Below are 128,135 nucleotides of genomic sequence, written 5' to 3' on the forward strand. Positions count from 1 at the left end.
CCCCGGTGCAAGACAGGCAGACATTTCGCTGAGGCACATGTGCTGGCAAAGTCAGGGTCTGGCGGGGGAGGTGGGTGAGGACTGCACGGTGGCAGGGGGACTGAAACGGGGGGAAGGCCCCAGAGCCACCTCAGAGCAACTTCCGGAGCTCCAGGTGGACGCCAGCCTGCAAGTCGGTACAGAGCTGCAGGTAGCAGGTGCTGTTCCGTGAGGTTCGACCGGGACAGGCCAGAAAGGAGCGGCGTGAGACAGGGTCTGTGAGTGGCAGGATCCCACACACTGGGTGGCCTATGGACAGAGGGACAGGCATTTGTCTGACGGTCCTGCAGGCTGGAAGTCCAGGATCAAGGGGCCGGGAGAGCTGGTGTCTGGTGAGCCCCGCTTCCCGGTTTGCACTGGCCGGGTCTTCCTGCTGTGGCCTCCCGTGATAGAGGGCGGCAGGGGGCTCTCCGGGGTCTCTTCTGTGAGGACACTAACCCCCACCTACCAGGGCCCTACCCTCATTACCTGAGCATCACTCAAGGCCCCACCCCCTAATACCATCATCGGGAGCGGGAGCGGGGTGGGAGGTGGGGGTGATGCTATTTAACGTAGCGATTTGGGGGGACATGAACGTGCTGACTACAGCAGGGTCACAGTAGACACCACCTGCCACCTGCAAGAACCACATTCCCAAGTAGGTGACCTACTAGGTCAGCATTTGTGTAGAGACAAGCCCAACTCTTGAGGAGCTTTGGGGGAGCTGGAGGGGTGCCGTGAGGGCAACCTTTCGTCATTCTCTTGTTCCATTGAGCGGTTGCTATTTTCTTAAGGGTTGTTTTCTCGCTTGTAAGACAAAACCCTCCCAACTTTGGATGTGGGTTAAGATGCAAAATGCTGTGTCACATGTAAGTGCGGCAGGTGGTTCACATCACTGGCTCCCCGTGACTGTTGGTCCCGCTGGGGGTTTGGCTGCCTGAGCGCCTCGACCACGGGCCCTGGGAACCCAAGGAGCAAAGGCGCATGCATCCTGGCCACCACAGTGGGGGCCCTCAATCCAAGTCACTGGTCCTCCCTTGTCTGCATTGTTGGGTGGGTAGTGAGGGGACGACGGGATGAAGTGACACTGTCCTGGATGACGCCCCTTCCTTTCCTCCAGAACTGTGATTTTAGCCGGAGTCGACCTGTGGAGGCCTATAATCTTGGAGGTTGTGTGTGTGAGAGACAGAGACAGAGACAGAGACAGAGAGGGCTGTAAGCCCATTGCCCTCCTGAGAGATAAGAGTTGGGTTCGCAGACCTGCCAATTCCATTGAGGACCCACTCACGACCCTGGGGGGACAGTGATTCTGCCCCAGGTAGAGCCGTTCAAAATCAGCAAGGGGTGTGGGCCATGGGGCGTTCGAGGGCTCTCCCCACTTCCACCTCAGTAGGGTCACAGTCCCCGGCTGTAGACAAAGGTCTCAGAGGGTCGACACACCACAGACATCTCAGTGTGGGACCGGAGGGGAGGGGAGCCAATCCCCTTCCCGAGCATCAGTTTCCCTACGTGTAAGATGAGGGAATGGCACCAGTCCAGCGTTCTCAGAGACGCACCAATAATCCAGCTCTCACAGAGGCACGCCCTTTGAGGGGCCCCTGAACAAGGCCGACGGCAGCCATTCACAGTGACAGTGTCACCGTGGCAACCGAGGCACGCCACCGTGGCGTCGCCGCACGGATACCTGTAAAGTGTTGCAGGAAAGAAAGAATCCATACACTGTAGTTCCATATTCTCGCAGCAGTAAGGCAGCCGAGCGGTGGATTTCAGGGTGTTGCAAGAGTGACCCCCATTCTGGGGACTTCAGCTCCAGGAGAGGCACAGCGGACACCCCCGGCCATCGGAGGACAGAGCCAGCGAGAAGGCAGGCCCAAACCTGCAGAGAGCGGAGCCGTGTTTCCCCAGGTGTGACCCCCCCCAGCTTAAAATGAAGATTCCTGGGCCCTACCCGGAGCCCACCGACTCGGATCCCCTGAAGGCAGCCCCAGGGAATCTATATTTTGCACCAGGCGCTCAAGCAGTTTTCATGCAAAGTGCCAAAGACAGCGACGAGCCAGCCAGCAGAAGTTGAGTTTTAAAAGGGAGTCCTTGAACCCCGCTAAAGTTGGCCAGCTTTTATTTTATTTTAGCGAACAGGTCTCACCTAAATCAGCCCAGAAATGCCCGGATGGAGGCAGCCGTGTTGATCAACACCTTGATTTGGGTGCACACGCAAACAACAGCCCCCCATGAGCTCATCTTCTCGACCCGCACAGGACCATCGTCTGCTCCTTATGCATTTAAGTTTGCAACCTTTGTTCCAGGAATGCTTATACTTGGGACGGATTTTCAAATTTCAAGGCAGGGATGGCACCTTACTTATCCCAGACTGGGATGTGTCAGGGCCAGAGGCGGTACACAGTGGGGGTGCTCCATGTAAATGCCTGTTGAAGTGAGTTAAAGAGAGATGTTTGCACAAAGGCTATGAGGCTTCCTCGGAAGCCCCAGATAAGCACCTTATCTTCCATCACCACCCAAGGCTTGCCCCGAGAGCACGCTATCAGGTGACTGCAGCCATATGTACACTCAGGACTGGTCGGGCCTCCCCACTTCACTGTTAAGGAAGTAACCCCAACATACAATAAATTGATGTGTCCAAAGTCCCCCAAGTAACAGCATAGTTGAGATAAAAGTTTTGAATCCATCACGTTCCCAAGAGCCAACAGAGGTTCCAGATATGAAATGCAGAAGTAGGCCTAGGAGACTTAGAAGTCAGCAATTCTTTAAATTAGCCACAGATCCTCTTGATAGTCCCAGTGCGTCCAAAAGACATCAATTTGGCCCATGTATGAATCCTTTGTTTAAAATAAAGATGAGCAGTAATTATTTGTACCTTTTAAAGGGCTTGGCGATCCGTTAAGCCCAGGTTTCCAGAGCAGTTCCACAGCTGAGACAGCCTCCTCTGCTTGTTCCCATGTCCTTGGCTGGAGAACCTGTTACTCAGTGGGTGTCCACCGTGGCTACCCCTGGGGAGACCTGAGAGTCCCGTCACTGTGGCCTCACCCCATATGCACTAAAGTAGAACCACAGGGTATAAACCCCAAGCATTAAAAGGTGTGAAACACTCCCCAGTTGTCCCCAATATGCAGCAAGATGGCATCCACTGCCTTCCTTCATGGCCTCATGCCATTAAACGGAAATTTCTCCTCCAAACAAATGCCAATCATGTCACAAATGAGTGAGAAAAATCCAGTTGGGATAGAATGAAGCCAGAGAGCTTAGATTATCCAATAACCAGCTCACCCAAACCAATGAAGCTATTATAGGGGAGTATTTTTTTTTCTGCAAAACAAGAGTCCGTAATATTAACTAACATACTCTACTGATTGCCGTGCTCTTGGGGAAACTCTCCTGGATCCATTTTCCCTCTTCTTCAATTTTTTTTTTTAGGTAGCACGGCGATTTCAATGCTGGCTGACTGTCAGACCCACCTCGGGAGACGTGAATGAGCAGACTCGTGGCCCTGGGTGTGGCACGGGCCCTGGAATTTTTAAATTTTCCCCAAAGTGGTTTAAGGGGCACCCAAGAGGTTGAGAGCCACTGATTCTGTCTTTCATCAAAAGTCTGTGCTAACATCTTCATTCCTTTTAAGACTGAAGTCTTTCTTCCACATTTGATCTTAATCGTAATTTGGTCACTCGCAGAATTCTGGGTTGGAAGTCATTTTCCCCTGCATTTTGCAAGTGTTCACTCACCACCTTCAACTGTCAGTGTGAATGTCACATCTTTTCCTTTGTGTGGGTCGTCTGTCTTTTTTTCCTCCCCAGCACCCCTCACATCGTCTCTCTGTCCTTGACATTCTGCATTCTTACTGCAGTGCATCTGGCTGGAGGTTTGTTGGTGGGTATCCTGCTTGCTTTTCAGTGTTGTCTATTTGGAAAATGCTGCCTTTCTTAAATTTTGAAAACCCAAAAGCTACTACATGTAGGGGTGGAGGATGTAGCCACAACATCTATCCTATCCTATCCTATCCTATCCTATCCTATCCTATCCTATCATCTGTCATCCTGGAACTTCTATCAGATGCATGTTTCAGCATCTCAGTTCATCCTAAGTTTGTTTCATTCTCTTTCACATCTTTCCTTTTTTGTCTCATTATCATTAATTCCCTGTTGTAATCTTCTCTTTCACTAACTCTCTCTTTAACTGTATCTACTTTAGAGTTAGTTGTGTTTCACTAAATTGTTTATCTCAATATTTCCAGTTTTTTTTAAAATTTCCAGGCTCTGCAGTCAGTCATTTTTCTCACCTGCTTCTTGATTGCCAGCTTTGAGAGCTGTTTGTTTCTACTATTACCCCTGCCTCCGTGTCTTTGAAGAATGCTGCAGTGAGTTAAAGCCCTTTAATAATGGCTCTGGTGTCATTGGCATTGTCAGAGGCATTGTCTTATTTGTTGTAGTTATTGGAAATGTTTTCAAGGCATTTATTTCTCTACTGTGTTCTGGGATGTTATTTTGCAGTCTCCTATTGTTTTGTCTGTTCAGTGCCTCTACTCTCTCCTTTTATGATTGGCAGGTTCCTGGTCAACTCCACCTGTGTATCCACCCCTCATCAAAGCCAGGAAAACAATCTTTATCAAAAGAAATTAGCTGTTTGTTCACAAGAGGAAAGCAACAGTCCTGCTCTTTGTTTCTCAGAATGAGCCAATCGCAGGCTCTTGTCACACATGGGGCACCATTGGTGTCCTTTGCTGCTTGGAAGTTGACATACTGATGGCACCGCCTGTCTGTAGGCCTAGACCCCATAGGAAGGTTGCTTTGGCCCTTTCCAAGAGTTTGCTCATTCAATTTATAGCATAGCTATAGAATAGAACAGCTGTGTATGTATAGTATTTTGTGTGCATGTGTATTCGGATGCTTTGGGGTGCTAGAAGGAGAAAAGCCAATTTAATGTGACTTTAAAGAACTTTTCTATGTCATGCAGCTGCAATCTGGCTCTACTTGGTCCAGTTGCTCTTCAATGTGTTAGGAAGCTTCCATTCACCCTTCTAGACTGTCTCTCAGCCTCTCTGGTTCCTCTCTGAGCTCTCTACCCCAGAAGCCCACCCTGGAAGTCCCGGATGGACTCCCAGTTGAATTTTCCTAATGATGGCCATCAACAGAAGATCCTCGTGGGAAGTGGCTGTGAGGTTGAGCATTTTGTCTCCCAGCTGTCTCCTTGCAGGGACCCCTCAAGCTGGCTGCAGCCCCCACAGATGGACCCAACTTCTCAGAAGGCCATCTCCACACAGCCTGTCTGCCTCCAAGTTCTGGGAGGGATCCTCTCCCCTTTCAGGACTTGAGGTGCAGAAGGCAGGATGGAACAGCTGCCCTCACTGCTACTAACTACAAGTGGGCACTGTACTCACCTCCCATATAATTTTTTAAATAATTATTTTATTAGACTCTCCACATTATCCTGATTCCAATGTGCCATCTACTGGGAACTTGACTGGTTAAAAAACAAAGTCATCAAGGATCAAGGTATTTTTTGAGTCTCCAATCTGCCATCTACACTATGACCTTCCTCCTAATAGTGGTTGGTTGTCAGCTGGTGCCAGCAATAACCGTGCATACATGTTAACGTTCAGTGAGAGAGAAGAAATCATCTCTTCAAAGATCAAGGAGTCTTTCCCAGGGCTGCCTACCAACCTCCCTTGATGTTTCGTTGTCCATAACTGCTCACGTGTCCATGCCTGAGCCAATTCCTGGCCGCCAGAGGAAGGCCATGTATTGGTTGACTTTCATGCAGTGTTCAGACCCATTGCTATCAAAGAAGCTGCTATGATTGGCTTAGGAGGATGCTCTGAGATCCATCCTCCAATCCCAAGGCTGTTGCTACATGATGGGGCAGGAGTGGAATGGGTGACAAGGAGACATTCACCATTTCCGCTAAGTTTGGAGAGAACAGAGGATAACAACTCTGAATCTGAAGATGTATTTCCATGACAACTCCCTTTTCTTGGCAGTCTATAGAATTTTGCGGCTCTTCTTCTTCTTTTTTTTTTTTTTTTTAAGACTTTATTTGAGAGAGAGAGAGCGTGAGAGAGCACTACTGGGGGGAGGGACAGATTGAGGGGGAGAGGGACAAGCTGACCCGTTGCTGAACATTGGTTCCCAATGTGGGGCTCGATCCCAGGACTCTGAGATCATGACCTGAGCCAAAGTCAGACGCTTAACCAACTGAGCCACCCAGGTGCCCAGAATTTTGTAGTTCTTCTGAAGACACTTGTTATTTGAAAGTAAAGTCTCCTGTAGCCTCAATAAGTCCCCAGATCCAAGACTACTTCCAAGATGCAAAAATGCTCTTGGTTTCCTTACCTGGAAGAGAATGACTATCACAGAGCATTGCCTTGAATGAGGTCTTGTGTCCCATAAGGACATCCACACCAGGTGGGGAGGCAGCCAGCCAGGTTCGGGTATAGCTCTGGGGCTGGCTTTTATCCTGATGCAGTCTGACCATGGCAGCGATCCAGAGGGCCATTGTCAAAGGCTTGGTGGGGTGGGGGGAGTGTTGTTCATGATGGGTCCAATGCCAACTGAGTGTCAAGTGTCAGACACCACACCCTCTCTCCCTTTCTGTGAAACCAGACCTGGAGACAGTTTTTATTTCAAGATCCATCATTTAAGTAAGTTTCTTCACAAGAAGAGAAATGAGAATTTCCATAAATTACATCTGATTGCTACATATACCTATAAAAGGTGATTCTATATCCAGTGTACGAAACTTGTCCTGATTCTTCACCCTCTTTCCTCCTTCCTTCCCCCCTTCTCTTGTCAGCAGTAAAATTTGAAGCCAGCCTGCTCCCTCTGGGTGAATCTTGACCTGGAGAATAAAAGTGTTTTTGTGTAAAAAGAAAACAAAGAATGACAGGAGTGTGTGTGTGTGTGTGTATCTGTGTTGTCATGTTTGAGCATACATGTGTGTGTGTGAGGCCATGTGCATGCATATGCATGTGTGAGTGAGCATGCCTGAGATCATAATGGGGCACGTGCATACAGGTGTGAAGGTGCATATGCATGTGTGTGTGTGTGCACACCATGTGCTCTCCACTATGCATAGACCTCCTCAGCTACTAGAAATTTGAAAAAAAAAAAAAAACCAGGATTTAAAGATTAGCTAACTTTACAATCTTTTTTGATCTCACTGCATTTAATTAGAGCAAAAGGCCCAGAAATCTGCCATCATCTTCCCGTTTTTGTCCTGCAGCAGAAAAGGACTTGGTGACCACAACAAAGATGAACAGAAGTTGATCTCCACTTGCCCTGCAGATGTACATGAATCATTTAATTATGCCTCCATTAGACAAAAGTATCAGCCTAAATATACTACCCAATATTATAAACTACACTCTATAAAACTTCAAACGATCTGATGGTTTTAGTTATACTTTCCTCGAGAGAATTTTGCCAATACTTGAATCTATGTGGATTTACAAGCAGCCCCAATAAGCTCCCCGAGCGTGAGCTTCCATCCACGCCTGTCTGGAAGTGGGTGGGTTAACACACGTGAATGCCAATGGCACAGGGCTTAGTTATTAGAAAATTCTAGACCAAAAATCCTAGTAAGGCTTTACTGTAACCAAATAACCCCAAACCCATTACATTAATTTAAAAAAACTAACCCAAAGGCAATTGATAAGCAAAAAGTGTAATAGTGATACCTAAGAGCCACCAACAATAAATCAATCAATCAATAAATAAGTAAGTAAATAAGTAAATAAATAATATATAAAAGCCACCGAATGATGCCATGACATCAAAGTCTTCATCAATCACAATCACTGCTTCTATCCATCAGGAGAGTGGTTCCCCCCCAAAAAAAATCATCCCCCAGAAAAGATGAGGCTGCCTCTGTTAAAGTTCGTACAGGGTTCCTCATCGTGTAGGGCACTCCTACTTGCTTTTCAAACAGTGTTTGTATTGTGAAGTACGACATCAGCCTCTTTTTTACAGAAGACAAACTTCTCTTTCCTAGAAGCACGGTGGCCTGAAGTGACCCCAGTCCGTGCTCAGTCCGGATGCTTTGAGTGGCCCCCTGGTTGAATCACTAACAGGAGAGAGAGAAGAAAAGCTATTCAGTGAGGATTGAATTAGTCCAGGAGGTCTGACCTCACCCTCCGAGGACGAGGGTGTTAAAAGTAAGTTGTTTTTGTTTTTGTTTTTTAAAGGCCGCACTAAAAGCCATAGGGTGTCCGTGTTACACCCATTCACCTGGGGAAGGAATGGCAAGAAACCAGGGTTGTTCCCTCAGTAGCACAGTTTGGGATAAGGTTTCTAGTGGCAACACCCTGCTCAGCCAACTGGCTGTAGCTCAAAGGAATTAGACAGAACCGAAGACCCCAGGATGGACCCTGGAGGGGCCCGTGGCACACATGCGCACGCACAGAACTCAGGGGCACCTCTTCATCCAACGGGGCATATGCAAAATCAGCCCCACGGTAACTTGGAATTTATTTGTATGCTCTCTGGTTTTTTTAATGTGTGTAAGGAAATTAACAAATGCTATATATATATAATTTTAAAGATTTTATTTATTTATTCATGAGAGACAGAGAGAGGCAGAGACACAGGCAGAGGGAAAAGCAGGCTCCATGCATGGAGCCCAACATGGGGCTCGATCCCAGGATTCCAGGATCACACCCTGGGCTGAAGGCAGCGCTAAACCACTGAGCCACCCGTGCGTCCCCAAATATTATATTTTAAGTGAAGATTTGACCATTAATCTGTCCTTAAAGCTTATATGGGATTTTTCATATGAGAATGTCTTTGGTGGCCTGTGTCCCTTGTCTTCAGATCTGAAGCAGAGTGGGAGGCACCCCGGGCATCGGCCCTGGACACCGCTTACGCATTTCCAGCAAATGAGCAACATGCTGATTGTATCTAGGGCCTATAAAACATCAGTAACCTTACTCATCCATTTCATAGGTCACAAGAAAATAGCCCACTGTTTTGCACAAAGACAAAAGCCAACATAACTATGCTTCTTTGTGGGGCCCCTGGGTGGCTCAGGGGTTGAGTGTCTGCCTTAGGCTCAGGGCGTGGTCCCGGGGTCCTGGCATCCAGTCCTGCATTGGGCTCCCCTCAAGGAGCCTGCTTCTCCCTTTGTCTGTGTCTCTGTGTCTCTTGTGAATAAAGAAAATCTTTAAGAAATATGCTTCTTTTTCAGATAAGAAGCACCAAAAAAACTCTATTTCTTTCCATCCACCGCGGCTCCCCAGGAGGACCCCTCCTATCCTCTGGCTCCTCTCCTAGTCTTCAAATTTTCCCTTGTATAACTTCTAAAGTACTTTTGCAAGATCATATGCAAGATCACTTTCTAAGCTGATAGGTAAACACCCGTATGCCTGTAATCAGTCAAGGATGGAATCCAGCCCCTTGTGAATATTGACATTTTTCAAAAAAAAAGAAAAAAAAAAACCCTTCTATCATCTCTAAAGTGTAACCAGTTGAATCTAAATAACCCAGCGACTTGACACCAAGCCACTGGCCATTGGAGAAGCACAAGAGCCGGCTCTTGTTGGATAGTCAGGAATTTTGTGTGGATTCTTTCCTCTCTGAACGTGGATCTCCGCCCTCCCACGTCTACCGATGTCAACCGAACATAGTATATTAAATACTGACACTGTTGAATGTTGCCTGAGGGTTGAGAAATCCCCTGACCCTGTTGTGCCCCAGTAAATGGTTTACTCCAAGGAGTGCCCTTCCTCCTGTGACTTGGTAGGATGCACGGATGCCCCCCTCGTTTACCTATGACCGGTTCAGGCACAGATCCCCCCAAGTTCCCATTCTTTGCCTCATCAATAATTAGCTCAACTGCTCATTCCCACTGATCCACTGAAACAAATGCTTCTTATCAGAATTCATTAAGGACCATCTCTTCTGGGTCACCGAGCTTTGGCCTGAGCCAACAGCCACCCCTCCTGAGCGTAGCAGGTGTCTCCAGCTTACTATGGGATCCTGCGGTCTCTCCTCCACCTCACTTCCTCATACCTTGTCCCTTTGAGTTTTGTCTACCCCTCTGTTGGAACAAACCCCCTGCCCCGGTTGCCTGGCTCTTGAGAAGCTGCCAAATCTTCAGCCAGTGTGATCTTACTGTGCCCACGGTCCCCTCCTCTTGGCCAAGGTGCCTTTCCCTCCCTCAAGACTTCGTTCAAAGTCTCTCCTTACTAAAGCCCAGATTGGTTTTTGATTTGACAATATCCATTTACGGCTTTTTGAGTCACCTTGACATGCTTTCCTAGTAAAATGTAATTTTTAAATTATCTGGGACGTAGGGCACTGAGTATGGAAGAATGACTCTTGAATTGCGGTCGTCACTCTGATCGATGCACAGCTGGGGGCAGTGATGTAGGTCCGAAGTACAAACTTTGACGTGGTTGTAACATCTGGCTTTACGAAGTGTTTATCGGAAATGCGTCTATTAATGAGACGAACTGATTTGAGAGCAGAAGCAACACACACACTCCTCGGTTCAAGGAAAGGACCCCATCCCACTATGCTCACTAGCATGACTTGACTTGACTCCTGGCATCTGCTCCCAGGCAAATGGCTTGAGCTTTCAGTGTAGGAAATTCCTGAATGATCCATCAACTTTCAGTGGACAGTATCCACAGACAGTCCAAATACTCTCTCTGTACCCACCCCCCCTCAAAATCCCTTCCCGGCTATTTCCAACAATCCTATGACTCTAGCCATTTCCAATCAAGCCTACACCTACACAAAGTTACAATGAATCCCAACCTTGCCTTTCCCTCAGTGACTGGACTTTCCCAGTGTCTCTGTCCACCATCCACCTAGTCCTGGAGCACCTGGGACAGAGGGACCTGAGCAAGTGACCTCATCCGCTCGCAGCTGAGTCCACAGAGACAGTGCCCTCTCTGCCAGAGGGGGTGACCTATGTCACAGGTAAGCCCCCTGGGTGACATGCAGGTGAAGAGAAGGAATGCCCCAGGAGCCTAAGGCGATGGTTCCCAAACTGTGCACCAGGGCACCCCGAGGAACCTCAGCAAGCTCACTGGGGCACTGTGGGGTATTTAAAATTTCTCAGGGGTACACAGAGACACCTGCTGGACACCAGACAGCCCGCTGTTATTGAGTCGTTTGGACCTAATAAATTATCAACAATTAATCGATCGAACTATTCGATATTTCTTTTGGTTGAGGGTGAAGGAGTTAGACAACACCTCCCCCAAGAACATGCCGCTTTGACACAATTTTGAGCTAAAGGCAACTGAGACCCTGTTGGTCCTCCCTTAACTCCATAGAAGGATCTAAATTGGGGGTCTTTCCAGAATAAGGGTTCTTAGCAGAGATAAATTCTATCTATATAGCGGAGCAACCATCTCATCACCAAACATCTGCTCTCCTTGTCGGCCTGTGAAGTGCCTTCCTTCCCTCTGAAGCCCCAGACCCCTGGCTGGCTGTCCTTCCTTCAGGATGACATCTGTGCCTCATGCTGCCTGACTGCCTGAACGTCCACATCCGTGTGGACTCCCTGATGCACGCTATTAAATTTAATTTTCTCTTGTCAATCTGTCTCATGGCAACTTGATTCTTAGTCCAGCTAGAAGGACCCTTAAGGGGGCAGGAATCCTTCTCCCCGACACCCTCTGCCCCCTCCCCCATGGCACCTGCAGCCCGGGTCGGCCCCCCAGCAAGGGCGGGGCTGCTCCATCTTCTGCTCTCTGCAAAGGTCCCCAAATGGTTCCACGCTCCTGTAATTTTAATTCTTGGAGTGCCCGTCCTTTTTAACATGCATATCATACTATACCTTTTCTTTTTTTAATACAGATTTTATTAATTTATGAGAAAGACAGCATGAGCAGGGGTAGACAGTTGGAGAGGGAGAAGCAGACTCCTTGCTGGGCAGGGAGCCTGATGTGAGACTCAATCCCAGGACCCTGAGGTCATGACCTGAGTTGAAGGCAGACACTTAACTTACTGAGCCACCCAGGCACCCACTACTATACATTTTCTTAAAAATATAAAGAAAATCAGCATTTCTATTCTTCTGCAGGAGACACGGATGGCCTCTAATGATCGCTATTGTCACCTACAGTTCTGGTTTTTCCTATTTTAAACTCCAAAAGAAGGTGTGCACATGTGTGTGTGTGTGGGGGGGTGTGAGCGCGTACATGTGAGCTTCTTTCTATATGAGTTTTTTTTTGTCTATTTTTATTGTAACAAATCACCATAAACCTGGTGCGTTAAATAATACAGATTTGTTGTCCTACAGTTCTGGAGATGGGGAGTCAGACACAGGATCCCACCAAACTAAAACCAAGGCTCCAGAAGGGCTGTGTTCCTTCCAAGGGCTGTAGGGGAGGATCCAACTCTTTGTCTTGTCCATCTTTGGACAAGTCTAGGTTGTTAAAGTTAAAAAGTGCTTCAAAGGGTTTTGTTTGTTAGACAACTAAAGTACTTGAAGGGAAAATAAAAATATTTTATTTTTTAAGGTTTTATTTATTTATTCATGAGAGACACAGAGAGTCAGAGACACAGGCAGAGGGAGAAGCAGGGTGCCCATGGGGAGCCCGATGTGGCACCCCCAAAATAAAAATATTTTAATATAAGAAATACATTCAAAATATTTACAGACATTTAATAAACAGGTTCAGAGGCTTCCTTTCCCTCCCAAATGATTACTCAAATTCTCCAAATTTATATGCAATAAGGTAAAGTAAACATAAAAGCACAAGAAAAGGGGCACCTGGGTGGCTCAGTCGGTTGAACGTCTGCCTTTGGCTCAGGTCATGATCCCAGGGTCCAGAGATCGAGTCCTGCATCAGGCTCCCTGCTCAGTGGGGAGCCTGCTTATCCCTCTCCTCCCTGCTTGTGCTCTTGCGGTCGCTATGTCTGTCTGTCTGTCTCTCTCAAATAAATAAAACCTTAAAAAAATAAAAATATAATGGACAGCTGTGGATAAAGTAAACATGAGATCGTTGCAAATAATCTTTTCTATATGCAAAAATGTCCTCCAGGACATCACAATATCTAAATCGAAAAATAGAAGCTCCTCTGCCAGGTATGGCTGTGAGTAGACTTATGTACCCTATATAAAGCCTTTGTCAGGGATGCCCGGGTGGTTGAGCATCAGCCTTTGGCTCAGGGCGTGATCCCGGGGTCCGGGGATCAAGTCCCGCATCGGGTTCTCTGCAGGGAGCCTGCTTCTCCCTCTGCCTGTATCTCTGCCTCTCTCTGTGTTTCTCATGAATAAATAAATAAAATCTTTTTTTTAAAAAAAGCCATTATCAGTTCTTCTGTAAAATGAATTTGCCCAGAGAGAATTTTGCAATCTAAAGATGAGTTTTCCTGTGTGTCTCCCAGCATTCGAGTTTATAACGAGGTTCCTGTGTGCAGCCCCTTCTAGGAGAGCTCGCCCACCCGGTGCCCTGGAGCCCTGCAGCTCCCTGTCCAGAGTCAGCTCTAACCTGGGCATCCGGGGCCCCTTCCCGCCCTCATGGGGAGGCTGGGTGCGACAGCGGGGCTTCTCCCATTTCCTGCTGCAGCTCTCTTGTCCACATACCTCCCGGTTTGTAGGAGCCCCCCAGGAGAGGTCGGTACAGATCTGTCCCAGCCTGTGCTTCGCCCCAGAGTCTGATCCCGGCTCCTCATCTCTCCCAACGCCCCGGGTGTCCGTCTTCCCCTCACCCCGGGAACCCACCCAGAGCACTGTTGCTCCGTGTCAGCCCCCGAAAAAGGTGTGGATCTAGTTTTTACCCTGCATCTGTCTTCTCTTTACATACTTCCTTTTTAAATTGTATTGATTGATTGATTGATTGAGAGACAGAGAGAGAGAGAGAGCGAGCGAGAGCAGGGGGAGGGGGAGAGTGAGAGGATCTTGAGCAGACCCCGAGCTGTGCACGGAGCCTGACACGAGGCTCGATCTCACGACCCGAAGACCATGACATGAGCTGAAACCAAGAATCAGAAGCTGAACCGACTGAGCCTCCTTTTACACACTTCTTGTTACTACTGTGTGTTCGAGACAATGAAAATGTTTCAAGGCACCAGACAGCGTAGCAGCTTCGAGTTTCTTCTCATGTATATACATATATATTTCTGCAACATTCAAACTATTTCAAAGATTTAGCTGCCCATTTATTATCGGACAAAAATTCAGAATGCAACCTGGGAGGTCATGGTCAGTCCTCACCTGACGTGACCCCCAACAGCCTCATGACTGATTGTCCCCCACCTCCCGGGGCACAGTTTCTCTTGGATGTCTGTAGGAGTCCCCTGGGGCTGCTGAAGCAATCCTATAGCCTGAGGATCCATCCTCTTACAGTCCAGAGGCTGGAGGCCCCAGAGCCAGGTGTGGACAGAGCTGGCGTCTCCCGTGGCCTCTCTCCGAGGCCTGCAAACGGCCGCCTTCTCCCGTGCCCTCACGTGGTCGTCCTCTGGACACGCACTCCCTGGCGTCTCTGCATTTCCTCTCCCTCTGGCACCAGTGGGCTCGGGCCAGAGCCACTCTAACCCTCTCACTTGAACTGAGCACTTCCTTCAAGGAGCTGGGTCTCCAAACACAGTCACCCGCCGAGGTTCCAGGGCCCAGGCCTTCCACGGATGAGCTTGGGGGGTGGTGCACAAGTCAGCGCAGGGCCCCACCCTGCCCCATTCCACACCCTCTGCTGTCCCCAGGGCTCCATCAGAGCTGTCGCCACCAGCTTGAGGCTCAGCGACCGGGCCCAACCTCAGGCTTTATTGGCTCTCTCTGCTTCTGAACTCAAATGATGCCCACGTTTCCACCTTCCCCCGGGTGTCTCTGAGCTCCAGACTCAAGCCTTCGTTTCCCTCCCTCAGTGCTGTCTCCATCGGGCCTCCCTGGAATCTGCGCTGCAGATGGAACTATCCAAGCCTGAACGAGTCACCTCCCGGCAGACACTCAGTCTCCTTCCCACCTACGTTGATCCCCCCGACGCCAGGCCCAACGGCCTCAGTGTACTGCTCCTTCTCGCTAGTAATTAGGGAAAGAGAATGAGCCACGAGTGCTTTTCTTCTAAACTAACCAAGTGAGGCTGCAGAGAAATCAGGGCGCAGAGGCTGGTCATCGCAGAGGGTGCCCGCAGGATGGGGTCTGGGCTCAGTCCTGTCTCCTGTCACCTCTAGAAAGAGACACCAGAAGGTCGGTGGTGGCTAGGCACCCGACAAGCAAAACCCTTTGAAGCATTTATTCCATTTTAACAACCTAGACTTATAAACTTGCAAATCATCTTAAACATTTCTATATTATGTTTAAAACTTAGTAAAATTCTAAATAAAAAAAAAAAATTAAGGGATCCCTGGGTGGCGCAGGGGTTTGGCGCCTGCCTTTGGCCCAGGGCGTGATCCTGGAGACCCGGGATCGAATCCCACATCGGGCTCCCGGTGCATGGAGCCTGCTTCTCTCTCTGCCTGTGTCTCTGCCTCTGTGTGTGTGTGTGTGTGTGTGTGTGTGTGTGTGTGTGACTATCATAAATAAATAAATAAATAAAAATTTAGAAATAAATAAATAAAACTTAGTAAAATTCTCCCCTGCAGGGAGGCCAGGCTTTGTCCTGGAGCCTCGCGGTGGAGCGCAGAGCGGGGCTCACCTGGCAGCCCTGGGACGGCGACCGTGCGGTCACAGCATTTTGCCAACATTGCAAAGGTGAAATATTTTCGCTGCAATCCTGAGGACCACAGCTTCTTTCTGCCCACACGTTGGCTTTATCCCAGGGCTCTTGTGGATGCTACAGCCGCCGCGGGCACATTTGGACGCGTGCTGAGGGGAAGCTGAGTTGGGGGTACATTTCGGTTGGGATGAGTCATTTTGATGTTGTCTGCCGTCATGTGTAGGTCATTTGTGGTTAACTGTGAAGGGTGGGAACGGCTTCCAGGGACGCTCCGACCACCCGCAGCGCTGGTTCGGGTTCTCCGAGGCTGCCCAGAGTCCCACGTTTGTGGGTTCCAGAGGGCTGGAGACAGAAGCTTCCAGGATGGGGAACGGCAGAGGGTCCATCCATCCCCTCCTTAGAAATGCTGTTTATAAATTGTCATAAGAAGTGAGCAAAGCATACGCACCCCGAAAATGTAGTTCAAATATTATAGAATTAAGACTCTTCGGTCGTTTGATGCTGCAGTACTGCTGGTTTTTGAGCATTTATAATTCATTGCGGGTTCTTTTCTCATTTTAAATAGATACCTGCTCCTGGGCTGCTGTCGTATTTATAATTTTGTGTCATATTTTATAATTTTGTGGCTTGCTTCTTTAAAGAGGGTCCTCCCACAGTGGATAAACTGCAGCCCCCGTACGATACAGGCCCAGCTCTAGTAGAGCTTCTTGCAAATACGCACGGCCCTCTTCCAGAAGCATAAGATGCTCAGGCTTTGTGTAAATAGGCCGTTGCTTCAGGGAAGAACTAGAATGTGTCAATACCTAAAAAAATCCAGTCCCACCTGCGCCCAGTTACTGGGTCCTTCCGGTCATGGTTGGGATTTTATGTTTGGTTCTGTGCATTGGTTTAGCACTTTCTTCTCTTTTTAAAATTGCCTTCTGATCCATCATGTCCTGGGACAGCTGGGGCAGTGAGGCAGGACTGGCAGGTCACAAGTCCCTGCTCGACAGAAATAAACACCGACCAAAACAGGGGCTCAGCCATTGGCAATGCGCGCTCAAACCTAGGGGCCTGGAATCCAGACTTAGACACTCCAGTCCTTGCCTGGATGCACGGCCAGTGAATATGGACATACCCAGTGAGGGTCAGAGGCTGACATTTGCAGGGGCAGCCAAGATGCGTGCAAGGAAATATTCTCTCCTCCAGGCCCAAAGGAGGATGCTCATGAGCCCCAGGGGTTAATGTACCTCAGCAGGCGTTTCTGGTCCAACTGGAAAAACCAGGCCAGGCCCTGGGTGGTTGCAGGCTGCCCAGTGGGAAGAGGAGAAGTTTCCTCAAGCTAGTAGTGAGAAAAGAAGGTAAGAAAAGAAGCTGAATCACTCAGCAAGTAAACACACACCACCCAGATTCCCACTGGTGGAACCGGTCCTGGGGGGCTCTGGGCCCCTCACCCCGGGCACCCTGGCTGCACAGTCCTGGCCAAGGAAGGGTCAGGGCTCATGCAGCCTCTTCTCCTCACTGATTCCCATTTCTACCATTCCCCTTGCTCTCCATCCCATCTCCCGGCCTCCCACCCAACTCCCAGGTAGGACCCACGACCCTGCGCCTCTTCTAAGACCCCGGCCAGTTCTGCTCTTGTTGCCGAGAAGTAAACTTGGAAATGTGAGAAACCCAACTTCCCAGGCGAGGCTATCTGGGAGTTGGGGAGGGTGGGAACACAGTCTGTGGGGCTCAGGCCTGGGCGTGACTCTGCTGTCGCCCACTCTGGGTGCAGGGGTGCTGGTCCAACCTGGAGCCCCAACTCCGCATCTCGCTCACCTTGATGGTGGTACCATATGATGCCCAGCCCAGCTACTCAGCTGGAGGACATGCAGTAGATGCAGACGGACTCCGGTCTGTCCCATCTCCTGAATGGTGGCCTGGCCCCTGACCACCGTGCAACTCTGAGGGACACGCTCAAACTCTGTGTCGCTTCTGCAGGGTAGGCTAATAGCCCCCGACTTCCAGTATCATGCCCAGAATCTAAGGAGGTCATTTTTAGGAAGCGCCATCAAAGGACCCAGCACATGGTAAACCCTCTTAAACCTTAAAAAAAAAAAAAAAAAAAAAAAAAAAAAAAAGATTAAACCTAGTGCCTTAGTCCCTTCGGGTAGCTACAACAAAAATACCACAGCCTGGGTGGCTCAAACAACAAACATTGCTCACAGTTCTAGATGCCGGGAAGACTGAGATCAAGGTGCCTGCACATTCTGTGAGGTCACCTCTTCCCGGGTCATTGCCAACTGTGTTCTCCTTGTGTCCTCACATGGAGCCAGAGGCCAGGGAGCTCTGCAGGGGCCCCCTCCATGAGGGCACTGACCCTATTCATGGGGCTTCATCCTCATGACCTACGGGCCTACCAGAAGCCCCACCTCCTAATATATTGGGGGTTGGGATTTCATCCATAGCATTATTGTACTGATTACATTCCCATTAAAAATAATAAAATTTTAATTTGTGAATAAATACACAAAATTATTATTATTATTATTTTAAAAGATTTTATTTATTTATTCATGAGAGACACAGAGAGAGAGAAACAGAGACATAGGCAGAGGGAGAAGCAGGCTCCACACGGGGAGCCTGATGTGGGACTCGATCCCCAGGACTCCAGCATCACACCTAGGCCAGAAAGCAGATGCCCAACCACTGAGCCACCCAGGCGTCCCAACATTTTATCATTTTTAATGGGAATGTAATCAGTGCAATAAGTAGTACTGATTTAATAACTGGCATCACAGATTATATTATAAAAATATTGACCACATACTCTCCTTTCTCAAGTCTTTCTCCTGTTTGGGTTCTCCTGAATAAGAACCAACATGGCACCGGGAAATTATTTTATCCTCCCAAACTCCTCCTTGATAAACCGGAAATTACATTCGTCTAGTTTGTAAAAATAAGAATGTACCTGGCTCCCCTTTTACCACCTCTTTATTGGATTTCGGGAGGAGGGAAGACGTTTTATACCTAGAAGTCAAGCTACCTTTGAGTACGTGTCAAGCTTCATGTCGACAGCACCAAGGCCACGGTGAGATTATGAGTTTAAAGTTCATCAACAACCAGACAAAAATGCCCAGGTTCTGAGAATTGGGCCACAGGCTCCTTTCTCAAGGCCAGGACCTGGATGTTTTGCTTCGTTGGACGGGCCATCCGCTGGCTCCCGCCCGTGGCTCCGTGTCGGGCCGTCATCACCGTTATTCTGTAGAGGTAGAAAGACTCTTCCCTTCCTGCTCTATCTTCTCGGTGGCTGGTCCCTGGAGAACACCTGTGAGGGCCTTCTAACAGGTGTCAGATGCTGTCCGGGTGTGGTAACGACAGGCTGGGCACATCAGAGGCCTGCAAGTGCCTTTCTACACCTCGTGTCCCTTGATCGTCTCAGCAACGGGGAGCACTGGGCCCGCCTTGGAGAATGTCATCTACTTCTCATGATTACATTTCAAGGATGACGGTGCCAGGGTTTAAAACCAGTTGTCTGGCTTTAACCAGCTTGATCAGAACACACTGGTCAGGTAGCTCCTCTCCAGGGAGCACCTGCTCATCCCAAGCAAGTTAATTATTGGGATCAATACTTGGCCGAGGGGCCATGGTGTGCGGCCTCATGGAGATTTTAGCTCCAGCAAAGGTGTCTCTCAGGTAAGGAACTGCTTTTCTGAAGACTAGAAATCACCCTGGGAGGTCATTCACTTTGCTCAGGTTGTTTCTCATCTGTCTCACACTGTTCCAGCCAGCTCCATCCATTCACAAATTAAAATTTTATTATTTTATAATCTATATTATAGATTATATATATCCATATATCTATGTATTATAACCTATATTATTTATTTATGACCCTCTGCCTCCCCAACGAGACTCCATAATGGAGTCTGCTCCCAACCCCTCCTAAAGCCTCCTCCAAATGCTCTCCTCTGCCTGGCACCCAGCAGCCCCCTAAGTCCGCCACCACTCCCCCCGACACGCCGTCTGGGCACCTGGCGCAGGTGAGGCTTCTCAGGTGGGTTCTCCACTCAATGCTTCCCAATGCTCACATGTGTCATTTAAAAGGAGAGTCCAGTTGGCTTTTAGTATGACTTGTGAAATACGACACTGAGGATCAGTGGTGGATGCGGTCCCTCTGGCTACTTACCAATGGGACAGAATGTAAATCCGGTCCTCTCTTCATCTCCACGCAGGGAGGGCATCTCAGGGACAGCAGGCCGGCGACGAGGTCGGGAGCTTTGCCAAAACATCGCTTCGTGATTTAATTTAACTTTTAGGTTTAAACCCACCATCACCCCTGTGCCGGTGTAAAAGCCAAGCTGCAAGTGTGCCCCCTTAAATATGCCATTTCTTTTCCAATGATTTTAAAATTTAAATCAGCATAAGGAAGCCAGCAAGAGAGAGACCTCTGAGGGCATGGCGGTCCAGGTGGTCACCAGTGAGGACCGGAGGAGAGCCCCCCGGGGAAGTCACAGTGCAAGGCTGGCCCCCTCACCCTTCCAGGTGAAACCCCATCCATCTGACGAGGACTAAAACCCTGCTCGGGGCAGTCTCCTGTCCCCGAAGCCCGGAGGCGGCTGGGAGGGGGTGGACAGAGTGTGTCCCGGACCACCAGCGTCAGCCTCACCCCTGAAACCACCATAGAAGGCTCTTGGAGGCAAGGCTCATAAATTTGCATTTTCTATCAAGCTTTTTAGGTGATTCTTACATAGAATGACCCCCAAGAATTACTGGAGGCATCACACACTCATATATCCATACAGATGACCTCCGTGGTGGCACTTGCCCCATCTTCCATGTCTGATCAACCCTCTTCTGTTTTGTTTGTTTGCTTGTTTTAGCTGGATTCACACTGGATGGAATGAAAGTGAAGTCCCGCTGGTGCGGAGCTGGCCGCCTGCCACCTGACCCCCTGTGACCTGACTTGCACAGTTGTTTTACCATCAGGAAGCAACCGACCCATTATTTTTGAGCCTTTGGGCCACTTCTCCATGCAGGACAAAAAGTGCTTATAAAAAATCCTGTTGTGGGTCACCTGGGTGGCTCAGTGGTTGAGACTCTGTTTCTGGCTCAGGGTGTGATCCCAGGATCCTGGATCGAGTCCCACATCGGGCTCCCCGCAGGGAGCCTGCTTCTCCCTCTGCCTATGTCTCTCATGAATAAATAAATAAAATCTTAAAAAAAAAAAAAAGAAATCCTGTTGCTTTTGCTAATCTCACTGTTACACCTGAAGCCACCTCGCCCTACGCAGTCGTGATATCATTGATGGTTTCATGTGTGGCTGGACAGTTTCAGGTATTAATTCATCTGCTTTCCTTACCCTCTCTCTTTCCTCCTGGTCCGGACCAAGCCAGCACTGGAGCCCAAGGAGGAAAGTGGCCAGAAGTGGGTCTTTCTGGTTCTTTTAGTCCAAAAGCCTAAAGCCTTAGCAGAATGTTCTAGACAGCAGCCTTTCAAAAGGCTCAAAAGGCTGTAAAATGAAAGGAGGAAGACAATTTGCTTCGAGGGAGAGGAAGTTCCCTTTGGCAGGGCAGGCCCTCCTCCTGGCCCTGCAGGGCCCATGGGGACAACATTCTGCAGGCGATGCTGGTGACGGCTTCACATCTTTTTCAGCAAAACATTGAGGGTAGATGTGCTTCCTCATGGCAGCCACCCCTTACCTCTAGCTGTGCTCTGGGTTTGTGGCTTCCTTTTTAAGCAACTGCGAGGCATCTCACTGTAAATTTTTATATTGAAAAGGGGAGATTCATTCGGTTGGAAAATTCAAGAATTAAGCGTCGCTGTTGTCATGATGACGAGACAAGTCTTAAAAATAAATTTAAAACAATTAAAAAAATAAATCCATGTTTTATGTTTTATGTCTATGTTTTATGTCTATTTTAATCCAAATTAAAAAAAAATAAATCCAAAGTTTAAATAAATCTTTAAGAGGCTACACAATAAGGGTACCCAGCCTGAAAGAGCTGAAATGTGGAATGTGTTTGCAGAGACTGATTTATACACGGCTGGTCTCAAGAGTTGGATACAAGTATAGAATAGAAAGAAAGAAAAACTAAACAATAAGGTGAGCAACATAAAGAAACAGGACAGGAGGACAAAGAAGAAGAAAAAGCAACTGACCATAGAGGTGGACACAAGAAATGTGCTTCTGAGCTTCCCGGAAACCAAGGGCGGAGAAGTGGGGGGAAGCTCTGAGTCCTGTGGAGGGGAAAGCGGAGCAGTTCACCTCGGCAGATGATGGTCCTTTCCAGAAGGACCAAATTCTGCACTGCAGTCCCCCTGCCGGCACAGAGACAGGGCTGCGTGCGGCCTGGGAGGCCAGTGGGAACGCCCGTTCTCTACACTGGGTGCTCCTTCTATAAACAATACAGAGGGAAATCCTCTATTATTAGACTGGCTGGAAGATTGTGCCTCAGAAGGAGGACGCCTGGGTCCCTCAATGGTTGAGCATCTGCCTCCGGCTCAGGGCGTGATCCCAAGGTCCTGGGATCGAGTCCTGGGATGGAGTCCCCGGAGGGAGCCTGCTTCTCCCTCTGCCTGTGTCTCTGCCTCTCTCTCCTTGTCTCTCATGAATAAATAAATAAAAATCTTAAAAAAAAAAAAATAAAAAAAAAGGAGAAGGGCATGAGGTGTCACCTCTTTCTCTCATGCTCTCCTAATTCTACAACAACCAGGTTTTTGTCACCCTAGAATCCCCCTCACCATGCTCCCCGGATCGAGACAGGTGCAGCCTGGTCCTCCCGCACACCACAGGCACCTGCTTCCTTCTCCTTGGACTCTTTTGTCACGCAGCCTCCCAGACGCTCCCCTGGCTGGGTGGCCCCCTTCCTGCCTGATGACGGGCTGCACCTTCTCATCCTCCTTCTGTGGGCTCCCTCTGACCCCCTGGCAGGTGCCCCCGGGGCTCTGTCTCCCCAAGCCCCTGGCTTTCGGCAGCATCCCCCTGCTGACCCCCAACCCCGCCGTGTCCACTCCCCCGGCTCCGACGGCGGCGTCCCGACCATCTCCGCCTAGAGGGCTGATGGCCATCTCTGTTCACTGCCCAGGGCTGCTGTCACTACACACCACAGGCCCGGCAGCTGAAGCAATTTTCTTCCTCAGAGTTCTGAAGGGCAAAAGTCCAAGATCAAGCTGTCGTCAGGGTTGGTTTCTCCTGAGGCCCCCCTGCTTGGCCTTTGGGTGGTGGTCTTCTCGCCGTGCCCTCGCCTGGTCATCCCTCCATATGTCCAAATTCCTCTTCTTATAAGGACGTGAGTCCAACGGATCAGAGCCGCCCTAAGGGCCTCATTTTAACTGAACCACCCTTTTGAAGGCCCCATCTCCAAGTACGGTCACCCTGGGGCTCTGGGGTTAGGGCTTCACCCTATGGGAGGGGAGGGGTGGTGTGGGACCATTCAGCCCACAGCAGCGTCTCAGACTCAGCACGCCCACGGCCGCGTTCTTGGTTTCATCCCCCAAATCTGCCTTCCCCATCCCAGTCAAGGGCACCCCCGTTGCTCTAGCAGTTCAGACCAAAGCCCCTGGGGGCCTCCCTGACTTCTCACTGCAAGGTCCACATTCTTTCGGCTAATGTGAATCTTATCTGCTCCCCTCCCATCCCCAGGCACCGTGACACCCTGAGCACCACTGGACGCCCCCTCTCCAAGGACCCTCCTCACCTGCGCGGGGCCCCAGCAATTCAGTCTTATCGTGGCCGAGAGCACAGTCTTATTGTGCCTCCCGGACACGAGCCAGGTCGTGTGATTTCTCTGCCACCGCCCACCTCGGAATACAACCCAAAATTCTTTTTGTTGCTCGGAGGCCTTGCATCATCGGCCCTACTCCCCATCTCTTATACTTTATGGTTCTTGTCTCTTGGGCTGTTCCTCCGGGCCCCATGTGAACTCCTGCAGGGAGGGACCTCTGCCTGGAAAGCTTTTCCTCTGGCAGATGCACCTGTTACCTCTCCTACCCTACAGGTTGGACGGGAACCCTCTCCTATCATCGCTCTGTCCCCTTGCAGTGAGTTTTATTTTTCTTTTTAGCACTTAGCACCCTCTGATTCCATGTGTTTATTATTTATAAGTTTCTACCTTCTCTGATGGGATGAAAACTGCACGATGACTCACAGTGGGCTCCCTCTGTGCCCCCAGCACAGGGCCTGGCACAACACAGGCGCCCAGTAAATGTGTGCGGCCACCCCACAGAGCAGAAGGAGGCATGTGGGAGCGGGGGGGCCTCCTCTGTCGTTTCTCTAAGCTGAGGAATTTAAGAGGCTAGGAGAGAGAGAGCAGAGAAGGCAAGGATGATTCCTACTCAGTAGTAGCTTCTGACCTCAGCCCTCTAGGGAGACGAGGACTCTGGGACAGGCCACGAGGCATCGGGCGTCCACCAGACCCAGCAACTTCTGGAACAGCTCATGACAGTGCTAAGCATGTTCCACGCAGGGCCAGCCCCTGGGAGGCCATCCCTGCTCCTTACGGGCTGTGCAAGCTGGCAGCCAGGTCTTCCAAGTTTTAAAGAGGAGCTGGAAAGCTGCATTTTTATGTGAAGTTTCTTGATTTTAAACTGTTAGTTCAAACGTTCTTAGCACTCTCATTCTACTAAGACATCATAGCAGGTTTGGCCCGTGACAACCAATTAAGAGGTTTGTTATAAATCAGCCTAAAGTGGCTGGACACATTTTTAAAGTGATTGATGCCTCTACTTCTGGCCTCTAATTATATATTTAAGTCAGAGAACAATTAAGATACAAAACCATGATTCAACTTTACAAACCACGTGCAGGAGAGTAATGCTGGAGGGTTAGTTTCTCTTATCTTTGAGACAGCGCATGGACAGGCAACCTCATGAGGGGCTCACGGGGAATTTTCATATGAATCGGAATAAATCGTCTTTTCCATGAGACATTTCCTGGCTTGTTGGAAACCTGCCATGTTAAAACTGCCATACAGTGTGATCCCGGGGTCCTGGGATCGAGTCCCACATCGGGCTTCCTGCATGGAGCCTGCTTCTCCCTCTGCCTGTGTCTCTGCCTCTCTCTCTCTCTCTGTGTCTCTCATGAATAATTAAATAAATTAAAAAAAAATAAAACTGCCATACATATGAGTACAAATGTGGAAGGCATTCCTTGGATTTGGTCAGTACACAACATGCACAGCCACACAGGCCAACCCCAGGTATGAATGTCTCTGTCCAGCCCATCCTAGGCCTAAACTGCTTGAAAGTTGTCTGAATCCTCCCTTCCTTGGAAGAGGTGACAACTTTTACTTGCCCAGCTCTTCACGGTTTGCAAAGTCTCTCTTCATTCATTGGCTAATTGAATCCCCTGCAATAGAGGTATATGTTATTATGCCTATTTTATGGATAGAGGAATTCATTCTCAGAGGATTTCAGCAATTTGCCTGTGAGATTCTGAAAGTAGTTAGAGGCAAAGTGGAGTACAAACCCCAATTCTCTGACGTAAGGAGTCCCTGAGGTCTGGGCTGTTCCACCTGGCATGGTCCGGACCGCTTTGCCCTTGTCCTCATCCTGGCGGGCACACTCACTCACGCTCGGCCCTTTAGCTCACTGAACAGTGATCTCCAGCCCTTCCCGGGCACACAGCCAGGGAGATACTGGGGGTGGGGGGCAGGGACCGTCAACAGTCCCTTTTTTAAATTAGTAAAGAAGGAAGTAGATTTTTGTTTTCTTCCTTCTTTATAGTGGAATCATTTGCTGTTTTACAGCAGACATTTTGTACCCAAGACTGAAAGACTTTTACAACTGGGAACATGACCAGTTATATTTTCCTTATTACTTTGCTGAGTAACTTATCACTCTTCATTTACATAAAATTGTCCTTTATTGTCAGGTGCGGGCTCCCCAGATAACCGCCAACACACCCAGACAAAGACCAGCTTATCAGTCATGATGATAAGGCCCTGTGATGTCTGGGAGAGGGGAGGGGGGGCAGGACCCACCCAGGCCTGGAAGTGGAGCTTGAGGTGGGGCCTTCAGGGTAGGGTGGGGGGGTGGTTTGAGCGGAACTGGGTGTGGATCCTGTTGCAACATTCAGGACTGGTGGAAACAGCTGGGCAAGGAGTGTGAGGCAGGGATTTGAAGAATCACAGGGCATAAATTAATGATATTTGTCACTGAAGAATTGGTGGGGCCTCCTAGAGGTTTCAGTAGTGACAATCGAGTCATTTCCCTGGGCCGGAGATCTCCTGGAATAGTGCAGTCATGCTACTGAAGACAGTCAGATCTTGTTAACGGAGACAGTGAGCTGTTTTGAGTGTAGGCCTAAGTGGTCTCTGTGCTCATTCTTTAAAGGGCAGATTCACTAAAGCAGTTATGGTTTCTGAAAAACAGTGAGAAAAAAAAGTACACACGTGTATATACACATATGTGCGTATGAGCACATGTACGTGCACATTTAAATTGTGTCCAGCATGTCAGAGATCCCCAAATGAATAGAACGAGGAGCATTCAAGGCAAGATGAGCTATGCTGCTTGTCGATCAGTTATGGCTCGTCTTCTAGGTGGACGTCGGTGTGATAGCCAAGTTGCAATGTGGGGCGTCCTCGCGCCTGAAGAAAGGGAAGGAGGAGCAGAGCTCACTGCAAGCTGTTGGCTGTCCCCAGATGTTCCTGTTCTGCTTCAGAGCACATGGACCCACCCCAACATAGCTGTCACCCGCTTCACCTGTTGTAGTGGCTCTCATGGCTGGACATTGTGTGTCTCGGGGGAGAGAGATTTAAGAGTTTTATGAAACTTTGGGCCAACCATTACCAGGAAGGAGACAGAGAACTGGCATAGCTCCCCAAGCTGACTTCCTAACTCAGAGTGGTAGGGCTTGGAGGGGGAGGCAGGAAGGGACTGGGACAATGGTGACAAATTCAGCAGGTGTACCAAGGTCTGGTTACGGAGGCTCTGGGAGTCCCAAATGTCCACTCAAAATCTGAAGGATATTTAAGTGTGAATACGGAAGAGAACATATATAGAATCACCAGGCCGGTTTAATCTTCTTTTTAAAGTTGTGCATTTTAGCCAGAAAAAAGAAAATATATAGAAGCGGGGGGGAGGGGGGGATATGTTTAATGATGAGAAATACCCTTAAAAGAAAACCTTGAATTTAAAATCTTTAAGAACTTACTATGGTGACACCTGGGTAGCTCAGCCAGTTAACCTGTGGGCTCTTGGTTTTGGCTCAGGTTGTGACCTCAGGGTCTTGAGATTGAGCCCCATGTTAGGCTCTGCACTCAGCAGGGAGTCTGCTGGAGATTCTCCTTCTCCCTCTGCCTCTATCCACCCCCTCACTCATGCCCTTTATCTCTCCCTCAAAAAAAAAAAAAAACTTACTATGAATGAACTATTTCTAATTCTTCTCTCTTTCAAAAAAAAAATATTTATTCAGATCAATACCCCTAAAAAGACTTATTTTTGTAAGGTGGGGCTGGCAGGAGGGCAAAACTTCAGGGATCACATGAGGGGTTCGGTAAGACCCATTTCATCAGAGCAACCTTTCTGGAAATAGAATTGCATTGGTAGTTAATACATTTAATTTCTCTTGATAGACCCTAGGTAACGTGCTGTTGGGGAAGAAAATTTTTCCTTTACCCTCCCAAAGTTCCTGCATCTGGTCTAAGAACCAAATTGGCATGATGCAGATTAACAGGAGAACAATAAAATTTAATTTCATGACTATGGAAGCCAAGTCATGAAAGGTAAAGTGATTCCAAAAGCAAAAGTTTCCAAGACAGAAAGGTAAAATGAGGTTGTCTATGCCCCCCTGAGCTAAGGAATGGGTTAGGGGTCTGGGTTTCAAAGGGAAAGAGAACACTTCACAGGGCGATGAGACGAAGAGCAGATGTTTGGTAATCAGATGTCCACCCTGCCCACAGATGGGTCACCCAGATAAATTCATCTCTGCTAATAACTCCAATTCTGGGAAAGATCCCCAATTTGGATTCTTCTATGGAGTTAAGGGATGGGTAAAAATTTCTCTTGAGCCAACAGGATCTTGGTTGCCTTCAGCTCAAAATAGTCCATATGCCAAAAGGGTGTATTTGGGGGAAGACATACTCTGAACCCCTTCAGTGCATTCTGAGATGAATAATAAAACCTGCATTACTGATTTAGAGACAAATTTAATAAAATGCTAAAAGAGAGAGAGAGAGAGAGAGAGAGAGAGAGAGAGAGAGAGAGAGATGGAAAAATATTTGCTATACCAATGAAGCCGAAAGCTATTCCTGGTTTCTAACCACCCCCATCCCCTGCAAGCACCTCCCCTCCCTGCCCTGCACCTGGGTGGGGGAACCAGAGGTGCAAATTCATCTCACCTTCCCGCTTAAACCCTTAAGGATCCCCCCACCCCACCCCGCACTGAGGTCAAACCAAATTCTTTGAACGAGTCTTTGAGCTCTGATCCAGCCCCTTTTTAAATGTTGTCAAGGAGCAGTGTTTGTCCTTCCAGCAACATCTGGCACACCCTCTGTAAAACACACCCAAGCAGAGTACAAAGGAGGGGATTTGGACCTGCTGGTGCCTGCCCTGCCTGGGTGCCCACCACAGGCATCTCCTCCATGCCTGTACAGGTGTGGCCCTGCCCTCTGTAGCTTGTCCACACACATGTAAAGTGAGGGAACAGGTCTCCCTGTCTGGGAGGAAAGGGAAGCAGCAGCCCCTTTACATTCCCCGTCCCACACTAGAGCCACTCGCTGCCTCCCTCTAGCCTCACCTTGATGAGACTGCCAGCCTGGCTTTGTACAGGTGCAGAGAATTCCCAGCCCCTCCCTGAAGAATCCTCATGGATAAGATGGGCAGCAGGTCTGGAGAGCAGGACGTGTGGAAGAGAAGGCTTTGTGACAGCCACCGCACCTTGCAGAGTAGCCCCTGCACGCCTCACCAGTCCCGACTTCTATAACCTTGCATTCAAAGCCCAGGAGCTGGGCTTGAAATTGAATTCTGGAGGCTGAACTTTAAAGAAGTTTGTTTAACCATGAATTGTTACTGTTAGGGCTAGTGCTGCATTTACTAAAATGCTTTAAAGGGCACTGCAGGTTCCCATACCCGGTTCGCATCTGCACTCTCCTGGGAGCCTGCAATTATGCTGTCATTTATGTCCAGAATGTTGGCACTCGACAATGTCATGTAAATATTAGTCTTGACACAGTGAAAACAAGTTTTTCTTTCACTACGACGAGTGGAACATATTCCACTGGGCCCCTGGGAGAGGGTAGATGGAGGATGGACAACACTGGGGAGGGCAGACTTGGGTCCTCCAAAGTAGACCCAAAGTGTTTTGATGAGAGGCAGAGCTTAGGACTCCCCAGGCTGAGGTTGGTAGTTCATCCATCCAGAGGTTGATTCTAGAATGGATTAATTCAAAATGGATTAATTCACATAGGTAGGAAGTGAGTACCCTTACTTTATGGTTTTTAGAGCCACAGGTACCATCTTGAGAGTCTAGAATATGTCCCCATAGGGATGCGGGTCTGAGTCAGGGTAGGTGTTTTGCTAGGCATGTTTTAGGAGGAGGGGAGGCATCCTGAGCACTTTTCTAGTAGTAGTAGTAGCAGTAGTAGCAGCAGCAGCAGTAGTAGTAGTAGTAGTAGAAGTAGGATTAGAAGTAGGAATAGCAGTAACTGGGCATTTAGTAGGTGCTGGGTGCTCTTCGAAATCTTTAACACGTCATAACTCATTTGAACAGAGTTGCATCTCTATGAGACTTTACAGAGAAGACTAGGGCATCAGGAGGTTAGGAAATTCTGTCCTGTTGCAGGTTCTCCGGCAGGAAGGAAGTTTCCTGGGGAGTGTTACTGGGGTCGGCCTTCGGGGAGTGAAGGTGGCAGAGTCAGGCAGAGGGAAGCATCAAGCTGTGGGGCAGTCACCCAAGGTGTCCTCCACCACCCTGGGCAGCTCCGGCTCCACCTGAGTTGTCCCGAATTGGAGACAGGGGCTCCAGTCAACCAGCCATTGGATGCAGGCTGCCTCAGAAAGTGCTGAGCTCACAGGCCAGATGTCTGTCGGCAGGACAGCCGTGGGTTTTGTAGGCTGGGGTGGGGTGAGGTGGGGGGATTAGGAATCAGAGGAATGGGCTTCAGCGGGGGCCCGGGGGGTAGGGGGGGGTAGGCAGGTAGTGGTGGGCACATGTAGGGAGCTGACTAGCCTGCATATGAAGAGCCTGCACACTTGGAGGCGATGGGCTGTGTCCCTGTCCCTTCATCCCCATGCGAGGGTAAAGAGAGTCACCCACAAGTAAGCCCAGTAGCTCAGGAGAGGAGAGAAAACAGACATCAAGCAAGAGAAAGGCCACAAAGTCATGTCAAAGGCAAAATGTGGCCTCCCCTCCCTGGCCTCCTGGGACTGGAGGGGTGTCTCAGGGAGGCGATGGGACCTCGTCCGAGCACCTCTGCTCTTGGGGACAAGACACCAGCTGTAAAGACCAGAAGACCAGGCTCCAGTCTGGCTTCAAGGACTGTGTCTGACTCGGACTCCGGTTGATGGAAACCACACCCAGGAAAGCCCAGCACAGACCCGTGGCCAGAGAAGCCCAGGTCTGGCTCAGAAAAGTCTATGATCCCTCCACCCGGAGGCACAGATGCTTCCAGGTGTTTTCATCAGGCAATAGACGGTTGCTCAAGCAGCTGGGCAGTGGGGGGAGCCCTCCCCTGCCCCACTGGACCAAGGACGTCCCCTGAGGGCAGAGCTGGGGGCTACCAGGACCTCGGGATAGCAGAGCAGGAATCCTGGTCCTTCCTGCTGGACAGGGTCCAAAAGAAGCCATGTGACCACCAACTGCTGCTTCTCCTTCCTCTTCTCAAGTGAAGTTTTTTTTTTTTTAATCACAATTACCCCTATTTTTCCTCCATCCTTATGAATCAGGTGTGTTGGGGACAGTGATAATGATAACTTAGCCTCTCAATGAATGCACATCAGCCAGCCCCCGCTGTCCATATGGGGTGTCCCCCTGGGGCTGAGAACCGCTGGGAAGGAGGACCAAGGTTGGCTGGTGGGACTCAGGGCATCGGAGGAGGCTGACAAGGGAAGCCGGAGATAAGAGGTGTTCTTTCTCCGCTAACAGCTTCTGCTGGTCCTCCCCCCGGTCCCTGGCACCCTTTCCCCTGGAACTGCCCGCCTCTGGGGTCTGGAGTCAAGGGGACTTTAGGATTTGGGGGCTCCGATAGCAGGACAGCCTCCCTGGCAGGGGCCTCTACCCAAGCCCTGGGCTGGGAGCCCCAGGCCCTCATTCCCACTTAGCTGCCTAAGAGACACCCAAGACCAGAGACCCAGTTCTGGTCTCCGCACGCCTGTGTGACCCCGGGAGCTCTGTGTCCTCCGGGACACCGTGTGTCCTCAGCTGTGACACGGGGATACCTGTGCGCCTACCTCCTAACGAGGTCACCGGCTTGGTGACTGTTTAATAAAAGGCCATTGTTATTTTCACAGGGCCCGGGACGCAGTGCATGCTGAGCCTCGGAGCCAAGCCTTGCAACTGGCTTCCACCTCGAAAAAAGAACAAATACGGAAAACTTTTTCCTTTGTTTGAACAACTGGGATGCGGATTTGTGTGAAGAACTTGCTGAGAGTGTGGTGTCTGCCTGAAGGGGCCCACGGGGTGGGGTTCCGGAGGGGCCTCACCCAACTCTCCAGGACCCGCCAAAGGTCCTGCACACTCCCAGGGATGGTTTCAAGTGGCCAAGGCCCTGACACTCCTCCTGCAGCACTTCACTGGGAATAAATCCTGTGCCCCGCCTTTCCCAGGGATGTGTTCGGTCTCTTTCCGACTGTGGGTACCGATGGGACTCTCGGGGCTCATTAACACAACGGAAGTACAAAATTACCTTCTCCGTCATAAATAGCGCAGAGCTGAAGGTCTAATTAACAGCTGACCATGAATTATTCCCATCAACAGACTTGCTTCTAAGGGCACACATTTTATTTTATTTTATTTTATTTTATTTTATTTTATTTTATTTTATTTTATTTTATTTTATTATTTTTTTAAAGATTTTATTTATTTGACCCATAAAAAAGATTTTGTTTATTCACGAGAGGCACAGAGAGAGGCAGAGACACAGGCAGAGGGAGAAGCAGGCTCCATGCGGGGAGCCCCACACGGGACTCGATCCCAGGACCCCGGGATCATGACACGAGCCAAAGGCCGATGCTCAACCACTGAGCCACCCAGGCATCCCTAGGGATACACATTTTAAAACCAATCAGCCTAATGATTATGCCCACATCATTTTTTTTTAATTTTATTTTTAATTTTTTCCCACTTCATTTTTAAAACTATGAAATATTCCATACATATGACAGCATATATATAATGCAAAAAAAAAATGAGGTATTAAGAGAAAAGGAAGGGAACACCTATGTCCTCATGGTCCCGGTTAACAATGGTCACCAACACCAGCCCGTTGGTCCCCTCACTTAATATCCTTTCCCATTACATGCCCCCTATTCCCACTGGGGGAAACCACAATATCGAATCTTATATTTGCCCATTTCGTTCTACGCTTCGTGGTTTTATATGTATGTATATCTGCATATACCGAAAAGCTATAAATATATCATCTAATGTTGAATGTTTAGATATTTATGTAGGTGGAATCACCTGCATGTGTCCTAGGACAACTTGCTTTTTTGCTCAAAAATTTGTAGGAGTTTTTTTCATCGTAATGGGTACAGTAATTTCGGTCTTTTGAATAGAGCACTACACATGTATCCCCTTTCCTATTAGCAAGAGCTGACAGGAGTTTCCTGTCCATCTTTGGGTGGTTTCCAGCTTTCTGCAATAGAAATGGTGCTTCTGTGAATATTCCTGGGGGGATTTCTGGGCACAGTTCAAGAGTTCTTTAGGGTGCACACTTCAGTAAAATTTCTGGGTAAAAGTCTTATGTTTCTTCGACATGGTGGGGTGATACAGAAAAGGTTTTCAATGTGGTTGTAGCAATTCAAACCCTCTTCTTTTCTCGCCCCCTCCCTTCCAGCTGACTCAGTTTTGGTCATACATGGTATTGAGCGACTTTAATTTTTGCTTACCTGGTGTGTGTCTGTGTTAAAATATGCTTGACATAAAATTTACCATTTTAACCATTTTTAGGGGTACAGTTCAGTGGTTTTAAAATACATTCACTTTATCGTGCAGCCATCACCACAACCCATCTCTAGAATTTTCCACTTTGTCCAGTTGAAACTCTGTCCCCCTTAAACAATAACCCCCTCCCCCCCGCCCCTGGCACTCATATCAGTGGAATCATACAGCATCTGTGCTATCGTGTCTGGCTTAGTGCACTTAACGTGGTATCCTCAGGGTTCCTCTACGCTGGAGCACTTGCTCAGTTTGTGTTCGATGTACTATAACGGGGGGCGTGTGTGTGTATTTTCCAGGGTTTTGGGTAGAGGACTTGAGATGGTGCAATTGAGGGAGCTGCCAACCAGCCCCTGTGTGCCCCTTGTCTCCGCATGTGATGCTGGAGCTTGATGACCACAGAGCAGGGAAGGATGTTGTCTTGGCTCGGGCTGCTCTAGCAAAATACCACAGGCAGGGCAGCTTAAACGGTGACCGTTTATTTCTCACAGTTCCAGAGGCTGGAAAGTCCAAGATCAGGATGCTGGCCTGTTTGGCTCCTGGTGAGGACTCTCTGGCTTGCAGATGGCAGCCTTCTGATGTGTCTTCACATGGCCTTTCATTGGGGTGCACACATGAAGAGAGGGAGACGGAGACCGAGACCGAGACAGACACACCTGCAGAGATCTCTCTAGCTCTTCTTATAAGGGCCATCAACCCTGTCAATCACCAGTCCACCCTGTGACCTCATTTCTGCTGGATTAGTCCAAAATCCAGCTAAAAGCCCTATCTCCACATACAGTCACATTGGGGGTCAGGACTTCTACATGGGCATTTGGGGGATCATCATTCAGTCCACAACAGATGTAAAGTGGGGGACAGAAGAGGCAAGCTAGAACCCAGATGCATGGGCTGGAGCCCATGAGGCCAGACGGTTGCCCATGACCTTGATGAAAGTGTCCCACGGAAGCTGGGGCAAGGGCTGGTCATCACAGAGCTAAACACACACCAACAACCAAGGAGTTGGAGAAGCTGAAGGACCTGCAGGGAAATGCCTGGCTGTGCCTCGTGCAAGGAGGAGTGTCAACCCACCAGCAACACGATACGGGAGCAAAATCCAGTCCTGCTTCACTTCTGCCCTCCAGATCCCCCAAGATCCCTTCTGGCCCAACCTAAACCCGTACACACAAAGTAGGGAATTCTGGTGAAGTCGTGTCATTGCAAAGCTACTACATCTCCTAGAAGTTCTAGCACGTTTATTTTCACGCATGGTCTTTAATCCATCCAAATGGACTTACGCCTATAATGGGAAGGAGGATTCTAATTCCATCTTTTTCCATACGATCCTCGGTTTCCGTGAGACTTCTCCACAGACCTGGATGCCACCTGTTAACACGTCACATCTCCATACGCACGTGGTTCTGTTTCTTGGCTCTGTTCTTCCCCGTCACCGTTCTTCTTTTCCCCACGCCAGGACCATTGGGCTGCTTCTTATAACAAAGTCATTAGACTCATCTCCTGCAATTGGTGTTCTGAGACAGTTTATTCGGGAAGAATCCTGCCATGTCTTTGCTTTTGTCGGGCGTGTTTTGGTGATTCTTAGCTCTTTGTTCTTCCATGCTCTTGCATATATATTTTAACTCATCAGTGAGCTCCTGGACACATGCATCAGAATTTTGGTTGCAACTGTGCTCAATATATGACATCAATTTGAGGGGACAGTTGACATCCTTATAATACTACATCTTCTGTAAATGCAATGTATTTCTTTCTTTCTTTCTTTCTTTTAAAGGATGTTATTTATTTATTCATGAGAGACACAGAGAGACATGTAGAGACACAGGCAGAGGGAGAAGCAGACTCCATGCGGGGAGCTTGTTGTGGGACTTGATCCCGGGGACTCCAGGGTCATGCCCTGAGCCGAAGGCAGACACTTAACCGCTGAGCCACCCAGGCATCCCTCTTTCTTTCTATTTATTTAATCTTTAATACCTTTCAGCGAAGGCTTATAATTTTCTCTCTAATGGTTTTCACATATTTGTGTAAGATTTATTCAAGGCAACTAATTTTTGTTGCCATTTAAGTGGTAAACCTTTGTAGGCTTTTTTTTCCCCCAACTTTTTTTTTTCCCCCAACTTTTTTGATGACACATTTCAAAGATGCAGAAAATCTGAAAGATTAGTACAATAGACACATGTCCACACTCCTCCTAGAGCCAACAACCCTTAACATTTCCCCATAGGTGGCTTTTTCTAATGAGCCATTTGAAATTAAATTGCAAACATCATGACACTTCATTCCGCAATATTTCTACATGCCTCTTCTAAAAATGACATTCACTCACAAAATCATGCTACCATGATTAAACGATACATTTTTAAAAAGCACTTCCAGTGGCTAGTTGGTGACATAGAAGAAAGCAAGTTATTTTGCGCATTGTCTCTGCGTCTTGCATCAAATATAGACCACTAAACTTTCTTTATAATTCTGTTTTTCTCTTGAATCTTTGAGGTTTTGTAGGTACACAACGACATCAACTTCAAATAATGACAGACTAATTTCTTCCATTGTAATTTTAATCAGGTTAATTTCTCCTTCTTGCTAAAAAACATCCCATACAAAGTTGAGTAGAAGAGGTGCTAGCAACAATGCCTTCCTTTTCACCACTAAGAGTGATATTTTTGGAAATTTTTATAGATCTCCTTTATCAAGTAAGAAAGCTTCCTTTCATTTCATCTTTGTAAAGGACCTTTTTTTTTTTATTATCATGGAGACATGTTGAATTTTATTGAATGCTCTTTTTAAATGTATTAAGGTAGTTTATGATTTATGTTGTCATGTTGAACTGTAGTGAGAGGTTTTCTAACATTAAAGCAGCAGTATATTCCTGGGATAAATCCACCTTGATTGTAATCTTTCTTGTAGAATGTTGGATTCATTTTGTTAATATTTGTTTAGGATTTCACATTTATATTCATGAGTTAGATTGGCTTGTGATTTTCCCTTAACTATCTTTGCTGGTGTAGGCATTGATAAATAAATGAATATTTTCTGTTTTTTTGATTCCTTGGAAGAATTTTTGGAAAACTAGAATACTAAATTTCTTAACTGCTCCTAAGAATTAACCTGGGAAATCATCTGGCCAGTTATTTGGTGTAAGTGTCTATATATGTCCATCAATAAAGTCTGCTCGTTGTGTTGTTCACATCTTTTATGTTTTCACTGATGTTTGTTTGTTTGCTTGACCTTTGATGGTCAAGAGAGAAGGTGGTAGATTTGGAAAGATTTTGTAATTCTATAAATGTTTCCTTTATACATTTTTGGAAACTATGTTGTTAGGTATATGCAAGTTCACAACTACTATACTTTCCAAGCAATTTGTTTATTTTATTATTATAAGTGGCTCTCCTTATTCTCAATAAAGCCTTTTGTTTTCAGGTCTATTTTGTCCATTATTAATATAGCCAAACGAGCTTTCTTTTATATATGTCCATTCTACATATGTTTCATAAGTAGCACAGCATATGGCTGTCTTAAAAAACTAGATGATCCGATAATCTATGTATTTTTAAAATATCTATTCATGGTAACTGGGCAGTTCAGAGTATATTTTTAAAGATTTTATTTATTTATTCATGAGAGACACAGACAGAGAGGCAGAGACATAGGCAGAGGGAAAAGCAGGATCCATGCAGGGAATCGGATGTGGAACTTGATCCCAGGACCCTGGAATCACACCCTGGGCCAAAGGCAGATGCTCAACCACTGAACCACCAGGCGTCCCCTAGTTCAGAGTATTTACATGTACTATCATTGCTCATGTATTTTGCATACACTTCTCCACGTATATTTTGTGATTTCTTTTTGTCCTGTTTTTTTCTGGGTTCAGTCTTACTCCTTTCACCATCATCCTTCTTTGCTTCATTTTCTTTGGCTTCATTGAGTTCTTTCCCACTTATTCCATTTTTTTCTTCTTCGGGTTGGACGTATCAACATACACGGTTATTCTTATACCTTATACCTTATTGTTTGTTTCCTTGTTGGTTTGTTTGTTTTAAAGATTGTATTTATTAAAAAAAATAAAGATTGTATTTATTAATTTGAGAGAGAAAAAGAGAGAAAAGGCATTTATTTATTTGGAAAAAAAAAAAGAGAAAAAGCATTTATTTATTTGAGAGAGAAAAAGAGAGAGAAAGCATGAGCTGGGTGGGGGGAACGACAGAGGAAGAGGGAGAAGCAGATTCCTCAATGAGCAGGGAGCTCGATCCCAGGACCCCGGGATCATGACCTGAGCTGAAGGCAGATGCTTAACCGACTGGGCCACCCAGGCTCCCCTATTTCTTATTCTTTTGTAATTATCCTTTTAACAAGCATTTCAGCAATGTCGAACATTAATCAGTGTGTTTCTTCTATTCCAGAGGAATACAATCATCGAAATGCCTTAATCTTATTCATTATGCTAGGGATAACACTAAGTTTTCACGCTTTTATTTTCTGGTATCTCCTTTCTACTTGTTGCTGCTGCGGCTGCTTCTTCTACCTTTGCAAATTAAACATTATCAGAGGTGCCGTATTTTGCTGGCAATATTGGTTTAGATTGACCCACATTTTTACCACGTCCTTCACTCACCACCGCCTCTGGTGTGTCAGGCTTCCCTCTGGGATCGTTTTCCTTCTTCCTGAACTGTGTCCTTTTCAGGTTTCCTTGTGGTTAATACTGTCTTGATTTGTCCGAAAATGTCTTTTCCCTCTTTCTTGAAGGATATGCTTTGAATATTTCATGCCTTCTTATTCTGACTGCCCTTTAGGGAGCCAAGTCCTTTGCCCCAGGAGGTTTTTTTAGAGTTTCTCTTTAAGGATTCTGCCTTCTGACTATATTATGTTTAACTATGGATTCCTCTTTTTCCTGCTTTGAATTTGTTGTGCTTCAATAATCTAAAGACGCATGACTTTCATTAATTTGGGGAAACTTTTTAAAAAAGATTTGGTTTATTCTTTTAGAGAGTGGGGAGGGGCAGAGGGAGAGAGAACCTCAAGCAGATGCCCCGCTGAGCGCTGAGCCTGATGAAGGGCTCAATCTCCCAACCCTGAGAACATGACCTGAGCCAAAATCAAGAGTTGGACACTTAACTGACTGAGCCACCCAGGTGCCCCAATTTTGGAAAACTTTTAGTCATTATTGCTTCTGCCTTGTTCTACCTCTTATCACATTTTGGAAGTCTAATCAGACCTATTTTATTTTATTTTTAAGTAGACTCCATGTCCAGCGTGGACCTCAATGTGGGGCTTGAATTCCTGACTTTGAGCCTAGGACCTGAGCTGAGACCAAGAGTCAGATACTTAATGGACTGATCCACCCAGACTCCCTTAATCAGGTCTATTTTAGATCTTCCTCTATCTCCACACCATACAACATATTTTTCAGGTATTTAAAAAAAGACTTTGTCCTCTTGTGTGAATTTTGGATAATTTCTTCAGGTCTGTATTCCATATCATGAAGTCTCTCTTTGGCTACTGAAATTCTTTTTCTTCTGGAAGTTTTCTTTATTATTTCCCCCTCTAGTTCTACTAAGTTTTTTTTTTTTTTTTTTTTTTTTTTTTTTTTTTTTAAATATTTGCTTCCAGGGCACCTGGGTGACTCAGTTGGTTAAGTGTCCAGCACTTGGTTTCAGCTCAGGTTGTGATCTCAGAGTCATGAGATCCAGCCCCACTCTGGGCTCCTGGCTCAGCACGGAATCCCTTGGGATTCTCCCTCTGCTCTTCGCTCCACTCTCTCTTTCTCTCTTTCTCTCTCAAATACATAAATAAGTCCTTTCAAAAAAAAAAATCCTTGCTTCTTATTCATTTTTAGATTCTCTGTTTTCAAACATAATGAACATACTTATTGTCTCATCTGTGTCTAATAATTCCAATATGTATGGTCTGATTCCATAGCTTATTTTTCATGATGTCTTATTTTAGTTCTTTTTAACTAAATTAAAGCTCATTTTAATTGTGACTGTATGGGACTTTTTCTCCTGGGCTGAGCGGCAAATACTCAAGGTTATCCAGAGAAAACAGAACCAATACGCTATATCCATCTCTCCCTCCCCCTCCTACCTATTGAAATTGGAATCAGCTCATGTGATAATGGAGGCCACAATCTGTTCTCTGCAAGCTGGAGGACAGAAAAACCGGTGGCATGATTTGATCTGAGTTAAAGGTCTGACAACCAGGAGCACCAATGTTAGAGGGCTGGAGAACATGGATGTCCGAGGTCAGGCAGAGAAAGCAAATTAACTCTTCCTCTGCCTTTAGTTCTACTCAGTCCCTCAAGCGATTAGATAACGTCCATCTACATTGGAGAGGGCAATGCTCAGTGTATTGATTCAAAAGCTAATCTCTTCCAGAAGCACCCTCACAGCCACACCCAGAAATGGTGTCTTACCAGCTATCCCGGCAATCCTTAGCCCAGGGGAGTTGACACATAAAGTTAACTAGCACATGGGGCGCCTGAGTGGCTCAGTCAGTAGAGCGTCTGCCTTCTTCTCAGGTCATGGACTCAGGGTGCTGAGATCCAGCCCAGCATCGGGCTCCCTGCTCAGCAGGGAATCTGTTTCACCCTCTCCCTCTGTGCTCTGTTCCTCTCTCTCTCTCTTTCTCAAATAAATAAATAAAATGTTTTAAAAAAATAACCAACACAAACAGCATTCCACTAGAGAGGCTCTGAGTATGCTTTGGCCATGTGCCTAGGGCATCACCAAAGTACACTATTTTATTTATTTTTATTTTGCAAAGGTATTTATTTATTTATTTATTTATTTATTTATTTATTTATTTATTCATGAGAGGCAGAAAGCAAGAGGCAGAGACATAGGCAGAGGGAGAAGCAGGCTCCATGCAGGGAGCCCAACGTGGGACTCGATCTCGGGACTCCAGGATCACGCCCTGGGCCGAAGGCAGTGCTAAACTACTGAGCCACCCATGGACCCCCAACCTACACCATTTTAGATTAAACTCTTGGCCTGAGATTTTCTGACCACAAAGGTGGGAGTTTGGGTTCAAAACCTAAATCATGATATAAATTGTGATATGAGGACTCCCTTGTAATTATAAATTCTCACGAGACCATTATTCCTTCTGTAAACTATAGACAAATTTATACCTCCACGTTCCAGTGGGGGTGTATATCAATTTTTAAAAATCATTCTTTTTCTGAGGGAAGAGATTTTTGGGTGTCCACTTGCTAGAGTGATATCACAGCCACCTTGCTGAGGCCTGTGACTTTACTCACCACTCACCCTCACCCCCTGTGCACAAAACTCTGCAGTATTTGAGAATGGTTTCAGGATGCCTGCCACTAAGATTCCTTCTTCACTTCCCTAGATACATATGCCCATTTCACTTTTGTGCCTCAAGATTTCCTAAGTTTTCTTGCAAATTCAGCTGTAATTTTAAAGGACATCACAGCATATATCCTAGCCAGCCTCTTCGGTTGTTTTGTAGTATAAGCATTATTTCAAGATATCGACCCTGCCATATGAACAGAACTCTGTTGCTTATTTTTATTTTATTTTTAATTTTAAAGGTTTTATTTATTTATTCATGAGAGACACAGAGAGAGAGAGAGACGCAGAGACATAGGCAGAGAGAGAAGCAGGCACCACACAGGGAGCCAGACGTGGGACTCGATCCCGAGACTCCAGGACCACGCCCTGGGCCAAAGGCAGGCACTAAACCGCTGAGCCATCCAGGGATCCCCTGTTGCTTATTTTTAACATTTAATAATAGTATTTTGCTTTCACTGCATCACAGCTACTCCCCTTGGTGAGCAATCCTGATTTTCCACTTGTATCCACTTGAGTCAGTGGTTCAATGACACCATGAAGAACCCGGTTTCTAGTCTTCTCTGTGCTGTTGTTTTTGATGGAGGAACTTTGTTTATTGGGCTCTACCTTCCTGGTGATGGAAAGATGATGATTTGCAATTCCTGAGACCACTAGCTTCTTTTTCCGAGGACAAGGAAGTGGTTCTCTGGAAGTTTCCTTAGAAAAGTTAAAAGAAAAAAAATCCAACCTCCTTCCCCTAAACCCCACATCTCACTGGCCATAAGCATGTTGTGTGTTCATCCCTGAAGCGGGAATGTGATTAAGCTGCTGAGCCAGAGACTAGCTGGCTACATGCCCACCTCTAGCGCCGAGGTGACGTTGATTATGCAGGCTGACAGTCTGCCCCAGGGAGGTGTGCATACTGCAACAAAAATTCCATGAAGCGAGACGAGAAATGCATGTTGAGAGAATAACCTTCAGGAGAGCTGAATATAGGGACCCACATACCACCTGGTGTGAAGGTGGACATTAGGGGTTTACACATTGGGGTCACTCCTAGACAGCTCCAAACACACCCCTCTGGACAGAAGTAAGCGGGTTGCCGGAGGACGGCATCTGACCTGAGCGTATCTGCCATACATGGTCCTGAATTGTCTCCTCCTTGGGGCAACCTGGACACCTGTGAGGTATGTGAGATGGGTGGGTTCCCCGCACATGGGACGGTCCCCTTTAAGGATCTAAGGCAGAGCTGCCTCCAGGACCACCTGCCTTCTGCGCCCGGGGAGGGGGGGTCGTGAATTAGGTTTTCTTCTGCTTCCACTTCATTGTAAAGCCATGCATGCTACTTAGTGTGCTGCAAACTGCATTGGAGAGAGTCTGCAGGACAGGGAAGAGCCACGCCTCTCCTGGACTGAGGCTTATCTCACCGCGTCCCTTGCCTGCCGTGCTGGGAAGACCTGTCCCCGCTCCCTGGGGTGTCAGGAGGGTGGGAGGAGCTGGGGACCTGAAGGCCAGGAAAGGTGGGCACCGGCGGGCTGGAGGGGCCTTGGCGCGCGGCGCTGTGTCCTGGGCGCCAGGGCCAGGGGTCCTGGGGGCCTGGGTTCTGCTTGTCGGGTCCAGGAGCTCTCGGAGCAGCTGCTTCTGGGGCTCCCGCGGGCTCAGTCAGTGCTCCCCAGAACTCTGCTCCTCCATCCAAACTCGAAGCGCTCACAACCGGAGCGGTGCAGAGGACAAGGGCAGGGACACACTGCTCCCAGCCCTGCACTGCCGGCCGGGGGGGCCCGGAGCTCCATGGGGTTCCCCCAACGGGCGGGGGCCGGAGCGCGTCCCCGGGCAGTCCCTGGGGCAAACTCCTCCCCCCCCGCCCCCGCCCCCGCCCCAGCCGGGACCCGCCCCGCCCGGGGCCGCCGCACCTGCCCGTCCCCTCCCTCTGCCAGAGGTGACCTGGGACCGCGTTTAGGGGTGTCGCCCTGGGCACTTGGACACCGCCTCCCGGGATTAAAGCGAGAGCCGGGGAGTGCAGGGCCGAGGAAGACGAGCGCAGCGGGAGGCGGAGGAGGCGGAGGCGGAGGAGGAAGGGCGAGGGGCGGGGAGCGCCGGCCGAGCCCCGCAGGTGAGCCGCGCGCGCGGCTGGACGTGAGTGAGGCCAGGTGTGAGCAGCGCCAGCGCAGCAGGTGCGTCCTCCGGCCGGCGGGACCCTCCGGGCCGGGCCGAGCGCCCTGGGGGGGCTGGAGGGCGCGGCGCCCCCGGGACCCCTCGGTGCGCAGCTCCCAGGTCCCCGGGGCCCCACGATCGCTCCGCGCGGCCGGGACACGCTGCCCCGAGTCTCTCGCTCACTGGTGGGAGCAGGGGGTGCTCGGGGCCCCTCGGGGTCGGGCCTCTCGGCCAGAGCCGCCTCCCGGCCCAGCTGCTTCTGCGCCCCGGAGCTGGGGAGCTCGCGTGCGCCTTTATCTTGGGGGCGCAGGGGGGGACCAGGAGGACAGAGAGTGGCCTGTCCGTTTCTTTGTTTCGGGAAAATCTCTGCAGCCCCGGAGTGTTACCTGAACTCCTTCTGCTCCTTGGTTCCCTCCGGAGGTTCCGGGAAACTGGAAACTCGCTGAGATTCTGGGAGCGATAGGGCGGCGCGGCGGGGATGGGATCCCGGAGGCCCCCCACCCCGTCCCGGCCCCAACCCTGGGCGAGGAGGGCGACATCGGCTCGGCGGCGCGGGACCGGCGGTGGCCATCAGAGCCAGGCGTCCTGGGCACCGGGTCCGCAGGAGGCCGCCCCGGAGGAGCCGTCCTGACCCCCGGGGTGTGCTCCCTGCGGGGACAAGGGGACCCGGGGCGCCTTTCGGCCGTGCACACCAGCCCGGCGGTGGGCGACCTGCCCGTGGCCCCACGGGCCCTGCACAAGAAGAGTCCAAGCGCCCCAAAGCCCGTGCGTCCTCTCTGCAGAGGGCCCTTGCGTGCCCAGAGCCCTGAGCCCGCCCTGAAGCCGGCTGCGCCTCCCCAGGGCACAGCGCATTGGTCCAGAATTGCAAAGCCCAAATGCCTTTTCCAAGACACAGGCAGCGGCCTGCAGGAGAGGAATCCTAGTGGCTCCTAGTGGTTCCCCGCCCCAGGTCCACCCGGTAGGCAGGTGGCACCCACCACTGGGCCCTGAGACTGCGGCCTCTGGGTTCCAACTCGGCAGTGGTTGAGGGACTTAGGATGAGGACACCCCCCGGGGGCGAGCTGAGCCTTACGGTCACCGTCCTGGCAGCTGTAGAGGGTCACCGAATCATGGAAAATTGTAAGGGCTGCCAAGCGGAGTTCCAAGGTGTTTAGGAAACTCGAAGTGAGAGCAGGCTTGTTGACTTAGCCGGGGAGGTTGGGAAGGTTCTCCAGGAAGCGAGGCTGTCGCCAGCCTACCCTGAAGGCGAGTGGCCGCTGGGAGTGTGGGCAGAGATTACCCAGGCTCAGGAACCTGGGGGCGCAGGCCCCCATGGAGCCAGGCTGGGCCAGGTGATGGAGGAGACTCCCCCTAAGTCACTGGGGAGCTGCTTCCCTTCCTCCAGCTTTTCCAGGGGTGAGGGCTGCCTCCCCGCCCCCAGCACAGCAGGAGGTTGGGGTTATCTAGGAAGGCAAGCATGCAGAACTGGGGGAGTCCTCACTGGTGCCTGGAGATCCATTCAACACCTTCCTCTCCGTATTTGTTTTTAGTTTTTAAATATCAATGGGTGGGCTGCATGGGCCTTCACCAGTCCAGTCCAGCAGCTTTGCTCTTCCGCATTTCCAAGGTCAGGCTTCTCCTAGCAGGGCTGTGCTGTCGCCAGAGCCCTGGAGGTGGCCTGGAACCCTGGGCTTGCCCAGGGGCTCAGTCACTGGAATGGTAGGAGAAAATGTGGCCGCGTTAGTATTATAATAACAGCAAAGGTGGATGAGGCACCTTCTTCCAGCCAGGTGTCATTCCAAACTCTTGATAACATCCTTTGCTTAGTTGTGAGTTAACTGAGGCAGAGAAGCAAGATCCTCGCCCAGGGTCCTGTAACCCATGGGAAGCCCTAAGGGTGAAGCCTGGCGGCCAGGCTCCGTAGGGCTGTGGCTGGTCTTGTGACCTCCTTTTCCTCCGGGAGATTGGAATGTCTCAGGTACAGGTACCTGGATGGAGCGCCAAGGGAGCTGAGAAAGGGACCCAAGGGACCCAAGGGACCCAAGGAATCCTCAGGCCGAAGGGGTGTGCTGGTGCACTGGGCTGGTTCCCCCTGCCCAGACAACAGAGCACCTGCCTACAGCCACCCCCCCCCCGCCCCCGCCGGGTTCTGTGCTGAATCTTCCAGAGTGACCAGGGCAGAAGGGTCTGGGACTCCTCGGTAGGGCGGTGTAGACAATTGAGCTCCTTGGAGCAATGAGGGACAAGAGTCAGATGAAAATATCCAGTAGACGGTGTAGCCTAGACACACACGACGGGCCTCCCAGGAAGTGAACACCAGGAGTCCAGGCTGGTGGCTCTCACTCTTTCCACCCAAACCTGTGTCAGGAGTCCCAAGAGAGCTTCATAATAATATGGGGTCCTTGCCCCCGTTCCAGTCACTGCATCAGATTGGCAGTGGAGCTCACTTCTCTATTTTTTTAAGCCCTCCAGAAAATCACAGATTTGGGGGGACCAGAGTCAAGTCCAAGCCTTGGCAATGGAAGCAGAGAGGAAATGGACTGGGTCAATTTAGTGGCCGATCAGTTTTGGTTAAGGACGGGAAGCTGGCCTGCTGGTGAGGAGGGTGAATTGGGGGGTGGGTGCATCTAGAGAGGCACTCGGGGTCTCCGCGCTTTCTGAGCTTTCTGACCTCTGTTTGCTCCCACTGCTCAGGGTCTCCGGGGGTCATCCTGCCCCCCCACACTGCTAAGCCTTTGCTGCTTATCTTTCCCCCTCCTTTCCAGGGCACCCGTGGGGACTCCCTGATGTTGGATCTGCCCCAGGACAGGCTGGTGGCTTCCGGGGATGGAGGAGGGAGGCTCACACCCCTCTGTGCTGTTGACCGTCCTGGCCCCAACTACATATGGAATCCCGGCGAGTAGCAAAGGGCTTGGCTGGTCAAACAGGCAGTTATAGGGGACAACGTAGAGGCAAAGCTTGCGGTCAGGAAGGAGAAGAGCCAGCCTGAGATTTGGTCTGTCCCAGCCTCCAGACAGTGGTCGGGAGCCAAGGGACTCGGACCGGTGGAAATGTCACAGTCAACCTTAGAAACACGGAGGGAGAAAGAGGTGGAGGGTGTGGGCAGTTACTTGGATTGTGAACAGTGTGGACTTCGAAGAGGGAAGGTGGCTCAAAGTCACACTTGTCGAGGTGAGTCCGGGAGGAGGAGGACAGGGCTTGCTCTGGGTGAGAACTCCAGGCATTCTGCTGGTGTGGACGGAGCCCAGCCATGAGGCGCCTCCCGGGCTGTGTGTGCAGGAAGGTGAGGGTACAGAGATGTGATAAGAAAGCACAGAATGTTTGAAGGGCACCAAGTGTTGGCAGGTGCCGGCCGCTGAAGTCTGGAAGCTCCTGGAAGTTCATGCAAATGCAGAATTGACAGAAGGATCGAGAGCTCAAGTGGAATTGAGAAGAGGTGATGGCATCCAGCTCAACAGAGAAATATTTTCCAGTGAGAGCTGAACTGGAAGATAAAACAGCCCAGGTTGCATGTGGGCACGAGACCTGGTACCAGAGGCCCTCCTGGCCACCACTCCCAGGGCACCACACCTGACCTCATGTCAACTCTCGATCAGACTCCGGGCACACAGAGCCCCTGTTTTCTAGGGACGTCGGGTTTGGAGTTCGTTTTGCGAGTGTCTCATCACAGGCGATAAAAGACCGTCCTGCCTGGCCCCCGACCAAACTCAGTTCTGTTCTAGAATATACTCGGATAAAATACGCGCGGATAGCCCACCTTCCGGAAACATTGGATCAAATGTTTCTCAGTTTGGAGAACTCTGTTCTTTCCAAGGCAACTGGTGGATACTTACACCTGCCTTGTTGGAAATGTGGTTTTCCTGGGTTGAGTTGAACCTGCTTTTCTACCACTGAGATCCTGCTTTCTTTCGCCCTTTGGATGTACACAGAATAAACTGAATCTCCTTTGCACGTATTCGTCCCTTTGATACACCAGCAGGTAAAAGCTTAGTTGCCGTCGTGATGTTATTAGCGTGTGCCATCGCGTGTCGGCCCCGGCGCTGGAAGCAGACACACTCGTTCCTTGGAAACAACCTTGTTTATTGATCATCCCATTCCACGGATGGGCCCCGGGCAAGGTCTTTAGCCCTTAGCACAGCCTGGGACTCCTCCCTCCCGGAGGGACCTGGGCACCTCTCCAGCCGGCATGCCACATTAGGTATGCAGTCAGTTTTGTGCACCTGCGCCTCTGAGGTCACCCACATCCCCACCTTGGAGGCTGGTTCTGTCCAGGTGCGGGCTTCCCAGCCTGCTCTCCTCTCTCTCTCTCTCTGTCTCTCTCTCATATTCCATCTTACTCATTTGGCTTCTGGAACTCGAAAAATATCAGAACACTTTTTTTGTATGCTACAAAGCTTAGCTTGAAAGAAAGAAACAAAGAAAGAAGAGAAAGGAAAGAAAGAAAGAAAGAAAGAAAGAAAGAAAGAAAGAAAGAAAGAAAGAAAGAAAGAAAGAAAGAAAGGAAGGAAGGAAGGAAGGAAGAAAAAAGGACCCGACCCAATTCCTGGCCTAAAAAGTTTGTAATCTCACTAGGACAATGGGGCATTCATAGAAAGAGAAACCTGGAAGATGCGGGCAGTACCTCTCCGAGGTGATGTCTCTGTCTCTGTCTGTCTCTCTCATCCCTGTGTGAATCACTGCGCAGGCCTGTCGATCGCTTGTCTTATATTTGTTTACGTGGAACTGTCGCTTGCACCCTCCAGTGTCCGATAACCGGCACCTAACCTCGCTTGGTATCCGCAACAGGATAGGAGAGCATCTTTGCATATCCTGTGATTTTATGCCCTGGTTGGGGTGTAAGCAGCTCATAGCGATCGTTTGTTTATTGGACAGGGAGCGTCTATTGGTGTTTGCTTCGGGGATTGAAGGAGGCGGACAGGGGTCAAGGAAGGTAGGGCCTCGCCGTCTTGTCACACCTCCTCATGCCTCCTCACACCCCCGGCGTCTTGAAGGCGCTCAGTGGGGCTCGGGGCAACAGCAAATGCATGATAGAGGTGCGTGGTGGGGTCCACGGGGACCCCGTTATGAGGAATAATACCCCGGGGCCCCCTGGATGGGAGTCCGGGTCGATGAGATGGATCATTTGCATTGGTTGGGTGGTTTTCAAAGTACCTCTCCAGCAAATGCTTTCAGAGATCCCCAGAGAAAAGACTGTTCTTGGTTTGGAAAGAGCTTCGTCATGTCATGGGGGGTGGGTGGGTGGCAGGCAGGGGCCCGGCAGGTGCTCGGGATGACTCAGCTCTCTGAAAAGAGAGCCCGGAGTGACCGAAACCAGCCAGCGTGCTGTGTGGTGTGGTGTGACTCAAGTGGGCCCTTCTGTTAGTGTTGGCACGGGAGCTGGCCGAGGACCAGGAGGCACCAGGAGCTTTGTCACACGTTTGCTCTATTGTCACTTGAAGGAAACGTGCTTTGTTAGGTCTGGCTTTCCGGAATCGAGGACAATCATCCGTGTCCTTTAAATGACAGGAAAGAACGTTCGAGAAACTGTCCTCTCTCGCTACCTCGGGCTGTCTTGCTCTGTTCAAAAAAAAAAAAAAAAAAAAAAACCAAACCAGTTAAAGAGATGTGCTTTGCTACGGAAAGACTCGGGGTTTTGTGTCTGTTTTGTTCTGTGCGGGTGTTGTGGTTTGTGTGTGTGCGTGGTTTTGTGGTTTGTTTTTTGTTTTTTGTTTTTTTCACAACAACATTATTCATGTAAACGCCTGTTTGGAAGATGAACGGGACCCAGTGGCCTCCTGGTCATTTCGGACGGCGGTGCTTCTTGTAGGTCCAGTCCCGGAGTGAGACACTTCCCCTTCCTTGCTTTCGGGCCAGAGGAATTACAGGCAGCTCGACTCCCGTCTTCTGTTCCAAAGTCCGCGGAGGCCGGTCTGGGCGCGCTGGGTGTTTCTGGTTCTACGGTTTTGCGGGTCAAGGGATCTCTGGATGAGACAGGCTTATCCTGTGATTACTTCTGGGTCCTGCGGCGTCTACTGGACAATTCGCAGCTGCGGTCGCCTGCGCTCCTTCCTTCCTTGGCTACCTGGCCCCTCGCTGTTGGGGATCGCGAGGGAATAGGAAGCGTGGATTTTGAGCGTTGACCCATCATCCCCTTCAGAGGGCTCTTAACCGGGTAAAGCCGCCAGGAGGATCGAATTTTCATTTCCTGAAACTTCACCCCAAATCTATAACTGGTGAGCTAGCTCAGAGGCACGGGGAGCTGGAGACCGGAGGGCTGAGAACGTGTGTTCAGGCGGGACGCTTCGGGAAGCAACGTCAGGGACGTGCTGTGAGGGTCTCCCCTGCTTGGACCGGAGGGGAGTGGGGGGGGGGTCCTGTCTTGATGGCGAGTCTTAGATAGAGCCCCCGTCCTTCAAGGAGTGGACATCGGACAGGTGTCTTCATATGCGATGTATGTGATGATCACACCGTTTAAAGGCTTACACGAGGATCCTCTCACCTGTATAAGGGTCACTTTTCTTCATTCCCAGAAAAGTGTTGACCTTTTTTAAAAACTTAAAAAAGCCTCAAAGCTATCAATACGAACTCATTCTTTTTTTTTTTTTTTAAATCTGAGTGGGCTCCATGCCCAACGTCGAGCCCAACACGGGCTTGAACTCATGACCCTGAGACCAAGACCTGAGCTGAGATTGAGAGTCGGACGCTCAACCGACCGGGCCACCCCGGTGTGCCTCATTCTTGTATCTTAGCTTCACGTGAAAAGTAAATAAATGACCTGGTGCATTTTTATTGCGACTTGTTCCTTGAGGTTTCCCAAGATTAAAAAGCCATACTCACATTTTTATTTATAGCAAGCCAATGTGGGGTTTTTGTGTGTGTGTGTGGGGGGGGGGCGTTGTTTGTTTTTAGTTTAACGAGTCCAACAACCATTGTGCTCACGAGGTGCAAGGCAGTGAGTGGGCCGGAGCTGGTCCTGTTGCATGTAGCTCTCAGTGGACTTGGGACTTGGGGAGAAGTGCCAGATGCAAATCTGCAAACCTGCAAATGCGTCCTCTCGGTCACCTCCTTCCCTACCCCCTTGGAGGCCACAGTTATCAGCTTTACAATCACCTTTATTTAACAAAAATGTCAGCAGCCCTCACCGTATGCCAGGCACCAAGAGTACATTGGTATCAACTCATTTCACACCCCAACGACCCTGCTCTTATCTCCTTTTGCAGACGAGAGCACAGAGGCCTGGGAACATTTAACCGGCCTGCCCTAGGCCCCAGGTCCCAGAGGTCATGGGCTCAACTCCCGCACTGTGCTGCCCTTTGAGCACCTACTGTGCGCCAGGCACTTGGCAGGTGCTAGGAAGCCCAGAGCCTTCTCATCGGGAATGTGGTCTTGTGGGTGGAAGGTTTGGAAGGCCGTATCCTCGAGTCTTCTTTGGTCACTCAGAGACAGCAGGGAGGGGCGGAGAGAAACCCTCCGTGAGCACCCGGAGGGCGAGGGTGATGCCTCGATGGGGGTTTTACTATAAAGCATTCCATGTTGATGGTTTTTCTAGAAATTACCGTCAACTGTTCACAAACATCTGCAAACAACAGAGCCTTCTTTTCATTCCCACGAACCTTAGAAACTGTCAAAGAAACTGGTTCGTTCTGGAATGTTTTCTTCTCTGGGTTTGGGGTAGCACGTGACTTAGTGGGTGCATGTGGGTGAGCTTTATGGAATTTTGTTACACGTGTTTATTAAGAAGTGGGAGATTCCATACGGCTTATTTAGAAGGAAACGTGTGGCCTCCATCTGGTACTAAGTTCTGGACCACTTGCTGCATGGTGGGAGCGTCCCCCTCGTCCCCGTAGGTGGGAAGCTTCCCCTCGTCCCGGTGGATAGGAACCTTCCCCTCATCCCTGTGGGCAGGAGCCTCCCTCTCATCCCATGGGTGGGAGGTTCCCCCTCGTCCCGTGGGTGGGAACCTTCCCCTTGTCCTGTGGGTGGGAGCGTCCCCCTTGCCCCGTAAGTGGGAGCATCCCCCTTGTCCCCGTGGTTGGGTGCCTCCCCTCCGTTCCCCATGGGCAGGAGTCTTCCCCTCGTCCCATGGGTGGGCACCTTCCCCTCGTCCCTGTGGGTGGGAGCCTTCCCCTCACCCCTTGGACCCTCTGCAGGAGGGAGCAAGGAGGGGTGTCTCGTGGGATGCTGTTGCTCACCTAGAGCATGAGCCGGACCCACCTGGACCCCCTGGTTAAATCCTCACCCGAGCGAGACCGTGCCCAACTCCACATCCATGTCCATCCCAGAATCAGAGAGGCTCGGGCACTGGCGTGATGACACTGCCAGGAAGTGTCAGTGCCATGAGGTGACCCCAGGTCTTTGTCCACCCTTCCCCTCCCTTGACCTTGATGGCCTGTGAGTCACTTTGTGCTTCGCATCCCCGGGTCCCCCGTCGCCAGAGGCAGCCCGCGGGACGTCTCGGCCCCGGCGAGAGCTGAGCTAAGTACAGCGGCCCCGGCCTCGAATGCAGGCAAGCACCCAGCTCCTTCCGCGAGCGTTGGGTGGGGCAAAGGCAGGTGGAGGTGAGGGCCAAGGTGAGTGGGTAAAACTGCTGTTTGCTCCGGAGAGAGCTAACTCTCGTCTGGAATATCTTCTGGTTCTTTCTCCACGTGTCTCCTAAATATTAACCGGTCTCGAAATAATACAGTCTTATCATTCTTTCTTCTAGGTCATCTCGAACGTCCCAAATCTTTGCCATTACCTGATGCTGCTGATAAAATCAAGATGGCCTTAAACTCAGTAAGTGGTTAATTATTACTCTCCCAGTCTTCTCTGTTTCCTTATTCCTGCTGTTATTTTCCAAAGCGTCCGTTGGGCAGCATTTTAAGAGCTGGCTGCGGGGCTGCGTGTGCCCCGTGGACGCTGGTCCGGGCTCTCTCTCTGGGGCGGCTGGGCGGGGGGGAGTGGGTCAGGGTGCAGACAGACCCAGAGCTGTCGGGTGGGTGTGGGGTGTGTGCACTGCTCACCTGGGCCCCTCCTCTTCCTGCCCTGCAGGTGAGTTTCGGGGTGAGCTGTGGCGACAACCAGGGGCAGAAGGGTGCAGGGGGGGTGTGTGGGGAGTAAGTCCCAAGGCGGAACAGGTGTGGGGGTCACCGCCGGCCGGCAGACCCCTGTGCAGCCCCTGTGCAGCCCGACGTCCAGATAAAACCGGGGAGGCTACCCCTCTCCCCGACGCCCCCCGACGTCCCCCCGCAACAACGCTGGGGGCAAATGCAGTCCCTCTGCTCCCCATTCTATCTCACCGACTCATCTCCCCGGGGATGCGTGCACGCGGTACAGAGTCGCGGTTCCTAACCAACAAGATTTTCCATATCTCGTATCTGGAAAACGGACCTTTTGCTTTTCCCTCTTTAGCAGTTGCTGGTTTTTATTTTCACTGGATCCATTTTAAAATTCCTATCCATTGCCCCGGGGCTTCGCTGGGACAGACGCTGTGCTGCCACGACCTTTCCCGGGTGGGACGGCGTGTTCTTAGATGCTTCCGATAGAGACCAAACACCTGCTCTAGGTTTTTTTTGTTTTTTTTGTTTTGTTTTGTTTTTTTGTTTTTTGGCCTTCGGTGGCCTGTTTAGATGAGAGATTACACTGTTTCCCTCTCTGTGCACTGCTCTGGTTCAGAGTTACGGTCTTTGGACTCGTGAAGGAGAGCATCGGTGAGTTATTAAGCAGAGGTGAACTGCGGCAGCCCGCACGCGGCTCCGGCTCCGGCTCGTTCCCGTATAATCTTGCTTCCCGGGAGGCCCCATTTAAAATGCTAAGCGGTGCCTGGGCTCAGAACCCGGGTCCTACCCGAGACCCCGCTCAACAAGAAGCAGGAGGAGAAGTGAACGAGGGGAAAGAAGTTTGAGGGTCCCCCAGAGAGGACGGCCCAGCTGGTGGGCGATGGGGGCGGGCGGGGGGGGGGGGGGCTCGCAGGTGCAGCCAGAGGAGGCAGCATTTACCTGGGCAGAGGGCGAGGGGGAGGGTGTTCCAACAAGCTGCACCTCTGCAGCTGGGGCCAGCCGCTTCCAGCCTCGTGCGCACAGACCCAGCGCTCCCCTCAGAACTGGCTCGTCGCAGCAGGACTCCTGTGCACACGGTTCAAGGGTCCCCCGGTAAAGGTGACACATCGCCTAAGGGAGGACGAGGTGGAAAAGGAACTTCTAGAATAACATGGATAGCATGAGCCTTTAGGTAACTTCTTAACCTCTATCACGCACGCTCCTCCCTGCAAAATGGGTCTGTCCCTCCAACCTGCATCATCCGAGGGGGTGTGGCCGGTTTCCAGGAGGCAGTGAACACAGGCTCACATCCAGACCTCTACACATTTTTTTTCTTTTTTTTCTTTCCTTTCCTTTCCTTTTTTTTCTTTTACTTTCTTTTATATCATTTCTTTTTCTTTTTTTTTTTTTTTTTTACTAAATCTCGGTATTGATCATTCACTTTATTTCAAAGTAGTTTATCTCTATTTCAAAAAAAAATTAGTTAACAAACACACACAAAAACTGTTGACACTTTTTTTTTTTAAGATTTTATTTATTTATTCATGAGAGACAGAGAGAAAGAGAGAGAGGCAGAGACACAGGCAGAGGGAGAAGCAGGCTCCACGCAGGGAGCCCAACGCGGGACTCGATCCCCGGTCTCCAGGGTCACACCCTGGGCCGAAGGCAGGCACCCAACGGCCGAGCCACCCAGGAATCCCCAAAAACTGTTGACACTTATTGAAAGTTCTGGTTAGTTCTTTCTAGGTGATTTCAGTGTTTGAACCCGAGGGGAACCTGCAGCAGCTTTTCAGCACCTTGTCCAAGTGTGATGGATGCACACCTAACCTCTGGGGTAATTGGGGTTTCCTAGCACTCACCTTCTCTTTCATCGTTTAGGGGTCACCGCCAGGAGTTGGACCTTACTATGAAAACCATGGATACCAACCCGAGAGCCTGTACCCCCCGCAGCCTGCCACGGCCCCCAGAGCCTACCCGGTGTATCCGGCCCCGTACTACCCGCCTGCAGTGCCCCAGTACACCCCGAGGGTGCTGACGCACACTTCGACACCTGCCATCCACACGCAGCCCAAGTCCCCGTTGGGGATGGGGTGCACCGCAAGTAGGACCCTTTTGTGTTTTTTTCCTACAACAGCACCAGCGCTGGGGTCCGCCTTCCCCAGGGGGCTCTGTCGCTGACTGTCCTTCCTCTGCGGGGGCTGGTCCTGCGCCCTTCCCCTCTCCCTCGCTGTCACAGCTGTCACTGCCCCTGTCACCTCCAGCCTGGGGCCCTGTGAGGGCTGCCAACCCGCAAAGCCCTTCCTTCACTTTCCTTGACCACCCGGGGTGGTCTTCCGAGCTGGGCCTCTGCCCGTTCTTGCCAATGAAGGGTAAGCTCCAGGGCAGGGATCCTGTACCCCCCTCCCTTTCTTTGTGGCATGGTTCCCTGGATACAGCAAGTCATGTTTAAGATGCTGGACGAGGGCGTGGTGCTCAGCCAGTGAAGCGGCTGGTGTGGCTGGCGCACACGGAAATAGGCCTCGAATTCAAGGATCTCACGGGCAGAGTGCAGTGCGTAGTGCAGGGCGAGGGCTCCTGGGACTGATCCCCTCAATGCCACGTGCTTCCTTCTGACTCTCTCGTTCATCTCCTTTCTTCTGCGGCCCTCCCAGCTCGTTGTTTTTGTTTTATTATTTTTTTAAGATGATTTATTTTAGAGAGAGCACTTGGAGGGAGAGAATGGCGAGCAGAACCCTCCCCAACCGAGCGTGGAGCCCAACGTGGGGCTCGATCGTATGACCCTGAGACCGTGACCTGAACCCAAACCAAGAGTCAGATGCTCAACCCACTGAGTCATCCAGGGTTCCCACCCTCCCAGCTTTGACTGCGGGCTAGGGGAAGGGTGAAGAACTGCCCGGGGAAACCAGTATAGCTGGTACCAGTACCAGCCACTGAACGGTTACCATTTTTGTTGACGATGTTTTTATTTTATTTTGCAAGCTCGCGTGTACACGCAGCTTGTACAGTCAAAGAGCAATAGCGAAGTGAATCTCCACACGCCCCCAGCACATCGTAAAGCACGGAAATGAGTCCTTAACACCTGTGCTGCCTAAAGTCCCGGCATGCCCCTCCCCAGGCCCCGGCAGCCCTTAACCAGCGCTGTCACCCTTAGTCCTGCCCGACACTCACCTTTGCAAACGGCTCCTGGTCCTTCCTTCTCTTCCATAATCTCTACTCTCATTTATTCCCTCATTTCCTACCCTTCAGTCTTCCTCCTTCTTTTCTATGTGGTTCCCTCTTTCCCTCCATCGCTTGCCATCTCCAGGTTTTACCCCTGGAAGACTGGGGATGTAGGTGTCAGGCAAGTGGGCTCCTCTTATCTGCCTGGGTAGGACGGTCACTAGTATGGATTCCACCCTCTGAATGTGCTAACCTCAAGAGGGGACTCTTGGTTTCTGACCATTGCCCCCCCCCCTTTTTTAGGACTTTATATATTCATGAGAGACACAGAGAGAGAGGCCAAGACACAGGCAGAGGGAGACGAAGGCTCCTTACAGGGAGCCCAATGTAGGACTCGATCCCAGGACCCTGCAGGTTGAAGGCCGACACTCAACCACTGAGCCACCCAGGTGTCCCAATCAATAGACTAGTTTTTAGAGTAATTTTAGGCTTGGAAAATTGAGGAAAAATTGAGTCCTGAGTTCCCACATAGCCTTTCATTCACCCCCCAAGGTTTTCCCATCATCTTGCCTTAGGGTGCTACACTTGTTGCAATCGATGGACTGATGATGTGGATACATTATTATTAACTAAAGTCCATAGTTTTACTTTAGGATCACATTCCTAGTACATTTTGCAGCTTTTGACAAATGTGTAAAGACACGTGCAGTGCCCTCAAAATCCCCTGAGGCCCGCCCATTCATCCCTCCCTTATTCCCCCAACACGTGGCGACCACCGATCTCCATCGTTCTGCTTCTTCCAGAACGTGGTGTGGTGGGAATCGTGCCGCACACAGCCACACATAGTGTCAGGGCCTTGGCAGTGTCTAGCGAGTTACTCACGAAGCACAAATCCAGAAGAACCCATCGGGAGTGCCAGGGCCACCCCGGGCCTCACTGTATCTGTTTGCTATGGCAACGGTCCCAAATGTTTCACACCGAGTCCCCTCGCCTATACATCCTGAGGTCTGGGTTTTGGAAAACTGAAGGTCAGCGGTCTGTGAGGCAGGTCGTTGGCCCTGGACGTGGTGGGGCTGCATCAACAGACTAAATTGAGGATGATGAGGGTCCACGAACAGTATGTCGTAGTGAAATGCAACAGGAGCACGATTGCAAATCATGACCCAGCGTGGACTGAGCAGACCCTGATGGCAGGTGCCCGTCCACCAAAAGCAGGGTCGGGGCTTCCCACTGCCTACGTGCTCCTAGGGAGAGCTGGGCAGACGGCCGTACGCTCAGTGAGAGGTTAAGAATGCTTAATTTAATAGCTTTTAGCTCACCAAGTGTGTTATTTTATCCCAGATAAAATACGCAGGAAACCCCCTACTCCCCCTCCAACGGAAGAGATCGTCCTTGGCGAGTGAGTTCCAAGGAATTTAGAATTTAGGATTTCCCCCGTGAGCTTCCCCTGCCACTCCACCCAGCTCAGCCCTGACACGTAATCACCGGAGGTCTGGTTCTGATAACGAGGCTTTCAGTGTCACCTGGCCCTCCTCAGACCAGTGGCCTCCGCCTCAGCAGTGCACCTGTTACGACTGTAAATTCATGCCTCCCCTCTCCCAGCGGAACTGAGCTCCTGGTAAGGAGGGCCAGGAAAGTGGTTAGCAGACTCCCAGGCGATCCCTGAGCCTGCTGCGGTTCCAGAACATGCTCACCCAGAGGTGAGCCCAGTGGGCGGCTTGGAGCCCAGGCGGGTGGGTCAGCCCCGTCCACCTGTGTGCAGAAGCACAGATGCGTACAGGGGGTGGCCGGCCTCCCCGCACACTCTGGGACACCTACCTACAGGGTGTCCTGCTGTAAACCGAGGGGCTGTTGAGGGTCTGTTGAATGCCCCCACCCCCCCACCCCACCCCGGCCTCTCCGCCTTTCTCCTCTGAGGAGGGCTCGCAGGAGCCGCCCTGTAGGAACTGCCGGGTGTGGTGTGTCTGGCGCTGCTCTCTGAACCTTGATACGGCGTTTGGTTCACACGCTGACCAACAGTGACCTGGCGGTGTGTTTTGACTGGAGAGCATGGGTGACTTTCTCCAAATGACGTTACTCTTGGCTGAGGTGTGAGCCCAGTGCTCCTGCCTCAAACCAAAGGGCCGATGTCAGCACTGCCGGTGGAACATTCCACGGGGGGCGAGAATGTTCCACAGCTGCCCACTCCGGTAGGGCAGCCCCTGGCCGCACGTGACTGCTGAGCTTTGGAATTGACATAATGACCTTTAATGAATAGCTACTCAGTACGTTTCATGATAAGTAATCGAAGTGCAAACAGCCGTACGTGGCTGGTGGCTGTCGCTGGGACTCTGTGGGTCGGCGGCATCCACTCCCTGAACTGTCTTGGGTAAGACGATTTATTCTACCTTGAGGCCATAGTTTGGGGGCATTAAGGCTGTTTTCCTATGCCTGGAATTACCAAAAACAAGGTACTTTCCCAAGTTTTAGGCAATGTTCTACATTAATCATGTATTTGACTATTCTAAGACCAGACATTAAAAAAAATTATTTATTATTTATATATTTATTTATTTATTTATTTATTTATTTGAGAGAGAGAGAGACAGAGAGCACACACGCATGTAGTAGGGAGCCCAGTGCAGGGCTCGATCTCACGACTCTGAGACCATAACCTGAGAGGAAACCAAGAGTCGGAGGCTTCACTGACTGACGGCACCACCCAGGCGCCCTTAAGACCATGGCTTTTTAAAACTTAACGTAAGGGTAGGTTACTTCATATCATGGCTTCAAAAAGCATGAAACTGGGACCCCCGGGTGGCTCAGCGGTTGAGCATCTGCCTTCGGCTCAGGGCGTGACCCCGAGATCCTGGGATCGAGTCCCAGATTAGGCTCCCTGCAGGGAGCCTGCTTCTCCCGCTGCCTGTGTCTCTGCCTCTCTCTTTCTCTGTGTCTCTCATGAATGAACAAATGAAATCTTTAAATGAAAAATTCAAAGTCTCATTTCTCACTGTATGAGAAATTACTGCTTGACATGCTGTACTATCCAAGTGGCGGGCACCGTTGGAGAGTGTGACTTTGAGCAAACGCTGCCGCTCCACGGTGTGCTCCCCCCTCCCTTTCCTAGAGACTAAGAAAGTGCTGTGCATCACCGTCGCCCTGGGGACCATCCTGGCGGGGGCAGCTGTGGCCGCGGTCCTGCTCTGGAAGTTCAGTAAGTGTGGAAAGGGGCCGAGGCTTCGCGGGGGGCCCTGCCCTCTCTCTGCTTCCTGCAGTCTCTCCCATCAAACCAGCTGTCTTCTCTTCCCCTCTGTTCGGTGACAGGGAGGACCCCTCTCACCCGATCTCCTTTTGTCTGGGTTGTTAGGAGTCACTTGCGTGCATCATCCTCATCTGTGGGTGGTCAGCACCCCGTGATGTTGGTGGCGGGGTGACACACGCCGTGGTGACACACTTTGGGTAGATCCGGGGCGCTAGGTGCTTCCTGGCACTGGTGAGCACAGACTCCCCGCTGTGCAGCCACACCCATCCCCCGGATCTCAGCGTGCCGTGTCACCTGCTACGTGCAGGGGCGAGCCTTGCCTGTGCCACCTCGTTAACCACAGCCCGGCTTCTTCCACCAGAGCAGGGCACTACAGGCTCATGGAGTTTAAGGACCACAGGAGTCACCTGTGTGGCAGACAGGAGGTGGGGTACTGTCCAAGTCCAAGGCCCCGGGCCCTCCTGGAGGTGATGCTGCGGGGGCTCCTGTGGCTGCCAGCCCTGCCTCCCTTGCTATCGACCGTGGCGAGGACGCATCTGCTCCTTATTAAACCAAAGGGGGGGAAAGGTTCTTCTCTCCTGTTGCTTCGGGGCCCAGAGAGTGGTCTCTGGAACTCGCGGCAGGTGCGTGAAGTTTGCTCGGTGTCTCTCGGGCTGACCGGTCTCCCTCCCGTCTCTCTGCAAGTGGAGGACAAGTGCTCGGTGTCCGGGATAGAGTGCGGCAGCTCGGGGACCTGCATCAGCCCCTCTCAGTGGTGCGACGGGGTCCTGCACTGCCCCAGCGGGGAGGACGAGAACCGGTGCGGTAAGTGCAGGGAGCCCCAGGCGTCCACCACCGACACTGCGGCCCGTATTGGGCACCGTGGCCGGGCCTGGGTCCGGCCCAGCCACCCGTTCGGGACCCTGAACCTTTGCTCTAACCCCAGATGAGGAGCGGGTCTCAGAGAGGCTGCGCTCCTGGCCCGGGGTCACACGGCGGTAGGAGGGAGACCGCGGGGCCGGGGCCACGCTGGCGGTGTGCGTCCGACCGGCCCAGGATGTCACCTGACAGCAACTCCTTGAGCAGAGGCTTTAAGGTGGAGGGTCGGGAGTGGCCTCTGTTATTTTCCAAGCCAGCTCGCCTTTACGGCGACATGTATCTCTCGCCGCGGAGGTGGCCCGCCTTATTTTCCCATCACTGTTACAAGTGATTTCCAGGGTGGAGGAGTGGCTGTCCTGAGCAGGTGTCGTGCTCCTACCCACCGACGGCCACCCCCAGCGTGACTCCCACCCAGTCGGGCACCTGCCGAGGGGCCTGAACGCGGGGGGCTGCTTGCTCCCCGGCCGCCTCCGTGTCCTCTGGGTGGGCCGAGGTGGGCGAGCCAAGCGTCACCCGCCGCGTGTTTAACTGCTCTCTGCCCCGGGCGTGCAGCCCGCTTATGTGTTCTGACGAGCTTTTAGCTTGTGGTCCTCCAGCAGAACGAGGGAGCCAGCCAGGCCGACGGCTGCGCCCCCGAGTCCCGCTTCCTGCTGCGCCCTCTGACACCTTCACATGAGAACCTCAGTTTTCTAAACAGACAGAAATTTCAAAATTGTGGTGTCAGAGGGGTCACCAGAAATCGGACAAGCAGCTTTTCCTTTTCTGCCCTCAAGTGTCCCCTCACTCCTCAGGGCTTTGTTTAAACACGAGGAGGGCTGCAGCGGGCGGGGGATGGGGGTCCCCTCTCTTGTTCCGGGCCACCCCGGGTGAGGACTGCCCCCCTGCCCCTCCTCCCCACCCGGTCACGACGCTGGCGTGGGGCACGCCGCTGGGCCTGGCCGGTGGGACTCCCCGGAGAGGAAGGCTGGGCCCTGGCTCCGTGCGGCCCCTGGGGTCACCCGTGACCCTCGAGCTGTGCCTGCGTCTGGAGCGTATCCACACTTAGCAGCGACCCATGTGCTCCTTACACTTTCGACACAGCGCCCTGCCTGCGTGTCGGTGACGATGTGACCCTCCCCATTCTCTTAAGTAGGGGGCGTTGAGGTTCATAGAGCACCCTTAAGCTATCATGGGTGATGGCTTTTGGTGTTTTCATCTGTGTGCACACACGCGTGCAAGGAGAGACTCCGGCAAGACACATTTGTTCTATTTCCTGCAGACTCTCCCCCTCTTTCCTCTCTTCTTGATGTTTAAGTTGTGTTTATTTAAATACTTGGAGTTGACATCCTCAAGTAGATCGAAATCGGGAAGGACCATAGGGTGCAGGGAAAACTCACTCTCCCCCACAGTGTTCACACACACAAGCACACGCACATGCACGCGTGTGTGCCCAGGCACCAACCAATCACGCTACTTTCTCAGGAGCAACACAGACGTTTTTTTTGTTTTTTGTTTTTAATTTTTATTTATTTATGATAGTCATACACAGAGAGAGAGAGAGAGAGAGAGAGGCAGAGACACAGGCAGAGGGAGAAGCAGGCTCCATGCACCGGGAACCCGACGTGGGATTCGATCCTGGGTCTCCAGGATCGCGCCCTGGGCCAAAGGCAGGCGCCGAACCGCTGCGCCACCCAGGGATCCCCATAGACGGTTTTTTCCCCTTTTTTTCTTTAAGGTTTTAAGTGAAAAAGCAAATACGCGTGTGCGTATTTCCCACGGTCCTCATTTTCCAGTGGTCACTGCTTAGCCGACCACGCAGGCCTTGATGCCACGTCCTGAGGACCACTTCTGGTTGGGACGCGGGTCCCCGTGTTCCCCGCGGTGGCCCACCCCGTGCTCCCGTGTGTGGCTCCGGAGCCACGGGAGCTCTCTCTTCTCGGTGGACATAACACGCGTGTTCCAACCACAGGAGCACATTGGCAGGAGACACGCCCCAGAAGCAAAATTGCCGGGTCGGAGCGTTTGCACATCTGTGATTGGATAGACTCACCTTAGTTGCGGTTTATGTCCTTTCCACGCTGATTATTTACATAAGACCAAGTAGATGAACATGACGTCGTGTGCGTGTTCTGCATCCCATCAGAACACGCGTCTGGTGTGCTTCTAAGTCGCCCACCTCGTAGAGCAGAAAGGATTCTCAATGAAATGCACGTGTTCTGGTGCTCAGGAACATCCCCCGTCCCGTGGAAAGCGTTCAGATATACGTGCAGAGCGTTCTCTGCCTCGGAGCATATATATTCTCGAATATATTTATGTGTGTATTGAACGTGCGAGCGTCGTTAACATTAGTTCACTTTCTACATCTGTTGCCATGGTTTCTGTGACCTTTACCTGTCACGAGAGAAACAAGAATGGCTCGGGGTGGCCCAGCGAGCGCGCTGTTTTGCACGCTTGAGATTGGCCGAGAGGGAAGACGTCAGATGTGCTCGCCACAGAGGAAAGCGAAGCCGTGTGCGGAGATGGGTGTGTCACCCCGCTTGATTGTGGCGCACGCGTCACGGCGTGTGCATGAATCCAAGCGAACGCCAGGCCGTACCCCTTAAGTATATACAGTGGTTCTTCATCAATTGTGCCTCAATAAAGCCAAACAATCCCTAATACTTAAAAAAAAAAAAAAAAAAAAACTTGAGCTTGAGACCATTTCCAGCTCACTGGCACATCCACTGTCGTGTTTTCCCAAGTTGCATTTTTTTTTTTAAGTTCTTACTTAAATTCCAGTTAGTTAACCTATAGCGGAATATTGGTTTCAGGTGTACAGCATAGCGATGCAACACCTGGTACAACTCTGCGCTCATCACAGCAAGCGCCCTCCTTACTCCCCATCACCTACCCTAGTGAGCATTTGATGGAAGGGGAAAAAATAAATCTCTAAGAGGGCCACAAATCAAGATACAAATCAAATAGTCTCCTTTACTATCTGCTATGCCACAGTGTCAGTTTTATTTTTAGTTTTGCAATTATGTTTAATTCCAGTTATTTTTATTTTATTTTTTTAAGATTTTTTAAAATTTATTTATTCACGAGAGACAGAGAGAGAGAGGCAGAGACACAGGCAAAGGGAGAAGCAGGCTCCACGGAGGGAGCCTGATGCGGGACTCAATCCTGGGACCCTGGGATCATACCCTGAGCTCACCCGCTGAGCCCCCCAGGCGCCCCTAATTCCAGTTATTTTCTTTTAATTTAATGGATTTTATTTTTTAGCAGTGTCAAACGTACAGAAGATTGAGCAGAGAGTACAGACTTCCCGAATCCCCGTCCCCCACACACAGCTGCCCATTTTTGACCCCTTGCACTGGGGTATGGGGCTTCCATTTTCATGGATGAGCCAATGATTAATTAAGGACATTCTTATTAACTAAATAAGGACATTCTTATTAACTAAATAAGGACATTCTTATTAACTAAAGGTCTTAGTTCACACTGGAGTTCGGTCTTGCCGTTGTGGACACGTGTATCGTGCATTTGCGTTTGAACAAACGTGCACTTTCCAGAAGCTCATGTGGGGGAATCAGTCTGGAGCCTCTTCAGGTTGGCTCCTGTCACTTAGTGACGTGCACTTAGGCTTTCCTCCCTGGCTTTTCCCGTCTTGATGGCTCATTTCTCTTTAGCACCAAATAATACTCCATCATCTGGACGGGCCACAGTGTGTTTATCCACTCACGTAGCACGTGGCTAGCCTGCACGCACCTGGTATGTGGGATCGCTCATCCCGGAAGCATCAGGAAATAATCCAACCTACAGATGCTCACCTCACAGGGGATGAGCCCCCAGGTGTCGGTCCGAACGTCCAGCGAGTGGGCTGTGGCCCCAGACGGGGGGTGAGGGTGGAGAGTGTGAGGTCTGCGGTCACCAGGTCCTCATTTTATATTTTACATCACACGTAGTCCCCCCACTCAGACCTCAGAGCACGGTTTCACCCGCTTTTAGACTTTGCTTAAGTGACGTCGTGCGGGACACAGCACTCGGCAGCGTGCCCTCCCTCCTGGCGTGCTGTCATCAAGGTCGTTTATATTCATGCACGACACCTGCCGATCCTCGAAGCCATACGGGACCCTGCTCTGTGGCTGCGCCCAGCTGCCCACACGAGGAGAATGCCCAGAATTCTGGACTGTGGTGACCTCCGGGGAGGGGAGAAGGCGCTGGAGTAGCGAGAGGCTTAACCTATGTTATGTCTATAATGTTTCGTTTCTTTGAACAAAAGAGCTGAGGTCGCTCGGGCAGAGCTGAGTTGCTGGATTTAGAGGTAGAGCCGTGGCCCAGGGGACTTGGCTCATCTCTGGGTGCACTGCCCGGATCCAGGGTGTTGGGCAGGAGGGGTCAATTTATTGTTCAAAATGATTATTTAGAAGATCATTTTAAAAAAATCCTTGATCTTATTCATTTATTTAAAAGCTTTGGGACGGCCTGGGTGGCTCCATGGTGGAGCATCAGCCTTCAGCTCAGGGCGTGATCCCGGGGTCCCTGCAGGAAGCCTGCTTCTCCGTCTGCCTGTGTCTGTGCCTCTCTCTGTGCCTCTCATGAATAAATAAATGGAATCTTTTTAAAAAAGCACCACATTAGCTTTATCAAGGTATAATTCACATGCCATAAAATTCATCCTACAATTCAGTGGCTTTTCCGTATCCACAGAGAAGTGCATCCATCACCATTTCAATTTTAGAATACTTGCACCACCTGCTCAGGGAAGCCGGAGCGGGGATCCCCCCACCCCCCTGCCCCCCGGCTTGTCCCTCCTTCCGTCCCCACCCAGGGCCCTAAGCAGCCGCTAATCTACTCTCTGTCGCTATGGATTTCCTACTCCGGGCGGGTCACAGAGCCTGGGGCATAGGGTGTCCGGATGCTCCACGCAGCAGAGTGTCGTCATGGCTCCCACGGCTTGGAGCGTGGGCCGGGGCCTCGCTCCTTTCCCGGCTGATGACGCTCCTCGGTATGGATGGACCACATTTTGTTCGTTCATCCGTTCGTGGCCGCTTAGGTTTTCCCACCTGGTGGCTGTTGTGAAAAACGCTGCTGCTGCACATCCGCGTGCAAGTCCTTGTCTGAACACCTGCTGTCAGTCCTTTGGGGTGGAGAGCACTTTCAAGCCGGGAAGGGATAGACCGGGGACCCCCCTCGTGTGTGGTCAGCGCCCGGGCAGCAGGGGGTCTGAGGCCTGGCACCTCTGAGCCTCTGTGTCCGGGGCGGGGGTGGGGGGGCGGGCGGGAGGGCCCGGGTGGCGTTCGGACAACCTGCAGACTCACAGACTGTCTCCCTTGGTGCAGTTCGCCTCTACGGACCGAACTTTATCCTCCAGGTGTACTCGTCCCAGAGGAAGTCCTGGCACCCCGTGTGTCTGGACAACTGGAGTGACAGCTACGGGAGGGCTGCGTGCCAGGACATGGGTTACCGGTGAGTTGTGGCCCCAGATGCAGAAACAGAGCAAAGAGTCTCTGAGCCCCTCCCCGGAGGTGCCACAGCACACACCCCAATGCTGGGGACAGCTGTCTCCTTCCCAGCATTGGTTGGGGAAACCAGCAGGTGCCCACCCTCCCCTTCATCTAGAGGACCCGACTCACTGCACCCAGCCCCACCACCTCCCCACCGCCATCCGCTCCCAGATACCCGGGGGCATCTAGTGCCGCGGCCACCAAGGTCCATGGCGCTGGCCGAGGGCCGAGGGCTTGGTGACGCCTGGCTGGGGACAGGCAGGGGGCTCTGGGGGAGACACAGGGGAACAGATCGTGCTCGATCTTCACGGCGGGCAGGCCTGGGGAATGGCCCTAGAGCTTTTGAACAAGAGAGCAGTGACATCAGATTTACACAGAAGGGGATTCAGTCCTGCAGGGGGCCCCAGGGAGGGTGGGAGAGGCAGAGGGTCCCTCCTAGGGGTTCCCAGTCAGGGGCACGTGGCAGCCGTCTGGCCCCATGGGGAAGAAGTCTGTGTGGTTTCATCACCACGGCCTCTTCCTCGGGGTGTCCCCGTGTGGCTTCCCTGCAATACTAGGGGGATCTCCATATGCCATTTTTCAGAATTAATTACCACTTGATAAGAAACTTGGCATCTTAGCTAATGAAATATTTCAAAATGCCAATCCCCAAATCGCCAGGGAATGACACAGTGAAGCCCTCATCACCGTTCAGGACCTGATGGGATCGTGTAGCTGATGGTGTCTTAATACCTGCAAATTTTCTTAAGTTACACGTACTCGTACATCCCTAACCCAAACCAGGGACGCCTGGGTGGCTCAGGGGTTGAGCATCTGCCTTCGGCTCAGGGCGTGACCCCAGGGTCCTGGGATCGAGTCCCAGGTCGGGCTCCCTGCATGGAGCCTGCTTCTCCCTCTGCCTGTGTCTCTGCCTCTCTCTCTGGGTCTCTCATGAATAAATACATAAAATCTTTAAAAAAATTTTTTGAAAACATCCCTAACCCAAACCAGATTAGAAAACAACCGGCAGAGAGAGCTTCTCCCCGACAGTTGCAGGTTATCGGGTGCAGAGAGGCTTCTCACACCCGACGTGGCTTGATTAGACCTTGTGATCTTCGTCTTCCAAACGCTCAGCTGTTCCTCGTAGTCTGAGCACCTGCCGGAGAGACGTGCGACGATAGGGCACCGGATTTGCAATGGCTTGCGACGAAGCCCTCGTTTCAATGAACACTTTCTGCCTCTTTTAGGAATAGTTTCTATTCGAGCCAAGGAATAGCGGATGACAGCGGGGCCACCAGCTTCATGAAGCTGAACATAAGCGCCGGCCATATGGATCTCTACAAGAAACTGTACCACAGGTAGGTGGCGATTTCGTGTTTCCTTTAGGAAAATTTGTCCCCAGAGCGAGTAGGAGACACCACGGAGAACCACGAGGTCCCGAGGCTGGTTGCTCTGCCCCGTAATTCCTTGCATCGCTGAGTTTCTCATGAGGAGACTGGATTCCACGTAGGGCTGGTTGCTGTGGGTTCGTCCTTGGGAAGCAGCTGTGGGTTATTTGTCATTTTTTTAAAAGATTTTATTTATTCATGAGAGACACAGGCAGAGGGAGAAGCAGGCTCCATGCACCGGGAGCCCGAAGGGGGACTCGATCCCGGGTCTCCAGGATCACACCCTGGGCCAAAGGCAGCGCTAAACCGCTGAGCCACCAGCTGCGCTTATTTGTCATTTGGTTTGTGCCCTTGCTGCCACTGGATAACATCATAAAATGGAGAGTCCTCCTTACTGAGTTTTTTTTTTTTTTTAAGATTTTATTTATTTATCTGAGAGCGAGCGAGCATGGCAGGGGCAGGGGGGTGGAGGCACAGAGGGAGAGAGAGAGAAAAACAGGCGGCCCCGCTGAGCAGGGAGCCCGATGCGGGACTCGATCCCAGGACCCCGGGATCATGACCCGAGTGAAGGCAGACGCTTCACCGACGGAGCCCCCCAGGCACCCCCCTTACTGCTATTCTTTACTCCCCAGACATTAGCGTGTCAGGGTGTATCTCCAGGAATCCCAGAGAAAGCCTCGGGGTCCCAACCAGGGGTGACCAACTGAGCCTGCTTTGCCCTGGACTTTGCCAGTTTCAGCCCGGACGTCCTGCCGCCCAGGGACCCCTCCATCCCAGGCGGCAGGGGCGGCTGGTCCCCCGCCCTGGGCCACCTGCCAGAGGCCGCCGTGCCGGGGGGAGGGCAGCATTCCGGGGGCCTGGGCGGGGCGGGGAGCGATGTGTCTTGCACCTCGGAGCCAGCGTGTGGCCCTGGGGAGGTCACGGTGTGTCCAGCGGATGGAAAATCACCCGAGCAACAGATCCCGTGACGGACGGCTTGACCGGCCAGCAGGGCCGAGGGAAGGAGCGGAGGCTCCGCGTGCTGTTTGGCGTATGTTCACCGGGTGTGCGGGCTTCCTAGGATCGTCGTTACTCCGTGGCTGTCCTTTAATGGCAAAGTCACCCAGCGTCCTTTGTGCACGAGCCTTGGTCAGCTCCCAGGTCCCCATCAGTCACCCCCAGGTGGCTGGCCGGGCCGCCTCCTCCCCGCCGCCCAGGTGCCAGCGGCTGCATTTCGGGGCAGGCTGCGGTAGCCACGGCGCCCCTCCTTTCCTTCCAGGGGGAGCCTAGCGGCCGGTTTGCATTCCTGGCGGCTGCGTGGCTGGGGGGCTGGCTTCCGCCCGGCTGTCCCCAGGAATGTGACGGGGTGAGCCCGGGAGGAGGGCCGGCCTGGCCAGGTGCGCCCGCCTGCCCGCCCAGGAAGCCAAACGCAGCTGCCCGGGCTCTCCGTCAAGGCCAGGTGTTCCCGTCCTCCCCCGAGACGCTCACGCGCGGAATCAGGGCTGAGCAGGGGGCCGCTGGCACCTCCCCGCAGGAGCCTCGGGGCCTCACAAGGTGGCAGCCGGGTTTGGGGGGAGGACGAGGCGCTCTTTGCCTGGCACGGGGTGTCCCGGACATGGAGAAGGGGGCCAAGGCTCCTTTCTCTTGGCTTTGATACCCGAGCCACAGGCTCCCAGCGGGGCTCACCTGCGTGACCACGGGCGTGTCCACACGCTGGTGGCTGCAGGGCTCACCTCTGTGTCCACCTCCACACGGAGGACAATCAGCCTCATGACTCTTAGAAAACTGTTCTTTTATTTACTTTTGTAAAGATTTTATTTATCCATTCATGAGAGAGACAGGCAGAGGGAGAAGCAGGCTCCCTGCGGGGAGCCCGATGTGGGACTCGATCCCGGGACCCCAGGGTCATGCCCTGAGCTGAAGGCAGATGCTCAACCACTGAGCCACCCAGGTGCCCCCAAAACATCTTCCTTTAATGAAAGCTTGTGTTCTCTTGGCGTTGTTATGTCTTGCAACCGGAGGCCACAGAGTGTCCTTGGAACTGTGGGGCCTCTCGGTGTGAGGGTGTCAGAGGTGACTTGATATATAGGACTCAGGCTGGTGTTGGGTCCTTTTGGGGAGGTTCGAGGAAGCAGGGGCTTTGCTCTGGATTGGATGCTGTTAGGAAGCGAGATGATTTTGTGATTTTTTTTTTTTTTTAAGATTTTATTTAGTTACTCATGAGAGACCCAGAGAGAGAGGCAGAGACCCAGGCAGAGGGAGAAGCAGGCTCCCTGCGGGGACCCCGATACAGGACTTGATCCTGGGACCCCGGGGTCACGCCCTGAGCCACCCAGGTGCCCCTTGTGATTGGCATCTTCACGCTTTTTCCTCTAGAAGGGGGCTGGCATGGAGCCAGGCTGCAGCGGGATTGGCCAACTGGTGCCATCAGCCCCGCTGGCCAGCGGAGGAGGCTGTCGCTCACCGCGTGGCTTGGGCACGGCTCGGCCTGGCCCCTATGGGTCTGACCAGCTGCAGACGCCCGCACGCTAGGGCTACTTCTCCCCCTCGAGATGTATTAGGGGCAGCTCCCCCTGGGGCAGGACGCGCGGGTTGTACGTAGCCTCGAACACTCTCCTCCCAAACAAGTAACTGCTCTTCGGCTCCTGAGCAAACGGTCGATCGGTGGTTCTTGCTGCGTGTGCGGTGAGCGCACAGCAGTGGCAGGGGCCTGCACGTGCACGGGGGGCTCCCGTGCAAGACCAGAGGCTGACTTTTAAGTTCTGGGAATAAAAACAGTAGCTCGTGTAACTGGGTGCTTCCCCCTTACAACCAGTCCGACCTGCTACCCTCATTCTCCCGCTTTACGGATGGGGGACACTGAGGCACAGGGAGATTAAGTAACCAGCCCGAGGTCACACAGTGGAGACTTGAAACCCCCCACTTGGATCCACTCCCCTTATTTGAGTCTTCAGTCGTGGGGAGCGGGGGGGGGGGACTGAGAACACGGGGAGAAAATGTTTCTTTCTAAGAGTTGAGCATCCCCTGCTTATCACAGTGACCAGAACGTGCCCTGTTCTTTTGTAGCGACGTCTGTTCTTCAAAAACGGTGGTTTCTTTACGCTGTATAGGTAAGTGATGCTTGGTTACTCCTTTTTTTTTTTTATCTTTCCCTAAATAGGAACAGTCACTCTGTACCTTCAGAAATGCCTCCCCTGGGTCTGGGGAGGCGGGGTGATGGGCTGGGATGCGCCCAGAGGCCTTGCGCCCCTTCTGCAACCCCCCCTCCCCCGAGGGAACACCTGTCTTGGCCCGCGGTGTCCTGGAGACGCCGTCAGCCTCCAGTCCAGGAGCACCGTCCCGTGAGGACGTCGAGCTCGGGAGCTCCTTCTTCCTCCCTCCCCCTCATTCCTCATCCTTCTCCCTCCTTCCTCCTCCTTCTTCCCCCTCCTCCCTCCCCTGCCTCCCTCCTCCTTCTTCCCTCCTCCTTCCCCGTCCTTTCCTGTACTTCCCCCTCCTTCTTCTTCCTCTCCTTCCTCCTCCCTCCTCCTCCTTCCCTATCCTTCTGCCTCCCTCCTCCTCTCTCCCCTTCCCCTTCCTCCCTCCCCCTCCTCCCTCCTCCTTCCCCCTCCTTCCCTGTACTTCCCTCTCCTTCCTCCTCCTCCTCCTCCTCCCTCCCTCCTGCCCACCCTCCTGTGCTTTGTTCTGAGCATCGGGTCTCCCCATGACTCAAGCAGGTGCAGGCCCTTTACTATCCAAGGCCCCCGGGCCGGGCCTGCCAGAGACACTGATGGGGTGAGTGCTGAACAGAAGGTGGCATCAAGTGCCCGCAGAAGCGGGGCTGCCCCGGGGCCTGGGGGGCTGGAGGGCCATCCTCTCCTCCCCTCCACCGGAAAGAGATCGGGACACATTCTCTCAAATTCGGACCCCAGACCAGTGGGAATGAGAGGCAGCGAGAGCGGCCACCCGCTGGCTGGGCCCAGGCTGCGGGGTCCCGGGGCGGCCCTGCTGTGCTCACCAGCGGCGCTTGTGGCTTTCAGAGTGCGGGGTCTCTGCGAAGGTGACGCGTCAGAGCCGGATCGTGGGCGGGACCAGCGCCTCCCTGGGGGACTGGCCCTGGCAGGTCAGCCTGCACGTCCAGGGCACCCACGTCTGTGGAGGCTCTATTATCAGCCCCGAGTGGATCGTGACAGCCGCCCACTGTGTGGAGGAGTAAGTCCCTGACAGGGCCGGGGGGAGGAGGGGCGGGCGGCTCTCAGGGCCGTGAGGTCATGGGTTTGGAGGTGGCTCTGGGGCCGTGTGACCCGGAGGGAAGTCTCTGACCTCTTCAAGCTCTGGTTTCTTTGCCTGGACGTGGGCATGGCACCCACCGCGGAGGCCCTTGCCGGAGGGTCGGGTGAGCTCGTGCGTGGGGAGCGGACGCCAAGCCCGTCCCTTCAGCAGGTGCGCTCCGGGTGGGCTCCGTGTGCGACAGGTGCTGCTGTGAGCGGGGCCCCTTCCAGCCCGCACCCTCCCTGGGTTCTCAGCACCCCTGGCCCCGTGGGAGGCTTGGTCTCTCCTGGATGCCCGTCTTCAGGAGCACACCAGGGGACCTCCCATCGCTCTGCCCCAAGGTTCCCTCGGACGCCGGCCGCGCAGATGGGCAGGGAGCGGGGAGGTGGCCATAAGGTATAGCACTAGCTTTTGTGGAAGGACTCGTCCTCCTCCTTGTTCCTTAAACATAGAGATTTTTGGTCACGTGCCTGTTCTGGAGGAAACTTGGCACAGCAGAGCTGCCTTTCTGATTTGGAGTGAGCTCGAGCCTGGCTGGGGTCCGGTCTCTGCCATTCCCCAGCCACGTGGCCGCGGGCTGCTCACTCAAGGTGGCCGGCGTCACCTCTGCACACCTGCCGGACAGGCGAGCCGGCTCCTCCCGAGGGCTGTTGGGAGGGTGGACGGACCCACGTCCATTACCCAGCGGTGTTCCCTCTCTGACCTCCTTCCCCCTCCCCGGGACTGGGATTCTCTCGAAAGGGAAGCACCTAGATAAAGCTAATGCCCTGATGGCTGTTAGGCCTGGAGCCCAGGCATCCGTGCACATTTATTATTAAGCACCTACTCTGTGCGAGAAGATGCCCCATAGGTAAGACCCAGTCCTGCCAGAAATGAGGTTTGAAACCTCAAGGAGGCATCAGGCCCAAGTGAAACTGTCCTTGGAACCCGGAGGGTTTGTAGGCCAGGGCAGGAGCACAGGAGGGACAGGCCTCACGGCAGGGAGTGGGGGGGTGGGTGGGAGCCGTGTGGAGCTGAGGGAGGAGCCTGAGACCTCCTTGCCAGCCCTGCCCTGTCCTGAAGCTCCTAGTGGGTCGTGTCACCTACGGGACACGTGGCTCCCGCTTTTGAGTGTCACCAAGTGAGTGACGTTCGTGCATCTGAGATGCTGAGCGGTGTCCGGCTCTGCCTTCCAGACCTCTAAACAACCCGCGGTACTGGACGGCCTTCGCGGGAATTTTGAGACAATCCTTCATGTTCTATGGACACGGACACCGAGTGGGAAAAGTGATTTCCCATCCAAATTATGATTCCAAGACCAAGAACAACGACATCGCCCTCATGAAGTTGCAGACGCCTCTAACTTTTAACGGTACGGACCTGTGTCCCTGGGGCTCAGGGTGCGCGGAGAGCTTTGGCCACATCTTGAGGACAGAGGTCGATCTCACCGGGCGGAGGGGTTTGCGTTGAGCGATGATTTCATCAACACGGGCAAGTCCAGAAGGGGTTTCCAGCCACAGCACTGTTGACACTTGGGGTCGGATGCCTCTTGGCCGTGGGGCCCTCCTGCACATAGTAGGACATATAGCGGGATCCCAGGTATCCACCCACTCGGTGCCCTTTATTGTGACAAAAAAAGTGTCCCATCGCTGTGAAACGTCCCCCGGGGGCCAAGTCACCTCCGGTTGAGAACTATCTGTCTAAAATTCATCACTACTTTACTTTCTTTACATAAATCCCGAAAACCAGATACTTCACAGTTTACAACAATAAAAAACAACACCGATTTCCTTCAGCTTCTCATTCGGCCCCCGTTCTAGTCCATCCAAGGGCCCCGCTGGAATGTTCCGGCCCACGTGGGCACAGATGAAGCCCAGCCTCGTCCCTCCCTCGTAGGGGTTTGGATTCAAGCCGGGATACAGTGTAGACCCCAGAAGGAATCGGTCCAGGGGGCATCGGAGGTGCGGGCTGGGAGTGCCCGTCAGCTTCTCGGCCGCTGCCGCCCGCGTGTCCTTCTTTGCCCCCAAAATACACCGACACTGTGTGTTTTGAAGTGTGTGCTCCTTGAAGATTTAAGCTTTGAAAAAAGTTTCATTGTTTGAAACCTATTTGCTTTTTTTCTCGAAGGTTTAAGTCTGAAAAAAAAACAAAAAAAAAGTTAGTTGTGAGTTTTTAGAAGCAGAGCTTGCAAAGAATCCCATTGCCGAGGAGAAGGGAGCACTTGCTCCTGAGAAGGAGGGGCCTGGCAGGGACAGGAGGCAGGATTTGTCCCTGAGCCATGGAGGCGGGTACCAGGTCCCGGTCCCACCGGGCCGAGCTCACCGCGCTTTCTCTCCCGGGAACAGACAGAGTGAAGCCAGTGTGCCTGCCTAACCCGGGCATGATGCTAGAGCCGGAGCAGTCCTGCTGGATTTCCGGGTGGGGGGCCACCCTCGAGAAAGGTGAGGCTCCCCGGGGTCCCTGCGGGGACACAGCACCGGGTCTGGAAGTGGGAGGTCCGAGGTTTAATCCTCCTAACCCCATGATTAGAGGACTTCGGGCTCCAGGCTCAAGAGAGGAATCTGCTTGAGGATTTTCCCTCTCTCTCTGCCTCTCCTCCAGCTCGGGGAATCAATAAATCTTATTAAGAAAAGAGGAAGGAGGGGACGCCTGGGTGACTCAGCAGTTGAGCATCTGCCTTTGGCTCAGGGCATGACCGTCGGTCCCGGATCGAGTCCCACATCGGGCTCCTCGCAGGGAGCCTGCTTCTCCCTCTGCCTGGGTCTCTGCCTCTCTCATGAATAAATGAATAAAATGTTTAAAAATAAAAGAAAAAGAAAGTCCACATCGGGAGCGTGAGGGGCCCGGGGAGGGCAGCTGCTTGCTTCTCGCTCTGAGCCCCAGGGTGGGCCGTGGTGCTGCTTCCCGAGCCGGGGAGTCCCGGGGCGGTGAGGATTTGGGGCGGAGGAGGGCAGGGAGGGGCCCCGTGTTGGCACGTGAAGCCCGCGGTGCCCGGAGGACACCCATGTGGAGGCGGCCAGGTGGGAGCCAGGCGGCGGCGGTGACAAGAGCCCACGCTGGCTTGACATGCAGGGGAGCGGAGAAGTGGGGCCGTGGGGTTGTTGAGGATGGGAACACAGGAGTGGGGTGGTGTGGGACGGAGCCTCAGGGCCCAGTGGCTGGGGGTGGGGGGGAGGAGGTTCTAGAACACAGAGGAGGCCCTCCCGGGACAGGAAGGGTCCGGATGACCCAGCTTCCCCGGGGTGGGGGGTAGGAGGGACGGGACATGCCCAGGGCGCTGCTGTCGCCGCGGTGTGTCCCGGGAGGGAGTGCACTGTCCCCTGCGAGCCACTGGCCACGCGACAGCTGAGTGTCATCCTCTGTCCCAGGGAAGACCTCAGACGAGCTGAACGCGGTCATGGTGCACCTCATCGAGCCCTGGCGCTGCAACAGCAAGTACGTCTACAACAACCTGGTCACTCCCGCCATGATCTGCGCGGGCTTCCTGCGGGGAGGCGTCGACTCCTGCCAGGTGAGTGCCCGCCGTCACCTGTGCTGCCGCCCACCTGGCGCCGCCGCGTTCCCCCCCCCCCCCGGGGGTTTTCATTTTGTCAGCTTGTCGGTGGGACAGATAGAAGCTTCTGGACTATTTTAAACTACGGTCGACAATTTAGGTAGCAGCTCCTACCTGGTACACGCTAGTCTCGGGGTTATAGGTCACTGTCCCTGGGGGGGGGGGTACACGAAAGCCGCACACCCACTCGTAACTCCCATGCGGACCCCGACCCCCACCCTCTGTGCATGGCCGGCTGCGTGCACGGGTTGCGGCTTGAACCCCTGCTCTTGCTGTGTCCCCCAGGGTGACAGCGGAGGTCCCCTGGTCACTCTGAAGAGCCGCATCTGGTGGTTGGTCGGCGACACGAGCTGGGGATCCGGCTGTGCCAAGGCTAACAGGCCGGGGGTGTACGGAAACGTGACTGTTTTCACCGACTGGATTTATCGGCAAATGAGGGTAACTTTCCCGCGCTCCCAGGCTGCTGTCAAAGCCCAGAAGTCTGTGGGGTGTGGGCTCCCCGCGGGGGGCACCCAGACTCCACCTCCCAGGCTCTGGTTTGCAGTGAGCACCGTCCTCCGTCCCTCTACTGTGCACCCTCGCTGCTGCGTGCGGCCCAGGGCTCACTCGGGTGGAAAAACTCCAGGGAAGAGCTTTTCAGAGTCCAGAGCCAGCTCTAGATGGGCTTCCCCGCGCTCTGCTGGCCCGTTAACCCACCCAGACCTCACGGGATCACCTTCTGGGGATGGGCGGAGAGCAGAGCAAGGCCAACCAGCCACAGGGGGCGTGGCCATGCCCGGCCCGTGGGCCCCGGGCTGGAGCTCTCTGGCACGAGGAGAGGAGGTAAAGACAGGGAAGGGTCCGGGGGGTTCCCTGCAATCCTTCCCACCTGCCCCTCACCACTTCGCAGAGTCCTTTTCTCAGGCTCCGCCCAGATCTTGGGCTAGAAACGGATCTCACCCCCCACCCCCACCCCGAGGACTCCCGGTGGGTGCTTTGCCCCGATTTCACCCCTTCCAGGGCCGGGCTTATTGGTTAAAGAGAAGCTTCTGTTGTCTCCTCTCTGCTTCCCAAGGGGCCCACGCAGTTGAGGGAGGGGCACATCCTGTCCACGCAAGATGAACAAAACTTTTAGAATTCCTTAAAAAAAAAAAAGAGTTTTATTCGAGCCCAAGTAGTGAGGATGGCTGCCCGGGGTGGTTCAGAGTGAGTGCTCCGGGTTAGGGACACAGACTAAGGGGTTGTACGTGGCCTCAAGAGGGACACGTCATCATGACGAAGAACATCCCGTAAATTTGCAAACTGTATCCTATGTTTTCAGTGTGTGCGAGGCTGCAGGCCTCAGAGGAGTGGGATGGAATTAATGGACATTCTTACTCTTATTTTTATTTTTTATTATTATTTTTTTAAGTATGATTTTTATTCTTTTTTTTTTTTTAAGATTTTATTTATTTATTCATGAGAGACACAGAGTGAGAGAGAGAGAGGCAGAGACACAGGCAGAGAGAGAAGCAGGCTCCATACGGGGAGCCCGATGTGGGACTCGATCCCGGGTCTCCAGGATCACGCCCTGGGCTGAAGGCGGCGCTAAATCGCTGAGCCACCCGGGCTGCCCACATTATTACTCTTGTTTTTAGTTTGAACCGTGTCTGTGAGGTTAGTCGCTAACAAAACGGACGTACAATGCATGCTCAGGGCAGTAATAGGGCCCAGGCTTCGAAGTCTGGTTAAATCATTCTGACCGGGGGGATCCCTGGGTGGCGCAGCGGTTTGGCACCTGCCTTTGGCCCAGGGCGCGATCCTGGAGACCCGGGATCGAATCCCACGTCAGGCTCCCGGTGCATGGAGCCTGCTTCTCCCTCTGCCTGTATCTCTGCCTCTATCTCTCTCTCTGTGACTATCATAAATAAATAAAAATTAAAAAAAAAATTAAAAAAAAAAATCATTCTGACCGGGGTGAAAATTAGGGTGTAGCTTCCCTGGGAGGCCAGGAGCAGGGCTCACAAACACAGAAAGGTGCAAACTTCATCAAACCAGAGGGGTGGCCTGATGTGGCGCGGCCTGCATGTCCCGCAGATCACACACCCTGGGACCTGATACCTTCACGTGACCCCGGGGCGGAGGGGGCGGGGCCAGGCTGTGGCTGGTAAAGGGCCGAGCGCTGGAAACAGGCCACCACCTCTGTCCTGCTGGGGGGCTGCGGGCTGGAGGGGGAGCCGGCTGGGCCAGGCCAAGGGGCCGACTGTCCAGCGCATGGAGTGACAGGCCCGAGTGGCACTAATTAAGCACTTGGGCTGCAAGGACTCAGGTCACGTTTGAGGTCCCCGGAGGAGGCCCACGCGCCGGCTGTGCTAGCCACACGCGTGCACACGCCACGTCCTCACACCTGCCCTGTCCACCTCCTCCAGCCCAACGCCTTGGCCTCTGTGCTGTGGGAAAAACACCTCGTGGCCCCTCTTAGCTCGCTCATTAGGTTCTGAGTCAATCTAGGGAGAAGAAAAACCATTGGCTCCCCTTTTATGTCTGAAGAAAATAACGTTATTTCTTTTTTTCCCCGCCAAACAGGCAAACAGCTGATCCCCGTGGCCTTTGTCCTTGTTCCTCGAGGAGATGAAGGGGCTGATTCTCCATTCCTTGCGCATGATGTATTTTTAGAGATGCTTCGAAGGTCCTTTCATGGTTATTAAATAGTGAATTTGTCTGTCTTTGGCACTCTCCACGGTTCTGCGGAACTTGCTCCCTGACCCCTCATCCATAAAGGGTGGCCAGGCCCAGCTGGGTGCGGGCACCCAGCGCCAACGCGAAGCAATGGGGTGGGGGCTCCCCTGTTGGGATCTTCCTTCCGAGCCCTCTCCGGGGTCCACCTTCGGATGCACGTGGGGCCAGTGACTTCTCAGCTGCTGGATGACTTGAGATTGAAAGGGAGAAAGCCAGGTGGGACCATCAGAGGCAGGCTCTGAGGCCACTGCTCTGGAGGGCTACCCCAGGGCCAGTCTCCCCACAGGGGTCATCGTTGATCATTTTTTAGTGCCTTTTCAGTAACCCCGGATGGTGGCTGGATATAAAGGGACCAGCCCTTCATGGCTGAGGACGTGAGGGCGAGGGTGTAGACAGAGCCCTCGGAACAAGGAAAGCCATTGCAGACACGTCCCGCATGCGCGCTGCTGGGCAGTTGGCCTCCGCGTGTTGGGCGGGGGCACCCCCAAGGGAGACCCAGCCTCACTCCCCATCCTCGTCCTTGGGGGTGCCGTGCTTGACCCTCTTGGGGCCTGCCAATCACATGGAAATTGAGGCCACCCCCGGGGGAAATCAGGGATGTGTGATTCAAGAGACACTGTTTCGGTGTGAAGCTTCTACACCTTACTTACCTACCTCAGTGCTCACCGAGTCTTGATGCCTCCGCGTAGTCGCTGCCTTTGGCTCTTTGAGACTATGGTCCCGGCCAAGTGCCATCGGTGGCGGCTAGAACGGGCTTTGCAAAGGGTTCTGCACAGAGGTGTTGCTGAGGAGCAGCACCTGGGCTTGCAACAGAGCAGAGGAGGGGGTGGGGACGCCCTGAGGCCCCTTCCTGCCCTGTGGCCTTTCCCTGGAGGGAAGGGCCAGGCCTGAATGCCGGGCGGGGAGCAGAAGCGCTCTTGCCCCGTGCGTACTGCTTTCCCCAGGCTCTGCCTCTGCTCACGCACGATTCTGCTGCTGGGGCTTAACCCCGAAAGGGGAAGGTCGTGGGGTCCCATCCCCGGGCGGGGGTGCGGGATGCTTCAGATCCGTGTGCCTCCTTGGCCGCAGCATCCCTTGGGGCCTTCCCAACCCTCGGCACCGCCGGGTCCCGGCTCTCCAAGCCAGATTTTGAAAAGCATCGTTGGGGTGAGAACGTGTTCCTTCCTTAGCTTCTTTGTATGTGACCACTGTTTGTCTTCTTTGGTTTGTATCTTTTTTTAAAACTGTAAAATTGAATTGTGAGCATTGTACAAATAAATTATACTTTTTTTTTTTTTCCAAATGTTTATTGAGTCTTTGGAGATCTGCATGGGGAGCCGACCAGGTCTGCACCTCCTTGTCGGGCAAGGATGCTGAGTAGCTGCTGCCCCTGGAGGCAGGGGCAGGGGGGCGGGGGGGGGGGGGGGAGCTGGTCTGAGGACCAAGAGGCGCGGGGGTGGCGAGCGCAGATGGGGTCTTACGGTTGGTCCTGTCGGCCCTCAGGCCTGGCAGGTCGGAGGTGACCCGCAGCATCTCCTGCATGGGCATCACCCGTGGCTCCCTCTTCCCCTAGACTCACACCCTGAGACCCAACTCCCTTCCAGACCTCTCTGCCCATTACCCCACACATCATCCCCAGGCCCAGCCTGCTAAAAAATGCCTTCAGCATCTTGTCCCCTAAAGTTGTCCCCCAAAGCCCCTCTTGGTTCTTGGTGACAGCACCGCCTCCTCAGCCGGTCCCATGGAGTCGGGACCGTGAGCAGGAGAGAAAGACTGACTGGATGAGTTTTTCATCTGCCCGAGAACAGAAATCCATTTGGAGCCTTCATTCCACAAACCCCGTGGGCCCTACATACATGACAGGTGATCGTCTTCATTATACCAAGATGGGTTAAAATTATGGAAAAAAAAACTGTATTTAAAAAAAAAAAGATAAAACACACATTTTTGTCAGGCCATGCCCTGAAATACAGTCCAGTCTGATGGTAATTATGTCCCACAAAACCGTCAGGAACGCTGAATTAGTGAATAGTGAATCATCGCTTCTAGGGGACACACAGAGACAGGTCGGGGGCCTTCACAGCCGACAATCTTTTCAGTTACTTTTTTCATGCTGGAGCCGCCTTGCCAGTGGTTTTATTTGTGCGTGATGCCGACTCGACTTAGGGGATCTCGCCGGAACGCTGAAACTAGGGAGATCCTGATAGTTTTGCATTAAAACCTTTATCAACGATGTAAGTTCATTGGCCTAATATAAACAAACCCCAAATACTAATGAAAGTGAAGACACGCGTGTTGATAGAAAGGGAGTCATGTGTGCTGGTCCTCATGGTGCCTCTTGCGGCTGGCTCAGCGGGTGGGTTCCCAGCATGGAAACCTGCGCTCCCCTCGGTTTGCCTCCGGTTGAGTTGTCCATGCGGGACAGTCCTGCCTCGAACCCAGGTTCCAGGCCTGTTCTCAACTCTCTCTCTCTGTCCTTCTAGGGCTTACCTGATTCCGCTCTGATTTCATGGCCGCTTCCCGTTCCAACCAAGGCCTCACCCCGAGCCTGGCTTTGTAAGGAGCTGCACGCACCCCGTGGGTGGGGTCAAACCCCAGGCCCCAGCCTTTCACTGCATTGCACTCAGGGAGGGTGATGTATGACGCAACACTCGTCAGACCTTCTTCTCCTGGTAAACCCAGTGTTTTGAGAAAAGCCAGAGTCAAGTGACATTTGAAAATTCACTAATGGGGGCATCTGGGTGGCTCAGATGGTTAAGTATCTACCTTCAGCTCAGGTCATGACCCCAGGGTCCTGGGATCGAGTCCTGCATCGGGCTCCCTGCTCAGTGGGACGTCTGCTTCTCCCTCTCACACTGCCCTTCCCCATGCTTGTGCTCTCTCTATCTCTCAAATGAGTAAATTAAAAAAAAAATTTTGCTTATGTCCCAGCTGCCTCATTTTTAACGAACCCATCCCACAGATGGTGTTTTCTAGAAGCTCGCTGTGACTACAGAGACTGAGCTCATAAGCAACCCAGAGCCCACGGAACCACTTCGATCTTTCTTCCCGGGGAGGAAAAGAATAGTTCTGACCAAGGGAACGCCAAGGGCGGTGTAGTGTGCCTTTCGCTGCCTTCACCGTTACCTGGTGGAGGACTTGCCGCCTGGGTTCCTTTCCTCTGAAATGAAAACTGACATTTGAGGAACTTTTCTGGCTGGCCGGTTGCATTTACTTTCCCTCGAGAGCGACAGTAATCAAAGCAGGTGCTCTGAAGCTCCTCGGGAGATAGTCACGAATCCAGAAAGTCCTCTGAACAAATGCCAATGTGTCCCACGCCCCGTCCCCTCTCCCAGCATTTATTAAGCACCTACAGCATGTCAGACCCTGTGTTGGAAAACCAAGACTTTCTATTTTCATCAGTTCAATTCTATCTGGCCCGTCTCCTGGTCTGCTCTGAACTCAGCGCCATCCTGTGGGGTCAACGGAGCCCCAGACTTACCTGAAGAGAGGGTTCAGGAGTGGGCATCTTGGATATTCTACTAGATTCTGGACAGATAGATGGACTTTCCTTCTAGAGGAAGGGGCAGCAGCAACTGGAGATGCAGGTTCTGATCCTGGCAGTGTCCCTCAAGGGCCAGGGGGTGGCTAGGGACAGCGGATGGGAGAACCGGAGGACATGTCAACCCCTCGTCTGAGCCCGGCTGCCGTCTGAGCAAAGAAGTCACCCCAAGTGGACTCCAGAGCTGTCTCTCCCTGAGTCTGAACACACAGGAGAAAGGACATTATGCTTCCCTGGGGCAGACCTGGGGGATCCCTAGACACCTGCTGTTTGGGATCCAAATGAAAGCGATTGCTGGTATGCCTGGGGGGCTCGGTGGTTGAGCGTCTGCCTTCAGCTCAGGGCGTGATCCCAGGATCCAGGATCTAGTCCCGCATCGGGCTCCCCGCAGGGAGCCTGCTTCTCCCTCTGCCTGTGTCTCTGCCTCTCTCTCTCTGTGTCTCTCATGAATAAATAAATAAAATCTTTAAAAATTGCATAAAACAAAAGCAATTACAAGCACCTCGTGAGTCTGCAGCAGGCATGTTCCCTGGGAAGTTCCATCCTCGGGAGCACACACTCTCAGCTTCCTTCATCCACCTTCTCTTTCAAGCTCCAGCAACATCAGAAGCACAGCAAAGAAGACTCCCGGACGACTCTGACATCCCCGGCTGCTCTGGTCCCAGCAGAACCCTCCTGGGGTGGGGGGATGCCTGGTGCTGGAGATGTCACCCAGCCCAGCCCCGTCCCCCACACCCCTCCCAGAAGCGGGCCGCATCCCTGTGCTAACAGGAGGGACCCGGGCCTCACATGCTGTAGGAGGGCCTGCTCCTCCCCGACTCTTGCAGAAGTCTGTGCAATAGGGATCCCTGGGTGGTGCAGCAGTTTGGTGCCTGCCTTTGGCCCAGGGCGCGATCCTGGAGACCCAGGATCGAATCCCACGTCGGGCTCCCGGTACATGGAGCCTGCTTCTCCCTGTGCCTGTGTCTCTGCCTCTCTTTCTCTCTCTCTCTCTCTCTCTGTGACTATCATAAATAAATAAAATTTTTTTTTAAAAAGTCTGTGCAATAATGTTTCCTTTCAGCAGGAAGGAAACCTGCCCCTGCCCCTCAGTGGTTGTGAGTCAACCCTCAGGTGTGTCATTGGCGTAAAAGGCATGAGTTGCAGACTGGAACCTGTGGAAAGCCCATCAGCTCTCCCGGCATCCTCCCTTGTCAGCAAATTCTCAGATTACGCCAAAGCACTGGGGGTCCTTAGCATCCAGAGCGTCAGAAGAGACCTGGGGGATGGGACTGGCTGCGGAGGGGACAGAATCACTAGTCTGCTTCCCCCAACAAGCGGTTGGCTGGCTTGGCCTGAAGCCCCCGTTGCCTGGAAACGCACAGCTCCTGGGAAGCTTCTCCCTTTCCGGACACCTGGCAGACGGTGCTCCCACCGCCCACACTGCTTGTGCAGACAGAAATGTGTCTCCCCGGAGAGCACCCGCTCCCAGCCCTCCCTCACGGGGGTCTCCCGTGGGCTCGGACAATTTGACCCCCTCTAGGGACATGGAGGCAGATCCCTTTGCGCCCCGCGTGGCCACAGCCCGCTGTTGGGGTTCCCACGCCTGAGCCGCCCACAGCGGGGTGTCTGCACGTGTCCCCAGCCCTGGCCAGACCAAGGAGGGCAGTCGGGACTCTGCAGGGCTCCCCCAGGGCAATTCAAGGTCAATACCCCGCCTTGTCCACCTCCCGGACCCCCGCCACAGCCAGAGCATCTGCCTGCAAAACCCCGCTGGGCGCCCCCCTTCACGGGCTTGTGTGCTTTTTGTCTTTTTGTGAAATAATCATCGCATCGAGTCTGGTTCATTAGCATCCACCACCTCACAATTCTCACAATTCTTCTTGTGATAAGAACTTTGAAGAACTACGCTCTTAGCGACTTGCAAATGCGCAATACAGTATTGTCAGCTTATGTCTTCGAACTGGAAGTTAGGCCTTTGACCCCCTTCACCCACATTTCTTGTTTCATTTATATTCCATTTCTTTAGCTTGAGTCCTTGGCTCCCTTTGGCCTCATTCTTTGCTCGGCTCCTGCGCTCTCCCTGGCCGGGCCACAGAGGCCAGCGCCCCATCATTTACCGCACTGGGGTCCCACCCGCTGTCATGTTCAGGTTTCTCCACCCCCCACCCGAACATAAGGCATCAGAGCAATGTCTGGTATAAACAAATTTATTACAAATCAGTGAAATACAGCTTCTAAGAGCACCCACACGTGGCGTTAATGCTCCCAAAACAGGTGCATGAAAGAAGTTGCACAAAAGCAGGAACTAATCCTTCTACGATGCTTTGCATGCACTGGTCCCCTGGTGGAAGATGGAGAGGGTTCAAGGGGAACAACCCCGAGGGCAGAAAATCATTTCTCCTAACCAGGAGGGCGGCGGCGTCCACCCCCAATCTGAATCTCGTTCTTCTTCTTTTTCTTTTTAAAGATTTTTTTCATTTATTTATTCATGAGAGACACAGAGAGAAAGGCAGGGACACTGGCAGAGAGAGAAGCAGGCTCCATGCAGGGAGCCCGACGTGGGACTCGATCCCTAAGTCTCGCTCTTAATCATGACCTGCGTCTTCTTAGGAGGTCCTTGCCCACTCAGGGACAAGCATGGATGGTGACCGGGAAGACTGGCTACTAACTCCTCGAGTATCTGCGATGTGGGTTTGGGGAGAGAGGGCGGGTGCTGCTCCCTGCAGACGTGCCCTGGAGATGCAGGCGGGACAGGGAGCCGGCCTTAACCAGGGAATTTGGCTAAGCGGCGCCGAGCCTGGGCCAGCCGCGCCAGCCGCTCCTTCAGGAACTTCCTCTTGTCGCTGGTGTCACTGCGCTCCTTCAGGAGCCAGCTGTAGGTGTCCTTGTCCTGGAGCAGCTGCAGCATGCCGTTCTGCAGCTTCTGGCCATACACTTGCAGGATGAAGTACTGGATGATCAAGGGGATGTGGCTGGAGATGCGGTTGGTGGCCTCCTGCCAGGGAAGAAGAGTTCACAGAGGGTTGGGGGGTGCTGGAGGGGCTGGGCCTGGCAGGTGCAGGTCCCCCCTGCCCGGATCTCTCGAACCCAGCACTGTCCTCTGGGCTGGAGGCAGCGGGGACCCCCCCAAACCCAGCCCTGACTCCACCTCCCCGCCAGGGATTCCTGACCCCTCGGCTTCCTTCTCTGATCAGAGATGATAAAATGCGGGTGAAAAAGGTAAATGGCCAGATGGGGTAAGAAAACTCCATTTTCGATTTATTTACAATTCCGCTGAAAATATTTTTTTTAAACAACACAAAAGTTATTTAGCAGAACAGAGGCTGGGCTGTGAAAATCCACAGAGGGGAACCCCCTGCGGGGTCTGCGTGTCCAAAGTCAGCCTCGCCACGACCACCTCCCTCCCCAGGCCCCACCTTCCCCTGAAACAAGCCTCTCTTTCCTGAGACAGGCTCATCTCTCGGGAAGCCGATTCATCCCGGCACCCCAGCAAGTTCAGCCTCACTATTCTCCAGGAAATACTGAGGCTACGCCTGGCCTCGTGAGATGGTTAAAAAAGGATTAAACAAGCTGAAACACCAAAGTTTAAAAAGATGCCAGGTGCAGAAAAGTGCATAGTAAATGCAGCCCGAGGGGCGGTGTGGATGACAGCTAGCGAGGGACGTGGCCGGCCACCCCATGGAGGTGGAGGGAAGGAGACGAGGAGCCAGCAGCAGAGGCTGGGGCCCCACGGAAGATGATGCTGGAGGATGGCCACACAGAGGACCATGCAGACCGGCCACATTTGCAGGAAACTAGCTCCTTGGGGATGGAGGAGAAGTTTCTGAGTGGTGACAACAGGCGCCCTGGACCCCTACCCTGGCCCTCCCCAGGTCCCACTGAGCCAGGCCGTCATGCCAACCGCTGACCCCAGGGACACCCCCTGCCCCCCGCCCCCGATTTCACGATGAGCACACCCGGGACAGGGTCGGCTGCGGGGACACCGCATCCTGACCTCAGGACGGCACATGCTCTCACGCCGCAAAGGGGAGTAGAGGATGCAGGTGCAATGAAGATCATTAGCTGACGTTAACCTCAGGGAGAGAGAGCATCCCGGATGATCTGCAGGGCCCAGAGCAAAGGAGGGAGGCAGGCAGCGGCTTGGGAGGGGGTGTGGTCGGGAAGGAGGGCCGCGAGGGGCAGCACCGCTGGCATCGTGTTCATTGGGAAAATACACGAGAATTGGCTGCAAAAGTCCTACAGGCGAGGGGAGCGTCCGCACGGGCTTGGCGTGTAAAAGAAGACGCGGAAACCGTATCCAACAGCCAGCAAGACACAGTGGAAGAAAAGGCTCACAGCGGGGACAGATGCGAGGAACCACGTGGGAACAAACTTCACAAGTGTGCACCGTCGACACCAAGACAAAACACCCCAACACCTCTGGGCCCCCCACCCCACCGCACCCAAAAAGGAGATCGCAAAGCGGAGAGACCCATGAGGCTCTTGGACAGAAATCTTTCCTGTCACAAAGATGTCAGCTCTCCCCGGCACAGCGACAAAATGCACAGGATCGCCAGGAGGATGCCAACAGCTCTCTTTTCTCATCAGGAATGGGGGGGTGGGGAAGCTCATTCGAAAATTCATACCGAGGCTGGGAGGAGCAAGAACCGGGGGACATTTCTGCCTAAAAAAGACGGCCACAGCGGGAGTCCCGGGGTGGAGTCCCACATCGGGCTCCCTGCATGGAGCCTGCTTCTCTCTCTCTCTCTCTCTCTCTCTGCCTGTGTCTCTCATGAATAAATAAATAAAATCTAAAAAAAAAAGACGGCCACAGCAGCCTTATCCAGAGCAGCCCAACAGCGAAAGCAACTCCAATGTCCATGGACAGGGGAGTGGAGAAACAAAACGTGGTCGCCCCATACGACGGAATATCACTGTACGGGGAAAGGGGGGGCAGGCTGGCACACGTTACGGCACAGATGAGCCTTAGGAACGTTATGCTGCGTAAAATAAGCCAGACACACAAAGACAGAGATTGCAAAAAAAAAAAAAAAAAAAAAAGCGATCGAGATTGCACGAGTCTACTTCCAGGAGCTACCTCCAATAAGCAGATCCATAGAATAGGAAAGCAAAATGGGGGCATTGGGAGGGGGGCAGGAGGGGATGCAGACTTAGCGTCCCGTGGGGACGGGGTGGGGACAGTCCCGGAGGCAGGCGGTGCGCAAGGTCGCGCAACAGCGTGAGCGTGCTTAATGCCACTCACCTGGACACTTAAAGATGATTAAGATGGTAAATTCTACATGATGCACATTTTACCACACCATAGAAAAGAAAAAGAAAGAAGTGGGCAGCATTTGGTGGAGGGGGGGGGTGGCTGGCGGGAGGGTTACCAGCTGCATTAGACATTGAGGCCTTGTGTAAAAAGCTGCTAATGTAATCCTGTCGCTACTGACATATATAAAAAGCAAACCATGAGGGATCCCTGGGGGGCTCAGCGGTTTAGCACCGCCTGCAGCCCAGGGCGTGACCCTGCAGACCCGGGATCGAGTCCCACATCGGGCTCCCTGCATGGAGCCTGCTTGTCCCTCTGCCTGGGTCTCTGCCTCTCTCTCTCTCTCTCTCTCTCTCTTTCATGAATAAATAAATCTTTATTTAAAAAAAGCAAACCAGCAGAATTCAGGTTCTGGAAAAAGACTCCAGGACAAAGAGGGGGAGGGTGATTGACAGGGGCCCATTGCACATCAGTAGGGCCGAGATGGGATCTTCAGGACACGTCTGGGCCCACAGGGCTGGAGGGCGAGCCGCCGGCTGGCGGTGGCCACACAGACCGGTGGGGGGGCCAAGGGGAGGCATTTCAAGGAAAGGACACGGGGTGGAAACCGTCTCTGGGAGACGCTTGCAGACTCACCTGGCGGTAGGCCAGCAGATGCTCCAAGATTTCAGACAAGGAGATGTTGACGGAAGAAACCTCGTCATGGCTCATGCTGCTGGTCTTCTTGTTCTTCTTCTCCTCGTCCGAATCCTTCTCCCTGACCCTCTGCAGGGCCCGCTGATAGACCTGGTCCTGGCAGTAGACGATCTGCTCCATTTGGAAGTGAAGTCGGATGGACTTTTCAGCTTCTTTCTCCAGCTCGAATTTAATGTCTTCGATTTTGGACTACGGCAAAAGAGAGGCAGGGCGGCGTTCCCTCAAACAAATCCCCGGGTCGAGGAAGGAGGTCCCCGCGAAGCCCACGGCTAACCGGCTCCCGCGTGAATGAGGACGGCACCTCTCTTTGAGGTCTGCACCCCACGCTGGCCCATCCGGGCTGGGGCCCCCACCCCGGCCGGGGGTCACAACCTCCCGGGAGCCTGGGGCCGCACGTATGCCCAGACCGCGACCCCCCACCCCTCCGACCTGAGCCTGGGAACCCGCACGGGCCCTGCGTGCCGACCTGATTTCTCAGATTTTCTCTTTTGGGATCTTTTCCATCTAATCAGGAGTTTTAATCTAATCGGGATTAGATGGAGTCCCAAATAATCAAGGGGCACCTGGGGGGCTCAGTCAGTGAAGCTTCTGCCTTCAGCTCAGATCGAGCCCCGCATCTGGCTCCCAGCTCAGCGGGGTGTCTGCTTCTCCCTCTCCCTCTGCCACACCCCCTGCTTGTGCTCTCTCTCTCTCTCTCAAATAAATAAATAAAATCTTAAAAAACAAACAAAAAAGGAGTATATGCCCATCAGAGAGCTCACGGGGGTGAAAGTGGGGTCAAATTTAAATCCATTTAATTCTGTACGCTTCACGTTCCTACAGCTCCCCAAGGCCGGGGAATAGGTCTCTCATGCAGAAAATATCTGGTGTCCCCGGAGCTCACTGGCAGCCACCAAGTGTGATGCAAACTGCTAGGTGCACCCCAAACATTTTCTTCCATGTTCCTTCCAGAGACCCAGGTAGCTTAAGTGACAGGCCCCAAGCCCCCCGGCCCAGCCCGCTTCTCCAAATACCCAAGAAAGTGAACATGGTCTTAATCCAAGGCATCTGTTTTCCAGCATCAGGCTGACTTTTTTTTTTTTTTTTGGAATAACATGTGGTCAGTTTTACCTTGGTAGTTCTGTAGAGGTTGAAAAATTCATCAAAATTTGCTTTTGAAATATCTCCGAAGGCAACCTGGACCATATCTGAGGAAAAAAACAAGATTCATTCCTTATCGTAGGTTGTAAAAAAAAAAAAGAGAGAGAGAGAGAGAGAGAGAATGAGAGGATGAAATCTTGAGAAATGAGGTTTCCTCCCCCTGCCGCCCTTTTTTGCCACTCGGGGACAGAGGCCATGCTGTACCTTCTTGCTAGAGAACAATCTGGAAGAATTTTAAAGCCTAATCTTTCCCTGGTATATTTCTTTGACATTTATAACCTGGGTGGCCCAGTCAGTTGAGTGTCCAGACTCTTGGTTTCAGCTCAGGTCATGATCTCAGGGTTGTGAGATCTAGTCCCAGCTCGGGCTCTGTGCTCAGTGGTGGGTCTGCTTGGGATTCTCTCTCTCTCCCTCTCCCTCTGGCCCCCTCCATTCATGCTCTCTCTCTCTCTCAAATAAATAAATAAAATCTTAGAAATTGTTTTCATCCTAAGCAAAAATAGTTGCAAAGAATTTAATTTCTGTAGTTATAAATATATTCATATTCTATAGTAAAACACAGCACCCTTAAATGTATCAATAGGACCTAACCGTCCATGTTACCCATTTGAAAAAAAAATTATATGAACATGCTCTTACTCAATCAGAAAATTTACATTATTTCTTTTTATTTTTGAAACTCCTCATATTTCCATTTCCCTTCCTCACAGAATTCTATCCTAATAAGATGTGCATAGCATCTTTATGCTCAAAATTTGTTTTTTCAAGTAGGCTCCGCACCCAGTGGAGCACCCTGAGGACAAGACCTGAGCCGGGATCAAGAGTCAGACGGCTCGACCGACTGAGCCACCCAGGTGCCCTGAAATCTTTCATTGACTCCACATCATATCTCTCTGAAACCGAAGGAGGTAAACATATATATGTGGGTTTTAAAGGTTTTTTTTCTATGACTATAAGGCTCTAAGCACTACGAATTTTTTTCCAGAACAAATTAAGAGTGAAAAATTGATCAACACAACGCAGTTACCAATCTTGATATACACTTATTAAGATTCAAGGTCACATTTTATCAAAAATACATGTTGTAAGCTGCTGCCATGGGACTGGCCCCAACCTCTACGGGTTCACCGATCCATGAATGATTATTACTTCTTGCTGAAATGAGCCAGCTGAAGCCTGGGCGATGATGGCATCAGCTACGGTGGGGACAAAGAAAAGAGATTCAGTGCACGTCTTGAAAACCCAAGAGCATGGCAGTTCGAGGAGAAGGGATCGGCCAGTCCTGCGGAATGCCACATCGCTCCTCACCATCTGACGTCTCCCACCGACTATGACAACGGCTGTGACACCCTACATTCATACGGCACTCTAGAACACCCAACACTCTCCCCCATTGGACAGTCAACTGTCAACCTTAACCCTCAGAGACTTCATTACATGGAGTATTTTGAGACTATGAAGTAATCCCAGCTGTGGAGCTGCCTGGGGGTGTGGACCATGAGAAATATGCATCTGGTCAGTGTTCCTGGTTCCTGACCCAGAGCTCCTAGATCCCTCAGAATCTCCTGGGTGATAGGAGCGTCTCTCGTTCTAATTCTTGGTGGGCCCCGGACAGCTTCAGGATGGGGGTTGGTCACCAGAGAGACCAAGCCTGGCTGAGAAGCCGGGAGCTTCCAGCCCCATCTCTCCACCCCACTGTCCCACCTCGCCACCTCTGGGAAGGAGAAAGGGGCTGCAGATGGAGTTAATAATCGATTATGTCCTTGAGATAATGGATTGCACCTCCTTTGAACACCTTAAATGACAGGGTTCAGAGAGCTTCCAGGTTGTTGAACACAGCCACGTGCTAAGAGGGTAGTGCCTCCCGCCACCGTGTCACAGAGCAGAAGCACCTGCCCTGGGGACCCTCCCAGACCTCCTCTACGCATCTCTTTCACTCCCATCCTTTATAATAAACTGGCAAAGGTAAGTACATCCCTTAAAATAAGCCAGTAGAGAGAAGTAAAGTGTGTTTCTAAGTTCTGTGAGCTGTTCTAGCAAATTATAGAATCTGAGACACGGGCTGTGGAAACTCCAATTTATAGTCTGTCCATTGGAAGTTCAGCCTAGAGATGCCTGGGTGGCATCTGCCTTTGGCCCAGGGCGTGATCCTGGGGTCCCGGGATCAAGTTCCACATCAGGCTCCCCGCAGGGACCTTGCTTCTCCCTCTGCCTGTGTCTCTGCCTCTCTCTGTGTGTGTCTTTCATGAAAAAAAAATTTTTTTTTTAAAAAAGGAAGCCCAGCCTAAAGTGGGGACCCTCCTGTGGGCCTGAGCCTTTATGCTGTAAGATCAGTGCTAACTCAGCATCAGAACTGAACCGAGATGTTGAACACCCAGTTGGTGTCCAGAGGACCAGAGAATTAGTTCAGTTCTCGGATGCTGGAAAACACCCCCAGGCAGAGGACTCTGGAGTTCAGCACTGGTTTGGGTTCAAGCCTTTCCCTGCCCTAGACATAAAATGCGTAAAAGCAAAATCAAGAACTCACCAGTTATCGTGTGCAGCATATCAACAGCTGGCTCTTCCAGTTCTTTGATTTGTTGTTTTATAATAATTTCGAATGTCTTGTAATTTACAAATCCTGGCAGCTCTCTGCCACGATACCGATTTTCAAATTTCTCCATTTGTTTATATATAGCTTTGTAACCTGGAAGACAATGGTTCTGAATTATTTTACAGAAATAACCTTGTGGTTCTTTTTTTTTTTTTTTTTTTTTAACACACTACCATTTGAGACTTTCTGCAAACACAGAGAGGTAAGGGGCAAAAAAAAAAAAAATTTTTTTTTTTCAAATCTGATTTGCAAAACTGAAAAAAATTCGGGGTTTGCAATAAAAAGCCATATCTCAAGACCATTTTCCTTAGTCATCTCCAGACGGCAAGTATAGGAGCTGGGGTGTGACACCAGAGGGCAGTGAATGCACAACCCAGGAGCAAGGAAGAGGAACTTTCCCAGGAGGAAATCCTGTAATGTTTACCAAAGAAATTGTATCACAGGAAAAATAAAAACGGCCATGAACACCACCCAGAATCAGTGACATATCATGAACGAAGTCACGTGCAATAGTGTGAGTGGAGCGTGTTTATAAATCAAATATAAATATAGCAGAGTCACCAGGCACATAAGGTCACTGTCTGCCATATGACACTTTTCCTTTATACTTTTGGAATTCTTTTATTCTCAACAAACTGGACCGCGGAGGCTACCTCCGCTGGTAGAAGTTCAGGAGGGCTCTGGTGCCTCTTTTCGAAGAACCAACCAGGAATCAAGGTCTGGGTATCATCCTCTTTTGGTCGGGAGACATTTTCTCATAGGATCTTTGTTTTTGGTTTTGTTTTACACGGAGACATAATTCAGATGCTACAAAATCCACCCTATAAAGTGTACAGGTCAGTGATTTTTAGAACATTAACAGAATTGTGCAGCCATCCCCACTAGCTAATCCTCACACACCTCTGTCACCCCCAGGAACCTGTGCCCATCGGCATGTGCCCCCCCATTCCTTGCCCCTACAGCACCTGGAAACCACTCGCCTGCTTCCTATTTCTATGGATTTGCCTGCTCTGGGCATTCCATATCAACGGAATTTTTTTTAAAAGTGTATTTTTGTGTGTCTCACTTCCTTCACTTAGCAAGATGTTATCAAGATTCATCCACGTGGGAACATGTTGAATGTTTGATGCCCTTCTGTGGCTGAATAAAGATTCCGCTGTCTGGGGCTAAAGGCTGAATTGTATCTCCCCGAAATTGGTATGTCCTAACCCCTTGCACCTCAGAAATGTGACTGTGTTTGGAAACAGGACCTTTAAAGAGGCGATCAAATCCAATCTGACTGGTGTCCCTATAGGAAGACGAAAGCAGGGCACAGACCCACACAGGAAAGTCCACATGAAGATACAGGGAGGAGGTGGCGTCTACAGGCCGTGGAGAGAGGCGTCTGGAGAATCTGAACGTGCTGGTTCCTTGATCTTAAACTTTCAGCCTCCAAGATTATAAGAAGATCGGTTTGTTCAGACCCCCGGTCTTTGTGATGAAAGTCCCAGGAGACCAGTAATGGGGACATGAACACGCGCTAGCCATCCTAACCTGCGAGTGAGACGGCGTCTCCCCGTGGCTTTGGTTTGCATTCCTCCGATGGCTAATGACGCCGAGCATCCATGAGCCCCTTGTATGTCTTCATTTAGAGAAATATCTCCTTTAATCCTTTGTCCATCTTTAATTTGGATTATTTGTCTTCTTGTTGTTGAATCCTATGAGTTCGTTGTATAGTCTGGATTCTGGACCCTTATCAGATGTGTGGTTTCCTGTTCTATGCCTTTTCTCTCTCTCTCTCTCTCTCTCTCTCACACACACACACACGAGGATTAAAAACACACGTTTTTAATCTTGATGAAGTCCACTTCGTCTAGTATTCCGTAGTCGCCCATCCCGTAAGTGCTGTATCTAAAAACCGCCACCTAATCCAGTCACGAAGATTCAAATCTACATTTTTGTCCGAAGAGTTTTAGAGTTCTAGGGCTCATATTTTGGTTTCTTATCCATTTTGAGTTTATCTCTGAATGAGGGGCGAGTTAGGAGTCTAAATTCTTCTTCTTGCAGGTGGGGGCCCAGCGATCTGCAACTGATCATTCGTTGGGAGGAACTTAGCCCCTTAAAAAAAAAAATGAGCTACATTAGCTCACGGGCTGTGTGCCGTCGCCAGCTTATTGAGCAATGCATGAGGGGGTTGCTGGAGGTCAGGACCCTTGTCTTCCTTGAAAGGGACAGTGGAAAAAAAAAGGGGGGGACAGTGGTCCCTCCCTGATGTAAGAACACACCGCACGGCAGGGGTTCGACCCTCTGCGCCGCGGATCAGTAAGCAGTATGGGAGCTGTGCACACGTGGCGAGTGGCCACCTCCTTAGTTTTTTTTCCACCAAGAAACAGTTATTTATCTCGTCCCACCTTCCATGCCCTCTGCCAAGGAGCAGACAGGACCGAGAGGTGTGGCTTTTGAATTGTGCAAAAAATGGCACGATCTATCTTCCCACGTTCATTACCCAAAGCCAAGGACAGCGGTCAAACCGAGCCTCGGGTCAGCTGGAATAAGTCACGGAACCCACCAAGCTGCCTGAATGAAAGCAAGTTTCCTTAAAATTCCCTCAGCGGCTGCAGCTTCATCACTGGTCTGTATACGATTAACTTTGAGCTTCTTGAAATATGGAAACAGGGATCCCTGGGTGACGCAGCGGTTTGGCGCCTGCCTTTGGCCCAGTGCGCGATCCTGGAGACCCGGGATCAAATCCCACGTCGGGCTCCCGGTGCATGGAGCCTGCTTCTCCCTCTGCCTGTGTCTCTGTCCCTCTCTCTCTCACACTGTGTGACTATCATAAATAAATAAAAATTTAAAAAAATATGGAAACATAAACTTCAGGTCACACTTCCACCTTTTTCGGACTCTTGAGGATTTGGTGCTGCAAGGCGATGCCTCAGGTGTGTTTTGCGTCCTCTGTGTCGCTGCCGCCACCGCCGCAACTATGAAATGCACTGAGATACGCCCGGCCTTCAAGGCCATGGCCAGCAGACCGAGCCCAAGGCGCCGTTGTTCTGGGGCCAGCAGCACTGGGGCCCCCGGGTGTGTGTGGCAGGTGCCGTGTTGACCCACCGCTGTCGAGGGAGGGCTGGTCCTCGTGGAAGCCTGGGCTGACCTGGGCCGATGCCCCTGCGTGTTCTGGCCCGGTGTCCTCTGAAATCTGCAGCAGACACCTGCTGGCCTGAGCTCAGGGATGTGGGCCGGGGCGCACGCGGCTTCCACTCACCTCTTTGGAACTTCTTTTCAATCACAGCGCTCCATTTGTGGAACTCATTTCGGATTTTGGTGAACAGCCGGCTCTCGTCCTCCCCCACGGACTCCTCCCCTTGGATTAAGGAGTTGATGTCTTGGTTAAAGGCATTCAGTTTCTATCAAGAAGAATGGGAGTATAAGTGGAGACGTTCCGAACACAAGTGAGGGGGGCCTGGAGGGCGCGTGACTCCTCGCCACCTTGCCGGGGTGACGGATCCCCGCACCCTGCCCTGACCGCCTCGGGGTCTGGGGGAGCATGCTAGACACCTGTCACTCCCCGCTCACTGTCGCTCAGCGCCCCGGGCCCTCTTTGGTGCTGAGTGGGCAGACTGAGCCCGAGTCGGCTTTCGGGGAGCAGGATGAGAGTGCGTGCGGCACAGGATCCCTTTCTGGACAACGAGGTGCGATTCCTCGACTTGAGGCAATGGCAATACTCACATCTATCAGGAAAAACATTTTCTCGTGCTCGTCTTCGGGCACATCTGAGCCGTACTTTTGTAACTCCTCTGTTATTTTCTCATGATTCTCCTTTATCTGATTTTCTAACAGGGGCAGGGTTTTCTGAGGAAAACAGAAAATAATGCAAAGACATGAATATGGACAAGGAAGGAGCAGGAGCTCCCAGGCCTCCTCCTGCAAAGTGTGCCTGACTGCCTGGCTTCCTCTAGGGAGAAGATGGGGGGGGTGTCCGCAGGTGCCAACGTCACCGAGGCCTCCTCATGCCCCTGCTCCCCAAAGGACAGCCTTCGGGATGTACTGAAGCGACCACCCCACGTGAGGCCAGGAAGGATTCCTTCTGTGGCCACGTTACATACACTCTGCAGGGAGATGAGAAAGAGCCACTTAGCAGCAGTTAGAACAATCTGAGATCCAACCAACTTTTTTTTTTTTTTTTTTTTTTAGATCCAACCAACTTTTACGCTGTTCACAAACTAACTGTATCAGGGACTTCTGTCTCTGATAACGTGGTTGATGGCATGCATGAGCTCCCTCTTCTACTGCAGTCATTGAGAACTGTGGGCTGACACATCAAAGCATCCCTGGAAATGCCTCTGTGAGCGGGCAGGCACAGAACAGACACCCAGAGGCACAGCCAGGTGACATGAGCACCCAGGGATGGACAAGGAGGGAGGAGTAGAGCCTCACGGGGCATTTGTAGGAGAGAAGAGTTGAGCTTACGTTTCAGAGCCTCCCTTGGTTGGGGCAAAGAATAAATCCAGGTAAGCTTGCTCAAGGCGGGGAATCCAGTGAGCCAGCATCTTCTTTCTAAGTAAAGCCGGGCCCTCAAGGAGCCAGGCTGTCACGATGTTGGGATGCTGAGCACCACCCCACCCTCCATCCCCATTCCTGGGGACTGTACGGGATGCCTGAACTCCACGCTGAGTGGGACAACATAAAATCTCTATTGAACATCTGTAACTACAAGCCAGCCCTCAAACGGGGTTGCTGCCCAAATTCCCACTCCCCGAGGGGTTCCCCCAAAACCTCACGCTGAGAATTTGTAAAGCGGTTCCACCGGGAGGCCCTCCTTGGGGATTGGCTGAAGCAAATGCTGCCTCTCTCCCTGCACAAAGCCATTCTGAACCCGGGCTTCCACGAACAGCTGCAGATCATGTTCCAAAACAGGCCCAAAGTCAAAACCCTGACCCAGGTCCTCGTAGGGGCTGGCCCGCAGAACCAAGGCTCCTGACATTGGAGTTATCGAGCGCAAAACACAAGTGACAACTCTTTCTGAGGGACGGCAAATGTGAAAGTGCAGGAGAGTTCTGGCCAGACAAATTTGAAAAAGAACCCACAGAGAGATTTAAAATATGAAATATATGCACATCACAATTACCGGGACATTATGGACAGTGGCTGGCTAGGAGAAAGGCAAAGTTGGTGCAGTGCCCTTAAGGTTTTAATTTTTAATTAGGCCACGTGGATATAGTCTATCAGATCCCACCCAACCTGTGGTCCTGACGTGTTGCGTCCACACCATCTGGGAGCTTGCTAGAAATGGAGAATCCCAAGCTGCACTCCAGACCCACTGAACCTGAGCCTGCACCCTGGAGAGATCACCGGGGAGATCCGTTAGTGGGTTAGTCAGGCCCCCGTGGTGGAGCTTGGGGCCTGTGGGATTCTAGTCAGAAAACGGACGGCTCCGCATGTGCTTACACAGATGTGCGTGATGAGCTCAGAGGTCAGTTTCTCCGCCAGGTTGGGGACTGTGGCCCTTCCTTCCTCCAGGAGAACCCTGCAGACAGAGAAGAGAAGACATGCACACATCCACCATGGTGTGGCCAAGAAACGCAAGTCGGCTCTCCGCTGCAGGGACAGTCAAGTTCCTTCCACCTGGAAGGGATGTCCTGCAAGTGGCACCCAATGGAGGGTCAGAACTGGCTTCCACGGACTGGTGACCGAATTGTAGTTATTTTGGATACTTCAACAGCAGCATAGAGTTGTACCGAATGGTTGAATCACTTTATAATTGTTGAATCAATTATACACCTCAGACTAATATAACACTGTATGTTAACAACTGGAATTAAAATAAAAAGCGTAACTTAAAAAATGGCACAGGGGACCCTAGGTGGCTCAGTCGGTGGAGCATCCAACTCTTGATCTCAGGGTCATGAGTTCAAGCCCTGCATTAGGCTCTACATGGGCATGGAGCCTATTTAAAAAAATAAAAGGGAAGCCTGGGTGGCTCAGTGGTTGAGCGTCTGCCTTGGGCTCAGGGCGTGATCCCAGGGTCCTGGGATCGAATCCCGCATCAGGCTCCCTGTAGGGAGTCTGCTTCTCCATCTGCCTGTGTCTCTGCCTCTCGCTCTGTGTCTCTCATGAATAAAATCTTTTTAAAAAATGAAAAAAAATGTTTAAAAAAATAGTATTGAGTGATTCCTTCCAGCTGATACATTAAATATGTCTCATGACATGTGACTATAAAACCAGTCTATAAAAACACACGTGATCACTTACAAATGTATTTTCATAACACTCACATCCTTCTGTGTGTGATGCACATGCCAGTCTACACAATGCATGTCAGTATAGGGCTTCACAAAAATACACTGACGCATACCTACGTAGGAGTGTGCAAGATACGGGTTTGCGGGACACGGCCCTTCCTCAAGATGAGATCTTAAACCATGAGCTGCTTGGAGGAAGGAAGCCTTATTCTTACTCCACCCAAATCTATGTTCCCTGAGTTATTACAGGATTTTTTGTTTTTCATTTTTTTGAATGAACATTTTTTATTTAAAAAAAAATAAAGCTAAATCCTCTTTGGCCATGGTGCTCATTCCTTTTTTATTTATTTTTAATTTTTGTATTTTACAGGATTCTTTATGTTTTATTTTATTTATTTATTTTTAAAGATTTTATTTATTCATAAGAGACACAGAGAAAGAGAGGCAGAGACACAGGCAGAGGGAGAAGCAGGCTCCATGGAGGGAGCCCGATGCGGGACTCGATCCCAGGACTCCAGGATCACACCCTAGGCCGAAGGCAGGCACTAAACCGCTCAGCCACCCAGGGATCCCGGATTCTTTATATTTTAAAGGATTTTTTAGGCTAAAGGGCAGCAGGGAACCATGAGTTTACATGTCTATTTGTGAAAGTACACGCATGGCTAAGTGTTGGTCTCTACAACTGTCAACTTTTTAAATTGTAATAAAATGTACATAACATAAAGTTTATAATTTCCTCCAGTCCATTGATTGATAATCAAACTCATGTGGCCAGTGATTTGAAAGGCCATGTTTATCATACATCAAATATATGTATCTGGGTCAATTTCCGGGCTTTCTAAATTTTTTTCTATTCTGAGTCATTTACGTCTTCATTCTGGTTCAAACACCATATATAAATGACTATAGCAAATTCCCTCCTTATCTGATTTTTAAAATTTATTTTCTGCTATACTTTGACAATTCCTCTTTAAAAAAAAAAGACTATTTATTTGACACAGAGAGATCGAGAGAGCACAAGAAGGGGGAGCAAGAGAGGGAGAAGCAGACTCCCCACTGAGCACAGAGCCCTATGCATGGCTGGGTCCCAGGACTCTGGGGTCATGACCTGAGCCAAAGGCAGATGCTTAACCGACTGAGCCCCCCAGGCGCCCCCATGTCAATTCCTCTCTTATTCTTCCAGACGATTCCCAGGGTCATTATACAAGCCCGTTCACACATACACTCCGAATATCTCCTTTGTCCCCAGGCAAAACAGAGGTCCTAGGTTTGGGTTCACCCATAAGAAAACGCAGCCAGGGTACCTGAAATGTGGGTGGTCCTCAAAGAAGTCTTTCTCCTTCTGCAGAGCCTCGGCCAGGCTCACTTGGTCCTGGATGTCCTGCTGGCCCCGGCACTTGACGATCATGTAACCCTTCTTCAGGTGACAGACAAGGTTTTGTGCCACGTCCACCACCTTGCCTTCAGTCCCTCTGTCCACCAGGTCAGGTTTTGTCAAGATTCCTGCAAGCCGGGGCCTTTTGATTAGAGAACACTCACAGCCTAGCCTGAGGGCAGACCACAGCCCAGTGTGACGCAGAGCCCCCCCCCCCCCCCCCCCCCCCCCGCCCTCGCCTGCGACAGAACCACAGCTCAGGCTGCACAAAGACAACTTGCCCTCGTGAGTGGCGGTGGGGGGCCTACCTCCCCCAGCTCTTGGCCCTTGCCAGAGAGACAGCAGCATATGATGGCCTTTTAATTTTCTTTCTGCCCAGTGGCAAAGTTCAATCTAGTATTACTGCAGTGGTTTTCAAATATCCCTGTGCAGCAGAACCCCCTTCCCGAGGCAAGTCTTAGGATGCAGGGCCCTGCCCCGTAGAGTCTGACACAGAAGGGTTGGCGGGGTCGAGGCACTTGAATTTCTAAACATTCTGCATTTATTCCTGCAGCAGGTGGCGCGTGGCCCACCCTCGGAGAAGCACAAGTCCAGCCAGGACCAGCGGCATCATTGGCTGAGGCTGCTGCAAAGTGAAGACCACCTATGGTGTCTAGGTTCTTCCTTCTTCTTACCTATGGTCCTGTCTCCATCAGGGTCCACCTCCTGAGCCATGCTCAGTGCCTCCGTGGTGGCAATGTCCACGTTGCAGGGGACCACCACCAAGTTGATCGTCTCCTGCTTAAGGATGTATTTCCTAATGAGTTGCTTGGTCTGCGGAAAAATAAGAGCATATGAGAGCAGGGACAGGGCCTGACCTTGCACTTGCTTTGGGACCTCAGAGTCCCAGGAGTATCTCCCCAAAAGAAATGAGCCCAAGGCAAATCCTGGTGGCACTTAAAACTCATGCCTGGGTTACAAGAATCAAGTTTCCCCGTGGCAGAAACAGCTCTGGAGTCCAGAGCTCTGGGAAACCACCAGATCTTAGCCCAGTAACTGCCTTCTAAGACTCCACAGCTGATAACCACAGGGAAAAATAAAACTCAAAAAAGCGCTCAGTTGTGCCCTAAATCTTTAGTTCATCTATTGGGTGACTTTCGCCAATACGAAAATATCATTATACTTGTTTCTAATGCTTTCTCTCCCCACATAAAACCCCTTCCTAATACACATTGGTCTAGATACGCAACAAAATGTAACTATAACCAAAAACGAGTCATGGGGTAAAACCCAAACGTGTGTAAAATGAATTTTCAGTCTTGCCTGTTGGTCTCACACTCCCCAGAGTGCCTCCATCTGACTTGGTAGAGGCCACAGAGACCACCACGCTCTCCCCATCCCCTTCACACCTCCTGAGATTCACTATCCCGGCTCAGCCCTGAACCCACTGCTGTCTGGGGCACCACTCTGCACCCCTCCCAGACCAAGGTTTTACCTGGCGTCCGATGTCAGCTGGCTGATTGCCCACAGCCACCCTGGTGATGCCAGGGAGGTCTATCAGGGTCAGATCCGGGACATGAGGAGAGCTGACCTCCAGGCTGATTAGCTCATGACTGATCCCCTGTCCTTCCCCGGCAATGGCATCCTGGGCTAGGGAAGGGGGAAATGAGAGAAACTCAACAGAGCTTATAGTGGAAGCATCTCCCTACAGCCCTACAGCAAAACTTCCCTGCCATGAGTCCTGGACAAGGCATATCTGGAACATATGTACTTTTCTGGAGCTAAAAGGAACCTCAAACCTCAAAGGATAACTCAGTATTTTCTTTGCCAATGGGCAGAACCATATGCAGAGAGACCTAGTGAAAACATCCCTCAAGATCACCCCCACCTGTATCAGTTCAGAGCTAGGCAGACCTGAGTTCTTCCTGCTGTCACACCTAAATCTCCCCATTGATGTCATTAGGAAATTACCAACAAGGTAAAATGAAAGCAAATAAAAACACACAGGGACTCTTGAAACATGATCTGGGAAGGTATGGAGGGGAACGTGCTTGTTTCAAGCAAGATGAGCACTGGTATTCCATTATGGGATTTCATTTTACTTCTTCCTCCTTAATGATGAAAATTTCAAGATATAAATGGATTTTGTCAAATTATTAGCTGCTACCATTTGACTTCTTTCTACACCCAGAATGCCTTTTTGGCTTGTTTTATACAGTCAGGAACTTGGGATGAGAGTGACAGCAATAGCGTGTGTGTCATCATCTGATAACTGTGCCTCCAATTTCCATTTACCAGACATGTGGTTGTGAGATTAAGTCTGGCCCATGAGGTAAATGTGACAAAGGCACAGGCAACCTCCAGAAACTCTCCTGAACAGGCAGGAAAAGCCCTGTGCTGGTGTCCAGCTGGCTGGGACAAGGGAATTCTGATTAATCATGTGGCTTTGGGAGTGACAGCCACACACAATGAGAAACAACATGGGAGGCTGGTTCCTGACGCTGGAACCCTCAAACCAGCTCTGGTCTGCCCACCTCCAGACATCTATGTGAGAGAGAAATAAAATGGGCACATTGTTTAAACCACCGTGTTAGCAGCCCACTTGCACAAATGGCCTCAACAGTTCCTTCCATCGCTGTCTGCATGCTCCTCTACAGGGTGACCTTCTCCCATTCAGACAGTCTGTCTCTTGACATTGGGCTTGCCCATGTGATCCCCTTTGGCTGACAGGACATCACAGAATGGATTGCAATAGAGATTGAGAACTTGTGCATGGGGCTCCTCCTCCCTTGCTGCTGGGAACCCCTCTACCACCATCTAAAGAGCCCAACTTGGCCTCCTGGAAGAGGATGGCCACCACATGGAGTTCTCTCCTGGGCTTGGGTATGTGACCAAAGCCATCTTGGACTGCTGGCCCCAGCCAAGCCAGCTGATCCTCCGAATCACGAGTAATGAACAGTTCCAAGCCATTGGGTTTTGAGATCAGTTTGTTACACAGAAAGGGCCAATTAAGTATACACAGTGGTTTTGAATTTTCTGCCCCAGGAGCCAACCTGACCCCAACAATCACACAATAGCGTTTTGACTATAAAACATCCCTTAACTTTTGTAAAAACAGTCTGTAAATACGACTTAGGGCTTCTACTTCATAAAAGTCAAACTCCTTTTCTGCTGCTCAATGTTATGCTACTTTTGAACCCTCCTCAAATGATTGAAAAGCTTATTTATTCTCCACAGTCTCAGCAGCAGCCAATGGGGTCACTACTGGTCCTTCCCTACTTCAAGTGCTATTTCTCCTTTCAGATGCTTCAAGTTGGCAGCGTGACCTGCGTGGCTTGCATTCACTGAGACCTATAGTAAGTCAGCCCAAGCTAGGATTATGCACACACATGCATTTCACTCTTGGCGGAAAGGGCTCCAGGAAAGCTTCTAAAGAGGGTTCAGGAGTGTTCCAGAATGCCTTTCAACCAGGTGAATTCCCACGTGAATGGGAAAGAGGTTTCCCAGCCCCACAACCCGATTCTTCCTCCATCAGATCTGTGGAGGGGGAAAGCCCTTGAATAAAGGACAGCTCCTCCTTGTTTAAATTTTAAAATTCACATTACCTCCAGATACTTACTTACAAACTAAGCAATAAATTGCTGAGATCAGATCCTGTCCAAGGTGCTGGTCATAATGAGGGTCAAAGAAGAGAAGCTATGAGGGAGCCAGGGCCTGATGCACACAGGGTGAGAGGAGGACAAGCCCAGAAAGGGAAGGTAGGAACAATGACAGATGGACCTCCTCCCAGTTCACACTGGTGACCAGACATCCAAGCAGATGATGACAAACAAATATGGGGCACTCACCTTTATTGATTTCCACTTCCACCTCTGAAGGGTCTGAAATCTCCATCTCAGTATCCTGGTAACTGACTTTGCCTCTCCACTCATCCTCATTTATGAGCTTCTTCAGCTTCAGCACCAGAGGACATCTTGTAACAATACCTGGAGGCCACATGCACATCAGTCCTATAAACTCTGCTCTTAGCCGTCACAGAGGGTGGCCTCAGACCAGTGGTGTGCAAACTTTTCCATGATCATCTGGGCAGACTGCTAAAGCTTTCTGATCTTATTCTGTCACATTCAGAAACATGTCTGGGGTGGCCTTAGAAATATGCATCTAGAGTATGCATCCCAGGTAATTTTTTGCTCACGAATGCTTGAAAGCCATCACTTTAGGTTTCTCACTTCATCTCAGTGTTTTGCCATCAGCTCAGGTGGCACACTGCAGTGGGAAACCCCCAAACTCAGGCAAATATCCTCCATTATTCCCCAGGACACAGGATCTACTACCATCAGGGACGTGTACTGCTGTCACCAGGCCATCCTACCATAATCCCTTTGCTCCAAACTTCCAGATCCCACCCTCTACATCTGACCTGTACTTCAAGGTCCATCTCAGGTCTACCTCGTACTGCTGTCACCAGGCCATCCTACCATAATCCCTTTGCTCCAAACTTCCAGATCCCACCCTCTACATCTGACCTGTACTTCAAGGTCCATCTCAGGTCTACCTCCTTCCCTTCAGCCCTCACTGATCCCTTGGCCTTGGCACTCAAACAGCACCACTAACCAGAGCACCAATCTTGACCTCCCATTCAGAAGGTCACTTCATGAGAAGGGGCTCAGGAAAGACACCCACATGCACATGGTTCTAGGGATCCAACTACATTTACTTAGACCTTCTACAAAGTGCAGGTTACATACAATCCATACAAAAATATGCAACACAAGGGTGCTATGGACTGAATCATGCCCCCCACCCCCGCAATTCATATGTTGAAGCCCTAACCTTCAATGTGACTGTATTTGGAGATGGGGCCTTTCTTCAAAAGGGTAATTAAGGGGCACCTGGGTGGCTCAGTGGTTGAGCACCTACCTTCAGCTTAGGGAATGATCCCAGGGTCCTAGGATTGAGTCCCACATAGGGCTCCCCACAGGGAGCCTGCTTCTCCCTCTGCCTATGTCTCTGCCTCTGTGTCTCTCATGAATAAATAAATAAAATCTTTTTTTTAAAAAAAAAAAGGGTAATTAAAGTTAAATGAGCTCATAAGAATGGGGCCCTAACAAATATGATGGCATCCATACAAAAAAAAAGAAAGTCATCAGACATCTGCATGCACAGAGAAAGGGCCACATGAGGACACAATGAGAGGATGATCAACTGCATGAAGAGAAAGGTCTTGGGAGAAGCCAACCCTGCTAACACCTTGGTCTTGGACTTCCAGCCTTCAAAACTATGAGAAATAAATTTTTGTTGTTTTAGCCTTGTAGTCTGTGGCATTTTGTTATGGCTTCCTGAGCTGACTAATACAGAGGGCAAGTTCTTACCACTGCCTCTTGGAAGGGCAACTCCTGACAGAGCCTCCAGCACAGAGCTCTTGCCCGAGCTCTGGTCCCCAATGACAGCAATGGCCGGCAGGGCCAGGTCCTGCTCCACACCCAGCGCCCGCAGGGAGTCGATGAGGTCAATGCATGGGCGTACCTTCTCCTCATATTGGCTACACAGGCTGTTCCCCTAAAGAAAGCAGAATCAAAGAATTCTGTCCTGGCCTGGAGGACATGTTCCATCAAAGATGAACAACTTCAATCATCCTAATACCATAGGTTCATGGAGCTCACAAAAGAGAATGGGAAAGGAACAGAAAGAAATATGTAAAGAAATAATAGATAAAAATTTCCCAAACTTGTTGAATGATGAACCCAAAGACCCAAGAAGCACCATGAATCCCAAATGTAAGAAACATAAACTACATCAAGGCCCATTTTAAACAAATTGCTCAAAACTGGTGATGGAGAGAAAGTTCAAGCAGCCAGGGACTATGTTACACATTAAGGAGCAAAGATGAAATTTACAGTAGATTTCTCATCAGAAACAATACAAATAAGAAGAGAGTTGAATAGCCTTTTTTAAATACTGGGGGATTGGGGAGAAAAAATCCATCAACCTAGAATTCTATACCCAGCCAAAAAATCTTTTTAGCAAATGAAGGCAAAGACTTTTTCAGACATAAAAAAGTAAATGAATTCATCACCAGCAGTTCAGCACTATAGGGAATATTAAAGAGTCCTTCTTTAGAATCATAAAAAATAATTTGATTACTTCAAAGAAGGTAGGTACAGAGAAAAAGAGAAATAAAGGACAGATAGGTCAAACGGAAAGCAAATAGTAAAATGACCTCAAACTTAGTTACATTAACATGCACAATAAATATAAATGGTCTAAATATGCCTAGAATAGTCAAAGTGATTTTGAAAAAGAAAAACAAAGTTGGAGCACTAACATTATCTGATTTCAATATTTACTTAAAAAGCTTCAGTAACCAAAACAATGTGATACTGGTGCAAACATAAAGAAAGAGATAATAGAACAGAATATGTATTCCAGAAATAAACTGACATTATGTATGGCCACCTGATTTTTGACAAAAGTGCAAAGGCAATGTAGTAGAAGGATAAGTTTTTCAACAAAGGGTGCTGGGAGAACTGGGCGTATATATACATGCACAAAAGAATTTTGTGTCTATATTCCACATCATATAAAAAAAATTAACTCACAATGGATCATAGACCTAAATGCAAAACCCAAAACTACAGAACTTCTAGAAGAAAACAGGTGAATAATCTTTGTGGCTGGGGATTAGGCAATGTTTTCTTAGATGTGGCCCCCAAAGTACAATTCCTAAAAGAACCATTGATAAATTGGACTTCATCAAAATTGAAAAGACCCAGTCTTTAAAAAAGACTTTTAGGAGAATAAAAGCAAGCCATAATCTGGGAGAAAATATTTGCAAAACATATATCTGATAAAGGACTTATGCCCAGAATATATAAAGGACTCTCAAAACTCAACAAGAGAACAACCTACCTGATTAAGAAGAAAATACGAGAATGGGCTTTGTAATATATATATATATAGTTCCTTTATATCATGGTGAGAAGCTATCTATAGTTTGTGCCAGATCAGCTTTCATTGTCGGGCACCATCCTGTGCATTGCAGGAGGTTTAGCAGAATGCCTGGCTCGTCATTCACCCCGAGGTGAATACCACCAAAGTGGTGTTTGGAGACCCCAAAATAATTTCAGACATTGCCATGTGTTCCAAGGGGATAAAGCAGCTCTGGTTGAGAACCACTACCTTACAAAGTTCGTGAGTACAAAAGTTGATACACAGACAATGCTGACAGATTTCTGCAGAGAAGGGGGTCTATACAGACAAAGACCCCCTTGACCCAATGTTAGTGGGGCCCCTTTGAGCCCTCTTCTCTGCTTTACCTCTCTTGGGGTGCTGAGTCCAGACTTAGCAAAGAATCCGCTAAGGCAGTTCATCCAGAATCCACTCACCGTTTAGAGTCAATCAAGTTCCCTCCCCTGGCCCCTTGTTGCTAGCCTGATCTTAGTAACTCTTGCTCCTCTCTCTCACCCTTCTGGTTGTCTATATATCCCCATCGTCCCTTGCAACCCTGACTTCGATCTCTCTCCCTTATAGCCATAGCCTCCAATAAAATCCTCCTGGTCGTGTTTTTAACAAGCGCCTGCTGTGATTTTTCTCTATAACAAACTTCAGAAAGGTCTGGAGAACACCTCCACAGGAAAAGCCCTGTGGTGGTCATGCTGGAAGCCTGCCTACACCTTTGTACCCACCAGACACCATCTTAGCCTTCCTCATGGGTTCTTTTAGGTTTTCATTTCTTTATATCACCCATTCACAAGAGTTTATAAAACATGAATAGCAGTACTTGTGCATGAGCCAATTACCTGAATTAAGAAAACACACAATCTAAAAAGAAAAAAAAGAAAACACCAAAATTCCAGTATGCTCCCCCATCACCTTCCTGCTGTCACCCCTCCCCCCACCCAGGGTCCCTCCATCCTGAGCTCATAAGAACCTTGTTCTTCTGTATGGCTCTCTCACCTACCCATCTTGAATCAATACACTGCTTCCCGCTGCCTGACTTGGAACTTTATATAAATGGGACCACACCATACATTTTTTCAATGACTTGACTCTGTTTCACCATGAGGTTTTTCAGACCTCATGCCTTGATTCTGACTCCTATATAAGAATTCTACTGCATGAGCGTACTGCTATCTACATATTTGTCCACCATTCACGGGTGCTTGTGCTGATTCTGGGTTTTGCTATCATAAAACAACACCATTATGAACATGGCTCTCAGCAAGTACACCTGCAAGAATTCGCATAGTGGTTCTCGAACCTGAGCACCAACAGGATCACCCAGGAGGGCCCATGAAAACACAGATGGTAGGCGCCACCCCTGGAGTTCCTAGTGCTTTAGGTCTGGGGGAGGTGGCTGTGTGGGGATGATATTTGCATTTCAGACACATTTGCATTTCAAGCTTTCCAAGCCTTATTGAGTATGCTGGTCTCCACACTTGGAGAACCAAGGTCTACAAGGTCTACATGTGGAAATAGAATTGCTGAATTATAAAATACACCCACTCAATGTGCCTGGAAAAGGCCAAGCTATGGCCAAGTAAGTGCCTACGAGTAGCATGAGCTCTTACCGCCCCATATGCTGCTGGTTAGAGTCAGGCAAGAGACCCAGTTATATTAGGAGCCCTCTTATCTTTCTATGCCCTTCAGTGTGGCTTTTAATATTGTTTAAAATACTATCAAGCATCAATTACAAAGATGGAGTCAATTTGAAAGAGGTTGACGACCCATGTGACTTTCAGATGCCTGACAGCACTAAAGAGAGCTCTCTCTCTCTCTCATAGTCACATGAAGTAAATACTATTATCATTCCCACTTGGGAGATGGAAAACCAGGCTTTCAAACCAGGGAGGAAGAGCCATGTTATAAACAAGATCCTACAGCTGGAAGTGTCCGCATTGGGATAAAACTCAGGTCAGATCAATTCCACAGGCCAAGTTTGGCTCCCCCCACCCCTGCAAAAATCCCCCCTTGATTCTGGGAAAAAGGGCACCACACGGCTTCCATGTGAGGGAGCGTCACAATGACACCTCAGGGTTGCAGCTGGAGGTGGAGCCATGTAGTGGGCACGGGACAGCACAGTGGTCCTCGAACCAGGAGCCCGTCAGTGTCTCCCGTGGCTTCCCAGGCTGAAACTGCACCCCATCAACCAGCATCAGCCAAGACGGGCCCCAGCTGAACAAGGGAGGGATCACACAGGCAAGCAGGGCAGGAGGGATAAGGAAGCAGCATCTGACATGGGGTGGGGGCAGCAGGGAGGAAGCACGGTGTACATGGACAGTCCTCACACAGCACAGCTCATGTCCACACAGATAGACGTTTTCAGAGAGCAACTTACTATTCCCTGATTTTTCTCTGCCTTCTCAGTAAGTCCGTTTAGTAACACATGATTGGGTACAGGATTCGAGTCAGTGATTTTTCCTTGAGAATTAACCATCTTCTTCCTTTATCAATGCAGCCTAAAACCAAAGCACATCAGAAGTAAGACAGTTCAGAAGCTGAGCCACCGTCAGTCACAGAAATACGCCTACTGCAAGACACAGCGGGGACCCACCCTGGGCTCCTTAACTCTTTAGGAAAAGAGTTAAGGAAAAGAAATGACAACAAGGAGCCGAATGATGAATGGAGACAGACCTGCCTCCCAGCCCAGCGCTCTTCAGGAATGTGCTCCAGAGCCCAAAAGAGTCCTTCCAACTACATACTTCCTGTTACAATTTGAGGTCGAACATCAAAAATCTTTTTGCCATAAATTTAAATTGTGGCAAAGAATACAATTACTGATGCGCTTTTGAAATTCAGGTGTAAAAGTAAAATTATTACAGAACCACTTCCAATGTAGCTGTAGGAATCTGAATATTATGGGAATTTGATACCCAAAATTATGGTTGAAAAAAATACCTGACCTTTAGGTTCTTTTACTTTGTTCCTCTTGCTCCAGACTTCATATTTTTATGCCATTTCCCCCATACAAGTGTATCTTACTGCCTTTTACTTTATTTTTCCCAGTTTCATTGAGGCATAACTGACATCCATCACTGCATAAGTGTGAGGTGTACAGCACGATGGTCTGATTTATACATTTTGTGTATTTTGAACCTATTTTGATTACCACCATAGGTTCCACTAACACCCACCTTCTCCTATAGATACAATATAGATACAGTATCATTTTCTTTTGAAAGAAGTTAATCAACCACTTTAGCATACTCATCTGTATCCAAAAAACATATACATACATATTTGAAATTCATTTTTCATAATTTTGGGGACCACAAGTCTCTAAATATTAAATTTTACACATCTAAAAATTTCGGGTAAAAGTACGTGAGAATTTTTCTGTAACTTGAAATAAATGTTATGAAAATTATAAAACACGTACTTACCTCCAACACAACTTCCTTTTATCTTGACGACGTAGCGCTGACTAGCTGGACCGAATCGCAGAGCTGTTCTCTCACGCCCGGTGACCACAACCTGGGTGAATAAATGTGAGCGCACATCAATGGAAAGTCCCACTGCTGAGAACGGTGTGCAGGGGATGTGCGTTGAAGCGAGGTCATGGCTTCTCAGAATCCTTTTGGTAAATCTTAAATATCTTAGTTCTAAGATAGATGGACAAAGCACAGAGCCTTGCTATAAATTTACTGCCTGACTCCACGATTTTTTTTTTTTTTTGATGCTCTCTATGCTTCTTTTCACAAGACCCTCCCCCAAGAGCTATGCTATGGGCATATGCTATATCAGGGCAGTTGAGGGGTGCCTGGATGGTGCAGTCAGTTGGGAAACCAACCCCTAGCTTCCGCTTGAGTTGTGATCTCAAGATTGTGGGATTGAGCCCTGAGTCGGGCTCCATGCTCAGTGTGTGGGGTCTGCTCTTCCCTCTGTCCCTCCTGCTCATGCTCTCTCTCAAATAAATACATAAATAAATAAATAAATAAATAAATAAATAAATAAATCTTTATAAACAAACAAACAAACAAACAAATATTGGGGCAGTTGAAAGAGCCAGGTTAAAAAAAAGGGTGAGGGCAGAGAGGGATGTATTCCTTTTTTTTTTTTTTTTTTTGGATGTATTCCCTTTAACGCAAGTGGGAGAAAGATTTTCTGAAAGGCAATCGATTGTAACGACTACTTACAGAATATGGAAATTTGGAAATTTACTTCCTTAGCTCCCCTTCCTTCCCCTCTATGCTTTTGGAATTGCTCTGTGCTCAAGGGGTCCCAGACTGGAGCTCCAGGTTGAAGACCGCAGCTGCCTCAGTTGGCCTTAACGCATCCAGTCAGGACATCGGTGGTCCCCAGGCTTGTACCTCCGTGACCACAGGTTCAGATTCGGTCAACACAGGATTTTGTGAAAATTTCAGGAGCAAGGTGATCTCCGTCATTAAAGCCCATTTCTTTTTCTTTTTTTTTTTTTTTTTTTTTTTTAAGATTTTATCCATTTATTCATGAGAGACAGAGAGAGAAAGGCAGAGACACAGGCAGAGGGAGAAGCAGGCTCCCCTCAGGGAACCTGATGTGGGACTCGATCCCAGGACCTTGGGATCCCCTGAGCCACCCAGGTGCCCCAATTAAAGCTCATTTCTTACTCATCCATTACACTCAGCACCCCACGGCAGCTGTCAAACTCAACTGAATGCATTCACTAGTTCCAGCCTTGGTGGAGTCAAACTCCCAGCCCCAAACCGCTTATAAAATGTCTAACCCAGGGTAGCCCGGGTGGCTCAGCGGTTTAGTGCTGCCTTCGGCCCAGGGCGTGATCCTGGAGTCCCGGGATCGAGTCGCACATCGGGCTCCCTGCCTGGAGCCTGCTTCTCCCTCTGCCTGTGTCTCTGTCCCTCTCCCCCCTCTCTCTTTCTCTCTGTGTCCCTCATGAATAAATAAATAAAATCTTAACAAAATAAAAATAAAAAATAAAATGTCTAATCCCTATCGCATGTTTATAGACAAGACTGCGAGGAGTACTGAGGTAGGTGCACACCACCCCCAAGCCTCCATCCTCACCCATCTTGCTCAACCCCAGCAGCCAGGACGGACGGCCTCTTCTCTCACTGCCAAAGTTTGGGGCAGGGGTTGGGGAGACTACCCAGGGCAGGTCTGTGAATACTCAGGGGCCCTGCTATCCGCCGAGGCAGAGCTGTCCAGCTGCCCCTTGAATGTTTGATTTCATAGGGCAGAAGTTTGCCAGTGGCTTCCAGACCCAGACACCATCCAGCAGCAGGGTCACTGGGCAGTCTTCACACTGGGGGGTGGAGGTGGCATTCAACGAGTACCAAGTGGGTTGCCACCCTTGTGGGAAAGCCTCCTCAACCCAGATCCCATAGAGATCTCCCGACCCCTCATAAGCACCACCAACCAGTGCGCATCCTGCTAAATGACCAATTCAAAGTCCACAATGTGCCCAACAAAAATTAAGTCCAGTTTTAAAAATAATCCTCACAGAACTTAAATTTACCTATTTCTCTTGAAACCCCCTGACATTTAAATTTTTTATAGTGTACTATAGACCTAATGCTCTCCACTTAAAGCTCAGTGCTGGGAGCTGAAGGGAGGGGGTGTTAGAATGGGAGGGAAGCCAGGATGAAAATAGGGGGAAGGGACGCCCGCATGACAGGGGCTCCTGGCCATCCCGGCCAGCAGCTTGGATCCAAAGTGGAAAAAAAGAAAATGAGGGATGCCCGGGTGGCTCAGCGGTTGAGCGTCTGCCTTCAGCCCAGAGCGTGATCCTGGAGACCTGGGATCGAGTCCCACATCGGGCTCCCTGCATGGAGCCTGCTTCTCCCTCTGCCTGTCTCTGCCTCTCTCTGTGTGTCTTTCATGAATAAATAAATAGATAAATAAGTAAATAAATAAATAAATCTTAAAAAAAATTTTTTTTTTAATTAAAAATGACACAGGGCTCCTGAGTGGCTCGGCGGTTTAGCACCTGCCTTTGGCCCAGAGCATGATCCTGGAGTCCCAGGATCGAGTCCTGCGTGGGGCTCCTTGCATGGAGCCTGCTTCTCCCTCTGCCTGTGTCTCTGCCTCTCTCAAAAAATGACACAGCTAGACATTTCAGGAGCCGCCTGGGACTGACAGCTGCGGGTCAGAATCACTTGACAAAACCCGATTTAAAATTTAACCAAATTCCTAGAATCCCACGGGCACAGCTCAGCGGTCCCCCGGGGTGGACAGAGCGCAGGTGTCAGAGCCTGGTTCCCTAGGTCAGCCCCCAGGACTGTCTCACCTCCCTCCATCCCTGGGGACTAGCGTGTTCGCGGCCCATTCCTGGGCAGGGGTCCCTCCCCAGACGCCTGGGCCCCCCCCCCCAGGGGGCGGGGGGGGCGGGCCTGGCACCTGCTGCTCCTTCCAGCTGCGCGGCTCGGGACTCGGCGCGCCCCCTAGCGGGGACCCTCCGCTCCACCCTCCGCGTCCGCAGCGGCTCCCGCGGACCCCGCGTCTACGCAGTCCCAACCGTGCGCTCGCCGGGCTTGCGCTCCCCGACAGTGGGAAAAGTGACAAAGCCAAAACGTCCCCGGAGCAATGCGGAGGCCGGAAGGGGTCTGTACCATTCCTCCTCAATCCCACCGAGGACCCTCCGCGGCGGGCCTCCGCGGAGAAAGAGGCAATAGTACGTCTCCCACCGACATCCGCCACTCCTGCACCCCGGCCCACGAGAAGCCGCCATCACCCCGAACCCTAGCATTGCTCTCGGGGGGACTAATGGTCAAAACAGCCCCTCCCCACCCGCTCCCAGGAATCATTCCTGCCCTTGGTTGGGCGGACTGCTCTTACGCTTTTGCCAAGACCTTGCGTGTCCCGGATTGCGCATCTCGGCTATTCCCGAACAAACCCACTTCGGCGGGCGAAAGAACTCACTGCTTTATTTTTCGGGTCAACAGCAGGAAATAAAAAAGGGCCCGAGGGGTGGTCCACCCTGGAGGTGGCCGTGGAGGCCCCGCCGCGATGGATGTGAAACTTTCTCAGTGCGCATCCCCTGAGAGACCCCCCCCCACCTGGCCGCCACCCCCTCCGCCTGCCCACCTTCCCCAGCAGAGGAGCCCGCAGGGTTGAGGGGGGCGCTGTTCCTGATGAGTCATCAGAGCCTCGGCAGCCTGTTGGCCCGAAGAGAACCAGGCGCGCCAGAGCGCAGCATCCCCATCCCCATCCCCATCCCCATCATCACCAGGGCCAGCCGCTACAATCTCCCATCCCGCATCTCTCCCCCACCCCCCCGCGCCCGCCGCCCCGGAGAGCTGGTCTCTGCACCCAGCACCCTCCCCCCTCACCAGCCCGATGGAAGATGCTGGGACCCAGGAGCGCGACACTCACCTGTCCCCGCGCAGCCGCGAGGGCCACCGGCTGCCCCTCGGCTTTTATGCAGCGCCAGGCGCCGCCCCTCGCAGTCCGCCCGCCCCCGCAGCCGCCGCGGCGGAGAAATGAAACTCTGCTGGACGCCAGGGAGGGGGCTCGGGCGGCGCAGATACGAAACCGGGCACCCCGCCCCCCTCCGCCTCCCCTCTGCCGCTGCGCCCCGGGGAGCCCATCGCGGGGGGGTGGGTGGGGCGCAGGCCCCTGGGAACAGCACAGGATTGCCAATCACTAGCAAGCTATGGCAAAGCCACAGGCAAGTCCAACACACAGAAGGGAGGAACGTTATTTTATGGAGAAGATGGAGGAAATGGGGGGGGGGGATGTTGAACAAAAGTCTATTGGAGAGAAGCGAGCATGGGGGTGACGGCAGTTTCCCGTTGGCTGAGATGCACGGGTGGCCGATTTCTGGTCCCAGGTGCGGCGCGCACGCTTCCCTGTTGGGCCCTAACTGATGGTTCTCCCCTGTCGTGAGTCTGCGCTGGATCTGCGCCTGGCCTGTCACTGACACCCAGTGGCGCCACCCTCCCCACTTAGCATCCCGCTTCCACTCCAGTGAGCTTCTCTTTATTAATTTTCACCAGATCCTCATCCTCTGCCTCCTTGTCCACGCCAGGTCCTCTGGGGAGTTGGGCGCGTCTGATTTCTCCAGGATGGAGATGGAGGTGGGGGAGGTGGAGGCAGAGAGCAAGCAGGCCCAAGAGTGGCCCTCCCTGGGCGGGGAGTCACATTTCCTCTTGGAAGGCCTCTCCATTCTCCTTAGCTCGGCTTGGAGTCCCAGACAAGAGGCTCCCGGAAGGCTGTGATGGGAAAGGGCCACCCCAGTCTGCTGGAAGACCCCAGAACCCACCTCAGCTCCAAGCCCCCCAGGGTCAGGGAAAGCCCAGATGGAAACAAAGGTAGTATGGCCCACCCCAGAGAAGGGGAGGAGGCCCCACAGTTCGACTCTCTGGTTGAACTCTGCTTTGCAGGATCCACTGCGGGGGTCTGGGCAGCCCAGCCAGGAGGGGGGCAGAAGGGGGACACAGGCTCTCCCCATCATCAGGGAGGACTTTTGGTCTGGCCACTCACTCCTGTGAGCCTCAGTTACTGTCCGGTCAGGAGGAAGAATGACACCAATTCCTGATGGGCTGTGAGCAGGATGGAGGAAAGGTGCCCACGGGTACACGGGAAAGTGTGGGTGCGCGTGCAGAGGTAGGACGCAGAACTCCGAGGAATGATGGTCCTTTTGCAAACCCAGGAGGCTCTCCCCAACCACTCAGGTTGAGGAATGACATCACAAAGTGCTCTGGGTCAAAAGTGACAGCCAGGTGGAACCAGTCAATGCCCGAGCCAGGACTAGGGGAAGGTGGCTGATAGGTCTGGTGTGCCAAATTTAAAAGGCACTGCTCGACCGCCGGCTATTTGGCACCTCCCTCTCCTGATGCCAGGGACTCCTGGTGTGAGATTTTAGTACTTCCCTGTTTGTAATCTGCTCATTATAGGAAGTTCCCTGAAGGGCCCAGAGGCTTGTGAGGGGGTGTAATTCAGAAATAACACAATAGTAAGTCCTAGGTCCTGAGTAAGGCAGTGCCACACGCCAGCCCCAGAGAGTAAGTCACCCGCACGGCCCTCCTATGACACGAGGAAGGCTATCACTCCCAGTTTACGCATGAGATGGGGAGACCAAGGAATGAGGTCCCTGCTGGGTCCCAGGGCTAGGAAGGGGCCAGCATGCAGGAGAGCTCAGACTGCCACCCCAGGCTTATTCCTCAGCTCTGGAGCATCTTCCCTTTGCTCCTCCACAGGTTCATAGTCTTCCACCCGAATTACTGACGATTCCTTCTCTAGGAAAAAAAAAAAAAAAAACCCTCACTGATGACTGTGTATTCTCTCAAGTAAGTGTCAAACTCTTAGCCTTTGAGAACTGTCTTTCCGGCTCCACACCCCACTCAGACATCCCTGAATGCAGCCCACGGTACTGTTGCCTGTCCTTCCTCCCAGGCTCCCAGAGACACCCTCTCCTCCCCTGCCAAGTCCCAACTGTGATGCTCCCTGTCTATGCAGCCACCCTTGGGAGCTCCTTCCAAGCCTGGGTCATGCCTCTTCCAGCCCATCAGCCCATCTTAGCTCAGTCTTAGATGTTGTTGCTCTCAGGTGGATGTTGTTGGGTGGTGGGCGGGAGGGACGCAGTTATCACCTACCTCCACGGGGCTGACGCGCCCACAAAGGCAAGCCTGCATCCCTCCAGTGCCTACCACCTACCAACAGCAGGTGCTCCGTAAGCATGGGCTGAGTTTAATGGACTGAGGTGCCCAGCCCCCTCCCCCTGGGCCACAGGGCCAGTGGGCACTGCCCTCTTACTGTTGTTTCCTGTGTGCATTAAAAGACATCTGGCAAAAACCCACGGAGAAGCACATTAGTAGACAAACAATCACCCTGCTGCCAGGACCCAGGTGCCCAGGACACCCCAGATGTCTCTGGTCCTTGTCCAGCCCTCTCTCCACCAGACAGGCCTGGCCCTGACCTGCTGCGGACAGCTGTGCTGGTGTTAATGGATGGAAAGCCATGCCTGGGAAGCTTCGGGGGCCGCTCCCTACCTCCTCCAAGCCAGTGGATTTTCCCCACTACCCCCCTCCGTGGAAATGGACAGCACCCGGCTTACATGCTGTAGGGAGTGGGAGTGTGTGGGGTGTTCCCAACTGCTTAGCTTGGCGCGCCAGCCGTGCCCGTGCCCAGCCTCCCCTGGCTCAGCCCTGCTCCCACTGCTTGTTGCTCACTACACACAACTCCTCCAGCTACTCCCCCAGCTCAGGGGTGCTCCTCCTCCTCCACCTGCACGCTGGGCTCCTTCCCAGCTCACAGCCTCCAGCCACCTTTCCCAGACCCAGGGGGCGCTTCCTGAGAGCCCCAGGTTCCCTCCCATTCCCACCCGCGGTCCGTGGCCTCACCGCTCGGCCTCGACCTCGGTGAAGGCCCGTCGAGCCCCCAGGTTGCCCCAGGGCCGCAGCAGGCCGGTGCAGCTGCTGCTGCACTCGGGTCTAGCACAGCGCGGGGCGCACAGTATTTCAATACACGTTTCTAGGATGAGCGCCTGAATGGGGAGTGGGGGGACTGGCTGTGCTCCTCAGGCGACCCCCGGGGCCTTTACCCTCAGCACCTCCTCCCTGATTTCCTTTCCCTGTCACCTTGTCACCTCGGGTTCAGTTTCAGTTTCTTTTTCCCTAGGTTCCCAGAAAGGAAAGTCACGAGAACCGAAGGGGGGGCGACGCCGAGGAGGAGGAAGGGGAGGCACCGGGATGAGGAAGGAGCCGAGCCAGAGGAGGGAGGGGGCGGCCCTGGGAGGAGGAGGGGCGGGGCCTGGAGGGAAGGGGCGGGTTCGGGGGCTTGGGACGGGGCCTGGAGAGGGGCGGGGCCAGAGGTGGATGGGGCGGCCCTGGGAGGAGCGGGGGCGGGGCCTGGAGGAGAGGGGGCGGGGTTCGGGGGCATGGGGCGGGCCTGGATCAGAAAGGTGGAGCCCGAGATGGATGGGGCGGCCCTGGGAGGAGGAGGGGAGAGGCCTGGAGGGGAGGGGGCGGGGGCCGCAGAAGGGGCGAAGCCGCAGAGGGGGGGCGGGGCCAGAGGAGGAGGGGGCGGCCCTGGGAGGAGGAGGGGGCCCTGGGAGGGCCGGGGGCGGGGCCGCAGGAGAGGGGCGGGGCCAGAGGAGGAGGGGCGGGTCCTGGAGGAGGGGGCTGGGTTGAGGGCATGGGGCGGGGCTGCAGGTGGGGGGCGGGGCCAGAGGGGGGAGGGGGAGGGGCCGCAGGAGAGGGGGGCGGGGCCAGAGGAGGGGCGGCCCTGGGGCGGGGCCGCAGGAGAGGGGCGGGGTCTGGACGGGGCCTGGAGGAGAGGGGGCGGGGGTTGAGGGCATGGGGCGGGGCTGCAGGTGGGGGCGGGGCCAGAGGAGGAGGGGAGGGGCCGCAGGAGAGGGGGCGGGGCCAGAGGAGGGGCGGCCCTGGGGCGGGGCCGCAGGAGAGGGGCGGGGTCTGGAGGAGAGGGGGCGGGGTTGAGGGCATGGGGCGGGGCTGCAGGTGGGGGCGGGGCCAGAGGAGGAGGGGAGGGGCCGCGGGGCGGGGGCGGGGCCAGAGGAGGAGGGGCGGCCCTGGGAGGGCCGGGGGCGGGACCGGGGGAGGCCCTCCAGCCCGGGTGCCTCCCGGAGGCGCCGCGCAGCCTGGACTCGGTTCCCCGGTGCCGGCAAGGGGTGGGAGCTCGAGGGGGCGCGCGGGGCGCCTGACGCCGCCTGGGCCGAGGGCCAGAGCAGTGCGCCCCCGCAGCGTCCCCTCTGTGCCGCCCGGGGCGCGAGGCCAGAGTACCGTGTCCCTTGCCCGGTTTTGCTTTCTCCTCCATAGATGCGGCCGCAGATTCGTGCTTCCCAAAGGAGGGACCAGCAGCATCGGCGTCACCCGGAAGCTTGCAGGAACTGCAGGGTCTGGGGCCACCCCAAGACCACTGAATCAGTCTGCATTTTAAGGAGGTTCTCCAGTGGTTCGTTTGCAATTCAAGCGTGAGAACCTGGTGCCTGCAAGACTGCTATTTATTTGGTGCTGAAGTGTAGGGCTCGGGGTTGCCTTCAAAGCCCCAGGCCCGACAGAGCGCCGGTGCCAGAGCAGATGAGGTACCAGAATGGTGAAGCTGAGCTGGTGGCCCTGGGCCCTGGGCTGGTGTCGCGGGGCCCACCCGACCTGCAGTGACGGGAAGGCCGGTGGCCATCACAAGGTCTTTTTTCTGCGATAGGGCCTGGTGGTGGTTGCTTTGTGAAAGCTTGTTGTTCAGATAAGGGAGGCTGTTGCCCGGTGACCTGCCTTCCCAGGACCTTTCCCAAAGGGCTTCTGGGAATTAGTGCAATCCGTTCTTTTCACCAATTCTCAAATACCAAGCCAGTCAGTGGCATTCCTCCTCTACCTGCAACGGGGCTCAGTATTTCGTACTATAGGAAGTGGGATGCTTGCTCGGGCAGCCTGTATATAGTGTAGGAAGTGGAGAGACCCGCACAAATACCTCTATTAAAAATGCCATCCCTGGGGATCCCTGGGTGGCGCAGCGGTTTGGCGCCTGCCTTTGGCCCAGGGCGCGATCCTGGAGACCCGGGATCAAATCCCACATCAGGCTCCCGGTGCATGGAGCCTGCTTCTCCCTCCGCCTGTGTCTCTGCCTCTCTCTCTCTCTCTGTGACTATCATAAATAAATAAAAAATTAAAAAAAAAAATGCCATCCCTTGGCTGTGGAGCATTCATGCAATATTAACCCTGTCGGATTCTGGGCCAATTTCTGCGATCTCCAATATACGGAGAATCAGTCATATAGGAGGTGGAGACTCAGAGAGGGGGACTCCTTTGCCTGAACTCGACCGCTAGTGAGAAACTGAGACTCCTTTCCATGCTTTCACAGGCCAGCCTGCTTTCTGGGTTGCCATTCCAAGCACCTGCCTGCCAGCCATTACTCATTGCTCCGAAAAACATGTCTAAAATGTATGCGGTGTGCGAGGTACCATGATAGGAACAGGCTTCTGTGTTGAAAAGTTGTCTTCACGCTGCCTGTCATCACACTCGGGCAGCTTTAAGGAAAATTCAATCAATCCTATTTACAAAATGCCATCCTGATCCTGATAATCCTATAGACCTTTCATTTGGGTTGCCATGTTGTGGTCACGCCCCAACATGTGACCTGGCACAGAACTGATGTCTTTGGCCACGGCTACCGAGGGCCTGAGGCCTGTCTACAACAGATGAGTGAGTTGGGGCCTGTATCAGCTTCCCGCAGCTGCTGTAACAAATTGCCACTTACACAACAGACACTTACTCTCCTACGGTTCTGAGGCCAGAAGTCCAAGGTCAGTTTCCCATGGGGCTGAAGTCACGGTGTTGACGGGGCCATATTCCCTTTAGAGACTCTGGCCACAATACTTCTCCTTGCCCTGTCCCACTTCGAGAGCTGCATCCTTGCTTGCTTGGCTCATGGCCGCTTCCTCCTTCTCCAAAGCCAGCAGGGTAGCGTCTTCCGATGTGCTCCTTTACGTTGACTTCTCTGTAGCCAGCTCTTGCTCCACTTCCCTCTCATGAGGACACCTGTGATGGCATCTAGAGACCCACTGGGGTAATTGGGGGGCATCTCCCTATCTTTGGGAGCACAGATTCCAGAGTAACCAGAAAAGTGTCCCATTTAGGTAGGGAAAGCAAGGGGGTTTTATGAGAAAGAAGAAGAAAGTAATCACGTGATTTAGATAAGGAAGAAAAGAAACCTGTGAATTCAGTGCTAGCCAGCTGAGCTGCTTTTCATGACCAGCTAATCAATTCTTTTATTGGTGCTGTCAAACAAGACTATTCCTGGTATGCATTAGTTAACTCTTTGCTCATCATAGGGTTCATATCAGCAGTTTTGTGGTCGAATGCTAGTCGTTCTGGTGGATTTTATGAACAACTGCTTGCTGGAATCTGACCCAGTTCCAGCTCATTAGTTAGAAAGCAAAATGCAGCCTCAACATAGAATCTCTCTCTGCAGAGACTGTATCCAGTTCTGCTCACATTCGCAGGCGCCAGGGATTGGGGCCTGGCTGTCTGGGAGGCCGTTCTTCAGCCCACCACAGAAGCGAATCCTCCTCCAGCTGAGCCTCAAGCTGAGTGCAGGTGCCTGGCCCACAGCTGTACAGGCTCCATGAGACACCTGCCTCCACCACCACCCCCTTCTGCCCTGCCCTGGGACCTAGAGGCACCTGCTGAGGAACACGGTAATTCCTGATCCAGAGAAACTGAGATAGGAAATTTTGGGGTTTAAACTTGGGATAGTTTTTTTTTTTTAAGTTTTTATCTATTCATGAGAGAGAGAGGCAGAGACCCAGGCAGAGGAGAAGCAGGCTCTGCCCATGGAGCTCAATGCGGGACCTGACCCTGGACCCGGGGATCACCCCCTGCAAGCTGAAGCCACCCAGGTGCCCCAGGGGATAATTTGTTAGGTAACAATAGATAACCAACACAGCATGTCCCTGCATGTGACAAAAGAGGCATGTAGGGCCTCAAGGAGTAGAAACTAGATGGGAAATCGCCTATTGATACCTTTACATGAATACCCTTGGGTCTCATCACTGTACCGTTGACTGGACACCCCCACCCCCACCCCGCTGCAACCCGCAGGAGCAACTGCCACCCAGAGGAATAGCAGGAGGTGGACACACAGGGGCGTTGGATTCATGCACAGCGGCCACCAGACCGCGATGGAAGCAGGTCTCACCAGCAGGGGCTGTTGTGCAGCACCCCGGCCAGAGGAGAAGGGAGGGTCCCACGGGGTAAGGGAAGCCGTGGCAGACTGAATATACCCACACAGCAGCCAGACGGGCTGTAAACCCAGGGCTGTCACGGCAACCTGCCTGGGAAACCAACCTGTTCTCTGCAGTAACCAGCCCAGGTGAGCCAGCCCCTCGTAAACCAGACGGCGGGACGTCCCCCCTGCTAGCCACCAACAATCCGGAAAGTTAAACAGTCATCCCTACAATGGTTAGCCCCAGATGACCAGTGTTTGCCTAATAACGCACAGATTCCCTAATTCCGTAACGGGCCAACCAGAGAAAGCCGAATGTGTACCCCTGACCACATGGGATGTCTGCTTCTCATTAGCGGCCCACAGCTTCCCGGGGCCACAGCCCCTTCTGGGCACAGCTGGGGAACCGTCGGAGGTTTCCACTGTGAAGCTTTGGCACTGCTCTCCCTGCCGGGGGGGGGGGGGGGGGGGGGGCCTCTGCCAAAACCTAAGCGATGGTGGCTCCCCTCTGTGCCATAGTCTGCTTGTCCCGTGTGGGTGGCCTTCCTTCCGCACTTGTTAGGAGCGAAAGCACAGCCCCACAGTAACCCTGGAGGAGGAAACCGTCATGGGCATGCGTGTGCCTGCATGTGTGCATGTGCGTGCGTGTGAGGGAGCCACCCTGGGATAAAGCAGGGAAAGCAGGGAACACTCCCGGGCAGCCCCAGTGGCGCAGCGGTTTAGCGCCGCCTGCAGCCCGGAGTGTGATCCTGGAGTCCCGGGATCGAGTCCCACGTCAGGCTCTCTGCATGGAGCCTGCTTCTCCCTCTGCCTGTGTCTATGCATCTCTCTCTCTGTGTCTCTCATGAATAAATAAATAAAAAGTCTTGGGGAAAAAAAAAAAGGAGTGTGATCCCGGTGGATGTAGGGACGGGTGTGGCAACATCCAAATCCTGCCTCCCTTGCCTTTCATCTGCTCTACTGGACCACAGTGAGGTGGGGGGCCCTGGGCCTCACCTGCCCCCCACCGCCGATCTGGGGGAAGTGGGCTACCCAGCAACTGAGCAGGGCTCCCGGTAGCCTCCCTGCAAATCCTCTGTACTCTGTCTTTCCTCACCTGCTGGGTGGGCGCAGAGGATCTGGAGGGGGCTCGAAGGCCCGGTGATGGTGGGGCCCCAGGGACCGTGTGGCTCAGAACCCTGCTAGTCGGCGTGGATGTCCGTGATGTGAGTGGGGAGCACCCTTGGGTTGAGTTAAGCTGAGGAGATCTCAAGGTGCTGTTGCAGCAGCCAGCTTATCCTGAGAGAAGGTGGGCCCTGCATTCAGCCCCTTGCTCCCACCCTGCTGGGAGGCCCGGGGTGGTGCACCTTGCCCTGTGGCCCCAGAAACTGTGTTCCAGCGCTAACCCCCAGAGCCTAGGAATGTGACCTCATTTGGAAGTAGCATCTTTGCAGATGTCATCAAGTTACAGATCTCAGGATGAGGTCATCCTGACTCAGCGTGATTACCGGTGTCTATAAAAGAAAGGAGAGAGACACTTGGCCTGAGAGACCCAGAGGAGGCCATGGAAGAAGGGGTGGAGATGGGGCTGACACAGGGGCCAGGCACAGAAGGCCAAGGACGCGGTGGCCACCGGCAGCCAGGGGAGCCACCTGGACAGGTTCTCTGCTCCAGGAGGAGCCAACTCTGCCAACACCTTGGCTTCAGACCTCCAGGCTCCAGGCTGTGAGAGAGCAGATTTCTGCAGTGTGAAGCCATCCAGTTCATGGTCCCCCTATGATGCTGGGACCCCAGGCCTGAGCAACCTCCCTGTGTGCTCACACGTGGGCTTGGGGGTCCATCCCCAGGTGGCAGATGAGAAGCTCTGGTTGAGGCCATGCGTGTGTGTGTGTGTGTGTGTGTGCATGTGTGTGCATATATGTGAAGTGAGGAGGCTCTGAATATGCGATTAATGGAATAAATATTAAATATGAGACTTTCTTTTTCTCAGACTTTATTTTCACAACAGCATTTATAATTTGAAGGCTCAGAAACAAACAAACAAGGAATCAAAGACAGTGGGTCTTCTCAGCAATGCTACCAACTATTTGTGTATGTGACCCTATTCATAAACCAAGGGGAAATTATGTACAATGAGTCCAAATTACCAAAAAAAAAAAAAAATTAAAGGACACCTGAACTGAGACTCGTATTTTCTCTTTCATACACTCTTTTTATAACTCTCAGCTTCTATATGATATTGCAAACATTCTCTAAAACCTAGGACATTTTACAAGACAAGGTTCTCCAATTTTGCTACTTCAGTTCAAGACAGTATCAGAAGAGGAATTTGGCAAGATGACGAAATGAAAGACATCCAAATCAGAAAGGAAGAAGCATAATAATCTCTGCTCAAAGATTATGACTTTATATGTGGAAACCCACAAATAAACCCACTACGCACACACACACACACACACACACATACACATGCAAACTTGTTAGGATTAATGAACAAATTGGAGAGTGTCAAAATACAAAACTGACACATGAAAGTCAGATGCATTTCTTTGCGCTAACAATGAATGATCTGGAAAGGGAATGAAGAAAAACAGTTCCACTTACGACAGCGTCAAAAAGAATAAATTACTTGGGGTTTAGCTTAATCACAGAAGTGAAAGACATACAGACTGAAAACTACACAACGTTGCTCAAAGACATTAAAGGAGACACAAATAAATGGAAAGGCACCCAATGTTCATGGATAGCAAGATTTATTTTTTTGTATTTTTTATTGGAGTTTGATTTGCCAACATATAGCATAACCCCCAGTGCTCCACTACCCCTTGTTCGTTTCCCAGAGTTAGGAGTCACTCATGTTCTGTCTCCCTCTCTGATATTTCCCACTCATTTTCTCTCCTTTCCCCTATAATCCCTTTCACTATTTTTTATATTCCCTGAATGAATGAGACCATATAATGTTTGTCCTTCTCCGATTGACTTACTTGACTTAGCATAATACCCCCCAGTTCTATCCATGTCGAAGCAAATGATGGGTCTTCGTCATTTCTGATGGCTGAGGAATATTCCATTGTATACATAGACCACATCTCCTTTATCCATTAATCTGTCGATGGGCACCGAGGCTCCTTCCACAGTTTGGCTACTGTGGACATTGCTGCTATAAACAAAGGGGTGCAGGTGGCCCGGTGTTACGCTGCATCAGTATCTTTGGGGTAAATCCCCAGTAGTGCAATCGCTGGGTCATAGGGTAGTTCTAGTTTTAACTCTTTGAGGAACCTCAACACAGTTTTCCAGAGTGGCTGCACCAGTTCACATTCCCACCAACAGTGTAAGAGGGTTCCCTTTTCTCCACATCCTCTCCAACATTTGTGGTTTCCTGCCTTGTTAATTTTCCCCATTCTCACTGGTGTGAGGTGGTATCTCACTGTGGTTCTGATTGTATTTCCCTGATGGCAAGTGATGCAGAGCATTTTCTCATGTGCATGTTGGCCATGTCCATGTCTTCCTCTGTGAGATTTCTCTTCATGTCTTTTGCCCATTTCGTGACTGGATTGTTTGTTTCTTTGGTGTTGAGTTTAATAAGTTCTTTATAGATCTTGGTTACTAGCCCTTTACCTGATAGGTCATTTGCAAATATCTTCTCTCATTCTGTAGGTTGTCTTTTAGTTTTGTTGACTGTTTCTTTTGCTGTGCAGAAGCTTTTTATCTTAAGTCCCAATAGTTCATTTTTGCTTTTGTTTCCCTCGCCTTCATAGATGTGTCTTGCAAGAAGTTGCTGTGGTGAAGTTCATAAAGGGTGTTGCCTATGTTCTCCTCTAGGATTTTGATGGATTCTTGTCTCACATTTAGATCTTTCATTCATTTTGAGTTTATCTTTGTGCATGGTGTAAGAGAATGGTCCAGTTTCATTCCTCTGCACGTGGCTGTCCAATTTTCCCAGCACGATTTATTGAAGAGACTGTCCTTTTTCCAGTGGATAGTCTTTCCTGCTTTGTCGGATATTAGTTGACCATAGAGTTAAGGGTCCATTTCTGGGTTCTCTATTCTGTTCCACTGATCTATGTGTCTGCATTTGTGCCAGTACCATACTAAAAAGTACAGCTTGAAATCCGGCATTGTGATGCCCCTGGCTCTGGTTTTCTTTTTCAATACTCCCCTGGCTATTTGGGGTCTTTTCTGATTCCACACAAATTTTAAGATGATTTGTTTCAACTCTCTGAAGAAATTCCATGGTATTTTGATAGGGATTGCATTGAATGTGTAAATTACCCTGGGTAACATTGACATTTTCACAATATTAATTCTTCCAATCCGTGAGCATGGAATATTTTTCCATCTCTTTGTGTCTTCCTCAGTTTCTTTCAGAAGTGTTCTGTAGTTTTTAGGGTATAGATCCTTTACCTCTTTGGTTAGGTTTATTCCTAGGTATCTTACGATTTTGGGTGCAATTGTAAATGGGATTGACTCCTTCATTTCTCTTTCTTCAGTCTCATTGTTAGTGTATAGAAATGCCACTGATTTCTGGGCATTGATTTTTGTATCCTGCCACACTGCCAAATTGCTGTATGAGTTCTAGCAATCTTGGGGTGGGGGGTCTTTTGGGTTTTCTATGTACAGTATCATGACATCTGCGAAGAGGGAGAGTTTGACTTCTTCTTTGCCAATTTGAATGCCTTTTATTTCTTTTTGTTGCCTGATTGCTGAGGCTAGGACTTCCAGTACTATGTTGAATAGCAGGGGTGAGAGTGGACATCCCTGTCATGTTCCAGATCTTAGGGGAAAGGCTTCCAGTGTTTCTCCATTGAGAATGATATTTACTGTGGGTTTTTAATAGATGGCTTTTAAGATGCCGAGGAATGTTCCTTCTATCCTTACACTCTGAAGAGTTTTGATCAGGAATGGATGCTGTATTTTGTCAAATTATTTCTCTGCATCTATTGAGAGGATCATATGGTTCTTGTTTTTTCTCTTGTTGATATGATCTATCACATTGATTGTTTAATGAGGATTGAACCAGCCTTACATCCTGGGGATAAATCCCACTTGGTCATGGTGAATAATCTTCTTAATGTAGTGTTGTATCCTATTGGCTAGTATCTTCTTGAGAATTTTTGCATCTGTATTCATCAGGGATATTGGTCTCTACTTCTTTTTGGTGGGGTCTTTGTCTGGTTTTGGAATTAAGGAGATGGTAGCGTCATAAAACAAGTTTGGAAGTATTCCATCCCTTTCTATCTTTTGGAATAGCTTTAGTAGAATAGGTATTGTTTCTTCTTTAAACATGTGATAGAATTCCCCTGGGAAGCCATCTGGCCCTGGACTTTTGTGTCTTGGGAGGCTTTTGATGACTGCTTCAATTTCCTCCCTGGTTATTGGCCTGTTCAGGTTTTCTATTTCTTCCTGTTCCAGTTTTGGTAGTTTGTGGTTTTCCAGAAATGCATCCATTTCTTCTGGATTGCCTAATTTATTGGTGTATAGATGCTCATAATATGTTTTTAAAATCATTTGTATTTCCTTGGTATTGGTTGTGATCTCTCCTTTTTCATTCATGATTTTGTTAATTTGAGTCTTTTCTCATTTCTTTTTAATAAGGCTGGCTAATGGCTTATCTGGCTTATTAATTCTTTCAAAGAACCAACTTCTGGTTTTGTTGATCTGTTCTACAGTTCTTCTGGTCTCTATTTCATTGAGTTATGCTCGAATCTTTATTAACTCTCTTCTTTTGCTTGGTGTAGGTTTTATTTGCTGGTTTTTCTCCAGTTCCTTTAGGTGCGAGGTTAGATTGTATATTTGAGTTTTTCTAATTTTTTGAGGGATGCTTGTATTGTGATGTATTTACCTCTCAGGACTGCTTTTGCTGTATCCCAAAGACTTTGAATGGTTGTATCTTCATTTTCATTAGTTTCCATGAATATTTTTAATTCTTCTCTAATTTCCTGGTTGACCCATTCATCTTTTAGCAGGATGCTCTTTAACCTCCACGTGTTTGAGTTTCTCCCAAATTTCTTCTTGTGATTTAGTTCTCGTTTCAAAGCATTATGGTCTGAAAATATGCAGGGGACAATCCCAGTCTTTTTAAAAAGATTTTATTTATTTATTCATGAAAGATACACAAAGAGAGAGAGAGAGAGAGAGAGAGAGAGAGAAGCAGAGACACCGGCAGAGGGAGAAGCAGGCTCCACGCAGGGTACCCGATGTGGGACTCGATCCCGGGACTCCAGGATCACACCCTGAGTCAAAGGCAGGCGCTCAACCACTGAGCCACCCAGGTGTCCCGACAATCCCAATCTTTTGAGATCAGTTAAGACCTGATTTGTGATCCAGTATGTGGTCTATTCTGGAGAAAGTTCCATGTGCACTTGAGAAAAATGTGTATTCAGTTGCTTTTGGATGTAAAGTTCTGTAAATATCTGTGAAATCCATCTGGTCCAGTGTATCATTTAAAGCTCTTGTTTCTTTGGAGATGGTGTGCTTAGAAAATATGTCATTTGCAGAAAGCGCCATGTTGAAGTCTCCCAGTATTTGTGTATTATTATCTAAGTATGTCTTTACTTTGGTTATTAATTGATTGATATACATGGTAGGTCCCACATTAGGGGCATAAATATTCATGATTGTTAGGTCCCCTTGTTGGATAGATCCTTTAAGTATGATATAGTGTCCTTCTTCATCTCTTACTACAGTCTTTGGGATAAACTTTAATTTATCTGATATGAGGATTGCTACCCCTGCTTTCTTTTGAGGACCATTTGAATGGTAAATGGTTCTCCAACCTTTCATTTTCAGGCTGTAGGTGTCCTTAGGTCTAAATGAGTCTCTTGTAGACAGCAAATAGATGGGTCTTGCTTTTTTATCCAGTCTGAAATCCTGCATCTTTTGATGGGATCATTAAACCCATTCACCTTCAGAGTTACTATTGAAAGATATGAATTTAGTGTCACCATAATACCTATTCAGTCCCTGTTTTTGTGGATTGTTTCTTTGGACTTCCTCTTTCTTTTACAGAGTCCCCCTTAATATTTCTTTCAGAGCTGGTCTGGTGGTCACATATTTTTTCAGTTTCTGCCTATCTTGGAAGCTCTTTGTCTCTCCTTCTATTCTGAATGAGAGCCTTGCTGGATAGGGTATTCTTCGCTGTATGTTCTTCTCATTTAGGACCCTGAATATAACCTGCCAGGTCTCTGTGGTGAGGTCTGCTGTTAATCTAATACTTCTCTCCATGTAAGTTAGGGATCTCTTGTCTCTTGCTGCTTTAAGGATTTTCTCTTTATCTTTGGAATTTGCAAGTTTCACTATTAAATGTCGAGGTGTTGAACAGTTTTTATTGATTTTAGGGGAGGATCTCTCTATCTCCTCGATCTGAATGCCTGTTTCCCTCCCCAAGTGAGGGAAATTCTCAGCTATGATTTGTTCAAATACACTTTCTGGTCCTCTGTTCCTTTTGGCGCCCTCTGGAACTCCAATTATACATAGATTTTTCCTTCTGAGGCTGTCATTTATTTCCCTTAGCCTTTCTTTTCCTCAGCTTCCTTCCTTGCCATCAACTTGTCTTCTATGTTGCTCACTCTTTCTTCCACTTCATTAACCCTGGTAGTTAGGATCTCCAGTTTGGATTGCATCTCATTTAATTGATTTTTAATTTCAGCCTGATTAGATCTAAATTCTGCAGTCATGAAGTCTCTTGATTCCTTTATGCTTTTTTCCAGAGCTACTAGTAGGTTTATAATTGTGCTTCTGAATTGGCTTTCTGACATCGAATTGTAATTCAAATTCTGTAACTCTGTGGCAGAGAGTACTGTTTCTGATTTTTTCTTTTGTGGTGAGTTCTTCTTTCTAGTCATTTTTCTCAGCGCAGAGTGGCTGTATGAGCCGGCTGAGTCAAGAATATCAACCATGACCTAAGTAAATTTCACCCTGGATGATACTGATTAGGTCAGAGAGCAGAAATTGAAAACAAAGATCAGACCAAAATAAAAGGACCACTAAAGTGAAAAGCAAAATTTAAAACAAAGTAGTAAAAAATAAAAGGCCAAGACTTCCAAAGAAGAAGGAAAAAAGAAGAAAGAAAAGAAAGAAAGAAGAAAGAAAGAAAGAAAGAAAGAAAGAAAGAAAGAAAGAAAGAAAGAAAGAAAAGAAAGAAGAAAAAAAGAGAAGAAAAAAGGCGGGAGGACTGGGAGATGGTGGTGATGACGAACTTGTAGTGGAGAGAGAATGTAGTCTACCTGAGGGGTTCTAGAGGGTGATCCTCTTGGTTCTGAATATATTAATATCTGTATGTTAGAAGATGCTAAAAAAAAAAAGATGCTCAGTCCCAAATTTATATAAATCAGAAATACTTGTAGAAGACCCCACGATTAACCACCAAACATAAATGAGATAAAAGAGGGGGGCAGAATGGGAATGAAGAGAGAATAGAATCTAACAGAATGAACCAGCACGGCATACCACTTGGTTCTGGGTGCATGCTGGTCATGTTTTAGAAGGTATGAACTTCCACCGTTGTAGAACAAAATGACTCAGAGAAAACAAAAAACACAAAACAAAAAATCATATCTTGTATATCTCCCCAAATTGAGTATGTTGAAGGGAATCTAGAAGTGGAAAATATACCTAAGACCTGTAACTGTAGAAATACGAAAGTTAAAAAGGAAGAAACTTAAAAATGTAGAGGAGGTAAAATATTGTAGTTAAGGCGGAAAAAGAGAAAGAAAAACTGGAAATTCAGTCTGATAGAAAAACGAGTTGTACTGGAAAAAGGGAAAAAAAATAGGAGGGGTGCCCTCTGGTTCTATGCACTGTAAGTCCCTCGACTTCCCTGGAGCTTTCCAGCGCTGCTCCCCCGAGAACTTGCTCTTCCCCTGTCCTTCCAGCTGGTCTCTGGGGGGAGGGGCTCCTGTGCTGACTCCCAGGTGTGTGCACCTGGGGGAGCTGCCCCCCCTCCCCGCCGGGTGCCAGGCTCAGTGGGAGCTGTTGACCCCGGGAGGCCTCTGTCCCCTGGCAGCCCCGCCCCTCCCAGGCACAGGGTGACACCAGGAGGGACAACGGCACTGGCAGCGGCCAGGTCCCCAGGCCTGGAGCCAGCTCCCCCAGTAACCACCCGCAGCTCCCAGTCCGCACTGGCCTGGATGCTCCGGGGCGGGGGCGCTGACCTGCACAGCTTGGGGGCACCTGGCGGCAGGAGCGTCCTCGCTGTCCTGTGCCCTCCCCGCCTCTGCCCGTCCTGGGGGGACCGCAGGATGGGGGCCGTGTCCCCGGCGTCTGGGATCTGGGGCCTGTGCTCCTGGACTCGCGCTCCAGAAGGCAGCAGGTGCAGCTCCCTCCCCCGGAGCTCCCCTGACCCACCGGCTTCTCCCCAAGGCCCCGTGGGGTGCGCGCTCCAGCCCTTTCCCGAGATCAGCCGCGGTGTGGGTGCGCTCTCCCCCGCGCGCCCCTCCTCTCCTAGTGACCCCGGGAGCCTGGGGGCTCCACTGCCCCCCCCCTGCGATTCTGCCCGAGTTCCCTGCTGAGCGCCTTTCCCTCAGGAAGAATCCGGGTGGATTGTTAAAGTTCCTGCTTCCCCGGGGCGGGTCTCTCCTGTCCTGAAGCTCCCAATGCCCCGCTTAGCCCGGCTTCTCCCAGGGGCCCCTCTCCCACTGGATTCCCCCCCCCCCACTTTCCTACCTTGTATGAAGCGCAAACCCTTCTCTCTGTAGCGTTCCGGATGTCCTCTCTTTAAATCTCAGGTCAAATTCATAGGTTTTCAGGATGGTTTGAGAGTAGCCTAGGTAAGCTGGGGGGAGGGGGTCAGGTGACTTGGGGACCCTACTCCCCTGCCATCTTCTCCAACCCCAGATAGCAAGATTTAATATCATTCAGTTGCAAATCTTACCCAAAGTGACCTCCAGAGTCAATACAATCCCTATCAAAATCCCCATGACATCTTTTGTAGAGAGAGAAAAACCCACTCGAGGGTTCACGTGGACTCTCAAGCTACCCTGAAACAGGCAAAACGATCTTGAAAAAGGGGAACAAAGCTAAGGACTCGTACGCCCTGAGTCTGAAACATAGTACAAAGCTACTGTTATCAAAACGGTGTGGTTCTGGCCTAAAGACAGACCCAGGGCAGTGGACTAGAATGGAGAGCC

The 128,135-nt window shown here is 51.2% G+C and overlaps 2 protein-coding genes across 8 annotated transcripts; one reads left to right on the forward strand and one right to left on the reverse strand.

Annotated features, from left to right (window-relative positions):
- Positions 1 to 42,001: 42,001 nt before the first annotated feature.
- Positions 42,002 to 75,644, forward strand: TMPRSS2 (transmembrane serine protease 2). Of its 6 annotated transcripts, XM_041735077.1 has the most exons (15): positions 42,002 to 42,153; positions 44,878 to 45,007; positions 50,796 to 50,866; positions 52,987 to 53,209; positions 57,374 to 57,460; positions 58,193 to 58,312; positions 63,667 to 63,793; positions 65,058 to 65,168; positions 68,244 to 68,287; positions 69,197 to 69,368; positions 70,604 to 70,779; positions 71,753 to 71,848; positions 72,776 to 72,918; positions 73,246 to 73,398; positions 75,505 to 75,644. In XM_041735077.1, exons 2-15 carry the CDS (start codon positions 44,899 to 44,901, stop codon positions 75,514 to 75,516), a joined length of 1,644 nt encoding a protein of 547 aa, XP_041591011.1. In that variant the 5' UTR covers positions 42,002 to 42,153; positions 44,878 to 44,898; the 3' UTR covers positions 75,517 to 75,644. The 6 variants fall into 6 exon arrangements, with proteins under 6 accessions (XP_041591011.1, XP_041591013.1, XP_041591010.1 ...); XM_041735079.1 differs by lacking the exon at positions 44,878 to 45,007 and having other exon boundaries at positions 42,003 to 42,153; XM_041735076.1 differs by lacking the exon at positions 44,878 to 45,007 and having other exon boundaries at positions 42,017 to 42,092.
- A 5,706-nt stretch (positions 75,645 to 81,350) lies between these two features.
- Positions 81,351 to 113,908, reverse strand: MX1 (MX dynamin like GTPase 1). Of its 2 annotated transcripts, none has more exons than XM_041735242.1 (15): positions 113,694 to 113,908; positions 106,797 to 106,887; positions 105,752 to 105,872; positions 101,787 to 101,973; positions 100,263 to 100,400; positions 97,910 to 98,064; positions 97,110 to 97,248; positions 96,365 to 96,563; positions 94,267 to 94,345; positions 92,548 to 92,670; positions 92,084 to 92,225; positions 88,774 to 88,932; positions 86,217 to 86,293; positions 85,047 to 85,295; positions 81,351 to 82,154 (listed from the first exon to the last, which is right to left on the reverse strand). In XM_041735242.1, the coding sequence occupies exons 3-15, from the start codon at positions 105,848 to 105,850 to the stop codon at positions 81,924 to 81,926; spliced, it is 1,977 nt and encodes a 658-aa protein (XP_041591176.1). In that variant the 5' UTR covers positions 105,851 to 105,872; positions 106,797 to 106,887; positions 113,694 to 113,908; the 3' UTR covers positions 81,351 to 81,923. The 2 variants fall into 2 exon arrangements, with proteins under 2 accessions (XP_041591176.1, XP_041591175.1); XM_041735241.1 differs by lacking the exon at positions 113,694 to 113,908 and adding an exon at positions 110,725 to 110,858.
- Between the last annotated feature and the right edge of the window lie 14,227 nt (positions 113,909 to 128,135).

This window comes from Vulpes lagopus, chromosome 20, assembly GCF_018345385.1.
Source record: "Vulpes lagopus strain Blue_001 chromosome 20, ASM1834538v1, whole genome shotgun sequence".
Lineage (NCBI taxonomy): Eukaryota > Metazoa > Chordata > Mammalia > Carnivora > Canidae > Vulpes > Vulpes lagopus.

Bases quoted from the DNA above. Each gene is read 5' to 3' on its own strand.
- TMPRSS2 (XM_041735077.1), top strand. From the start codon at position 44,899: ATGTTGGATCTGCCCCAGGACAGGCTGGTGGCTTCCGGGGATGGAGGA. The intron at 50,867-52,986 runs GTAAGTGGTTAA...TTCATCGTTTAG, and splicing joins TCAAGATGGCCTTAAACTCA to GGGTCACCGCCAGGAGTTGG. The intron at 68,288-69,196 runs GTAAGTGATGCT...TGTGGCTTTCAG, and splicing joins GGTTTCTTTACGCTGTATAG to AGTGCGGGGTCTCTGCGAAG.
- MX1 (XM_041735242.1), bottom strand. From the start codon at position 105,850: ATGGTTAATTCTCAAGGAAAAATCACTGACTCGAATCCTGTACCCAAT. The intron at 96,564-97,109 runs GTAAGAAGAAGG...CCCGGCTTGCAG, and splicing joins TGATGGAGACAGGACCATAG to GAATCTTGACAAAACCTGAC. The intron at 86,294-88,773 runs GTGAGTTCTTGA...TTTTTTCCTCAG, and splicing joins TATGCTGCACACGATAACTG to ATATGGTCCAGGTTGCCTTC.